Genomic DNA, 144,179 nt, shown 5'->3' with positions numbered 1-144,179 from the left:
CCGCCATCATTAGATGGTGGGCCGGCGGTAAGTATTTAAAGAAAACCAAATTAAACTAAACAAATTCAAAAATGAATCAGCAAAACCAAATTAGTAACCTGACGAATCTATCTGAAACTAAACGCATTTTTCTGTTCTACACATGTCTAGTGTGGATAGAGGAATCCTTTCATTTTTTTTTTTTTAAATGCCTGGTGGCTGTTAGAAAAAAAATGATTTATTTATTGCCACCTTTAGACATGGCCACTTCAGCCGCCATTTTTCTAAAGACTACAATGACATTTTTAACACAGAGACTATTGTGCAGTTTCATAGCTGCCCTCAATTTGGGGAAGAGAAAACCACTGCTTTTTTCATGTTTTTGTGGACCACAACAGTTTTTCCCACTTTCCAGAAATGTGTCAGAGATGGGCATGAATAAGATATTTTGCCAGCACACCAACAAGCTTTTTCCACACGTCTGAGAAAGGAACCCTGAGCGCTCTTGAAATGTTGCTTTTTCAATGTGAGCATAAAAAAAAAAAAAAAAAAAAGCTTTGCAATTTAAGGCAAGTTGTTGGTGTACTATTTATGTTGTACACCGTGACCAAGCAGGGCTGGATTAACGTAGAGCCTATTGGAGCTGCAGCTCCAGGCCCCTACCTCAATATAGGCCCAGCCCAGTGGCATATTATAATGGGTGCATGTGTGTGAGAGGCACACTATGCCTTGTCACACACAGCACACGTGTAGTATTCCATCAAATTTTGGCAGCAGTGCTGCATTCGCTGCTACTAAATCATTTCAGTCATTGACGCCTAGAATATTCTGCCTGGGAGCTTGGGGCAGGTACATTGAACTGTGCTGTTACTGAGTATCAGGGCTTTTTGTGCCACAACATACCATCTCTGGCTGGCCCTGTGTTTCAAGATGGGAGCACTGCGCTGTGTTTGCAACATTGCAGCATTCCTGGCGGCTCGTGCACAACTCCCACTGCCCTGTTCATCTCTACAGGAGGAGAGGAGGAGGCGGGGGATGTGTCTCTGTGGGTGAAAGGAGAGCTCTGTATCGGGGAATTTGTGGGGGAGAGCTCTGTATTATACCACTCAATGGTAAAAACAAGTAAAAACAATAAAACAATCAGTGATACATGCAATTATTACAATAGCCTCTTAAAATATGCAGATAAAATATAAACATCTGAAGAGAGTCCATAGATTGGGAGGCGCAGGATATCTTAATAGAAAAAAGTTCAAGACAGTTTTAGTTCAAGTGTCCAAAACAAATCCCAACAGTAAAGGTGTATTCAAACTCCTGCTCCTGAACTCTGCCCTCAGCGTGCACACCCTCCTGAACTCTGCTCTCTGCCCTAAGAACTCTGTCCCCTGCATGCCCTCTGAATGCAGCACCCTCCTGAACTCTACCCTCTGCACTCAGGGTCCTCTGGAACTCTGCCCTCTGCACATATCTCTCTCCTAAACGCTGCCCTTTGCACGCAGCGCCCTCCTGAACTCTGCATGCAGCTCCCTCCTGAACTCTGCACACAGCTCCCTCCTGAACTCTGCATGCAGCAACCTCCTTAACTCTGCACACAGCGCCCTCCTGAACTCTGCCCTCTGCACACAGCTCCCTCCTACACTTTGCATGCAGCTCCCTCCTGAACTCTGCACACAGCTCCCTCCTGAACTCTGCATGCAGCAAACTCCTTAACTCTGCACACAGCGCCCTCCTGAACTCTGCCCTCTGCACACAGCTCCCGCCTAAACTCTGTACTCTGCATGCAGGTTCCTCCTGAACTCTGCCCTCTGCATGCTGTGCCCTCCTGAACTCTGCCCTCTGCACATAGTACCCTCCTGAACTCTGCCCTCTGCACGCAGCTCCCTCCTACACTCTACCCTCTGCACGCAGCTCCCTCCTACACTCTGCCCTCTGCATGCAGCTCCCTCCTACACTCTGCCCTCTACACGCAGCGCCCTCCTGAAGTCTGCATGCAGCGCCCTCCTGAACTCTGCATGCAGCGCCCTCCTGAACTCTGCCCTCTGCACACAGCGCCCTCCTGAACTCTGTCCTCTGCACGCAGCACCCTCCTGAACTCTGCATGCAGCGTTCTCTTGAATTCTGCCCTCTGCACACAGCCCCCTCCGGAACTCTGCCCTCTGAATGCAGCATCCTCCTGAACTTTGCTCTGTGTACAACAGTACACCCCTGAAAGCTATCCTCTGTATGCAGCGCACTCTTTAACTCCGTACTCTGTACATCATGTGCCCAGCATGGGATACTGAAAACCACACCCAGTTGTTTCCTCTGGCAAGAAGGCCCAAATGTTGATCTTGCAGACAGGCCCACTGCTTTCATATGTAGCATTACCCCGTAAAAGCCCCTTGAATTCTTGTCTGCCCCGGTCTCCCACTGAATAATCCACAGCCAATCACAGGGTACTTCATTGGTGGAGCTAGATGGACTGTGTCCTTTTTCAACCTAACTATGTACCTTTCTCCATAAAGCCAAGTGCACAGGCTCTTCCGCTCATTATCTCCAATGACCAGTCTAAGGGATTTGTTTTTATGTTTTATTTGGAGAACTTGGATAGGAGAAGGGAATTTAATAGGATACTACAAATTAAGTATTCACAGGTGAGGACAACTCTCTCAATAGAACTTTGTAGCAGATTATCAGTAGGATCATAATGCAGCTGTAAGGAATGAACAAGTCCCTTTTTAGCAGAAGGAACTCAGTGAAGCTTCTTCAAGACACTAGCCAGTGTCCCCTTTAGCTCGCACCCAGCAGCTGACTTTTACCACCCAAAGGGGGGTCTACCAGCACAAGTCTCAGGGATCCCCTGTGGGGGTCAGTACTCACAAGGCTCCTGAAGCACCAGCAGCAGCCTTCCTCGGTAGTACCAGATAGGATCCATGGACATCCTCCCTCAGTCAGCTCTCACAAGAACCATGGGTTACAGCTTCAATGTTTCAGGCCCTCAGGTCCCCCACCTGAGGCCGCATGGCAGCCTGTGCCTGAGGAGGTGCAACAGGCCCCTTCCTCACCTGGACCTCTCTCTGTAGAGGAAGATTCACAGCCCATGTGCTCATCAAATAAAAATACAGTTACCCAGCATGCCTTGGGGCACCTCCCCTTCTAATTGGCCAGGGCTGTATAGACATTTATGCTCTCATCTTCTAGGTTCCCTCCCAATATCCAGTGTATTACATAGCTACTTGACCAGTGTGAAACTTCTCAAGACAGCATGAGCAGCACCAAAGCACACCGAGCAGAGTCTGCTAAACAATCCCAGCCTCTGTTTAGCAGACAGCACATACACTTACCTAGCTGCCTCCCTGTTAAGCAGAGAAAACAAAACCTATAAACACTCACTCTAGCGCTCTAATGCCTACCTAGGAGGGTACTACACATAAAAAATAATCCCTGCACATACTGTCATTCCCTCAATAGTTAAAGCGGAGTTCCAGCCATTTACTCACCTGTCCAACGGTCCAGCGATGCGGCCGCCGGAAGCCTCGATCCTCTCCCTCGGCGCCGGCATCACTGCTGTGGGCACCCGGCTGTTACAGTTTGCGGCTTCACAGCCGGGTACCCACTGCGCATGCGCGAGTCGCGCTGCACGCCGTGATTGGCCGGCAATCTTCTGGGACCTCTGACGTGTCCCAGCAGATTGCAGGGAGGGAGGGGGAGAGGAGAACTTCCGCTCAGGGCGCCGCGGCGCTCCGAGCGGAAGTGGGAGCGGGTACCTGTCAAAACTAGGTACCCGCTCCCCCCCCCCAAAAAATGACATGCCAAATGTGGCATGTCGGGGGGTCAGGACTCCCTAAAGCGGAAGTTCCACTTTTGGGTGGAACTCCGCTTTAAGTGAATGAGCCACACAAAAAATAGATACTTTAATGGCTTGTTGAATGAACAGGAAAAAAGGTGTCCCCAAACTTTTTAGAAATGTTGGCAACTATGTCCTGTGTGACTCACGATATGTGCACTATATTATACATTACATACTTCTCACCAAAGTGTTAATTTTCTCAGCAGTTGCTGTTTGCTAAGCAGTCTCTGACTATTTTAATGATGTTCTTCTGTAAATAAGGCTCAGATAAAATGTTAGCTCTCTGCCTATTTTCAGTGTATACAAAATCATAAGTAATGGCAGTGTTTCATTTTTAAACAATTGATTGTGCTGAGGGTTGTATATGTCTGTGAGTACAAGAAGGCTTTTCATTTTATTTAACCACATGCCCTTAAGCCCTCCTTCTCTTATCACTATGTGGCCACATTAACAATTTGCCGCAGTACGCGCGCCGAGTTACCACTCTATTGCAGTCACCCGAAGGCACCCCAGGTCTTTTACAATCCTAGCAACATCCCCTTTACGTGAAATTCACCCCCCCCCTTTTCCCTTCTCTACCAGCTCTACCGTTTAAAAGCCATGCACCCACCCGATCCATTACAAAACATGCATCCTCCTTTCCTTGCTTTACCTGCCCTTACATGCATCCCCTTTTCCTTCTCTACCAATTTTAATGGCAACTAACATTTTTTATTTGTTTTAACAAAAAAGAGTTTTCCTTTTTTTATTTTATGTATTTCCATAATTAAGCCCATCAAAATCCTCAGCACCAGACCCATGATGCTCTTAAGTCGGTCCTGCCAGTCCGGATTCGCCAATACCCTCTTGAAATCCACCTGTCTCTCCTTTTTGAGTTTAGTACCTAGTGCGATAAGTGCCCTGCGAACCACCGCCTTGTGGCATTCCCAGATCATACCATCACTGACCACCTCCGTGGTGTTTTCAGTGAAAAAATGCCAGAGAGTCTCCGTTACTTTTGTATTTATGAAGACATCATCTAAGAGGTTCTCATTGAGTCTCCATGACCAGGTCTTAGAGGCTGAGACCGGTAACAGGAGAGAAACCTTAATTGGAGCATGGTAAGATATGGTGATCTGTTCTATAGAGGGTTGTAGTCAATGGAGAACATTCAGAACAAGGTCATGTTACCAGTGGGGTACCTCAGGGATCTGTACTGGGACCAATTTTGTTTAATATCTTCATAAGTGATATTGCAAAAGGCCTCGATGGTAAGGTTTGTCTTTTTGCTGATGACACAAAGATATGTAACAGGGTTGATGTTCCTGGAGGGAAACGCCAAATGGAAAAGGATTTAGGAAAACTAGAAGAATGGTCAGAACTCTGGCAACTGAAATTTAATGTGGATAAGTGCAAGATAATGCACCTGGGGCGTAAAAACCCAAGGGCAGAATATAGAATATTTGACACAGTCCTGACCTCAGTATCTGAGGAAAGGGATTTAGGAGTAATTATTTCAGAAGACTTAAAGGTGGGAAGACAATGTAATAGAGCAGCACGAAATGCCAGCAGAATGCTTGGATGTATAGGGAGAGGTATAAGCAGTAGAAAGAGAGAAGTGCTTATGCCGCTGTACAGAACACTGGTGAGACCTCACTTGGAGTATTGTGCGCAGTACTGGAGGCCATATCTCCAGAAGGATATAGATACTCTAGAGAGAGTTCAGAGAAGAGCTACTAAACTAGTACATGGATTGCAGGAAAAAACTTACCAGGAAAGGTTAAAGGACCTTAACATGTATAGCTTGGAAGAAAGAAGAGACAGAGGGGATATGATAGAAACTTTTAAATACATAAAGGGAATCAACTCGGTAAAGGAGGAGAGCATATTTAAAAGAAGAAAAACTACCACAAGAGGACACAGTTTTAAATTAGAGGGGCAAAGGTTTAAAAGTAATACGAGGAAGTATTACTTTACTGATAGAGTAGTGGATGCATGGAATAACCTTCCTGCAGAAGTGGTAGCTGCAAATACAGTGAAGGAGTTTAAGCATGCATGGGATAGGCATAAGGCTATCCTTCATATAAGATAGGGCCAGGGACTATTCATAGGATTCAGATATATTGGGCAGACTAGATGGGCCAAATGGTTCTTATCTGCCGACACATTCTATGTTTCTATGTTTCTATAGTAGAGTCAGTCAAATCATCTTGGGTGTTATGATCCACAAATAGCAGATTAATTCTGGTGTAAGTGTCGTGTACTTTCGAGTAGTAACAAAAGTCTTGTTCAGAAGCGTGCATTGTCCAGCTGTCTACCAGAAAATTCGCTTGCAGGGCCTTTACGAAAATGGCTCAGAAAAGTGTAGGAATGCGTGGGACGTTTGTGGGAAATGTCTAGAGAGGGATCGGGGCTAACATTGAAGTCGCCACCCAGAAAAGGTTTACCTTCCCGAAAATCTGCTAGGCGTTCCAAAGTGGAGCCTAGGAAAGTGAGTTGGTGTGAGTTTGGGGCGTAAAGAGTTGTAAAAGTGTATTTTCGTCCCTGTATAGTTCCTTTCAAGAAAACATATCTACCCTGGGGGTCTATACAGTGCTCCTGAGGTTGAAAGGGGCAGTTTTATGCAGGTCGATTGCAGTGCCTCAAGATTTCGGTACCGGAGAGGTACTAAGGAACCATTGGGGGTAGAGATGGGTGGGGAGTTTAGGGACAGAAGTGTGCATGAAATGGGTTTCCTGCAAAAATAGAACCTGTGCCCCCAGCCACCTCAGCTCCAACCACAATCTATTACACTTGCCAGGATAGCAAAGACCACGAACATTATATGACACTACCTTAACCGTAGCCATGGGAACCAAAGTAGTGATTGTCCAGACGACTGAACCTGAACCTCCAGAAGGGATGCCATGGGAAAAAAGGATGCTTGCTAAAATTGCAAAAACAGAATAAGTAACACATATTCAAAAGGAACACATAAAAAACAACTGTCAAACAGTCAAAATATATTTACGACCTAAGGCCGTAGTAAAACTGCAAGATCGAGCCTGTAAATAAAGGCAGATCTTCCAGGGGCGAGCAAGATGCCCTTAGCAGGGCAATCCTCTCTGTGGGGAGACCTACATAGGGAACGGGGTCTGACATGAAGGTCAGGACCGGGCTCCTACACTGCATGATATGTAAAGTAGCATACATTTGTACAAATCGGGGTACAGTAGGCATATCCCACTGCAGCACCGCGGCTTTCCTATATGGAAATATTCAGTCTGCTGTGACCTCAGGATCACCCAGGCACTGCAGCAAGGTCAACAGGGGCACATGTCTCATGGGAAGAGGAAAAAATTATCTCTCACTGAGTAATGAATTGGTGTGATTGTGCCCCCATGCAGATGAGTCTGTTGGCATGGACGTCCATAAGCCGTCTTAGGGACAAAAAAGCAAGGAGTGTCACTGAGGGAAGTGGGGTGGCAGTAGAAGATTGCCTCTTGTGGCCCCTTGAGCGTCTTTTTGTGTGAGCTGGCAACCATGGTGGGAGAGCCAAGGGTAGTTGGATGTCCATAGAGAGGCGCCAGTCCGGGAAATCCACAGGATCGAGGGCCAGTTGGGAAAGGAAGTGTGGCAAGTTATCCTTGGTGCGTAATGTAACATGCAATCCATCCTTTCAAGCTTGAAGGCTAAAGGCAAATCCCCACGTGTAGGTGACCCCTACCTTAGTCAGTGCTTCCAGGAGAGGGCACAGTGCCCTGCGTTGAATTAGTGTGCATCTAGAGAGATCTTGAAAGAAAAAAAGGCACGCGCCATCAAAATCATAAAAGGGTTTTTTTCCTCATTTGTTGCATTATGCGCTCCTTAAGGCTATATTTGTGTAGTTTACAAATTATATCTCTAGGGTTATCTGGGTCCTGTGATGGAGGGCGAAGTGCTTGATGTGCTCTGTCAATTTCCACTGGGTCTGTGGTGGGAAAGTCCCAGGATATCCCTGAAGATGCCTTGCAGAATCTGGATAATATCTTTGGGTGCAGTGGCCTCAAGTAGCCCTCTAATCCAAATATTAGCACGGTGGCCACTGTTTTAGTAGTCGTCTAATTGACATAGCAAAGTGTCAATCTGTTGATCTTGCTTTATGCATTTGTCTTTAAGTTGTGGGAATGCAGGGAGAGCTGCCTCAAATCTCTGTTCAAGTGACTCTAGCCTATTACCCAGCTGGGATGTATCTGCCTTGAGTTGTTCAATATCCTGCTTGAATGCCTTTTCCACCCTGGTAGCAAAGCATTCTAAGTCCTCCTTAGTAGGGAGAGACCACATGTGCTGTTGAGGTCTCTATCCCTATATAATATCGGATATGTCAAATCCCAGGTCTTGGGAGTTGTTGGAGCTGGGTGACACATGGGGAGCTCTAACACTCACCATCCTGGGAGAGAGGATTGGAGGTGCAGCTATCTGTTGCAGAGGCTGAGCCACCACTGCGGATGCCCCGTCCTTCTCCACTCCGGCGCCATCTTGGAAGCTCCTTTACGTGTCCATCCGGCCTCGGGGAAGAAGGAGTTTATGCCGCCCCGGTACAGAATTGCAGTCCTTCGAGGTTGGGATGAGGCTCTCTGGCGATAGGACATGGTCTGATTGTTCGGTCTGGCCGTAGAAACCCCCGGATAAGGCTGAATAAGCTGGTGTGCGGATGGAGCTCTAGTGTCCTGCTGCCTCACTCCTCCATGTCCAGGCCATGCTCCCCATGCAACCCCTTTTTAATGCCCTCCAGAACTCTATTAAACTACCCTGTAGGCAGGGCTGGGAAAAAGACATAGGCGCCATTGATGGTGGGACGTGGGAACTATGTCTATCTTCTGCTCTATTCGTTTTCGTGTCGGCCTCTCAAAAACTCTCCCATTTATATTTACTACACAAAATATACAGAACACCAGTCCAAATACATACAGTTGTGTTCAAAATTATTCAACCCCCAATGAAATTGATTGTTTTGGCCAGTTTGACATTGATTTTGATCATTCAATCCTGCTTACAATTAAATCAAAGAGGCACGTGTAGGTCAGACAAATATAACATAACATTTATAATGAAATAACCACAAATGTCTTTTCTGTGCTCACATCATTATCAGTTTTATTCAACCCCCAAGTGACATTCAATCTTAGTACTTAGTACAACATCCTTTTACATTTATAACAGCTTTTAAACGTGAAGCAAAGCTTCACACAAGTGTCTTGCAGCGATCTACGGGTATCTTCGCCCATTCGTCATGGGCAAAAGCCTCCAGTTCAGTCACATTCTTAGGCTTGTGCACTGCAACTGCTTTCTTTAAGTCCCACCAGTGGTTCTCAATCGGATTTAAGTCTGGTGATTGTGATGGCCACTCCAAAATGTTCCAGCCTTTAATCTGCAACCATGCTCTAGTGGACTTGGAGGTGTGCTTGGGATCATTGTCCTGTTGAAAGGTCCAACGTCTCCCAAGCCTCAGGTTTGTGACGGACTGCATCACATTGTCATCCAATATCTCCTGGTACTGAAGAGAATTCATGGTACCTTGCACACGCTGAAGCTTCCCTGTACCTGTAGAAGCAAAACAGCCCCAAAGCATGATTGACCCCCCGCCATGCTTCACAGTAGGCAAGGTGCTCTTTTCTTCATAGGCCTTGTTCTTCCTCCTCCAAACATAGCGTTGATCCATGGGCCCAAACAGTTCTAATTTTGTTTCATCAGTCCACAGAACACTATCCCAAAACTTCTGTGATTTGTCCACATGACTTTTGGCATACTGCAGTCGACTCTTCTTATTCTTTGGAGACAGCAAGGGGGCGCGCCTGGAAGTTCTGGCATGGAGGCCTTCATTACGCAGTGTGCGCCGTATTGTCTGAGCAGAAACTTCAGTATCTACATCTGACAAAATCTTTTCTCAGTTCCTCAGCAGTCACACGGGACTTTTCTCCACTCTACGCTTCAGGTAGCGCACAGCAGTCGAAGTCAGCATCTTCTTTCTGCCACGACCAGGTAGCGTTTCAACAGTGCCCTTTGCCTTGAATTTGCGAATGATGCTTCCTATGGTGTCTCTTGGTATGTTTAACATCTTTGCAATCTTCTTATAGCCATTGCCCTTCCTGTGAAGAGTAATCACCTCTTCTCTTGTCTTCCTGGACCATTTTCTTGACTTCACCATGTTTGTAACCACACCAGTAAATGTCTAGAAGGAGCTGAGTATCACAGTCATTTTAAAGCTGCCTAATTGGTGCTTATTAGACTTTATTGCTGCTCCCTGACATCCACAGGTGTTTTCAATACCTGATTGAAAACACTTCAATGAACCTCTGTTCTTCAGAGTGGTAGTCTTTAAGGGGTTGAATAATTGTGTCAATGAAGAATTCACAAAAGAAACATTTACTACTGTATTACAAAACCAATTGATGTAATTTTAGTTGCATATGGTTATTTAAGAAGTCCTTGTAGGATTTCATTCTGAATACAATTACAAATGTACACTAAATTCCCTAAAACCCTTTACAGCATTGGGGGTTGAATACTATTGAACACAACTGGTAGATGGGGGGAAATGGAGTTCCCCTTTATGTCCAAAATGTGAGCGTGATCATGGTAACCTTGTCCACATGCTTTGGAGATGCCTTAAACTTTTTGTTACTTGACTGAGGTCCAGGATACAATTTCCCAAGTGTTTATGTTTGCCATTCCAAGAGATCCCGTTGTGTATCTGTTGGGTGCCCTGGAAGGAGAGTCTTTCACTCCCAAAGCTCATACTGCACTTTTGCATTTGTTATATACTGCTCTTAAGTTAATAGCTTAATATTGGATTGTCTCCAGGGAACCTTCCAGACAGCAATGGGTGGAACAAGTGAATAAACTGCTGATTCGAGAAAAGTTGACATATCAACATAGAAATGTTTCTTGCAAATTTTACTCAATGTGGCAGCCATGGCTGGATGTTCTTGGTCTTGCACCGTATCAGCTGATTATGGACAGACTTCTGTAGGGGTAGACCTCTTTTGGGAATCCAGTACATTTTGTTGTAAGGCTCTGTATTGGTGCTTCATAGTATCCTTGACCTGGTGGGTCATACTTGTTCTTACCCAACTCACAGGGCTCTGAGGACTCAGCTCTGTTGAGTTTTAAGTCTTTTTATTTTTCTTTCATGATTTGTTATTATGCATATGTTTGTTATTATGCATATGTTTGTTATTATGCATATGTCAGTACTTTATATGGTAGTTCACATATCTTTGCATGTATTATTCCAGCCAGCAGACCAGGATTGTTCTAATAAAACATTTATGTTTTATTTTTACTGTGTACTAAGTCTTATCTGCTGATGTATACTTGATGATATGTATTATTTGGTTTGCAGCATAAACTTAATTTTTTCTGATCAAAACCCCCCCCCCCCCCCAAAAAAAAAAAAAAAAACCCAATATATAATAAAGAAAAGGGAGGATAGATTTTCAAGCATGCATCATTTTGAACATCCTTGGGACTACAGGCATCAAATATAAACATAATATAACTATTAACCAAACACACATGAGGATCTTGGGATTTAAAGGCCACAAAATTATTTTATTGGTTTAACATCGCTTAACTAAATTATTAATTGCCACAAATAGTAAAACACATACTTCTCAGCTTAAAGCAATAAAATACTGTAAAATTTTCCAGTTTCCTAAGCAGGGAGTGATATACAAAGAACCATGGCAAGGGAGGTCTCTCTGTGTTGAACTCCAGCAAAGTTATGCAGAGCAGCCAAGAAGATTCTTTTATGGGGAGCCACATAACCTTGCAGACTGACACAAGTAGAAGGCTTGAGCCGGGTAAACTGGCAGGAATTTTTAAATGAATGTCATCCTGAAATGAAAGAACTACAATGCAGAGAAAAGAAGGGGATACCAAAGTAGAAGAAAATGGCCACCACAATTCAATGGAGTTGGGCCCAAGGGATTGTTACTCCCCTTTGCATTCTTTCTTTAAAACAAACATGTCACATGGCATGGGGACACACTGATCCTCAGATGCGCTGTACTGGGCTTCTGGTGTTTCCTATTAGGGAGGAATGGGCTAACTCCAAGCATATCCACACTTAACTTGTCCTTTGCTATTTATGCTGCAACATGGAGACTCTAAACCTGGCCGTACATGGATTGATATTCAGCCGGTTAACCAGGGACCATCCAAATTTAAATCCATGTGTGGCCACTGTGGTTGAATAGAAGTGGATCTACTGATTTGACTTCTGTTCACCTGCCCTGTCATATTTTTCTGCTTGATCAGCACTACAGGCAGAGGTGGCTCTAGGCCTTGTGAGGCTCTAGGCAAAACATTGACATGAGGCCCCACTCATCCCATAATGGGAAAAATAAGCTCAAAAGTTCCAGAAGTCTTAGGTTACACAAGAGCACTCTCATTCCAGTCTGTGTCTCTGCAGTGTGTGTATCACTTCCAGCTACAGGCCTCACAGTCCAGTTTGTGTTTCTGCAGTGTGTGCCTCACTTCCAGCTACAAGCTTCACAGTCCAGTCTTTGTCTCTTTAGTGAGTGCATCACTTCCTGCTACGGTCCTTACAGTCCAGTCTGTGTCTCTGCAGTGTGCATCACTTCCTGCTACGGTCCTTACAGTCCAGTCTGTGTCTCTGCAGTGTGCATCACTTCCTGCTACGGTCCTTACAGTCCAGTCTGTGTCTCTGCAGTGTGCATCACTTCCTGCTACGCGCCTTACAGTCCAGTCTGTGTCTCTGCAGTGAGTGCATCACTTCCTGCTACGGTCCTTACAGTCCAGTCTGTGTCTCTGCAGTGACTGCATCACTTCCTGCTACGGTCCTTACAGTCCAGTCTGTGTCTCTGCAGTGACTGCATCACTTCCTGCTACGGTCCTTACAGTCCAGTCTGTGTCTCTGCAGTGAGTGCATCACTTCCAACTACAGGCCTCACAGTCCAGCCTGCCTGAGACAACCTATGATCACCAAATCAGTGAAGAGATGGTCTGAGGAGTCCTTTGAGTTTCTGCAGAACTGTTTTGAGGGAACAGATTGGAATGTACTCTCACATAGAAGGGACACTGATGTGCTTACTGAGTGCATAGCACATTATATTTATTTCTGTGTAGATTATATTGTTCTAAAAAGAATTGTTTGTTATTCAAATAATAAACTGAGTAACCGGAGATTTGATGGATATTCTTAACTCCAAGAAGATGGCTTTTAGAGTGGGTAATAGGGAGGTGATAAAAAAGATTCAGAGGGAACTGAGGATAAAGTTTAGGCAGGGCTAAGGAAAAATATAGACAGCTGGAGTTGAAAGTCCAGCAAAACAAAGTGAGAGAGGTCTGGAGTGGCACGAGAACCATTAAAGGTCTTAAGGTGGTTGTTAGAGGGACTGGGGGTAATGTGGAGAGGGCAAATGAACTAAACTGTTTTTTAATAGGTTTGATTCTTAGGCCCTGGCTTTGACTTCTTTAGACTCAACACAAAGTTGTAGGAGAGAAAAGTTGTGGAAAGTACCTGCCACTCATACTAGATGTTCTTCCTCGTTCAATGTGTGTTCTAAATCCCATCTATTGCATACATTTTCTGGTTCTCCTCCTTTACAGGAAGGTGCATTAATGTCTTTTACAGCTGATCAGGTGAGCAAACAGTTGAGGAGACTTAAAGTGTTACTAAACCCATAACATTAAAATCAGTCTGCATTTGCAATAAAGCATGCTTGTAATACTCACTGTGGACAGTGCTTTAACCACTTAAGCCCCGGAAGATTTTACCCCCATTCCGACCAGGGGGTATTTTGCGATTCGGCACTGCGTGACTTTAACGGACAATTGCGCGGTCGTGCGATGCTGTACCTAAACGAATTTGACGTCCTTTTTTTCCCACAAACACAGCTTTCTTTTGGTGGTATTTGATCACCTGTGCGATTTTTTGATCACGCGCTATAAACAAAAAAAGAGCGTCAATTTTGCAAAAATAGCAATATTTTTCACATTTTTTTATATGAAATTCCCCCAAAAAAAATGTAAAAATCAAAATTTTTAAAAATTTTCGGCCAATTTATTTTATGCTACCTATGTTTGGTAAAAAAAATCGCAAAAAGCGTATTTTGATTGGTTTGCGCAAAAGTTATCGCGTTTACTAACAAAGGGAAAGATTTTTGTCATTTTTGTTGTTTTTTTTTTTTAACGCGTAATGGCGGCGATCTGCGATTTTTTTTGCGGTACTGCGACATTGCGGCGGACAGATCGGACCCTTTGACTGACATTTTTGACACTTTTGGGGTTACCAGTGACATTTCTACAGTAATCAGTGCTATACATATGCACTGTTACTGTAAAAATACACTGGTAGTGAAGGGGTTAACTTTATTTGGAAGGGAGGGGCTGTGTGTGTCCCTAGGGGCGTGGTTTCTACTGTGATTGGCTGTGGCTCTAGCTGTAAGGACACTGATCAACGGATCTACATACTAGATCCGAGTGATCAGTGTCTTTGCAGCGAGGAGAATGACAGGCAGTTTGTTTACACAAGCTGCCTGACATTCTCCCTCTCCCCCGCCGATCGCCGAGTGGCCGGCGGACATCAGGTCCGCTGGTCACACGCGCGGGGGGGGGTCCGTGACCACTCGGGAGCGGGAGCGCGCCTCCGGGGGCGCGCGCTCGCTCCCTAGACCCTCACAAGCAAGCAACGTAGCCCTACGTTAGTTTGCCTGTGAGGGGCTGACCGCCGACGTAGATAGTCGTGCGGCGGTCGGCAAGTGGTTAAGTGGGCCAGTATGCACTGGTACTCACTTCCGCCACTTCCAAATATGGCTCTTGAGCATACCGCCACCTCTCTGTGCGCCTTAGCGTACCAGTACGCTCATTTTGGACATCTGCGCCGGGGGGGGGTGCTCTGTGGGGGCCCTGATGTGGGGTGGGGGGGGAGACAAAATTTATAGGCTATAATAGAGTACCGGCACCTCTTTTGGGCCACTTAAAGCACTGACTGTGGAACCTAAGGGGTTACTACTCTGCATTGTGTATAAAGGTTGTGTGATCCTGTCTCTCTAATCCTCCTCCTTTTTAACTGACTGCAATCCATCTAGTGGTAGAACAGAGCATTAGGATTCAGGCTACACATGCTCAGTTTGGTGTGTGTCGCTAGAGTTTTTTTTTCCTGGGAGAGTGCACGTGATCAGCACAGGGCCAATCAGCACTGTCAAGAGAATGAAAACTTCTCCTACAAGCCTTAAGCAGACAGTGTTACAAGTCACAAGACTGCTATATATTGCTGATGAGAAAAGGTATTTAGCCGTTTATATTTACCTAAATAATTGCATTTCCATGTTCTGTGTATTGTAGGAGACCAGATACTGTGAATGCAGGGTCCTTGGTTTAGTAACACTTTAAGACAGGAAAATCAGCAGACCCTGATGGAGTTAGCCCCAGAGTGCTTAAGGCATGTACAGACCAGCTGGGGAGTGTCCTTCAATGGTTCTTTAACCTGAGCATGAGTCTATGTAACTTTCCTCTGTTTTGGAAGATGTCCTGTCTTGTCCCTGTGCCAAAGATACCACATCCATGTAGCTCCAAGGATTATAGACCTCCCACGTTATGAAGGCCTTGGAGAGACTTGGTTTACATCAGTTATGACTCATGGTTAGTAAATATTTAGACCTTTTGCAGTTTGCCTACCAGCCGAGACTGAGGGTTGAGGATGCTATAATTTTCATGCTAAATCAATGTATGCACACCTGGATAAGCCAGCAATAACTGTGAGGGTCAGGTTTTTTTGACTTTTCCAATGCTTTTGATACAATCAGGCTGGATCTCTTAGGCGAGAAGCTAGCAGCAATACAGGTTGATGTTTTCCTTGAGTAATGAATTGTAGACTACTTGACAGGAAGACCGCAGTACGTGCATTTGCAAGACTGTATGTCGGATAGTGGGATCAGCAATATTGGGGTTCCACAGAGGACAGTTCTCTCTCTCTTTCTTTTTACTGTCTATACCACTGATTTCAGCTACCAGAGTCTTGCCATCTTCAGAAGTTTTCTGATGACTGCGGTAGTGGGATGTTTCAGGGATGGGGAAGAGACTGAGTAAAGGACTGTGGTGGAGAACTTTGTCACATGGTGTGAGGATATTCATCTGTATCTAAATGTGACAAAGTCAAAGTAGCTGGTTGTGGATTTTAGAAAGCTGGAGCCACCAGTGAGCCCAATCTCCATCTGCGGAGTGGATGTGGATATAGTAGAGTTTCAAGAATCTGGGGGTGCACATAGATAATAGGCTGGACTTGAGCAAGAACACTGAGGTGCTCTATAGGAAGGACCAGAGCCGCCTCTACTTTTTGAGGAGACTGAGGTCCTTTAACATCTGCCGGACAATGCTGAAAATGTTTTATGAGTCTGTGGTGGCCAGCGCTCTCCTGTATGCAGTGGCATGCTGGAGAAGCAGGATTAGGGTGGCTGACACCATCAGATTCAACAAACTGATTCGCAAGGCCAGTGATTGGAAAGGAGAATGTGGATCAAGGTACGTTCAATCTTGGACAACTCCTGCCACCCACTCCATAATATGCTGGAAGGAGAAATTATGTTATTTAAGGCGCTCACAGGGGATGCTGCTCTCTATTGTGGCTGCTAGTAGAGGCAAATGGTCAGGCGGGGTTCAGGCAGGACACTGGTACTTGGAACAGTTGTCAGCTAGAATAGCCTTGGGGGGGGGGGGGAACAAAAAGTAGGGCTCAGATGCCTGGAGGCAGAGAGTGTTAGGCTGACCGGGGGTGTAAGGGGGGAGGGGGGAGGGGGGGTCCGGGTGTGGACGATCCTCTGTTCAGTGGGTGGGTGAGGATGGGTTGCACTCAAGGCTGCTCTCCGGGTGAGCGAAGCAGCTCAATGTTAGTCATAGAGGAAAGGGGGAAAAAAGCGCCAGTAGAGTGCAGTTTTTAAAAAAGAAGGAAGTTTATTAAAAGTAAGTATAAAGGAACAGGTGACTCGATACTGGACTCACTTCAGTGCAGTCACTGTGGTGCCCTCCCTGGTGTAGGTCAGAAGCTCGGTGCCTGCTCTGGGTCCTGATGCGGTCCAATCATCCGGGAGAAGTCCGGGGTTTCTCAGGCGACTTCCGGGTCGGATCGGCATAGGAGATGTGGAGCGTGTTGGAGGCTTCTTCCGGCTGCGTCTGACGTCACAGGGTGTCTGGGCTTAGGTGGGCGTATCCGGGCGTCACAACATGTTTCGGAGCATGCGCAACATGCCGGTGGCGGGCATGCGCACTCCTTTGTCAAGTGTCCGGATGGGAGGATGTGCAGGGAATTATATAGGAAGCTGGGGGCGTCATTAAGGAATAAAAGCGGCAACGGCCAAAATGATCTTAAGGCGGCAATGTTCATAGGAGACACAGGGAAAAAGAATCATGTATACGATAACACATAAATATGTGTAATGTCCAAATGTCTTTTTGGCAAAGTTGACCAAGCGGTCCGGGGGCATATTCCAGGAACAGAATAAAAACATTTGATACTTATACAATAAGGAAACGTTAAAAAGCATATCTATTAGTACAGGGACCTACTTTTTGTTCCCCCCCCCCCCAAGGCTATTCTAGCTGACAACTGTTCCAAGTACCAGTGTCCTGCCTGAACCCCGCCTGACCATTTGCCTCTACTAGCAGCCACAATAGAGAGCAGCATCCCCTGTGAGCGCCTTAAATAACATAATTTCTCCTTCCAGTGTTCTGAAGCAAACTTTTTGGCTGCCACAGATCCCTGTGCTCTCTCAGACTGCTGCATTAGCCCTCTCCACACCTGGGCTTGGCACCCCCTCATAACCAACCCCAAAAAAACCCATTAAGCCATCAGGCTCTGTTACTCACACCCTGGTGTGATTGGTATACTTTTACACTTACCAGTGTATGATACAAACATTGCTGACATTGATATTGTTGTTGTTGTTGGTATTTACTCCTGCTGACCCCCTACCACCCTCCCACTGTTTCATTCACTGTGTGTGTTCTCCATCCTATTGTTGTTTTATACATATATATATATTTTTATACAGATATTATTGGTATATGCATTGTCATAAAACATATATGCGTGTCACTCATAGCTTCAGGCCCCTGTTAGCCTAAACCAAGTGTCACAATTTTTACTTATAGCGGCTTTTTTAATCTCCATCATTTATCACATAAACGGCTCAAACCAGCCCCTATTCCCTATCATATCCCCTTTATTTTTTAGCAGCCCAAACCAACTCCCACGCCCTCCTTCCCTCCGCTCCCAGTCCCCTCCCAAAACATTGGGCTACCCACCTGTCCACCTCACACCATCCTCCAAACACACCCCGAAATATGGATCTCATAGACGAGATAGAATTACATAAATACGATACCCTAGAGAACTTATACACCACTTTACCGGGCCACTTGTTTACCGCCACCCCCACCCTCCCCAGAACCACTAGACAAACTTTATGTGGTCTGTTCAAAAAATTAGAACGGCTGATCCACTCAGCCAACACCCACTGGTGGGACAATTTCTTCCTCTCCAGATACATTTCCAGCAATATCACACCTAGAGGCCTCAGAATTTTAACCACTTGCTCTTTCCTGGACCCCACTCACCTTAAAGAATGGCAAGGGATAGCTGAATTCTGTACCCCCAAGTTCCTAAGCGTCCTCACCAAACAAAGAACAGTTAAATATGAAGAACAAGTCCATCATATACAAATTCTTACCCAAAATATTCTCTCATATGAACAAAATGTGCCAACCTCCTGGCTGGACATACTCAAGCGAAACACCAAAAAACAAGAAGACCATCTAATTAGAATAAAATTGGGCAAATTTAAACGAGACCTAAACGATTATCAAACTGCAAAAATATTTTCTTGGAAAGAAAATCCACACATCCCCTCCCTACTAGACCCGGAACTAGACCTCATAAAAAATTCCCGACCATACAATCAAGCCCTTCCCCCCCCTCAGAAACCCACACCTACTACCAGCGGCCCCACCAGGCCTAACAAATTCATACAATCAGGTCCCCCACACCAACTCCCCAAACCTTCTAAGAATCTTCCCACCCATCTGAACCCCAAACATAGATCAGCCTCACATACTCCCCGCCTCCCCCGTTCCATTCCCCAGCGCCCTAACAAGCCTACAACCATAACACCTCAGTCACCCAATACACAGCCCAAAGATCCTCCATCCTCCACAACCGGCCTACAGCCGTTTACAAATCCAAGCCCCCCTACACCACCCTCTATAATCCCCAAGGACCCAAAAATAGTCGTTGGAGACTTTGGAACGGGTGATATACCTACACCCTCAAACCCCGATTCCATTGTTTTTTTAGAGGTGGGCCCCCTCCGAAAAAGACGTCTCAAACGAAAACACACAGAAGAGGGTGTAGAGGCGGACGCAGAACCCACAAGAATAAAAAACAAACTCCCGAAACTGTAAAGATCTTCAATCTGTCCTCGCATCAATTATCCTCTCAAGATCTCTCGCTTCTAAGCAGAGGTCTATCGTTTGCACCCACCATAGCACCCAACTCATTCCAATTATTCAAAGACCTCCACAAGTTCGTCCGGAAACTTACATTGACCAGACACTTCAGTATACAGTCCAATAAACACCTCAACACTGACTCCATCCAACCCACACCCACCAGTACCCAGACACCCACGGCTATACCTATTACACATGCAGACTACTCTTTTACCAGCCCAGTCAGTACACTAGATTACTCCACCTATACAGAAGAACTACCTGATGACATAGATCCAGAACTACTACTCTATACCCAACACCCTCAAACCTCCCCACCCATACAACATACAGCCCTGCGTGCAAAGTCCACATTCAATCCCACCCGGTCCAAAGGGCCATACATCGAATCTTTTTACAGGGTGGTATTCGCTGATCTACAAAAAATGTGCGAAAACAACAGCCAAACCCACCGTAAAAGACCACCACACAATCTCAGTCATGGAGAAAGACAATCACTTAAAAATCTCACACACAACCCTGATATTATTATCAAACCTGCAGACAAAGGTGGCGGCATAATCATCCAAAATAAATCAGATTATGTTAACGAAGCCCTCCGTTTACTTTCAGACAAAAACACATATTCCATCCTACTCAAAGACCCACTACCCGAATTCCAAGCTGAACTGGAAATACTCATCACCACAGCCACCAAAGCCAAAATCATAGACCTCAAGGAAGCCAGTTTTTGAAAAGAAGCTTCTACAAAACACCATACTTCTACCACCTTCCCAAAATACATAAACACCCCACTACACCCCCTGGCAGACCAATAGTCGCAGCTATGGACAGCATCACCAGCGGACTCTCACAATACACAGACACATTCCTCCAACCGTTAGCCCAATCCCTCCCATCTTACATTAGAGATTCAGCCCACCTCATGGAGCTCCTCCGACCCTACACCTGGGAGGAACAATATCTCTGGCTATCATTAGACGTCACGTCTCTATACACTTCCATCCCCCACGACATTGGCCTTACCTCCATTCAACACTTTCTCTCCCTAGACAATCTCATCAATCCAGAACAGGCCGTATTCATCTCAGACGCTATCAAATTATGCCTCACTCACAATTATTTTTCATTCCAAAACACATACTATCTACAAACCACAGGCACTGCCATGGGCGCCAATTTTGCCCCCTCATATGCCAACCTCACAATGGGCTTCTGGGAAAATACCTCCATCTGGCATAACAATCCATACATCAAACATCTGATATTCTATGGCCGTTACATTGACGATTTGATCATCATTTGGGACGGCCCCCCCAGCACCATTCAGGACTTTGTGGATCATTGTAACGACAACCCGTTCAGCCTATCTTTCACCCATGCATGGCATCCGGACAAACTGGCATACTTAGACTTAGAACTAAGTCATGACGGTAACACCATTATATCCAGTAACTACACAAAACCCACCGCAGGGAACTCATACCTCCACTATGACAGCTGCCACCACCCATTGTGGGTCAACAACATACTCAAAAGTCAGTTCTGCCGTCTTCGACAAAACTGCACTAGAGACACCGACTACCATACTCACAGCCAACATCTAAAAAAGAAATTTCAAGATAAAGGTTACCCAGATCACATAATCGACACAGCTTACACCACATACCTGCCTGGCAAACCCCCCAAAAAAGAGAACTCCCAATCAGACACCACAGTCCGCCTCATCACCCAATTCCACGGAAAACATAAAAAAATGGAGAACATATTCTCCCGACATTGGGGTATCCTCAAACAAGACCCACACCTCTCCACCCATATTATGGACAAACCCCGCATCACTTACCGCAAGGCTCCATCACTTAAAGCTAAAATAGCACCCAGCAAGCTAAAAACTCCCAAACCAAACCCCCTCTGCCTCATACCACTAAAAGGGATCTTTCAATGTAAAAAGGCCCTATGCAAAACGTGTGCCTTTATCCAACATGGCCAAAAATCATTTATACATAAAGGCATCACCTATACCTTCAAAGATTTCTATAATTGTTCCACTGACTATGTAATATACTGTCTATCTTGCCCATGCCCTCGGTTATACGTGGGCCGTACCACCTGCCCCCTCAGACAACGTTTTGGAAAACATAGACGCTACATAGAGACAGGGAGCGACCATCACAGTGTCCCACGACACTTTCTGGAATTCCACCACCAATCCACTGCCGGTCTAAAAATCTGGGTCCTCGAATCCATCCCAAACACCATACCTCCAGCAGAACGTTTCGCGTTACTTTGTTAACGCGAAACGTTCTGGATTTACACTTTGGACAGCCTCAGTCCCTCCGGACTCAACGAGGAACTTGATGTGAACACTATCCTTTAGCCCTCTTAATAAACCAAAATCTAATGCTTTCTGTTGTCCTCATTTCAGGTCACATATGCCCTACATAATTCATGCCCATCAAGAACACCACCCGTAAGTATGCACCCAAAACCCTCCCACCCAAACCCCCCCCCATTTCCCTCCCCTTTCCCCCCCCCCACCTCCCAAATAACCAAACCCCCCCCCTCCCTCTTCCTCTCCCCCTTCCTCCTTTTTTCCTCTTCCCCCCCCCCTCCCCCTTCACCCCTTCTCCCTCTCCCCCCTTCCTCTGCCCACCCCCCATCATCCCTCCCCCCTCCCTTCCCTCACCCTTCCTCCCCTTACCTCTAACAAAAAACCCCCCCCACCCCCTTCCCCAACACCCCACCCAGCTCCACACCCCCCCCTGATCTCTTTCTACCCAAACAGGAAGACGATCCCCTGACCCATTTTTAATGGGGTCAGCCCCGTTAGACACTAGCCTTCTTTTTAACTGCTATTTACCTTAAGCTGCTATAATCATAACCTCATTATTATTATTATTGTTCTAATTATCACTGTCTAGTCCCTGTACTAATAGATATGCTTTTTAACGTTTCCTTATTGTATAAGTATCAAATGTTTTTATTCTGTTCCTGGAATATGCCCCCGGACCGCTTGGTCAACTTTGCCAAAAAGACATTTGGACATTACACATATTTATGTGTTATCGTATACATGATTCTTTTTCCCTGTGTCTCCTATGAACATTGCCGCCTTAAGATCATTTTGGCCGTTGCCGCTTTTATTCCTTAATGACGCCCCCAGCTTCCTATATAATTCCCTGCACATCCTCCCATCCGGACACTTGACAAAGGAGTGCGCATGCCCGCCACCGGCATGTTGCGCATGCTCCGAAACATGTTGTGACGCCCGGATACATAATAAACAGGCAAAAAATTTGGGGGAGCATACCCATGTATTTCTAAAGCTGCTGCAGCTATGAACCAAAAGACATGTATATTAAAAAAGAATAGCGCGCAAATGCAAAAGAAATAACTACCAAATCTGAAGACAATCCATAAATAAAAATGGGGGTTTGGTCCCACCATATGGCCATATCGTGCTCAAGCCCACTACTGCGTCAAAGTACCCCATTATCAGTGGGTCCTACACTATCCATGACAAAGAGATGAATCCAGCCTAACCCTTGGAGATAATACTCCTTGCTGGGAAGGATGTGCAAATGCACTACAGGGGACTCCTCCTATATCCACTTGATGGTGGACACTGATTGAGTACAGGTGTGTGTGGGGGGGTGGGGAGGGCTGCTCAACCTCAATAGTCTGGTCAGACCGAATACATAATAAACAGGCAAAAGATTTGGGGGAGCATACCCATGTATTTCTAAAGCTGCTGCAGCTATGAACCAAAAGACATGTATATTAAAAAAGAATAGCGCGCAAATGCAAAAGAAATAACTACCAAATCTGAAGACAATCCATAAATAAAAATGGGGGTTTGGTCCCACCATATGGCCATATCGTGCTCAAGCCCACTACTGCGTCAAAGTACCCCATTATCAGTGGGTCCTACACTATCCATGACAAAGAGATGAATCCAGCCTAACCCTTGGAGATAATACTCCTTGCTGGGAAGGATGTGCAAATGCACTACAGGGGACTCCTCCTATATCCACTTGATGGTGGACACTGATTGAGTACAGGTGTGTGTGGGGGGGTGGGGAGGGCTGCTCAACCTCAATAGTCTGGTCAGACCGAATACATAATAAACAGGCAAAAAATTTGGGGGAGCATACCCATGTATTTCTAAAGCTGCTGCAGCTATGAACCAAAAGACATGTATATTAAAAAAGAATAGCGCGCAAATGCAAAAGAAATAACTACCAAATCTGAAGACAATCCATAAATAAAAATGGGGGTTTGGTCCCACCATATGGCCATATCGTGCTCAAGCCCACTACTGCGTCAAAGTACCCCATTATCAGTGGGTCCTACACTATCCATGACAAAGAGATGAATCCAGCCTAACCCTTGGAGATAATACTCCTTGCTGGGAAGGATGTGCAAATGCACTACAGGGGACTCCTCCTATATCCACTTGATGGTGGACACTGATTGAGTACAGGTGTGTGTGGGGGGGTGGGGAGGGCTGCTCAACCTCAATAGTCTGGTCAGACCGAATACATAATAAACAGGCAAAAAATTTGGGGGAGCATACCCATGTATTTCTAAAGCTGCTGCAGCTATGAACCAAAAGACATGTATATTAAAAAAGAATAGCGCGCAAATGCAAAAGAAATAACTACCAAATCTGAAGACAATCCATAAATAAAAATGGGGGTTTGGTCCCACCATATGGCCATATCGTGCTCAAGCCCACTACTGCGTCAAAGTACCCCATTATCAGTGGGTCCTACACTATCCATGACAAAGAGATGAATCCAGCCTAACCCTTGGAGATAATACTCCTTGCTGGGAAGGATGTGCAAATGCACTACAGGGGACTCCTCCTATATCCACTTGATGGTGGACACTGATTGAGTACAGGTGTGTGTGGGGGGGTGGGGAGGGCTGCTCAACCTCAATAGTCTGGTCAGACCGAATACATAATAAACAGGCAAAAAATTTGGGGGAGCATACCCATGTATTTCTAAAGCTGCTGCAGCTATGAACCAAAAGACATGTATATTAAAAAAGAATAGCGCGCAAATGCAAAAGAAATAACTACCAAATCTGAAGACAATCCATAAATAAAAATGGGGGTTTGGTCCCACCATATGGCCATATCGTGCTCAAGCCCACTACTGCGTCAAAGTACCCCATTATCAGTGGGTCCTACACTATCCATGACAAAGAGATGAATCCAGCCTAACCCTTGGAGATAATACTCCTTGCTGGGAAGGATGTGCAAATGCACTACAGGGGACTCCTCCTATATCCACTTGATGGTGGACACTGATTGAGTACAGGTGTGTGTGGGGGGGTGGGGAGGGCTGCTCAACCTCAATAGTCTGGTCAGACCGAATACATAATAAACAGGCAAAAAATTTGGGGGAGCATACCCATGTATTTCTAAAGCTGCTGCAGCTATGAACCAAAAGACATGTATATTAAAAAAGAATAGCGCGCAAATGCAAAAGAAATAACTACCAAATCTGAAGACAATCCATAAATAAAAATGGGGGTTTGGTCCCACCATATGGCCATATCGTGCTCAAGCCCACTACTGCGTCAAAGTACCCCATTATCAGTGGGTCCTACACTATCCATGACAAAGAGATGAATCCAGCCTAACCCTTGGAGATAATACTCCTTGCTGGGAAGGATGTGCAAATGCACTACAGGGGACTCCTCCTATATCCACTTGATGGTGGACACTGATTGAGTACAGGTGTGTGTGGGGGGGTGGGGAGGGCTGCTCAACCTCAATAGTCTGGTCAGACCGAATACATAATAAACAGGCAAAAAATTTGGGGGAGCATACCCATGTATTTCTAAAGCTGCTGCAGCTATGAACCAAAAGACATGTATATTAAAAAAGAATAGCGCGCAAATGCAAAAGAAATAACTACCAAATCTGAAGACAATCCATAAATAAAAATGGGGGTTTGGTCCCACCATATGGCCATATCGTGCTCAAGCCCACTACTGCGTCAAAGTACCCCATTATCAGTGGGTCCTACACTATCCATGACAAAGAGATGAATCCAGCCTAACCCTTGGAGATAATACTCCTTGCTGGGAAGGATGTGCAAATGCACTACAGGGGACTCCTCCTATATCCACTTGATGGTGGACACTGATTGAGTACAGGTGTGTGTGGGGGGGTGGGGAGGGCTGCTCAACCTCAATAGTCTGGTCAGACCGAATACATAATAAACAGGCAAAAAATTTGGGGGAGCATACCCATGTATTTCTAAAGCTGCTGCAGCTATGAACCAAAAGACATGTATATTAAAAAAGAATAGCGCGCAAATGCAAAAGAAATAACTACCAAATCTGAAGACAATCCATAAATAAAAATGGGGGTTTGGTCCCACCATATGGCCATATCGTGCTCAAGCCCACTACTGCGTCAAAGTACCCCATTATCAGTGGGTCCTACACTATCCATGACAAAGAGATGAATCCAGCCTAACCCTTGGAGATAATACTCCTTGCTGGGAAGGATGTGCAAATGCACTACAGGGGACTCCTCCTATATCCACTTGATGGTGGACACTGATTGAGTACAGGTGTGTGTGGGGGGGTGGGGAGGGCTGCTCAACCTCAATAGTCTGGTCAGACCGAATACATAATAAACAGGCAAAAAATTTGGGGGAGCATACCCATGTATTTCTAAAGCTGCTGCAGCTATGAACCAAAAGACATGTATATTAAAAAAAGAATAGCGCGCAAATGCAAAAGAAATAACTACCAAATCTGAAGACAATCCATAAATAAAAATGGGGGTTTGGTCCCACCATATGGCCATATCGTGCTCAAGCCCACTACTGCGTCAAAGTACCCCATTATCAGTGGGTCCTACACTACCCATGACAAAGAGATGAATCCAGCCTAACGCCCGGATACGCCCACCTAAGCCCAGACACCCTGTGACGTCAGACGCAGCCGGAAGAAGCCTCCAACACGCTCCACATCTCCTATGCCGATCCGACCCGGAAGTCGCCTGAGAAACCCCGGACTTCTCCCGGATGATTGGACCGCATCAGGACCCAGAGCAGGCACCGAGCTTCTGACCTACACCAGGGAGGGCACCACAGTGACTGCACTGAAGTGAGTCCAGTATCGAGTCACCTGTTCCTTTATACTTACTTTTAATAAACTTCCTTCTTTTTTAAAAACTGCACTCTACTGGCGCTTTTTTCCCCCTTTCCTCTATGACTCCATAATATGCTGGTCAGTCTGTGGAGTACCATCAGTGACAGATTGTTACAACCACAATGCACTACAGAGTGACACAGGAAATCTTTTGCCTCTGGCCATCAGGTTATATAATTCTTCACTGTGAGGTCTGGAGGTGAAGATTTAATTCTGGTTTATGATCAGGGTTTTATGTTGTTTTTATAGTATGTTGGTATTCTGTTAATTATTTGTTGGGGTAATGTTAGAGTGGTGTATTTTTTGCATTTGGTAGTTTGATTTTCTTTTATTTTAATCTGTGTTGTATTTTAATTGTATGGATGGGTTTTTAGAGTGTAGTTTTATTTGTTTTATTTGGTGCTAATGGCTGTTATTGGAAACTTTGTTGTGTCTTTGTATCTTGTCCTGTTCATTGCTGTGATCTTGTGTTGTCTTTCCTGAGTGTGGCAACAATTTCCCAATTTCCCTTTGGGAATATTAAAGTACTCTGTGTTCTGTAGGTGAGTGTGACGGGCTCTTAATGCTGCCTGCGCACAGCAGCGTTAAGGTGTCCTGTCACCTCTAGAATCCACTGGTAAGGTGCGCAAAAGGAGGCGTGGGAGAAGAAGCTTGGGGACAAGAGTAGTTTTAACCGTCACATTTCTGCTGTGTACAGGAAAGTGCCCTTTTTTTACTGGCAACACTACCCGGGGCCCCTTCCACAGCGGTGGAACACCAGGACCCGGTCACAAGTGCGAGCTTTGTGACCTTGGTAGTTCCGCCACTGTCACCCTACAAACCAGCTGTTCAGCCCCCTGCAAGACCTGCTTAAGTGAGACAGTGCTCTTAGTACTGCCTGAGCATAACAGCTTAAAGGTCCCCTGTCCCTCAAAATGGGAGTAATGTGCTAGGCAAATTAGGCGACCGCAAGGCCCATGTGAGCCCCGTGGGTTTCCCTGGCCCTAGTCACCAGGCAGCTACTTGTCACTACTCTAGTCCTTATCCAAAAATATGGAACCAACAAATAATATTCCTAAACAAAAAGAAAAGGAACAATAGCCAAAAGGGAGGGACCAATGTAAAATTAGAAATCAGCCAAGTTGCGGTAGGCTAGGGCTTAGTGAGCCCACTTACTTTAAAAAATTATCTCAATGACCATTCCAGGAGGGGGAATACAGAGGTAGAACAACATTGCAAGAAAATCCAGCACCAGGAGAACACACAGAGATGGAGTAAGGTCACCTGAAATCACAACCAAACAATCATGTCCATAGCACCTTTATCAGCTAAGGAGTATGCAAGTATTACTCTATCCTTTCAATGTAATTACCTGGTTGCTAGTTGAATACATTTCCAGCCAGCTCCATACCAAAAAGCATTTCACTGGAATGGTTCATAGGATTGACTTAGCCAAAAGGACAATTGGAATATAGTCACAACTCTAGCACCTACGCTGGACGGATGAGTCATCACTGTGGCCCGTTGTAAATCGTCCCTCTAGAGACAAGAAATCAAACCATATAGGAGGGCCTAACAACATGATGGATACCCCATCTCATTCCCAATATGGCAAGCCCTAACAAGCTTACCTCTTGGGATGCCAGCAGCACCAACAAGCCACTCCTCGCTCCCACACTGGCTGACAGCCTCTGTTAAAGGTCAGTTGGCATCAAAAGTCCGGCGGGAAGTCACAACCAATGCGCATATGCCCTAGCATCTGTGACAGAAAAATCAGAAATAAGAGTGTAGAGACTGGAAACTACTATAACTACAAATGCACATAATATAATCCAGGCATACAACAGTGGTGATAACCCCCAAATTCCAAGTGAAAAAACAACATTCAAAAAGCCCAGGCCGGATTGGTTTAGTTTCCAGTTGGAATTATTGTGTAATTTAATGCTTATCCTTTTTTTTATTCAATTGAGTAGTTTTACTTCCCTATTAAGGTACCAGGCCCCTTGGCTCAATTTGTTTGTTTATATTGCAGCTTTCTTGGTATGGCATCCATAGGCAGGCTAAGTCCTTTGCCTAGTGTACATATTGGACCCCAGTAAAATGGCCACGGTAGGCTCCTCAAGTCATCCATAGGCAGACATAGTCCTTTGTCTAGTGCACATAGTGGTCCCCAGTAAAATGCCATTTGCCTGGGAAGGGCCCCCCAGGAAAATAGCTGATGCTTTAACAAAATGGCGCCGGCAATATATACAATTATGGTCCAGGACTCTTCTGCCTCGTTTCCACTGAGCGGATCGGTTCGGGTCGGTTCGGTACGGTACGCTATTTTGGGTGTTTCCATTATGAAAGTGGCCCATACAACCGAACCAAACCGCACCATTCCTGGTCCTGCTTCAGATGTAGGGCCATAGGAAATGGTACGGTACGGTTAGGGCGGAGCTACTGGCGTCACACAATAGATTCCACTGATTGGCGGACAGGAAAACTTCAATGCTCACATCAAATGAAAGAGCAAAACAAACACCTCATTTGGTGTGAACCCCGCATGGTCCCTGGTGGCCCGACTTGCAGTGGAAACGCTCACCTAAATAGACCGGACCATTCTAACCCTTCCAAACTGTACCGACCCGAACCGTTCCGCTCAGTGGAAACGAGGCATTACTCCTTGAGAAAGACACGTGATGAGAGATGAAATGCGTATGGGAGTAGCTTTGTGACATCATCTGGAAGTCAAGTAGGAAGTATCCCTATCTTCCAGAGCCGAAGCGCTGCAATTACCTAGATGACTGTTAAGGGGGTCATGCACCCCTATAATGTGTCAAGGAATTTGCTCAAGTGCACTTACAATTGTGAGTATTATTTTAGGATTTTAATAAAGCACTGATTTTATTACAATTAAACACTTTGTTAGTTCTTTTAATTCTCTGAGCACCATCTGCATGAGGATTCCTGCACACCAGAAGCAAGTGTCTCTAGAACAGGAGCAGAGTTGACAGCCATTGGAGTTAGACCCCTAAGAGGAAGGCTTATGTGGACTTGTACAAGGTCTGTATACGAGGTGAATGCTTATTTTGAACAGTGGAGGAGCACAAGTAATTTCCTTATGGAGAACACCGCATTCACAGAAGTGCGTTTATTTTAGGGACTTTGCTCACATTTATCATTTTGTCTTCAGAGCATCTGTTACACTAGTGAGTGGTATCACTAGGAGGTGTCATCATCTCCCTGTTCTTAATATTTTAATTCATTGGCACATATTGGATAGGTTTATGATATGATGTCAGTATTTGCATGTTTTTATTGAGTGTTATTTTTTCATTTCAATATTGTTGGATTATATTATGTGCATTTGCAGTCATAGTAGTTTCCAGTATCTCTACACTCTTATTTTATTTTGATTTGATTTTTTCAATACTAGAGGGTTAGCGCTTTTATTATTTTTTTTTATTATTCACATTTGGGTCTATGGGGAAACACATATAGGTGTTAAGCAGCAAGCCACCTGATATATAACACTTGTATGGTTACTGCAATTTTGTGAGTTCACAGATAGAAGCGCAAGGGAATAGACACGTGACATACACCAGAATCACCCCAGCCAATGAAACCCAAGGCAAAAGATAACCAATAGGGGACAGCCTGGCCTCCACCACCTCAACTCCACCTCCCAGGACAGGAGAAATGGATCAACGATCCATGCAGTCACCCAGATGAACATCCCTGGCCAAAGACTCCTTACCTACCATCACTTTAACCGCTTGCCGACTATTTACTGCGGCGGTCTTGGACCCCCCCCCCCCGCGTGTGCCCGGCAGACCCGATGTCCGCCGGGCACTCGCGATCGTCCGTTACACCGGAAGAAAGGCAGGCAACTAATGTAAACAAAGCCGCCTGTCATTCTTCCCTGTGTAAGAATGAAGATCACACGGTTCTACTATGTAGGATAGTTGATCTCTGTTCTTACACTAGTAGCCACAGCCAATCACAGTTAGAAACACGCCCCTAGGGACACAATTAACCCCTCCCTCTCCAATAGAGTTAACTCCTTCACTGCCAGTGTCATTTTTGCAGTAACAGTGCATATGTATAGCACTGATTACTGCAGTAATGTCACTTATAACCCCAAAAGTGTCAAAAATGTCAGTCCAGGGTCCGATCTGTCCGCCGCAATGTCGCAGTCCCGCAAAAAAATTGGCAGATCGCCGCCATTACTCGTTAAAAAAAAAACAACAAAAATGACAAAAATCTTTCCCTTAGTTAGAAAACGCAATAACTTTTGCGCAAACCAATCAAAATACGCTTTTTGTGATTTTTTTTACCAAACATAGGTAGCATAAAACAAATTGGCCTAAAATGTTAAAACATTTTGATTTTTACATTTTTTTGGGGGGGAATTTCATATAAAAATTTTTTTTTTTTTTTTTTACAAAATTAACGCTCTTTTTTTGTTTACAGCGCATGATCAAAAAATCGCACAGGTGATCAAATTCCACCAAAAGAAAGCTCTGTTTGTGGGAAAAAAAAGGACATCAAATTCGTTTAGGTACAGCGTTGCACGACCGCGCAATTGTCCGTTAAACTCACACAGTGCCGAATCGCAAAATAGGCCCTGGTCAGGAAGGGGGTAAAATCTTCCGGGGCTTAAGTGGTTAATATAAATAAGCACAGTCTCATGGCCACTCTAAGAGGCATAATATACACCACAAGCCACCCAGCCAATCTGCTTGAAAGAAACAAGAGATGTGTGTTACATTCTCCAAGCACAGATAACTAGTTTACAAATATTGTATTCTGTATCCAAATCAAAACAAAAGAAACACAAATGGCATGATGCAAAATAGCACGTAGGATAGACAAAACAGGACCCATGGATCTCAAAGGATCTCTAACAATAAAGAAAAGGCTTGAAGCCAAGTACCTCATTTAGAACAGGAGAAGAGTTGGCTTTGAAGGTGTATATCCATTTTGCCTCCCTTTGTAATAGCTTCCTATCAAAATCACCTCCTAGGGAATCCTGGATGAGCTTCTCCATTGCAGCAAACAAATCATAGGGGAATCATGGTTATGTTTGAGGGCTACATACCTGCCTATAGGTGTATATAATACCTTTTACAAATGTAGCGAATTTGATTGTAGATCCTTCTCCAGAAATTTCATATTATCTTACCGACATAAAAAGCACCACATTTATAAAACATAATATAATTTACACCCCTTGTCTGACAGTCCACAAAGTGCCTTGCTGTATGTACCACCCCATTTGGCAGCATAAAAGATGGTCCCTCCAAAATCCATTGACAGTAATCACAAGATCCACATTTATAGGTCTCTGTTTCACATTCCGTTTCTAAGGGCGTTACCTCAAAATGACTCCTAACCAGCTGATCTTTTAGTGACCTAGCTTACCTATAGGTTATTTGTGGGTAGTCTTTAACATATTTCTGAACTATAGTGTCTTTGTCAATAAATGCCAATTCTTATGTATGGCATTTCTAATTGATTGGTGCTGACCTGAGAATGTAGTAATAATTCTGACCGTGTCCATACTTTTCTTTGCCTATTTTAAACAGCAGATGACGTCTGTTTTGACATTTCGCTCTACTGTACACTTTTTTCAAAGTAGACCTAGTATACCCCCGCTTGAGGGGCCCACGCCTTAAAGCCTTGCCTTTTTATTCCTCTGTAGAGCAATTCTACCTAATCTGCAAATACTGAAATTAGGGAATGCTCCTAATTAATAGTTATGAGTGGGCACTTTCTGCGTACAGGATGGTATTCCCAGCCCTTGGTTTCCTCAGAGATGTACTCAGCATCCCATCTTCCTGCACAAAACTAATAATATCCAGACATGAGAGTTGCAGTGGATCATACTGCATAGTAAACTTTAGATTGAAACGATTGCAGCCTAATACTGACATAAACTCATTAAGGGTTCGCATATCTGAGCCCCAGAACATGAAAAAATGGATTTTTGTAAAATCTTACCGTAAAATCCTTTTCTCTTAGCTCATTGACAGACGTAGTCCTCGGTGATACAGCACCTTCGGGTTATGTTGCCTCCACAGGAGCAGGACTAGACAGGAAATAAAATGCTCTGGCCACACCCCAGGGGCAGTCCCCGAGGGTATATCCTCTCTCTCTCTGCCACAGCAAATCAGTTATGTCACAAAAGCAGTGTTTAGAGAATGAGGGGCCCACGCCTTAAAGCCTTGCCTTTTTATTCCTCTGTAGAGCAATTCTACCTAATCTGCAAATACTGAAATTAGGGAATGCTCCTAATTAATAGTTATGAGTGGGCATTTTCTGCGTACAGGATGGTATTCCCAGCCCTTGGTTTCCTCAGAGATGTACTCAGCATCCCATCTTCCTGCACAAAACTAATAATATCCAGACATGAGAGTTGCAGTGGATCATACTGCATAGTAAACTTTAGATTGAAACGATTGCAGCCTAATACTGACATAAACTCATTAAGGGTTCGCATATCTGAGCCCCAGAACATGAAAAAATGGATTTTTGTAAAATCTTACCGTAAAATCCTTTTCTCTTAGCTCATTGACAGACGTAGTCCTCGGTGATACAGCACCTTCGGGTTATGTTGCCTCCACAGGAGCAGGACTAGACAGGAAATAAAATGCTATGGCCACACCCCAGGGGCAGTCCCCGAGGGTATATCCTCTCTCTCTCTGCCACAGCAAATCAGTTATGTCACAAAAGCAGTGTTTAGAGAATTTAACCCAACCCAACTCAAAAACAGAGGGGCGGGTACTACGTCTGTCAATGAGCTAAGAGAAAAGGATTTTACGGTAAGATTTTACAAAAATCCATTTTTCTCTATCGCTCATTGACAGACGTAGTCCTCGGTGATACAGCACCTTCGGGAAGTCCCAGAGCAGTATCACAAATGAGGGGTGGGAAAATGGAAATCAAATCCAAATCTAGAAGGCCCAACCGGTGCCAACTAGAAGTTTACAATGCTCATCCTTAATGATGAGACTCAACAAAAAAATTTTTCAACAGAAAAAAACCCTCGAGGTAGACCACCGGTCTCCTCAAATTGCGGCCTGCAGCACTTTGCGGCCAAAAGAGGCATCCGCCGATGCCATCACATCAATTTTATAAAATTTTGTAAAGGTATGTACCGACGACCAGGTTGCCGCCTTACATACCTGGACCACTGACGCCTGATGGCGAAAGGCCCAGGAAGTACTGAGCGCTCGAGTGGAGTGCGCCCTAACAGGGAACGGAGGACTCTGACCCTTAATAGAATAAGCCTGTACCACCGTCTGTCTAATCCATTTGGCAATAGTCGCGGCAGATGCAGGCAACCCCTTTCTGGGGCCATCCGTGATCACAAAAAGGGAATCCGTCTTACGGAATGATTCCGTAGCTTTCAGGTATACCCTGATTGCCCGAACCACATCCAAGGAATGCAACGCATGTTCCCGATGATGATTGGGCTGAGGACACAAGGAAGGTAGTACAATATCTTCATTCAGATGAAAATCTGAAACCACCTTAGGAAGAAAGGATGGCTTAGGATGAAGTACTACCTTGTCCCTATGAATCACTAGGTATGGAGACTGGCATGATAATGCAGCCAGTTCTGACACCCTGCGAGCAGAAGTGATAGCCACCAAGAAGGCCACCTTCTGGGATAAAGTAAGCAAGGGAATCTCCCTGATGTTTTCAAAGGGAGGTTTCTGTAGAACCGACAAAACTAAATTAAGATCCCAGGGCGGTAAGGGCGCGCGGACTGGAGGAGCCAGGTGCCGCACCCCCTGGATGAAATTCCGCACCAAGGACTTGGTAGCTAAAGGTTTCTGAAAGAAGATTGCTAATGCTGAAACTTGACCCTTGATGGTGCTCAAGGCTAGTTTCTGCTCAACCCCTTTTTGCAAAAAGGCCAATATTTGAGTCACCGAATAGGTACGTGGAGGAAATCCTAAAGATTCGCACCACGCAATATAAGTCTTCCATGTGTGATAATAGACCTTGCTGGAAGTCGCTTTCCTTGCTTTAATAAGGGTAGGAATGACTGAAGCTGACAACCCTCTGTCCTTCAGTACTTGGGTCTCAATGGCCAGGCCATTAAAACCAGCGACTGTAAAGCACGATGGTAGATTGGTCCTTGAGACCACAGACACTCCCTGAGACGAAGTTCCCACGGAACGTCTGCGACTAGCATGTCCAAGTCGGCCAGGCCGGCTTGACGAGGCCAGCCTAGAATTTCTAGGACCACTGGCGGTGACTGGATCTGAACCAGGCGTCCCTAGAGCTATCTGGCCCCGACCATCCGAGAAAGTCTGGTCGTTTTCTGTTCCCACACATTTATCAGATACCTGATTCCTATCAGGAACGGTGATCTTTTCTGGTTTAACCTCAGGGACCGAAGTCACCCGGCTAGAGGCTTCTTGGTCTGTCTGGTCAACCAGATCCGATTCCTGTGGGGAATAGAGACTAATCTTAGGAAAAGGTAAAGGAAAAGATCTATTCAGGGAACGGTGACTACCGCTCCCTGTAGTACTTAAATGTTGGAAGGGAAGAATCGCACCGGTAGTAGTAGTCGATGCTCGATCTAATGTCCTGAATACCGGTGAAAAACGGCTGTGTAATCAGCACCTTCAGGCTGTGTAATCCTTTGTGTAATCCTTTGCTTCGGGTTTGGCTGAGTCGGTCCTCTGTTTGTCCGACCAGCCTTTCTTGAACCCTCCTGGAGGAGTCTTGCCTTTCCCGCTTGTTCCAGCCGGGCGTACGAACCCTTTATGGGCGGTAAAGAAAGGTCCTCGCTTGTTGCGAGGTCTCTTAGCTTTAGCAGCCTGTGGCAAGAAAGTGCTCTTGCCCCCAGTGGCGTCCTTAATAATTTCATCTAGGGTGGCCCCAAATAGGCGATTCCCCTGAAAGGGGAGATTCGTCAAGGTCTTTTTGGAACCTAGGTCAGCTGACCAGCATTTTAACCACAGCACACGTCTGAGGATTACCGCTGACATAGATGCATGCCCTAATAGGGGGGTAGCATCCAAGTGCGTCACAGACAAACTGTAGCCCTTGTATAATCTGTTCCATCAAATCAGATGTTCCCTGGGGGATATCTTTTCCCCTTAGGTCTTGGCGTACCAATCTTGCCCATTCCGTTAGTGTCTGGGAAACTAGACCAATAACAATTACTGGTCTAAATGCTGACCCTATCAGGGAGAAGATAGTGCGGGACTCCGCTTCCATCTTTCGATCCACCGGATCCTTAAAGGACGAAGTGTCCTCCACTGGGATAACCGTGGCTTTATTCAGCCTGGAAATAGGTGGATCCACCACTGGTGGTACCGTCCATTTCTTAATGATGGATTCCTCAAACGGATAGCGTCTAGCAATACGTTTGGAAATAGTAAAGGTACGCTTAGAATGCTCCCATTCTCCTTTAATTTTATTACCAAAACACTTGGGTACAGGAAAAACCTTCACCGTTTTAATGGGCTTGTTAGTACCAAAGGGAATCTCTGTTTCAGTTGCCTCTGCCGGTGAAACCTCAAGTCTTAAGGTTTCCCGCACCGCCACAACTAGTGCGTCCACCAATGCTTCTTCCTGAATTATAGCGGGAGAAAGAACGTCCTCCTCACTGTCTGAGGGAGCTTTACCTGAGATAACAGCCCTTGCAGAGGGACCTGCAGCTGCAGTGACCATCTCTGAATCTGAGTCAGAGGTGTCAGATAATATAGGGGTAGGCGGGGGTCGCTTTCTTGACCCCCGTCCCTGACAGGCTGCCTCCACCCGAGCCACCAAAGACTCCAAAACTGCTGTAAATGCATCCATACTCTGTGCACCGGCGGGTCCCGTGGCCCCCTCGAGGGAAACAGGTGGGGGTATTTGTGTGGCAGGGTCCATGATTATTCCAGTAATTTCCCGGAAAATACAATTCAAATTTAAATAAAAAACTTTTTTTTTTTTTTTTTCAGACCCCCAGCGCCACAAAAGCCCCTCAGTGTTACCTGCTAGGGATCCCTATCGATCGAGAGAGAGAGAGAGAGATAGACCCCCAGGCTCACCACTTGATGCTCAGAGTTCACTGCAACAGGTTACAGCTCTGTGTTCACAAACAGGAAGTCTTTTGGCTGGCTGCCCAGGAAGAAAGGAGGCGGCTCCGCCCCTCTGCGCGCCTTCCGGCGCCTCCCCTAGCTCCACGAGGTGTTTGAATCACCTCAAACATGGCCGCCCCCATGCTGGAGACACGAGGCTACGCCAAAATGGCGGCCTCGTGCGATCTAGCAAACAATGGTGGCGGTTAGTACCGAATAGCGGCGTGACTGCAGAGCATCACAACACCTTCTCTACATGGGGATTTAGCCTGGTCGGCGGTACCGGCCCTGGCGGACCGCATGGCCGTTCGGAAGGCCTGCTATCGCTGGAGACTTGACTAGGAAAGCAGTCTACATGTCCGTGGCTACTGACTGGTAGGATACTTATATTATCACAGTAAGATACCCATACTGCCACTAATTACAATCTTTTTTAACATGTTTACAATTAGATTGTCAGCTCCCAAACCAAGCCTCCTGGCTTTTTGCACATAAAATCACACTCAAAGTAGGGGGATCTGTGCCATGTTATAGGATAGAGGGGAACTCATCCTTACCATACAGAGAGGGGCCCGCGTTCACCACAAGACCCGTCAGGGGAAAAGGGGGAACATGCTACTCACCATACCGGAACCAGGCGGGCACCAACTCCTGACAGTACCCCTCTCCACCGGGGCGGGAGGGCTGTCGACCAATACGGACGCCGTGACTCATGGTCCTTGGCGTTTCAGCGAGACGTTTAACTCGCGGGGTCAGTCCCTCCAGTGGGACTATGTCGCGGCCGACCCAGCGCGGAGCTATGGCCTGCACGCGCTCGTAGGCTGAACTGGGGTGACCACCGGATCTCAACATCCAGCCCGTCGCCCAGTTCAGCTTTCTTGCTTGAAGATCTCACAGGAACACTGGAGAAAAAAGCTGTCTAAAAAAAAATCTTTTTAAGAAAAAAATCCTGCCAGGACCGAAGATCCCAGCAAGGTATCTAGGTCCTTACTCCTGACTAGACAGAAAAAAACTGATTTGCTGTGGCAGAGAGAGAGAGGATATACCCTCGGGGACTGCCCCTGGGGTGTGGCCAGAGCATTTTATTTCCTGTCTAGTCCTGCTCCTGTGGAGGCAACTTAACCCGAAGGTGCTGTATCACCGAGGACTACGTCTGTCAATGAGCGATAGAGAAACATTGTTTATATACCGTATCTATACCAACACAATATGTTGGGTAAATATTGCAACATCGAATCATCAGCAAAAAGTTCTCCCCAGGTACAGGTTGGCGTACAATGGGGCACATGTCCCCGTTGCTACCCCCTGCACCTAGAGGTTGTGGGAGGCGTCAGAAATAAAAACATTCTTCCTTAAAATTATGCTTTAACTATTTCAAAATAAATGTAATAAAGGGCTGTGCGGCTTTCTCCTTCTCATCCAAAAATCTCCCCACTGGAGCAACCCCCAAATCATGGGGGATGCTACGGTACATGGTCTCTACATCTATAGATACCAAAAGACAATCAGATGGTACTGTAATATTGTCCAATTTCCTAATTAGATCTAAGGTGTCCTGAATATAGAAAGGAACACTTTGGACATACAGTAGGGATGCAGATATGCGTCCACCAAATTACTCGCTTTCTCAGTTTTAGCTTCAATCCCCGGGATGATAGGTTTACCAGGTGACTTAAATTGGAAGTAAACTTCAATTGATTCTTTGTACGTATAGGTAAGACTATAATATGGCTTACCTATAGGTACTGTAAATATCTCCTAAACGTGCACTGGTTAGGAGATATGCACTGTGTATGCAGCCAACGAAATCATCGGCGCATGCGCTTTGAAGGAATGGCCACCCGTGCTGTTTCTTTAGAGCCCACGTGCATGCAGGGGAGTAACATTATGCGGCTCAGGCCAGTCACACAGCAGGAGTCCACGGACCCGGAAGGAAGACAGGTAAAGCTACAGCGCTGACAACGAGGGCTTTTTATGCAGGTAAGTTTTAAATAATGCGATGCGTACTAGCACATTATGCCTTTAATTTTGCAGGTCAGAAAATAAAAAAAATAGCGCTTTACTTCCTCTTTACTGTCCCATTAACCACTTCAGCTCCGGAAGATTTACTCCCTTCATGACCAGGCCATTTTTTTGCCATACGGCACTGCATTATTTTACCTGACAATTGCACTTTTGAGTATTGTACCTAAATAACATTTATGTCCTTTTCCCACAAATAGAGCTTTCTTTTGGTGGTATTTGATCACCTCTGCATTTTTTATTTTTGTTGCTGTAAACAAAAAACAGTTTGAAAAAAAAAAAAACAATATTTTTTTACATTCTGCTCTAAAACATATGCAAAATTAAAAAAAAAAAAAATCAAGTTTCTTCATCAATGTAGGCCAATATGTATTCTGCTACATATTTTTGGTAAAAAAATCCCAATAAGCGTATATTGGTTTGCGCAAAATGTATAGCATCTGCTGGCGGCGATCAGCGACTTATAGTGGGACTGCGATATTGCAGCAGACAAATCGGACACCTAGCTGACACTTTTGACTCTTTTTGGGAACCAGTGACACTAATGCAATGATCAGTGCTAAAAATATGCACTGTCACTGTACAAATGACACCGCCTGAGAAGGGGTTAACTTCAGGGGCATTCTAAGGGTTAACTGTGTGCTTAGCTAATGTTTCAGTGTAGTTGGGGGAAGTGCTTTTACTAGTGTAAGGCCTTGATCGGTGTTCCTGCTTTACAGGAAAACAGGATCCATGCCTTCTGTACTGACAGAACAGTGATCTGCTTTGTTTACATAGGCAGACTGCAATTCTGCCTATGTACAGAACTATCAGCAGGTGCTGGCAGAGATGGGGTCTGCGGGACCCGCTGATCAGCTTCCGCTGTGTAACATCACAGCAGGAGTGAGCTGCTGGCGTCCGCACTCGTGCCCGATAAACGGAAGTGCAGGATCACTATATTGCCAAATGTATTAGGACACCGGCCTTTACATGCACATGAACTTTAATGGCATCCCAGTGTAGCACCCACCTAGGTAGGTGCTAGAAGAGAGAATATATTCTTTAGATCGTTCCGCTTACTAGAGAGATTGCCAGTTAAATTTAAATTGCTCTCTGCCTACCAGAGAGCAGGATCTGCTAGTGAGGTCTGTTCATGGTGCTCAGGTGCAGCTCAGTTTATCTGAAGTGTTTCACACTGGTCCAATAGGGAGGCATATTGGACAGTGGGAAGAAAACTTACAAATCAGTGCACAGGCATTTAGTACAGCCCTGGTGATTGTCAGAGGAAAGTGCCTCAGTGCATGCTGGGACACTGTCACATACCTTCTGGTAGAGCCTGATGAGCAGAAGAAGGCCTCCCGTACCGCCCTGTTCAAGGACCACTGAGGTTTGCAACAGCGGCTGCGAGAGCATGGAGGGGTAGGAGTTCCTTCGAGCTTCTCCTTTGGTCAGCAGACAGAGGAAGCTGATGGCAGCAGAGGCAACAGGTGCTGGTCTGCTGCGGATGCAGGCACATTGTGGATGCAGGTGTCCTGCGGATGCTGAAGATGCCGTGATGATGGGTGGAGAGTCAAACAAGCCAGGTTATACATGGGGAACACAGGAGATCTGAAACATCAGAGACAGCAAGCAAAGAATGGTCAAAGTTTAGGCAGAGGTTTGGCAACAGTGAATCAGGTAGATGAAGATAAATCAAGGTCAAAAGGCAAACCAAGGTCAGGAATGGAGAGATCGGCAAGGTGTCTGTACACAGACACTGTTGTCCATGAGCAGTCCTTGCAGGGTCCGCGGCTGCCCATTTTGCGTTGGGCCACAGGGAGTTGGTCAGAGGAGCAGGACGGATGAATATACTTGCTGTCTGGCAGACTCAGTCACTGCATTCACTGATCTACCTCCCCCGCCGCTGCCCGCTGGTTGGTAGGACCGCCGATGTCCTATTAACCAATCAGGTGCTTACCCCACCCCCAGGCCTTGACCTTCAGAGAAGGAGAATGGAACTTCCTCCTCTAAACCTGCCCGTGCCCGGTGCGTGCCCTGGCCCCCAGCTTCTTTGTGAGTCGTGTATGTGTCCTACTCCTGATCCTATATAGCTCCACTAGAAGAATCGGATCATAATCTAAGGGGGATCTATGGGGGACCCTGGCCTGCTCTAAAGGGGGATCTCTGGGGACCCATCTCTAAGGGGGGATCTATAGGGACCCTTCTCTAAAGGGGATTTATGGGGACCCTGCTCTAAAGGGGGATATTTGGGGACCCTGTTCTAAAGGGAATCTATGGGGACCCTGCTCTAAAGTAGGATCTATGGGAACCCTGCTCCAAAGTGGGAACTATAGGGAGCCTGCTTTAAAGTGGGACCTATGGGGACCCTGCTCTAAACAGAGATCTATGGGGATTCTGCTCTAAAGGGAGATCTATGCCAACTCCCCATAAATCCCCCTTTAGAGCAGGGTCCCCATAGATCCCCTTAAGAGTAGGCCAGGATCCCCATAGCTCCCCTTTAAAGCAGGGTTTTCCAATAGATCCCCCATAAGAAAATGGTCCCCATAGATCCCCCCTTCAGAGCAAAGCTCACAAAGTTAAACAATCTTTGGACAGTGAATGATATATTTTTAATACCAGGTCTTAGAGAGACAGTGGGCATTACCTATGTTGAGTGTGGTCCGGTTCTAGCGTTTAATCAATACTCTCTGCCTGACGGCTTCCGTAAGTATGATCTTTTCCACATAAGAGCAGCAATGGGAGGTTTGTTTTATTAAGATATACATTTATTCTATATATATCTATTAGAATTTATCTGAATGGTGAAGATTCAAATCCTTTTCGCCCCTTGTGGACACCCGGATATTCAAATGGTGTGCGGTGTTCCTGGGAACATGGTTGGCTGCAGCCTCATATCAGTCAATGTTTTTTTTTGTAAATTCTTTATTTATAGTAGAGGAATAAGGCACACGTAACAGTTGAGAGCAATTATGTAAAACAGACTTGTATGACTAGTGATACAAAAAAATTGCAGAACACATGTGAACAAATAAGGCCATCGAGTAAGTATCAAACAAGCGGTCCTGTGAACTCAGTATAGTGCGGGGGGGGGGGGGGGGGAGCAGAGCTCCCGGGCATAAGCAGGTAACATACACTGTCTGGAGTTTGACGTATCAGGGAACATGGGAAATGCTGGTAGAGTGGGATAGCTCTGGGACAAAGTCCCGCATCCACCGGCACATTGCTACAGTGGGGGGCTGTGACTGTCTCCAGAGCAGAGGGATCCAGCTCCTGGCTGCCGACAGTGACCCCCTTCCGGCTATCAGGGATTACATCTGCGCTTCTGGACTTCCCAGGCTCCCAGCTGATGCCCTTGAGCACTTAGATAACCCACTTTTACCTGCTGAACTCTCCAGGGCCCTGGCAGAGACGAAGAGTGGTAGAGCCCCGGGGCCCAATGGCTATTCTCCCTCCTATTACAAATGCTTTGAGGATCTCCTTTACTCACATTTTTTATCGGCATACAACTCAACGGGACTTGGGGCCGAGTTTCCGGTGGACTCGCTTAGAGTGCACATCACGGTTATATTGAATGTTTTTGGTTTTAATGCATGCGGTTACATGGATAAATAAGTCTTGATATCCCAGGGTCTGTATAAAATAGGAAGTATGTATAAGACTGTTGTTTTCTATAGAATATGATGATATATATGTGGTTTAATTACCTAATTAATGGGATTGTCTTCACTGCTTAGATTTATATGTGTAAAAATCCATTCTTAGACCCCTGATTAAGAGAAATACCTCATATCCCGAAACGCGTTGGTTCTCAGCTGTCCATGTTGTGAGCAGTTTTTCATGAATGCCAGCCTTTGTAGAGCCTGTTAACCGCATAATCTTTTAAATTGTGTGTCAACAGCGATTATTTTTCTATGTCATATTTTGTCTGTGCAAATAAAATTTATATTGTTTGAGAACATTTTTTTTTCTCTTCTTACCTCTACTATACATTTTTTCAACCTTCTTGCCCTTCAAAGTCCCATTTTGAGGGAATCTCTGTATATTGTTGTTCATGTAGGGATGCGGGCAATATCTTTCTAATTGGCTCCAGTAAGGCAACTATGACTTGGTGGAGAAACCTTGTTGGCAAGCACAAAGGTAAGACGTTTCTTGTAGTTAGTGACCAGGTTTGCACACATCTCAGGAGGGATTTTGGTCTAATCTTGTTTACGAATCTCTAAATCGTGGAATTTCACTCTCTCAATCAGCATGGACTATTTTTATTCCTTATGCTGCTAGTATTAGTAAATGGATAGGAAAGTATATTACATTTACTTGTTTTAAACTTTTATTATTCTTTAGTTACTTCTCTGTTTCCATGCCTAGGCCAATGATGTCATACATCCCAGGAGTCTTCAGGAGAGGAGGAAGGGTTCTCAGCTCAGCCTATGCCTGAGATAAGGCAGATGGATTCCAGGAAGTAAATGATACATGAATCATCTGCCCTTACTCAAGATGGCCACAACCAGAAATGCTAGGGGGTGTTTTTCAAAATGATTTATTAGCAAAAGAAAGCATGGGGGCATGGATGGATGATGCTTTGAATATTATAAATGAATTAAATAACATTTTTGGTTTATGGTGATCAGAAGCAGCGCAGTTCCACTTTAAGGTTTCCTGGCTGTCACTTGGCAACTCAAAGTTTCAGCTACCTCCATAAATTTTCTATAGAATTAAGGTCTGGAGACTGGCTAGTCCACTCCTCAATATGCTTCTTCTTAAAGAGGAAGTAAAGCTTCCTCTGTACCTTGTACCTATAGGTAAGCCTATGATAAGGCTTACCTATAGGCACTGTAAATATCTCCTAAACATGCACCGTTTAGGAGAAATTTACTTTGCATGCAGCCAGTGACATGACTGGTGTATGCGCTCTGAAGGAGCCTGTGCGGTTACTTTAGAGCCCTGTGCCATGAACAGCGGCTCCTGCGCGCATGTGCCATTCATGAAAACTATTCCCTGATGGATGTGGCATCTTTCAGCAGAATAATGAGCCCTGCAACACTGCAAAAATGCTTAAAAAAAAAGGTTTGATGAACTATGCTTCTGCATGATCCCTACCTTCAACTATTCGTTATTGACCTTTGGCTTATTCCACGACTACACTTCTGCTTGATCCCTACCTGCTATATTTTCTAATGGACCCTGGCTTGCTCACCTCCTGGTGGGGTGATTCTGAAGACTGCAACCTGGTGCTAACATGCTGCAAAATCCATCTCCACGATCAGGAGCTCTGGTGAACCCCAGTTAGTTCTTAGATTCCGCACCTCTGGTGAGCCTGCGTCATCTGCCAAGGTGACGTGGCCGTGTTCCTATCCTGCTGGTTCCTGTGTGAGCCTCCACTGCTATAGCAACTGGTCTTCGAGCCTGACCCCTGTTCGTGACATATTGACTATGCGCTCGGCGGGCGAACATTCCGCTAAGTGCCGAGAAAGTTCAGTTGTTAGGTGAGTACCTGAATAGGCAATATTTAGGCCAAACTTATGCTCGGCCCAAACAGTTCACCCATCCCTAGTGGTGCCTGAACACTGTAAACCCTCACAGTTACTCTTGCTGGGCGCAGGAACGGGTCCTGCTGTTAAAAATTAGAAACAAACATTGAAATTACATGTACTCGTCATACAGGTGCTGAAAAATTGGGCCTTGGGTGTTGGTGGTGCCTGAACACTGTAACCCCTCACAGTTACTCTTGTTGGGCACAGGAACGGGCCCTGCCATTAAAAGCCTGTCCTTGTGCCATACTCACACAGGTACTCATTGATGGCACTCTGTTGCGTGGGCAACCGCTGCAGCATTGCCAATGTTGAGTTCCACCTGGTGGGCATGTCACAAATTATGCGGTTGGTGGGCAGGTTGAATTCCCGTTGAATGTCTGCCAGCCGTGCACTGGCATTGTAAGACCCCCTGAAATGGCCACAGACTTTTCTGGCCTGCCTCAGAAGATCTTGTAAGCCTGTTCAAGAAACGCTGCACCAACAAGTTCAGGACATGTGCCAAGCATGGAACATGTGTCAAGTGTTCCTGTCGGAGGGCGGAGAGAAGGTTGGTGCCATTGTCGCATACAACCATTCCTGGCTCAAGCTGCCATGGTGTCAACCACCTCTGAGCCTGCCCCTGCAGAGCTGACAGAATCTCTGGCCCAGTGTGGCTCCTGTCCCCTAGACAGATCAACTAAAGCACTGCATGACATCTTTTAGCCTGACTGCTTGTGTAGCCCCTTGAACGCTTAGGGAGCACTGCTTGTTCAGAGGACAATTCAGAAGAAGAGGCCATAGAGGAAGAAGCAGAGGAGGGGGTGGAGCTGACAGATGTGGCAGAATCACCACTAGCTTTCTGGAGGCATGGTGGCAGAACAAGCTCCAGCACTGAATGAACCCTGACCTCCATCCTTCTCAGCTGGCAGCAGAGTTACCCAATGCGCCGTGAAGTAAATGTAACGTCCCTGTAACGTCTCATGCCTGCTGGAGCATGAGTCAACAGTAATGTGAACCTTCCTGCTGACCGCTCTGTCCAACGAGGCCAAAACATTGTCTTCCACATGATGATACAGAGCTGGAATAGCCTTTTGTGCAAAGAAATTTCTTTTTGGAACCTGCCACTGGGATACAGCACATCCTGCAAATTCACAAAAGGGGGCAGAGTCTACCAGATGAAAAGGCAGCAGTTGTAGTGCTAGCATATTGGCCAAGTTAGCATTTAGACACTGAGCATGTGGATGGCTGGGACAGTCTTTTTTTTTACGATCCAGCAACTGGGGGTAGCAAAATTTGCCTGCTGGTCAAATCAACACGTGGTTTACTGCTAGCAGATTGGATGAAAGTACCTGTGGCACCTATTGCTATAGTTAGCAGCGCCCTGCACCCATGGAGCTCTGTGGTGTAATGTAATAGGATGGCTTCCCTTAAGCCGGCCACCTGGAGAACATCCGGCCCCTTTGGAGTTGTTCTGCCATATCTTCACTTTCCTCCTCTATTCTCTCAGACACCCAAGTATGATCAGTGACCTCATCATCCCCTCCCTCCTCATCACTGGAGCAAATGTGGCAGTATGCTGCATCTGGGGGAACATGACTGCTAGTTTCTTGTCTGTCATTGTCACCCCCTCTCTTTAGGCTCATGTTATTCCCTTCCTTAACCTGGAAGCCAACATCAGAGCATTCAAATTGCTGCAAATCTTCCAGCACCATGTAACTGACACTATGATCGAAAAATTCAGGTGACTCCTCCATGCATGATGGTGAGGCTACAGAAGGAGTAGCTGTGGACAAGGAGCCTGTGGAACAGGCCGCTTGGCAGCTGCTGTCGAAGGTAAACTAGTATGAGCCTGGGTGACAGAGGATGAGGATGGCTTAGTTATCCACTCCACAAACTCTTATGCATGTTGTGGCTTAATAACACAGCCAGCACCGGAAAGAAAGGACAAGCATGCCCCGCCTGCAGAGGATGCACCATGTCTGCGACCACCAATTTTCACTGTGTACACAGAGGCTGCTTGCATTCTTTTAGTGGCCTGTGAACATCTGCCTCTCCTTGTTGGCCTTTCGGACATGATGGGGATTTTTTATAACTTTTTATTATAGAATGTGGGATGGAAATATGATGCTTGAGTGCAATACTTTTGTGCTTGGTTTTAATATTGTTTGTTTTTTTTGGCGGGGATTTTTATATCTTTTTTTTATAGAGTGTGGGAAGGGAATATGGTGCTTGGGTGCAATACTTTTGTACTTGGTGCACTAAAAACCATTTTATTATATATATTTTTTTTAATAAAGAAAAACTTAATAAAGCCAAAAAAAAAGAAAGCCCCCACAGATGCAGAAGGAATAGCACCCACAATGCAAAAGGGGGGACAGCAATTATGCCCTAAATAAAATTGGTGCTGCTGCACCACAAAAAAACCCCACTGCTGGCGCAGAAGGAATAGCACCTGCGAAGGGGGATTACTAATATTGCAGCAACAGAAGGGGGGAGTACTACTATTGCAGCAACAGAACCTGATGCTGCAAAAAAAATAATTAAATTGAAAATAAAAATAAAATATTAATGAAAAAAAAAAATATCAATGAAAAAAAAAAAAATATCAATGAAAAAAAAAAAAAAAATGGGATCAGTGGGGTGACACATACGTAGTGGATACACCAATACTTCAGTGGCCCCACTACACTGTGTTACACAAGAATCACAGCACTTCACTACACTGACTGCACTACACTGTGTTACACAAGAATCAGCCCTACACTACACTGCACTGACTGCATAAAATATTAAAGCACTTCCTATTCTAGGGGGGTCTCGGTCCTTGTTGCTAGGTCCCTCCCGGCGGAAGTGCTTCGCGTGAGGACGGACCCGAAGGGCAGGTATGTCCTATTGTCCCTGCAGGTTGGCCGTTCTGTTCTTAATTTAATCAATCTATATATCCCCCCCCCCATTCTCAGCAGACCTGCTTCACAAAGTAACTTCCTTTATCCTGGATTCCCCCATGGGTCATGTTCTCTATGTGGGAGACTTTAATGCAGTTATTGACCCTGCCATGGACAGCTTGCGGGGGGAGGGCCGTATTTTCCAGTCCTTGCTGGACTGGATTCAGGTATATGGTTTGATTGATGTATGGCGCTGGAAGCACCCGGACGCTAGACAATATACATGTCACTCTTATTCCTTTAAAATGATGTCTCGTATAGATATGGTTTTGGCTCCCTCTCATACCCTTCCGCTCATCACTGGGGTATCCATCCTCCCTCGTGGGATTTCGGGTTAAGGCCCCGGTGCTGGTGGAAATCTCTATTTTGCCGGCCTCCAGTCCTCCGCTGTGGCGTCTCAATGCTCACTGGCTGTCTGACCCTACGGTTCTGGGAGCTTGCTCTAAGGGGGTTTCGGAATATTGGGAAACGAACCTGCTTACTGCAAACTCCCTGACGGTGTGGGAGGCGTTTAAGCCTTCTGCCCGGGAAGCCTTTATGTCTACTACGGGTATCCTTCGTAAAAATAATAAAATTTGCACTGAGGAGCTTGAGACTGCTATGGTTGAGGCTGAGGGAGCCTATGCGGCCCAGCCCTCTCTGTCCACACATACCCAGTGGCTTCAGGCCTGTAGAAATTATGAGCTCCGCCTACTACACCTTACTCAGAAACGCATGCTGTATACTTCTCAAAAATTGTTTGAACATGGTAATAAGGCAGGCCGGTTGTTGGCCTATTTGGCTCGCCCCGAGTATTCTCCCAATTCTGTCCCAATGATTCGTGTTTCTCCGACGGAGGTAGTGGATGCTCCATCGGCCACTCTAGAAGCATTTGTCTCCTTTTTTACTGACCTTTATACCTCCATTGCCCACTATGATGATGCCTCCCTATCTCTCTACCTTGCTGACATTACCCTCCCCTCTCTGGCGCCTCAGGATGCTGAGGATCTTGAAGCCCCACTCACGGTAGAGGAGATAGAGGCTACCATCGGACAGATGCCCAAGCACAAGACCCCTGGACCTGACGGGTTTCCCCCTGAATGGTATCATTCGTTTAAACACCTCCTTAGCCCTCACCTCCTCCGCACTTTTGATGCTGCCTTGGCGGCCGGGGTACTCCCCCCGTCAATGCGTGAAGCCTTGATTATTTTACTTCTTAAACCCTGCAAAGATCCTCTACATTGTGATTCTTATAGACCTATATCGTTGATTAACGTAGATGTGAAAATTCTTGCTAAAGTGCTGGCCAACCGATTGAATAGGATTGTTCCTTCATTGGTACAGGATGACCAGGGAGGATTTGTCCCGGGTCGCTCTACACGCATGAATATCCGTAGATTGTTCCATAACTTAAAGTACCCACATCCATACTCATCGACTCGTGTCATTGTTTCCCTAGATACTTGTAAGGCCTTTGACAGTGTAGAATGGCCATACTTATTTAAGGTTTTACAGAAATATGGGTTTGGTCCCCGCATGATTGCCTGGATTAAACTTCTCTACACTGATGCGGTTGCTCGTGTTAGGGTGAATGCTGCGATCTCCCTGGAATTCTCCATCTCCAGGGGTACGAGGCAGGGATACCCGTTATCCCCACTTTTGTTTGCCTTAGCTATTGAACCTCTGGCTGTCCGTATCCGATCGGCGTCGGATATTCAGGGTCTGGCTGTCGGCTCTATTGAGGAGAGAATATCTCTTTATGCTGACGATACGCTTGTCTACCTGGCGGATCCCTCCGACTCCTTGCGGGCCCTTCTCAGGGAGATGGAGAGTTTCGGGGACTTTTCGGGCTTTCGCATAAATTGGTCCAAATCCACTATCTTCCCTTTGGATCCGGCAGCGGAGTCGGTGATCTACTCGGGTTCCAGGCTCCAGGTGTCCCACTCCTTTCGCTAGCTTGGGGTTATTGTCCAATTTCCGCTACACTCCTATGTGTCCAACAATCTATGCCCTCTCATTGATCTCTGTAAGATTCTGGTACCTTTGGTACCCTTATTGCCCATTTTCCTTTTCATATTGCGTCCCACCTTTTTAGTTAGGTGGAACGCATATACCTTTAAGCCGGATGACATCATCGCTGAGCGCCGCTCTGAGCGGCTATTTCAATCGCCGGCTTTCTCTCTCACATTGTTCGTTCAATGTTACCGCATGCTCACAAGCCTTGTCTTATGCTGCCGGAGCCTCCAGCTATTCTCTTTACCTGGAACAGACCGGAACCTCGCTACTGATCCCGTATCTCGCTACCGGATCACTCCCTCACTACCGGACCCCTCTACGTACTAACCTTACTAGTGATAAGTACCCCACAGGGGATTCCTCCATAACTAACTTACACTATCTACCTCTGCACATTAAGGACTGTTACTATCTATGCATACTAATTCTATCATCTGCACTGTTACATAGATTGCTAGCTCTTGAGTCTACTACCATCTATCCTTGCACTGGGTTAGTCTATCCTGTATTTGTCATCTGCTGTCCTCACCACCTGTTACCATACATGATTACTAACCTATCTGCATTCTACCTATTACCATCTACTACTCTCCTGAACATTACTATCAAGTGCTTATCATTGCTGTCACTACTCACACCTGTCCCTTCAGCACATCACCTCCATACTGTCATATACATCCCATCACTCCAGGAACATCTTATTGAGTGTGTGTATATCTGTATGCTGAAGCAGACAGGCCCACAGTGATGAGTCTGGAGAGTTGGATCTGGTATTTCAACACATCTCTACATGACTACTGAGTGGAGATTCTGCAGCTGCAAATCCAGCTTACTATAAAAACGCAGGAGCGTTACAATCTCCTACAACAACGAATCTCTCAGTGGATGGATCTTCCCTTGAATTTGATTGGGCGAGTTAACATGATCAAAATTATCTTTCTCCCAAAAATTCTGTATGTTTTGGCCAACGCTCCCTGTAAGGTCCCCAAATCCCTTTTCAGGCGCATAGACTCACTTCTACTAACGTTTCTGTGGCAAAAAAAGCCACCTAGGATAGCCTTAGATACTCTAAAACTACCCACGCACATGGCTGGCTTGGCCTTCCCCAATTTTTTTTATTACTACCTTGCGTCTCAATTGGTGGTGATTCATGATTGGCTACATCCCTCCTCGCATAACGCCTGCTCTATTACTGAGGCTGCCATAGTTGACTCACTCCACAATATAGTGTATCGGAGGCAGATTCCCCAGGTTCCTGGTGCTCATATGCTACGGACCACTTTGTCCCTTTTTAAAATGTGATACAGCGGCTTCCAGTGGACACCTGGACCTTGTCCCCTAATAATCTGCTCTGGTGTAACCCTGAACTTCCTGAACTGCTGTCTCATCCCAGTTATCGGTTTTGGGTGGCAAAGGGTGTTAAGTATCTCAATCACTTGTACACTGCTCAGGGGTTCAAGTCTTTCCGACAACTTCGGGGAGAGTTTGGACTACCTGCTTCAGCCTGTTTTTTTTACGTCCAACTCAGACATGCTTTGAAGGCTCAGTTTACTTCGCTATCGGCTCCTTTAAGCATGTCTGCCTTGGAGAAACTGCTTAGGGACCCTGGTACTACAAAACTAATTTCTCAATACTATTCTTTTTTGATGACGGATTTCAACCCTAGATTTGCCAGGGCACAAACACGTTGGGTTAGTATGGGCATTGACTTTAGTGAGGATGACTGGACTGAATTTACTGAGACATCATAAATCGGTTATAGCCTCCAATGACCGTCTGATCCAATTGAAGGTGTTTCATCAAAGCTTTTTTACTCCTGACCGCCTACATAAGTTTGGTATGCGTCCCATCCCCGATTGTTTTAGGGGTTGTGGACGTCCTGCCGATTTTTTTCACTGCTTTTGGTCCTGTCCGGTGGTAGCTAAATTCTGGGCTGAAGTTAACACATTCCTGTCCTCGTTCTAGGTCTCCCTAATGTCATTCATCCAAAGAATTGCCTGTTGGGCGTGTTCGAAGACCTGTTGGTTTCAGGCCGCATCAAACGCTTGCTTCGCATCCTGTATTTTTATGCTAAGAAGGCGATTCTTCTGTGCTGGAAGGGCCCTACGGGACCTACGGTTGCTGCCTGGCTTCAATTGATTAACATCTGCCTTCCCCTTTACAAACTTACCTTTGAGTTATGAGGTCATCCACACTTGTTTGATAAAATTTGGCATAGCTGGGTATCCAGTCCTCTCACTCTACCTCCTCTGACCTCTGTGGAGACGAGTTCCCTTCTGCTAACCAGTAAGGAATTGTAACTGCCGTTCCGAGTGCTGAGTGCACCATATATTTTCTTGAGTATTGACTTGTACTTTTTGTCTTGTTAATTTACAGCTTATCCTATCTTGTTGGGGGGGGGGGAGGAGTGTGGCCAGGGAGCATCAGCAATCTAGGTAATGCCTATTAGCATTGAAATGTTTGCTTCCCTTCTTGTCAAGAAGGTCTTGTTTTCTGTTGGTTCATTGTATTTGTATGTTGTTTAAAATCTCAATAAAAATGTCTTTAAAAAAAAATATTAAAGCACAACCCACTAACTATCCGCCTAATTTCCACTCCTAATCTCCACTAACACACTACACACGGCTGCCGTGTAGGCAGCCTTGTATAGTATGGGGCGTGTCAAGGTCTTACCTTACCTTCCTGTTGGCAGCCATCTTGGACATGTGCAGACTGCTGTCTCTGATAAACTCTGTTTGCATCATCACTTGCCTGCTGCCTGGGCGTCGCTCAGTGATGATGTTGCACACCTAACTATATGTATAACCTGATGGCTTTCAGACCTTGCCCTTGCGTTTGTGCTCCAAGGTGCATCACTGCTAGCCGTCCTCTGGTCTCTGTGGTTTTTCTGTGCATGACTTGGCTTGGCTGACGACCTTCCTGGCTCTTGATTCCGCATCGGCTGACGACCTTGCATCGGTTGATGACCCCGCTTCGGCAGACTACCCGCTTCTGGACTCAGTCTCGGCTTGGATGACTACCCATTCCTGGACTCGATCCCGGCTTGGATGACTACCCACTTCCGAACTTGACTCCAGCTGTTCTTGATTTCGCTCCTCTCTCTTGTTGTGTGATTATTATTGTTGCATTATTAAATTGCTTTATTTTACTTGCATTTTCATGTGCTCTGTTTTCCTGACACTTAGCCCCTGAGCCATGATTGGTTAAAGGCACCCCGCCTTTTGCCAATCATGTCTTTGACAGGACATTGTTCTGTGATTGGCCGAAGCATACAGGTCAGATGCATGCTTTGGCCAATCACAAGCACCTAATGCAATCGCGCAGTACATTCTGGGGAGCTCATCGGCGGGCGAACTTCCCACCGATCGCCACATTTGTTTGTGTGTTCAGTGAGCACACGATGTTCGAGTCGAACTTACGTTCGACTCGAACTGTCAGCCCATCACTATACTCTAAGAAGTGGACCACAAAGATTTATTATTTCTTACAGATGTACTTTAGAGAAAGGGTATAGGTTTCTTGAATGGCATTAATGATTGTCTATACCCCCTCATGGAAGGAGTTGTTCTATGGGCTGAAATACCCACCTAGTATACATTTCCCTTACTGCTAGAAAGTACATTCATAATGAAAATGTTTTTAACCACTTGCCGTCTGCTCACATTGAGCCTACTGCGGCAAAGTGGCTCTCCTGGGTCCTGCGACGTAGACCTTCGTCGCTGGATCCCGTCCCCTCTCGGCAGCACGCGCGCCGCCGGAGGCTTGCTCCCGCTGTATTCAGACACAGCGGGAGTCGGGCCAGGGGAGGAGAGGCGGTCACCGCCGCTCTTCCCCGATTGTCGGGGGTCGAGTGAGGAAATCCGCCCGCTTTGTTTACACCTCCTATGTGACAGACAGTGACAGATTACAGGATTCAGCATAGCTGAACCTGCGATCTGTGTCTCTGTCACACAACCCCCTCCCCCCACACATGTCAGTAAGCATGAGGCATACATTTAACCCCTTGATCACCAACAGTGTTAACCCCTTCCCTGCCAGTGTGATTATTACAGTAACAGTGAATATTTATAGCACTGATTATTGTAGTAATGTCACTGGTACCCCCAAAAGTGTCAAAAATGTCAGTCAGGGGTCCGATCTGTTCGCCGCAATGTCGCAGTCCCGCAAAAAAAAAATCGCAGATCGCCGCCATTACTAGTAAAAAAAAAAATAAACAAAAATGACAAATCTTTCCCGTAGTTAGTAAACGCAATAACTTTTGTGCAAACCAATCAAAATACGATTATTGTGAGTTTTTTACAAAAAATATGTAGCAGAAAACAAATTGGCTTAAAATGTTAAAAAATTTAGATTTTTTTAATTTTTTTTGGGGAATGTTATATATCAGAATGTAAAAAATATTGTTTTTTTTTCAAAAATTGTCGCTCTTTTTTTCAAAAATTAGAAATCGCACAGGTGATCAAATACCACCAAAAGAAAGCTCTATTTGTGGGGAAAAAAAGGACATACATTTCATTTGGGTACAGCGTTGCACGACCGCGCAATTGTCCATTAAAATAATGCAGTGCCAAATCGCAAAATATAGTCTGGTCAGGAATGGGGAAAAATCGTCCGGTCTTAAAGTGGTTACAAATACGCTCATTAAGAATTTTTTGTCAAAGACATGTAGCTAAATACATTTTGGCCTAAATATATGACAAAAATCAAATATATATTGGATATTTTTTAACTGTCAAAGTAGAAAATGACAATTTTTTTGCAAAATTTTCGCTCTTTTTTTATTAATATCGCAAAAAAATGAATAGCGCAGAGGTGATCAAATACCACCAAAATAAAGCTCTGTTTGTGGGGAAAAAAAGGACGTAAATTTTGTTTGGGTACGGCGTTGCATGACCGCGCAATTGTCAGGTAAAGTCGCGCAGTGCCAAGTTGCAAAAAGTGGCCTGGACGTTAAGAAGGGAAAATCCTCCGGTCCTAAAGTGGTTAAAATATATGTATTGTTTGGAATGGATAGTGGTATTTACTGTATCTACCTCTCTCCCTTTTTTCTCGTTCACCCCCCCTTTTCTTTCTGAACATTCTTTCCCCTTTTTTCCCTACCCTTTCTTTCTCTTGCTTCCTTTAATAAAAAAGATATTACACAAAAAAAGCACTACCCATTCAATTTACTGAGTCCTCTATGCAAGAGCCCTGCAACCTTGTGCAGTAAAGCAACCAAGGGGTAAAGCATAAGGTGAGGAGGCATTATATCATCACCTTGCTACTTGCATTAACCTCTTGGACCCCACAGAGGCTTGCAGTTATGCGGCGCTTTCAGAGTGGCCCAATTTACTTGAATAGGTCGCAATTGACGGGCAGCAGCGCTCACCTAAATTCACAAGGGGTATCATTTCTGCTGCAGCATGTGTACATCTTTAACTGTTGCCTCTGTAGCTAAAGGGGGTGGGAAAACCGTGGTTTTACCAACTCCCAACTTCACATGTGAACAAGCCCTAACGGTCATTCACAAGTGCACTGCTGCTCCTCTGAAAAGCGATCCAAGCATGTTTGACTGGTGGTGAGGAAACAATATGTTGCCTCTTCGCAACCTGATTTAAACCTATAATTTCTAAAATGCATATGATTGTGGTGCAGTAGTACAGAAATTAAAGATTTAAATCAGACAGTGAGGAGGTGATATCACCTCCTGACCACTTGTAAAATTTGAGTGTGAATCAGTTTTCAGAGGAGGGGCAGTGCCTGCTGCACTTGTAAACATGCCCAGGAAAAACAGTGAAAAAAAAAAATGCATAGTATGGCAGGAGCAGACAGAATATGCTGTTTAAAGGTGGATACTGACGGCTGGGCACAGGGGGCATATTAAGGTCTATACTGCATCATACCTGCTAACAGCCACTGTCTGAACTCTGTGTTACTTACTTCTCACCTGTGAACTCTGCATAACTTACTCCTAACATCTAAAGTCTGTTTTGCTTACTCCCGACCTTTGAACTCTGGGTTACTTACTACTGACCTGTGAATCCTGAGTTACTACTGACCTATTAACCATGCAATACTCTTACCTGGACTGATGGCCCAGGTACTTGTTGGACTTTCTCCCTCTCACCAGCATATGACTGCTTATAACCCTACATCTTTTGTGAGTGTAATCGTTCATGAGTTTTATTCTGTTTACAATAAAGTAAACAGAAGTGGTTGCCTGATGATTCTCTCTCCCTTTATCTGGTACAGTTTTGGGTTCCCAGCCCATTCGGATCAGGTAGCCTTGCTCCCACTTTGGGCTACAGACAGCTTTTACAGATCATTTTCAGGCATTTTAGACTCTATTCAAGTTTCATGTCTTTGACAACTATGAGGACAGTGCACCATATACCTTTGGGACATTTACTCCAGCAATTGCCGTCTTATTATTGCAGAGAAGACTAGCGCTGAGAGGACTTTTCTTTCTTGTTTGGAACTCGGACTAGCCAGCCAGGCCAGTCAAGGCGGAACTTTGACCAGTAAGCCAGGACACAAATACAGAGCAGCCCACCAGGAAAGACCTCAGAACAGCCAGTAGAGAACTCAGGCCAGCCAACCGGGCCAGAACACAGACCAGCCAGCTAAGCCAGAATGGAGAACAGTCAGCCAACAAACAGTGGCAGTTCAGACTCTGATAGAATGACAAAAAAAAGTAAAACTATAATTTTCATAGTGAATTGGAACATGATTACTTTTTTACTAAAGTGAATGCGAAGTGTGTTTGCTGTGCAAAGCTTCTGTTGCTTTAGCCAAGAAAAGAAATGTTGAGAGACACTTCAGGACAATCCATTCTAATATCGATAAGGACTTTCCACCTAACTCTGAATTACAAGAAAAAAACTAACATTTAAAAACGTTACTTTCTACATGGCAAAGGATGTTCACTAGGCCTGCAGAGAAAAGCTTAGCCTCAACTATGGCCTCTCATCGTGTGTCTCAGCTCATAGCAAAGAGGGAAAAATACATTTGGAGGATGGTGGGATGATTTAAGAGGCTTAAAAGCCAAAAAAAAGCAGCCAATTTTCTCTTTGTTGGTTTGAAAAACAAAACCAAAATAATTTCTGCTATAAATTCTCTTCGCCCCCGTTCACATTAGGTCGCTCCGACTTCGGGGGCGACCTGTGAAGTCGCGTGCAGCGCGACTTTGGCGCAACTTGCACGGACTTCACATAATGGAAGTCAATGCAAGTCGCCTCCAGGTCGCCCCGAAGTAGTACAAGACCCTTTTTCTAAGTCGTAGCGACTTGTGTCGCTCCTATTAGAACGGCTCCTGTACTACACAGTGGGAGCGGGAGGACCGCGACTTGTCAGGCTGACAAGTCGCCTGACAAGTCAGTGTGAATGGACTCTTCAACTTTCTGCTAAAACCATTACAAGAAGAGTTAAATCATGGCAGCTGACATTTCACAAGTAAAAAAAGACTTGGGTGACTGCAGCTACTGTAGTTCTCCCTTCAACTTGAGGAATCATTTGATGCTACGGATACCTCACAATTAGCTATGTTTGGTGAAATGAGTTTCAATAATATTGAAGTAAAGTTATGAAAATCATTCCTTTGAAAGGCCATTCATTTCTGAAAATATTTGAAAACAAAAGCTTGTCAGCATTACTACAAATGGAGCTCCCACTTTCACTGGCAGAACCAATGGATTTCTAGTTCTTTGCCAAAGGGATACAAGTTTCCACAAGTTTTTTCCTACCATTGCATCCTGCACCAGCAAGCACTCTGTGGGAAGTTTTTGAACATGAATGACAGTATGAAAACTGTCATTAAGATTGTTAACAAAATTCGGCCCCACTCCCTTCAAAAAAGGTTGTTCAGGGAGTTTATGGAAGAGCTTGAAATGGAATACAGTGAACTTCCCTTCCACACTGAGGTGCGTTGGCTCAGTTCTATATTACTTCAAGCAACTTCTACCAGTCATAGCGACATTCTTAAAAAGAATGTAATGAAGAAGCATTTGTAGTGATGCTGAAAGGTGCTAATTGGCTTTTGACTTTTTTGTAGATGTCAATGAAAAAATTCATGATTTTAATCTGAAACTTCAAGGCAGAGATAAACATATTCTGGACATGATTTCTGAGGTAAAAGCATTTTCAGACAAGCATGGCCTTTGGGAGAATAATTTGAGAAAGGGAAATTTGGAACAAGTTCCAAATTTAAGAGACCAGATTGAGAAATCTGCAGTACCCTGTGAGGGGGAGAAATTTCTGAATGTAATTTCACCACTCAAGGTGGAATTAAAAAAAAAAACATTTCTGTCAATTTGTACCATTTCCATTTTCTAATGTAAATGTTGAAGAGTTGTCTGTTGCAGTAGAAAAAGATTTTCACAAAGATCAATCTTCTGTTGAGCTCAAACTTATTTCTAGAAAAGACTTAGCTGTGAAAAGTGTTGCCCGTCCAATAAATGTCTGGCCTGCAGTTCTAAAGGAAAAGCATCCGCTTTTGGTTTCTGTTGCTCTGAGTCAATATTTTCAAACATAAACTTTATTATAATCCAGGAGCAGACTGACAGATGACCATCTGGACTTCTGCATCAGACTAAAGGCACACGATAAGAAAATCTGAAGGGAAAATTTGTCCGACGACCGATCTGCCGATTTTCGGATTGTTAGCATGGTGCTTTCGACAGCCGACTCCGACTTTTCGGCCGAAAAAATCCTAATAAGCAGGCTATATAATTTTTGTCGTCCGTAATACAACGTCCGATTTTCGTATCATTAGTACAGATTTCGACGGAAAAAAATCTTAAGAGCAAGACTAGGCATGCTCAGAGACGAAAGAACGCATACAAAGCAATCCAACACATGACATCACTTCTGAAGTAGAATTCTGTCGTACGGAAAAATTCGTATGAAAATAACCTCTTCACTTTCCACATCAGAGTAGCATGCCACAAAAAACGGACGACAGATCGTTCGATAATCTTATCGTGTGTACGGGGCTTTATAGTGACAAAATTACTCGCCAGACAAACAAAATTGTGAAACAAAGTGAATGGCAAGTTTCACACTGAAACTACAAAGCTAGTATAAGTTCATATTTTTACATAAAATATTATAAAGTGAAATTAAATTCCAAATAGCCGTGCATCACTCCCAAAATATAAATGGTCACTGACAAAAAAAATATTGACAATAACATGATAATGATAAATAAATGAATGAGCGAAAGTCCAAACTTGTGCACCAAAATAAATAAGTGCAAAAAAATCCACATTCACTCCACTGTGATACAGGAGTATAGTGATCGTTGGTGATATAATAAATAATCCCGTGCTGAGTACTGGGTCACCTTAAAATCCACCACCTTTGTGAATTCGACAACCTTCAACCAGGCAACTCAAACCATATTTATGCCCCCCATCTTCATGGTTAGGGCTCAATGCGCAGTGTAAATCAATATGGCAAATCAGGGAATCCTCCTCAGATAGATCCTATGGGTCACCTTCTTCCTCTCTCAGATGTATATAGAAGAAGAAAAAAGAGCAAAAGTAAGAAGGTGACCCATAGGAGCTATCTCAGGAGGATTCCCTGATTTGCCATACTGATTTACACTGCGCACTGAGCCCTAACCATGAAGATGGGGGGCATAAATTTGGGGTGAACAATAATAAAGTGAAAATGTATCAGCTCAATAATAAGTGCAAAAAACTATAATAAACCGTGCTAGAATGTATGAATATCATAAAAATTAACAACAACAGTGTACTCACTCCACAATAAATAGGGGTGCCCCCTACCAAAGAAGTGCGCTGACGTAACGCGTATAGAGGACGGAGCCTGTCTTGCCGAACGTCACACCCTCTCAAGCGGAGTGCAGAACTGTGTCATTCATGCACTATTAAGTGCTTGTTTATGAGTACACTGATTTTTAATAAAAATATCTGAGATTACCTATACGGAGAGCATTCGATTTCTTGTGCCTTTTCCTGAAAACAGTCACAGAGGTGCAGTGGTGGACACTTGTGTGAAGATTTGGATTTCTTTATCACTATTCACATATATCACATGATTGGACATTTCAGCACTTTTTCTCTATGTTGAGATTTGATTATTGATTGCACATCTATGATCTGGTGCAGCACTGTTTTGGTTTGTGTATAAATATGGGGTGAATCGCTTAGCTGAAGGGTGTGGAGTTCACAAAGGTGGTGGATTTTACGGTGACCCAGTACTCAGCATGGGATTATTTATTATATCACCAAAGATCACTATATTCCTGTATCACAGTGGAGTGAATGTGGATTTTTTTTGCACCTATTTATTTTGGTGCACAAGTTTGGACTTTCACTCATTCATTTATTTATTGTTATCATGTTATTGGAATGTCAATATTTTATTGTCAATGACCATTTATAGTGATTCACTCATTTATATTTTGGGTGCTATTTGGAATTTAAATTCACTTTATAATATTCTCTGTTTGATTGTTTAAAGCCTCGTAAACACGCAACGAATTTCCTCCGACCGGTCGTCCGTGTTTTGTCCAGAGTGGTGTCTGTTGGTTGGAATGTGCCTAGACTGCACACAAATTTTCCCGCACAACAGAATTCTTCTTCAGAAGTGATGTCATGTATTGGATTGCTTCCTTTGTGTTCTTTAATCTCTGAGCATGCCTAGTCTTGCTCATAAGATTTTTCCCCATCGAAATCTATACTAATGAGACGAAAATCGGACGTGTTTTGACGGTCGACAAAAATTATATAGCCTGCACACTAGGATTTTTTCGGCTGAAAAGTCGGAGTCGGTTGTCGGAAGCACTATACTAACAAGCCGAAAATCGGCAGATCGGTCGTCGGACGAAATTTCCCGGCCGAATTTCTACTCGTGTGTACGGGGCTTTAGCCACAGCACATTGGTATTTGTGTAAACTTTATTTGATCACATTTACACAAAAGTTTTTTCACAAGCGCGAGAGCTTTTTCTTTACATATTTTTACATAATTTGAATTATATTTTTCTATGTTTTCTTCAAAACTGCCTTCCATTTGATTGCTACGGTTATTTTATTTTGTCAATATGTTTATTTCATTTTTCTTGGATCCAAGATGATTCCTGTTAATTTTTTTATCACGTGAACTGCTCACTTTTATGTTGTCAGAAACTGAGTATAACTAAAAAATCTTAAAGAGTTTAAAAAAAAAAAAAGCTGCCTTACTTTTTAATGGCTATTTCTCTAACAACAGGACCCTGTGCACTTAAGGCCCCTTTCACACACGCTGTCAGTTTGTCAGTTTTTCATCCATCCGTTGACGGATGAAAAACGGACATCAATGCATCTCTATGTAAAAACGGATGACAACGGATGAAAGACGGATAACAACTGACGAAAAACTGATAACAACTGACGAAAAATGGATGACAACTGACGTAGTGTGAAAGGGGCCTTAATCTTTGATTTCTCCCAGGTTTTTCAGGTAGATCTCTACCTCTCTAAGGTTGCCTACACCTGGTGTAGTGTAACACTTTTAGGGAGTTATGTTAACACAATAGTGCGAATAGAGACTTAAAAGCTGGTATGTGAACTCCATGGTTAATGGGCCTTTAAATAAACAGTGCAGCCTTTGTAGCCCAAGAAAAAAAGAAAACTTCTTTTTGGAAACATTAAAACAGTGATTTTATGTCTCAGTAATCTTACAAAATACAGCGTTAACATAGATGACACAATGGTCTTCCAGAAAACAGGACTTCTTGTACAGAACAGCAGGGTGGTGAAGAACAGCATCTGTGTGATCAGTGTTTGTCTGTAAACATGAGAATCAAGACTATCTGTGACTAACACCACGCCCGCTGCGCTGTGTACACTGTACACATCTATATGCAGCCTGAAATGTTTACTGTAAGCTGAGATGCTTGCAGCGAAGAATCAAATATTCAGGCTAAAGGTGATCATAGACATTAGTTGATAGACCAACCCCCCCCCCCCCCCATGCAAACATTTTTGGCCAGATTGAATGATGGCGTAATGTTTATGGGAGGTTCATAACATATGCTCTTATGTTTAGGGAAGTAACTAGCTCAGGAGAGGACCATGCATGCATGCCCAACCAATAATGTCTAGGATCACCTTTATTCAATATTAGGAGCAAGGTACCGAGTGCAGCGTCCATAGCAATCACAATCTTTTGCGTATTGATGTGGCTAAAGTAAAAGCTGTACTGACTTATTTTTTAGAATACTACACTCTGCAACTACCCTTTTGCAACTTGCATATGTTCAAATGTGTAACACAAAAGGATATATTCAAGTTGTGATCCCAGAGCCACACCAAAAGTATACCTATAGAAAAAAATGTTAAACAGTGTATTTGAAATATTGAACTCTCATGCATCTATTTTAATATACAGGCGGTCCCCGTGTTACAAACAAGATGGGGACTGTAGGTTTGTTTTTAAAGCGGAGTTCCATCCTAAAAAAAAACTTTGCAGCATCAGGTAGACTAAAAAAAACCTGAAAAAGTATTGGATAATTAATATTTTTTTAAAAATATATAAATTAGGTAGCGCCAAAGGATAAATAAATTATAAATAAATTCAATATACACAAAATGTGTCAATTAACAAAATGAATAAATACATATAAAAATGTATCACAATCAAAGTGCAAGTGCTCTTAATTAATGTGATAAAAAATATTCAGGTGATAAAAACTATATCGGTGGATAAAACAATAGTAATAATAAATGACCGTTGTCACAATAAGTGCTCGTGCAGATAAACGTCACACATAAGCATACACTAGTGTGAATTAGAAATAGGTGCACATAAGTCCATAAAAAATGGGTGATATCTTCTAAGCTGTGTTAGTACCAGAAGACCAAGTGCTGGTGCTTGAATGACTAAAAAGTGCCTTGGTGCATAAATGGTAATGCAGGCCGCTCACCTCCTGGTTTGGCTCACAAATTATAATGAGCCAAACCCGCTTTTTGCACACACAGGTGCCAGTAGGTGTGGATAGGTGACTTCCTCCTGTCCTCCCTCTGTATAAAGGTGCTTCAGGTAAAAGATCCGCCGTGTCGCTGACACACTGAAGGGGATAGGGTGGTCGCCTCCTCACACTCCTCTCTGGAGGAGTACAATACATGTGTGAAATAAATACAGCAATCTAGTGCTCTCTGTAACGTATACTTTATTGGGGTAAATAAAACAAAAAAAACACTCACATGTACTGGCACTCAGCCAGTGCGGGCATGGACAGCGATATGGGTGCTACAGCGCGTGCAGGATCCTCCCCCGTACGCGTTGCGTCGAAACCACGACTTCCTCAGCAGGGGAGTTTTTTTTTATCAATTAATATTTTTTTGTTTCACTTGCCTTGTTTTTAATGAAAATGAACTTACCTTCCTTCCTCTTCCTCATTATGCGGCCGTGGCCCCCGACATCACTTCCTCCTTTGCATTGCGTCCTGGGAGATAAGTATCATCAATCCCAGGATGCAATGGGAATGGCCGGCCACTACTCTGATTGCCGATCGCAATCTACAGTGCATGCGCGAGATTGTGATCGGCATTCTGGGTAGCTAAAACCAGGAAGAAGGACACAGCTTCCTGTGAGCATAAATGAGGAGTCCAAAATGCAAAGTGCAATCATGCAGGATTAATGGTGAAAGTTATAGGACTACCCTTGCTTGCCACCACCTTCCGTGCGGTGTTAAATGTCTAAAATTCACAATCACCAGAAATCAATGCCTATCCACTCTCATGGACTAGGCAATCACAGCATTAGACAAAGAAATAAGCTTCATCCAGATCACTGCCCTGTGCTGCAGACACTCCTCTCAGATGATGTATGTGAAAAATTTAAACAGAAACACTTCCATAGCGTGATACCGATTAAAATGCAAAAATGTATTCAATAACTTACAGTATCACACTCACATTTTCACAAGACAAAAATGACATTGCTCTATTTGCAGGGATAAGGGCGCTGGTCAACCTGTTGAAGATATCAGCGGTAAACCCGACACTCCTCTCCCTTGCTTTGTTTACAGATTGTGGACGCCGTATAGCCACGCCCCGACGCTTTTCGTAATTTCCGACTTTGTCACAGGGGCATGGCTATATGGCCATTTATACGGCTTGTCCATCTAAATAGGAGACTGACGGCCCGCCTCCAACCACACGCAGACAGCGATGCGGAAGGACATCAGTTCACTCCAATACATTCAGACGCCCACACCGGAGATGGCAGCACTCTTCAATCAATTTTAAAGGTAAGATTTTATCTATATTAATTTACTGTACTCTACTGTAATGTGGGAATAGTATTAGTGTAATTGGGGACAATGATGTATCTAGATTTGTGCTGCCCTAGGCCGGACTAAATTTGCGCACCCCCTAATTTAACTATGACCCACCCCTTCCTGTCAAGGCCACACCCCTTCCTGTTTCGCACAGCTGAGCCAGCTTGCCTCAGTAAAACTGTAGCGGGCAGTTGGAAAGTGGTTAACCACTTGCCGTCCGCCTATCGCCGAATTACTGCGGCAGGCTGGCTCGGCTGCGCGAACTGATGTATGGGTACATCGGTTCGTAGGAGAGCTCCTGGGACTAAGCGCGTACTCCTGGGGCCCCCACTAGGCAGCCGAGATGCCAATCCACAGGGCCGGCGGCCGCAATTGCCGCCGGGCACACGCGATCGCTCCCCGCTGAGAGAGAAGGATGGTCAGATGTTGTAAACACAGTAGACCGTTCTTCTCTCTGGAATGATCACAGAGCGTCTGTGATCCTTCTATTTAGGATTACAGGTCTCTGTGGTCATTTCACAAGTCCCTCCCCCATACAGTTAGACAACACCCCCTAGGCTCAAATTTAACCCTTTGATTAACCCTGGGGTTGACCCCTTTCCTACCAGTGTTATTATTACAGCAACAATGCATATTTTTAGCACTGATTACTGTAGTAATGTCACTGGTCTCCCCAAAAGTGTCAAAAATGTCAGTTAGGGGTCCGATCTGTTCGCCGCAATGTCGCAGTCCCGCTAAAAATCTTGGGTTGTTGTGGAAACAAGGATTGGTGATAAAGACAGAACTCTGTCAGGAGTGAATTTCCCTTCCTAGAAAAACATGTATAAATACTGGCGCAAGAAATATGGCACCAACAGTTTCCACACTGAGGGGTTACATGCAAGATATAAATATCAAATATATACGTATGTGAATAAGAAAAGTCCATATAAAAGTCCATATATATTCAGTCCTTATTTGCACTGAGGGCTGCTCTGATGACAAGTAAGAAGGAACTTGAAGGAAACTGCAAAAGGAACACAGACGCCACTCTAAGTGCAGTAAGAAGGTTTAATGTAAAATAAATATCATACACCAATGCACTCACAAACGAGTATATGTAAGAAGCATTAAGTGTTCATTCTGGTGGTCCGTCTGTCCGGTATGGCGATTCAGGATGGCTCCAGAGGTCTCAGGTAGTCAGTAACAGCCAGTGGAAGTCGGCGCTTCCTGGTATCTGGAACGCAGGGACACTCTCCGACGTCACTTCCCAGATGAGATGTATAGGCGCAGGCGGCGACGTGTTTGAGGAGCATGCGCTCCTTCCTCAGGCCTCCTGAGTGGCGCCTGTGTTCCTTTTGCAATTTCCCTTCCTAGGTGTAGATTTCCTCTCACTTCCTGTTGTCTCCCTCCTTTGTAAGTAGGAGTCGTTTGTAAGTCGGATGTTTGTAACCCGGGGACTGCCTATACTCTGAAAGAACTTAAATAAACAAGTCACATTTCAACTGTCATTTTGTTCAGTGCAGAAAAGGAAATGAAAGGAAGAACCTCCTTAACCTGTTCCCGGCCGCCTGCCGCCGATTTACTGAGGCAGTGCGGCTCTCTTGCGCAAACTGACGTAGACCTACGTTGGTCACGCGCCTGCAGCTAGGGGGCGAGCGCGCGCCGCTGGCAGCACTCTCCCGCCCCCACTCGGCAGCGGGGACACCGATGCACAGGGCAAGCGGCTCCTATTGCCGCCTGACACCCGCGATCATTTCCCGCTGAGAGAGAAGGACGGTCTGCTGTTGTAAACACAGCTGACCGTTCTTCTCTCTGGAATGATCACAGAGCCATTGTGATCCTTCTATGTAGGATCACCATTCTCTATGGTCATTTCACAAGCCACGCCCCCTCACAGTTAGAATCACTCCCCTAGGCTCACGTTTAACCCCTTGATCACCCACAGTGTTAACCCCTTCCCTGCCAGTGCCATTAATACAGTAACAGTGCATATTTTTAGCACTGATTACTGTAGTAATGTCACTGGTCCCCCCCAAAAGTGTCAAAAATGTCAGTTAGGGGTCAGATCTGTCCGCCACAATGTCGCAGTCCTGCAAAAAATTGCAGATCGCTGCCATTACTAGTAAAAAAAAACAAAACAATAAAAATGACATAAATATTTCCCGTAGTTAGTATAGACGCAATAACTTTTGCACAAATCAATCAAAATAAGCTTATTGCGATTTTTTTTTTTTTTTACCATGTAGCAGAAAACTAATTGGCCTAAAATGTTAAAAAATTTTGATTTTTAAATTTTATTTTATGAATGCTTTATAGCGGAAAGTTAAAAATTTAGTTTTTTTTTTCAGAATTGCCACTCTTTTTTTGTTTATAGCGCAAAAAAATTAAATTGCAAAGGTGATAAAATCCCTCTACACAGTTTTTTTTTTTTTGTATTTTGTATTTTTTTATTCAGTTTTCATCAGCATATAAAAACATAGATCAAGTCTTTGCATTGTTACATAGTTACATAGTTACATAGTTACATAGTTAGTGAGGCTGAAAAAAGACCATCCAGTTCAACCTATGTGTGTGTGTTTGCTTTTAACCGTACATTGTATACCCCTGTATGTTGTGGTCTTTAAGGTGTCCATCCAATAGTTCTTTGAAACTATCAATGCTCCCCGCTGATACGACTGCTTGCGGAAGAGAATTCCACATCCTTACCGCTCTTACAGTGAAGAACCCCTTACGCACTTTAAGGTTAAACCGCCTTTCCTCTAGTTTTAGTGAGTGGCCACGTGTCTTATTGTTTTCCCTTACTCTAAATAGTTTGTTCCTTATGCTCGGGTCGCCAGTACAGTATTTGTACATTGATATCATATCCCCCCTCAAGCGTCTCTTCTCCAGAGAGAATAGGTTCAGTGCTTGTAGTCTTTCCTCATAGCCGATGTCCTCCATTCCCCTAATTATTTTTGTTGCCCTTCTCTGGACTTTCTCCAGTTCCAGCACATCCTTCCTGAGGACCGGTGCCCAGAACTGGACGGCATACTCCAGATGTGGCCGGACCAGAGTCTTGTAGAGTGGAAGAATAATCTCTTTATTTCTGGAGTGAATCCCCTTTTTTATACAACCCAGTATTCTGTTGGCTTTGCTTGCAGCGGCTTGGCATTGCATGCCACTTCCAAGCCTGTTGTCTACCAGTACCCCCAGGTCCCTTTCCATCCTAGACTCACCCAGAGGTTCCCCCCCTAGTGAGCAGCTTGCTTTCTGGTTTCTGGCCCCCAAGTGCATTACTTTACATTTTTCTACATTAAATCTCATCTGCCATGTAGTTGCCCACCCCGTTATTTTGTTCAGGTCTGCTTGCAAGATTTCCACATCCTGCATAGAAGATATTGGCATGCCTAATTTAGTATCATCTGCAAATACTGAGATTGTACTAGATATCCCCTCCTCTAGATCATTTATGAATAAATTAAACAGGATTGGTCCCAGGACAGAACCCTGGGGGACCCCACTTTCCACACCCGCCCAATCCGAGTACTCCCCATTAATCACCACCCTCTGTACTCTCCCCTGGAGCCAGTTCTCTATCCAGGTACTCACCTTATGGTCCATACCTACCTTCCTTAGTTTGTACAGTAAGCGTTTGTGGGGAACGGTGTCAAAGGCCTTTGCAAAGTCCAGATACACCACATCCACAGGCTTACCTTTATCTAAGTGGCAGCTCACTTCATCGTAGAAGGTTAATAGATTGGTTTGGCATGAACGATTTTTCATGAATCCATGCTGATTACTACTTATAATACCGTTTTCATTACTAAAGTCTTGTATGTGGTCCCTTATCATCCCCTCCAAAATTTTGCAGACTACAGATGTTAGGCTGACCGGCCTATAGTTACCCGGGATATATCTCGGCCCCTTTTTAAATATTGGTACCACGTTGGCTTTTTTCCAATCAGCTGGCACCATACCCGTCTGTAAACTATCCTTAAAGATCAAGAATAATGGTCTGGCAATCACCTGGCTGAGCTCATTTAGAACCCTTGGGTGCAAGCCATCCGGTCCCGGGGATTTATTTATGTTAAGTTTCTCTAGTTTAGCTCTAAGTCTATCCTCTGTTAGCCATGGCGGCACTTCCTGAGGTGTATTATTTAGTTCGGCCTTACAAGCTAGGTTCGTGTAGCCCCCCGATTCCTTTGTGAAGACTGAAGAAAAGAAATTATTTAACACTTCCGCCTTTTCTCTGTCCTCAGTGGCCATTTTTCCTTTATCATCTTTTATGGGGCCAATGTGTTCTGGCCTCGCTTTCTTACTGTTTATATACTTAAAGAATTTCTTGGGGTTCTTTTTACTCTCCTCCGCTATATGTCTCTCGTGTTCTATTTTAGCCGCCCTGATTTCATCTTTACATTTCTTATTGCACTCTTTGTAATGCTTAAATGCTGCCAATGACCCCTCAGTCTTGTATTTTTTGAAGGCCTTTTCTTTAGCTCTAATATACATTTTTATGTTGGAGTTTAGCCACCCAGGGTTTAGTTTTGCTCTTTTAAATTTATTTCCCTGTGGAATGCACTGGCCCACCCCCTTGTTAAGTATGCTCTTGAAGCACTCCCATTTTTCCTCCGTGTTCTTTGTTCCCAGGGTTCTATCCCATTTGATATTTTCTAGCAGCGAGCGCAGTTTAGGGAAATTGGCTCTTTTGAAATTCAGTGTCCTTATATTACCCTTGTGTTTCCTATTACTGTAATTAATACTGAAACCAATTGACCTATGGTCACTGTTCCCTAAGTTGTCCCGTATTTCTATATCCGTGAGCAGGTCTGTATTGTTGGTAATCAGTAGGTCAAGGACCGCATTGTTTCTTGTCGGTGCATTCACCATCTGACCCATGAAATTGTCCTGCAAAACATTTAGGAACTGCCGAGCCTTGGCTGAATGCGCGGTTCCGTCTGCCCAGTCTATATCAGGATAATTAAAGTCCCCCATTATAATGACATTTCCCATCCTTGCTGCCAATCCTATCTGTAACATGAGGTCCGTCTCACCCTCCTCCCTCTGGTGGGGGGGCCTATAGCATACGCCCAATATTACCTTCCCCACCGTGCCTTTCCTTTGAAGCTCTACCCATAGGGATTCTGCCTCGTCCATAGCTCCATTATTAATATCATCCCTCATATTTACCTGTATACTGTTCTTAATATACAAACATACCCCTCCCCCTTTTTTACCCTCTCTATCTCTGCGATAAAGGGAATACCCCTGAATGGTCGCCATCCAGTCATGAGAGTTGTCAAACCAAGTCTCAGTTATCCCCACAAAATCTAAGTCCTCCTCAAACATCAGCAGCTCCAGCTCTCCCATCTTGTTGGCCAGGCTTCTGGCATTGGTATATAAGCCTCGTAATTTTGATGTTTTTAGGCTGCTCTCTTGATTTTTCCCCGTACCCACCCTGGGTATAGGAGCTCCGAACACCCTACCGCTAATGCCCCCATTTCTGCCCTCTGAAACTTGCTTTCCACTGGCTAATTCTACATCTGTACCCTCCCCCCCATTCCCTAGTTTAAAAGCCCCTCTAACTTTTTGGCCATCCTCTCACCCAGTACGGCTGCACCCACCCCATTTAGGTGCAATCCGTCCCTACCAAAGAGCCGGTGACCGACTGAGAAGTCGGCCCAGTTCTCCAGGAACCCGAAACCCTCCTTACTACACCAGCTCCTCAGCCACTCGTTAACTTCCCTAATCTCCCGCTGCCTCTCTGGTGTGGCTCGAGGTACAGGTAGTATTTCGGAAAATACTACCTTGGAGGTCCTAGTCCTCAACTTAGCGCCTAAGTCCCTGAAATCGTTTAGGACTCTCCGTCTTCCTCTGCCTATGTCATTGGTACCCACGTGTACCATGACAGCTGGGTCTTCCCCAGCCCCACCCAATAATCTGTTCACCCGATCCGCGATGTGCCGAACCCGAGCGCCCGGCAAACAACAGACTGTTCGGCGCACACGGTCTTTGTCACAGATTACACTGTCTGCCCTTCTAATAATTGAGTCCCCTACCACCAGTACCTGTCTTTCCTTTCCCTTTCTCCCGGCCTCACTGGAGGAGTTCTTCCCCTGGCAGCTAGGGGCGTCACTCTGCTCCAGCAATGCTGGTCCCTGACTGGTTTCCCCAACATCACACAACGGGGCGTATCTATTGGGGTGCTCCAGCCCAGGATCAGCCTCCTTGACTTGTCCCCTTCTACCCCTCCTAACTGTCACCCCTCTACTCTGCTCTGATGCCTGCACCTCCGATACTCCGCCCACCTCTGTGCAGGCCCCTGTCTGCACCTGATTGGTACAATCCTGGCTCTCCTCCGGTATGGACATTCGTCTCAGTGTTGCCAGCTGCTTCCCTAGATTCAGGACCTGAGCTTCCAGGGAAGCTACGTGCTCACATTTTGCGCATTTGTATTCGCCTTCGATCGCATGACCGAGGAACGCATACATATCACAAGATGTACACCGAGTTGTTAACTAGCATATATAACTATTCTAAGTAGCTTTCTATTATTTAAACCCTCCCCCAACAAAACAAAAAAATGAAAACGAAAAAAAAAAAAATGTAATTCAAGTCCCCTCCTGTTACAGTATGTTCTCTACTACCCACACACTCTAGTAAACTCCCCCTCTCCTAGGTATCATAATTCCGAAACCTGACCCTGGTCGTCCAGGCCCTGGTGATTCAGCTCCCCAAGCTGTCCCCATTATCAACCTCAACAACCCAGCAACTTTATTTTAATTTATTCTTTCGTTTTTTAAACTTCAGCCAGTCACCCCATATATCCAGGTATTTCATGCAGGACTCCTCCGCTATATACATCGGAGCAGCTGCCAAAGTGCCGGTATCAGGCTTTTAGCTGCAGTTAAAAGATGAGGTCAGTGGCGTACTAATTGGGGGTGTGGGGTGGCGGACCGCCCCGGGTGCCACACACGGGGGGAGGGGGGTGTCAGGCCGCTCAGGAGTGCCCGCCGGCGCCGTCAGGCCGGCACGCATCTCCCTGTGAAGGCAGCTGCAATAGCAGCTCCTTCAGTCGACGCTGCTCAGGGGGCAGGAAGAAGGTAAGTGCTGTGTGCTGAATAGGAGAAGACCAGAGTCTTGTAGAGTGGGAGAGTGAATCCCCTTTTTAATGCATACCAATATTCTGTTGGCTTTGCTTGCAGCAGCTTGGCATTGCATGCCATTGTTGAGCCTATCGTCTACTAGGACCCCCAGGTCCTTTTAAAACCCAGATTCCCCCAAAGGTTCTCCCCCTAGCGAGTATCTTGCATTTGTATTTTTAGCACCCAAATTCATTACTTTACATTTTTCAACATTAAACCTCATTTTGCCTTACCCTCCCATTTTTCCTCCGCGTTCTTTGTTCCTAGGATTTTATCCGATTTAATATCGTCTAGCAAAGAGTGCAGTTTATTGAAGTTGGCTCTTTTGAAATTCAGTGTCTTTGTATTCCCCATGTCAGTGGGGGCCACTCTATAGGGGGCGCAGGGGCGCCGCCCCCCCCCCCCCAATCTGTGGCCAAATCAAAAAAAAGGAAAAAAAAATACCATCTTCAGCCCACTAGGGGCGCCGGACTTACTGGTGGCGTTGGGGGGGGGGGTTGCTTTTGCACCCCACGTGCGTGCAGCAGAGGCGCTGATTGGCGGCCTTCTGGGGGTCATTTAGGAAATGGTGAGCCTTAGACAAATGCACGGTTCCTTCTGTCCAGTCTACAGTGGGTACGGAAAGTATTCAGACCCCCTTAAATTTTTCACTCTTTATTATTGTAGCCATTTGCTAAAATCATTTAAGTTCATTCTTCTTCCTCATGAATGTACACATAGCACCCCATACTGACAGAAAAACACAGAATTGTTGACATTGTTGCAGATTTATTAAAAAAGAAAAACTGAAATATCACATGGTCCTAAGTATTCAGACCCTTTGCTCAGTATTTAGTAGAAGCCCCCTTTTGATCTAATACAGCCAGGAGTCTTTTTGGGAAAGATGCAACAAGTCTTTCACACCTGGATTTGGGGATCCTCTGCCATTCCTCCTTGCAGATCCTCTCCAGTTCTGTCAGGTTGGATGGTAAACGTTGGTGGACAGCCATTTTTAGGTCTCTCCAGAGATGCTCAATTGGGTTTAAGTCAGGGCTCTGGCTGGGCCATTCAAGAACAGTCACGGAGTTGTTGTGAAGCCACTCCTTCGTTATTTTAGCTGTGTGCTTAGGGTCATTGTCTTGTTGGAAGGTAAACCTTCGGCCCAGTCTGAGGTCCAGAGCACTCTGGAGAAGGTTTTTGTCCAGGATATCCCTGTACTTGGCCGCATTCATCTTTCCCTCGATTGCAACCACTCGTCCTGTCCCTGCAGCTGAAAAACACCCCCACAGCATGATGCTGCCACCACCATGCTTCACTGTTGGGACTGTATTGGACAGGTGATGAGCAGTGCCTGGTTTTCTCCACACATACCGCTTAGAATTAAGGCCAAAAAGTTCTATTTTGGTCTCATCAGACCAGAAAATCTTATTTCTCACCATCTTGGAGTCCTTCGGGTGTTTTTTAGCAAACTCCATGCGGGCTTTCATGTGTCTTACACTGAGGAGAGGATTCCGTCGGGCCACTCTGCCATAAAGCCCCGACTGGTGGAGGGCTGCAGTGATGGTTGACTTTCTACAACTTTCTCCCATCTCCTGACTGCATCTCTGGAGCTCAGCCACAGTGATCTTTGGGTTCTTCTTTACCTCTCTCACCAAGGCTCTTCTCCCCCGATAGCTCAGTTTGGCCGGACGGCCAGCTCTAGGAAGGGTTCTGGTCGTCCCAAACGTCTTCCATTTGAGGATTATGGAGGCCACTGTGCTCTTAGGAACCTTAAGTGCAGCAGAAATCTTTTTGTAACCTTGGCCAGATCTGTGCCTTGCCACAATTCTGTCTCTGAGCTCTTCAGGCAGTTCCTTTGACCTCATGATTCTCATTTGCTCTGACATGCATTGTGATCTGGAAGGTCTTATATAGACAGGTGTGTGGCTTTCCTAATCAAGTCCAATCAGTATAATCAAACACAGCTGGACTCAAATGAAGGTGTAGAACCATCTCAAGGATGATCAGAAGAAATGGAAAGCACCTGAGTTAAATATATGAGTGTCACAGGAAAGGGTCTGAATACTTAGGACCATGTGATATTTCAGTTTTTCTTTTTTAATAAATCTGCAACAATGTCAACAATTCTGTGTTTTTCCGTCAATATGGGGAGCTGTGTGTACATTCATGAGGAAGAAGAATGAACTTAAATGATTTTAGCAAATGGCTGCAATATAACAAAGAGTGAAAAATTTAAGGGGGTCTGAATACTTTCCGTACCCACTGTATATCAGGATAATTAAAATCCCCCATTGTAAATAACAATTCCACATACACGATAAGAAAGTCGTCTGAAAATTTCCATATGAGGCACGATCAGTTGATTTTCTGAATGTTAGTATGGTGCTTTCGACGGCTGATTCTAACTGTTTGGATGACAAAAACCACAAGTGCAAGCTAGAAAATTTTTATTGCTAGTGAACACAATATCCAATTTTTGTTTAATTAGTACAGTTTTTGTCCAAAAAAATAAATAAATGGAAGAGCAAGACTACGCATGTTTGTAAGCGAAAGAATAAATTACAATACAAATCAACACGAAGTTGTATGCTGTCTTACGAGAATTTTCATAAGTTGAGTAGCCTCTTTTTTAATATTTATCTATTTTTGATATGAGACTAGCATGCAGAAAGAAAAAAAAAGGACGATCATTCGTCCAATATTCTCATATGAATAGCTTTTTGTTTCCTTTTCTCTCCTAGCGATAAGCTGCATGTGTTTGATTTTTTCCTCTGAATGCCTCTTACTCTTGGCAGAAAAAAACTGCTTAAAAAACCTGCCTAAAACCACATATTACACGTGTTTAGGTGCATAAAATGTTTTAGTATTAATAGATTCCATTGGCCAGAATATGAATTTATTCTGGCCATTGGAATGAAAGAACACTCAAATGAACACGCAAATGTCACGAGCCACCCCACAATGCACTGCTTAAGTGCAGTGAATAAATTACATGATGTCAGTAATTTATTCACTGCACCTGAGCAGTGCATTGTGGGGCGGCTTGTGACGTCAGATCCCTATAACAGAGCTGTCAAACTCAAAACAGCTCATAGCGCGGGAAGCGTCCGAAGAAGCAGGAGCTTCTTTTTTTTTTCCTATTTTTTGGCGGGCGGGCGACTGATCATCGGGGGACACTATTTTTTTATTTTTATTTTTAATAAAGGACTTGTCCAAAACTGGCTTTTGTCTTTATTTTTTTTGTACACTTTTTTGGTGAATGTGTGGGGGTACAATGTACCCGATATCCATTCACATGGGGGGGGGTGGAATCTGGTGGCCCCCTTGTTAAAGGGGGCTTCCAGATTCCAATAAGCCTCCCCCCGCAGACCATCACAACCCAGGGTTGTGGGGAAGAGACCCCTGTTCCCATCAACATGGGGGCTAGGTGCTTTGGGGTGGGGGGGCAGAGCTCACCCCCACCCCCATCCTGGCCAGCCAGACTGTGTGCTCGGTTTAAGGGTCTGGTATTGATTATAGGGGGAAACCCATGCCATTTTTGTAAAAAAATTTGCGTGGGGTTCCCCTTAAAATCCATACCAGGCCCGAGGGGCCTGGTATGAATTTTGGGAGGGACCCCGAGACGTTTTTTTCATTTTTTTTATCTGTATTGCCGGGAGCCGACAATACATTACAGCCTCAAGCAAGTTTAAATTATATTTTTTCCTTTAGAAATGTCAGTATTGCTCCAGCTGGCTAAATACATCGCACAAATGTGCCACTTTAATGCACATTAAGCTGGCCCCTCAGGCACGATATTTAAAGGAATTTTTCATTTTTATTGTTTCACTTTAAGCATTACTAAAATCACTGCTCCTGTAAAAACAATTGTTTAAAAAATTTTTTTTTTTTTTTTGCCTTGATTCATGTCCCCCAGGGCAGTACCCGGGTCCCCATACACTTTTTTGGAGCCAATAACTTGCATTTAAGCCTTTAAAATTAGGACTTTTGATTTTTCATGTTCGTGTCCCATAGACTTTAAAGGAGTTCGCATGTTCCCTAGAACATTTCCCCTGTTTGAGATGTTCTGGTGCGAACCGAACAGGGGGGTGTTAGGCTCATCCCTAGATCTGGGAGTGCTTGTAGACCTAAGCTGGCCATAGACTTATTAAAATTAGGTCGGTTCAGCAGGAGCCTGCTGAATTTCGATCAGTGTGTGTATGTCCCTGTTCGACATAAGTTGATTGATTTCTGTCCAACAAATATGTTAGGAGACTTAACTGCAGCTGCTGATCAGTTTATTCTGACAGCCCCCGGTCCCGCTGTCAGAATACTCTATCCACCTATTTGTGCCCAATGGCTGAATGAAGAAAAAAACGACCTGTCTATGACCAGCTTTAGAAAGAGCATGCAATGGTAAACTGCAGCTAACAGAGCTAGCAAAACACCCTCATTCATTAAAAGGGGCATACATTCAAGATAAATCAATATTTTTTTCCCTCTACGAAACATTGGTCCACCCTCATCTTGAATATGCCGATTGGTTTTGGTCACCAATCCTCAGGAAAGAGGACTTTTGAATTAGAAAGCATTCAGTGAAGAGCAACTAGATTATTAAAGGGCATGGAGGACCTCAGATATGAGGATCGATGACAAAGATGACAGTTACTCACTCTGGAGAAGAGGCACTTAAGAGGGGATATTCTTCCAATTCACAACAATGTCAAAGGTAGGGTGACAGAGAGGGGGGGGGGGTGAGAGAGAGAAGAGGTGAGAGAGAGAGAGGGATGACACTGAGAGATAGAGGAGGATGACATGGAGAGAGAGGGGGATGACAGAGAGAGAGAGAGGGGGATGACAGAGAGAGAGAGAGGGGGATGACAGAGAGAGAGAGAGGGGGATGACAGAGAGAGAGAGAGAGGGGGGGTGACAGAAAGAGAGGGGGTGACAGAGATAGAAAGAGATGGGGTGACAGAGAGAGGGGAGTGACAGAGAGAGATAGAGGGGAGTGACAAAGAGAGAGAGAAAGAGGGGGTGACAAAGAGAGAGAGGGGTGACAGAGAGATATAGGGAGTGACAGAGAGATAGAGGGGGGTGACAGAGAGATAGAGGGGGGTGACAGAGAAAAAGGGGGTTGCAGAGAGAGAGAGGGGGTGACAGAGAGGGGGCAACACAGAGAGAGAGGGGCGACACAGAGAGAGGGGGGGGGTGACAGAGAGAGGGAGAGGGGGTGACAAAGAGAGAGGGTGATAGAGAGAGGGGGGTGACAGAGAGAAATAGGGTGTGACAGAGGGAGAGGGGGTGACAGAGAGAAAGGGGGTGACAGAGATAGAGGGGGGTGACAGAGAGAGAGAGAGAGGCAGGGGTAACCGAGAGAAAGGGGGTAACAGAGAGGGGGGGGGGTGACAGAGAGAGGGAGAGGGGGTGACAAAGAGAGAGGGTGATAGAGAGAGGGGGGTGACAGAGAGAAATAGGGTGTGACAGAGGGAGAGGGGGTGACAGAGAGAAAGGGGGTGACAGAGATAGAGGGGGGTGACAGAGAGAGAGAGGCAGGGGTGACCGAGAGAAAGGGGGTAACAGAGAGAGAGAGGGGGGTTGACAGAGAGAGAGAGGGGTGGCAGAGAGAGAGGGGGTGAGAGAGAGATAGAGGGGGGTGAGAGAGAGAGAGAGGGGGTGACAGAGAGAGAGAGATGGGGGTGACAGAGAGAGAGGGGGGGTTGAGAGAGAGAGAGAGAGAGAGAGAGAGAGGGGTGACAGAGAGAGAGAGAGAGAGATAGGGGTGACAAAGAGCGAGAGAGGAGGGGAGTGAAACAGAGGGGGGCGACCGTGAGAGAGAGAGAGAGAGAGAAAGAGAGGGGGGGGGTGACCGAGAGAGAGAGAGAGAGAGGGGTGACCGAGAGAGAGAAGGGGGTGACAGAGAGAGAGAGAAGGGGGTGACAGAGAGAGAGAGGGGGAGAGACAGAGAGAGAGAGGGGGGGACAGAAAAAGAGAGAGGGGGGAGACAGAGAGAGAAGAGGGGTGACAGAGAGAGGGAGAAGACAGAGAGAGATAGGGCGTGACAGAAAGATAGAGGGGAGTGAAGAGAGAGGGGGGTGACAGAGAGAGAGAGAGGGGGGTGACAGAGAAAGAAAGAGAGGCGGGGTGACAGAGAAAAAGGGGGTAACCGAGAGATAGGGGATGACAGAGAGAGAGAGTGGGGGTGACAGAGAGAGAGAGAGAGGGAGTGACAGAGAGAGAGAGAGGGGTGACAGAGAGAGAGAGAGGGGGGTGACAGAGAGAGAGGGGGGTGACAGAGAGAGAGGGGGTGACAGAGATAGAGAGGGTGGTGACAGAGAGAGAGAGAGAGAGAGACGGGGTGACAGAGAGAGAGAGAGAGAGGGGGTGACCGAGAAATAGAGGTGAGGGTGACAGAGAGAAAGGCGGTGACAGAGGGGTTGACAGAGAGAGAGGGGGGTTGACAGAGTAAGAGAGGGAGTGACAGAGAGAGAAAGAGAGACAGAGAGAGAGAGAGAGAGAGAGAGAGAGGAGAGTGACAGAGAGGGGGGGCAGAGAGAGAGGGGGTGACAGTGAGAGAGAGGGGGGTGACAGTGAGAGAGAGAGGGAGTGACAGAGAGAGGGTGGATGACAGAGAGATAGAGGGTGGTGACAGAGAGAGAGAGGCAGGGGTGACAGAGCGAAAGAGAGGCGGGGGGTGACAGAGAGAAAGAGAGGCGGGGTGACAAAGAGAAAGGGGGTAACAGACAAAGAGAAGGGGTGACAGAGAGAGAGAGGGTGACATAGAGAGAGGGGGATGACAGAGAGAGAGCGGGGTGACAGAGAGAGAGAGGGTGGGGGTGACAGAGAGAGAGAGGGTGGGGGTGACAGAGAGAGGGGGGTGACAGAGAGAGAGAGAGAGAGAGAGAGAGAGAGAGAGGGGGTGACAGAGAGAGAGAGAGGGGGTGACAGAGAGAGAGAAGGGGGTGACAGACAGAGAGAGAAGGGGGTGACAGACAGAGAGAGAGAGGGGGGTGACAGAGAGAGAGAGAGAGAGAGAGAGGGGGTGACAGAGAGAGAGAGAGGGGGGTGACAGAGAGAGAGGGGGTGACAGAGAGAGGGGGGTGACAGAGAGAGAGAGAGGGGGGAGTGACAGAGAGAGAGAGAGAGAGAGAGAGAGAGGGGGGGTGACAGAGAAAGAGAGAGGGGGGTGATAGAGAGAGTGAGAGGGGCTGACAGAGAGAGAGGGACTGACAGAGAGAGAGTGGATGACAGAGAGAGAGAGAGAGAGGGGGGGTGACAGAGAGAGGGGTGACAGAGAGCGAGAGAGGGGCTGACAGAGAGAGAGTGGATGACAGAGAGAGAGAGAGAGAGGGGGGTGACAGAGAGAGGGGGTGACAGAGAGCGAGAGAGGGGCTGACAGAGAGAGAGGGACTGACAGAGAGAGGGGATGACAGAGAGATAAGGGGTGACAGAGAGAGAAGGGGTGACAGAGAGAGAGGGAGAGAGAGAAGGGATGACAGAGAGAGAGAGAGAAGGGGTGACAAAGAGAGAGGTTGACAGAGAGACACATAACGCCAGAAGCATACTCAAGTGTGAGTACATGTAAACTTTTGCCATAATAAATACTTGATGCTGCACTCAGATGGCGCTTGTGTTTTTTCCTCAGTTATTAACACATACAGTTAATGTTGGGCTGTATAAAGATAGTATTTTAGGTACAAGGTAAGAGCACACAATCCCATAACGCCTAGCTTAAGCGAGTTTTTAATCTACAGTTTATTAAGAGAATCTTTTCAAAGTTTTTTTTATGTGTGCTAATTGCCTTTCATGTGTGTAATTTGTGTTTTTCTATGTATCTATAATTTTTCACTTATTTAAGATTTATTATCTAATAATTTTTATCTTTTCTATTTATATATATATATATATATATATATATATATATATATATATATAAATACACACACACACACAATTTGTGTTAGAATATTGTTAGCATATACATAGTCCCAATGCATCCATATGCACTTAATTGTTCGTAGTATTAGCTGGGTATCACTATAAACGCATTTAGAGAATACAGCCATTTTGTTTGGCCCTTATGCGCTCCCACAGATCACCACCCAGCTAGTGTCCATAAAAGCCCTTTTCCAAACTGGCCTGAAAAAGGAGCGCATGCACGCAAATGCGTCGCCAACGTCTAGGCATCACATCCAGGAAGTGACGTCACGGTCCGCCCGACGACGAGACTCTGCTTTCCACTGACTTGGGGAGCAGTGGAAGCCACCGAGGCCCCCCTAACCACAGGAACAGCACTTTGCCATCAGGGACCCCCAGGGCAGTGATGCTAAGGACTACCTATCACAGTGCTATATGCCTGAAAACTACTTACCTTTGTGAGTAAGATTTTATCTGTACTTTATTAAAATTTCCTGCATGCTGCACTTAGAAGGTGCTTGTGTCTTTCTCCTTTTAGATGCACACCATACCCTGTCCAATGACTTTTATATGGCTGCCCATTGTCCAGCAATCTCTGCTGTATATGCCTAGGCCCCAGCACTCCAAGTGGAGGAGGCTAGACATTACTTTGCCAGAAAGGCTCTGCCTCCCTAGTTCTCCCCCCACTCTGCTTACAGACTACCGAATCACTGAGATTTGGAGGTGAGGTGGATATATGTGACTGTGCATAGGGGAGAAAGAGGGGCAGAGGATGACAGGCAGTGCTGGAGGACACACACCATGATGTCGAGATAGAGAGGGGAGGAGGAGGCAGCTGGAGGAAACAGCTGAGAGGAGGAGGAGGTGTTGGCCCTGGAACATTACCCAGCAAAGACAGGACTGTCCATTCCTCCACCCTGCACTTACACACTTACATCCTCTGCTTCCCTGCACAGCCAGATCGGTCCTGTCCTCCAAGCCACACTGCCTCCTCTGCTACCCTGCACCAACACCTGGGTCTCCTTCCCTTCCATCACTGGCAACTGAAAGTATGGGGGGGGGGGGGACGCTGACAGGCTGTCTTGATCACTATGGCACTGCAAAGCACAGCATTGCAGCTGAGACACAAACAACATAAAAGTGTTTGTAACATCTAATTTTTGATGCTTAAAATAAACACTCATATTATACGTACCACAGAGCAGCCCTGATCATCCTCTTCTCAGGTCCCTCTCCCCCACTCCGGGCACCTCCCTCCTGTTGAGTGCCCCCACCGCAGGCAGCTTGCTATGGGAGGCACCTGAGCTGAGGCCAAGCTCCCTGTGTCCATCCAGACACTGAGCCGTGACCTGGCCCTGCTCCCTCTCTCTCCTGATTATCTCAATGAATTGGACTGACAGCAGCGGGAGGCAATGGTGCCATGCTGCCATCTCAGCCGATGAGGAGGGAGAGTCTTGACCAGCCGAGTGTCTCCTGCAACATTGCTGGAGTGAGATGGGCTCAGGTAAGTATATGAATATTGTACAGTAGAGCAAAAACAAAGGTTACTTACCTTGACCAACTTGACCGTGTGTCTAGAGGGTAGGAGAAGATGGATTCCCAGCCTCCTCTGGGCGCTTGGCTTGCCTGATAGGGCCTTTCCTCTTGCCATGAACCTTGGAAAAAAAAATACACAAATTTAACTCAAATTTGTTTGATCCCAGGGGTTAAGCATTTAGGAGCTTAAGAAGAACACCCACAATGTTGAACCCAAACCACCCACATTTTTTTAATGGTGTAAGCACCAGGATCAGATGAGGTTTACATGCCAAAAAATAAACTGGGGTTACAAAATACGCCATGTACACTTCAGGGAACAAAGCAAAAATGTAGAAGAGGGTGGCCTTGTGAAACTGACTAAAGCCTAAAATGTCCAGCAATGCTCCCCACAGCCCCCATTACCAGATTTGAATAGGGCAAAGCAAACCACTACCCTCTCAACGTTGACTAAAGCAATTAGTGGCCATTGGTACGACATAAAAACATACCCTGGATGGACAGCCGTACATTGGTTCTGACATGATATTCTCTGTCCTTGAACTTCCCAATCCTCCATGTCCAACACTTCAACCTTCCTGTCACATCTAGCTAAAATACAATGGATCTTCACGAAACTTACATTTGCACATATACACATCCCCTAGTACACACATTATATGTGTGAATACCATTGAAGGTACTTACAGTGGGCCTGAGGTGAGGCTGCCTCCTTTGGGGCCTGGGCATTGCCCTCCTCCTCCTCCATGGGGGAAAACGTGGCTGATACTACAAACCCAAAGAAAAAAAATGTAAATGTTTCATTCTGACAAGTTTGAAAAGGGACACATAAAGTAGGCAAACACATTGAAGGTACTTATAGTGGGCTAGTGAGGCAGCCTCCCCTCTTCCATTGCCCTTCAACTCAGCCACTTCTGAGATAGCTAGTGCTACAGAAACCAAAACCAAAACAAATAAAACAAATAACATTGCAGCCCTTCAAGTTAAAACAGGGACCCAGAGAAGACAAACACATGTAGGGTGCTTACATTGGCCTGAAAAGGGGGGTGTGGCATCTTCATCTTCCTCCTTCTCCTCCTCAAACCTGGAGGAACACAGGGCTGCTGCTCCAAAAACAAACCAAAAAAATTTGAAATAAGCCACAAAAGTTCGACTAGGGACACAGAAAACAGACATTCAAGTTCAAAGTACTTACACTGGGCTACAGGGAGAGTGGCCTCCTTTTGTGGGGGCTGGACTGTCTCCTCCTTCTCCCTACTAGGGTCCACCATGGCTGATGCTTCATAAACAACAAAATAAAAGAAAACACCAAAAACACTGCAGTCCTCCAAGTTTGAACAAGGACACAGAAAACAGACATTCACAGTCAAAGTACTTACCGTGGGCCAGAGGAGGAGTGGCCTCCTGCCTGCCCTTCCTCGTCACTAAGTTCTACAGAAAAAAACAGCACAAATTACACACAATTTTAGTACACAATTATCCAGCTACTTATCCACATGACAGCAATAAACTCAATGCCCCAACAATTTTGGTGCCAAAGCTAGTAACGCATTAGGGAATCTCCATTAGATATTTCCTTGGGCAGGCAGTACAAACAGGTCCAATTACATCAATGAGATTAATTGTTACATAGTTACATAGTTAGTGAGGTTGAAAAAAGACATCAGTCCATCCAGTTCAACCTATGATGTGTGCGAGTGTTTGCTGCTAACCGTACATTGTATACCCCTGTATGTTGTGGTCTTTAAGGTGCCCATCTAATAGTTTTTTGATGCTCCCTGCTGATACCACTGCTTGTGGAAGAGAATTCCACATCCTTACAGTGAAGAACCCCTTACGTACTTTAAGGTTAAACCGCCTTTCCTCTAGTTTTAGTGAGTGGCCACGTGTCTTATTGTAATCCCTTTCTCTGAATAGTTTGTTCCTTATGCTAGGGTCGCCAGAACAGTATTTGTACATTGATATCATATCCCCCCTCAATCGTCTCTTCTCCAGAGAGAATAAGTTCAGTGCTTGTAGTCTTTCCTCATAGCTGATGTCCTCCATTCCCCTAATTATTTTTGTTGCCCTTCTCTGGACTCTTTCCAGTTCCAGCACCTCCTTCCTGAGGACTGGTGCCCAGAACTGGACAGCATACTTCAGATGTGGCCGGACCAGAGTCTTGTAGATTGGGAGAATAATCTCTTTATTTTTGGAGTGAATCCCCTTTTTTATGCATCCCAGTATTCTGTTGGCTTTGCTTGCAGCGGCTTGGCATTGCATGCCACTGCCAAGCCTGTTGTCTACCAGTACCCCCAGGTCCTTTTCCATCCTAGACTCACCCAGAGGTTCCCCCCCCTAGTGAGTAGCTTGCGTTCTGGTTTCTGGCACCCAAGTGCATTACTTTACATTTTTCAACATTAAACCTCATCTGCCATGTAGTTGCCCACCCCATTATTTTGTTCAGGTCCGCTTGTAAGGTTTCCACATCCTGCATAGAAGATATTGGCATGCTTAGTTTAGTATTATCTGCAAATACTGAGATTGTACTAGATATCCCCTCCTCTAGATCATTTATGAATAAATTAAACAGGATTGGTCCAAGGACAGAACCCTGGGGGACCCCACTTTCCACACCAATCCAATTCCAATCTCCCCATTAATCACCACCCTCTGGACTCTCCCCTGGAGCCAGTTCTCTATCCAGGTACTCACTTTATGGTCCATACCTACCTTCCTTAGTTTGAACAGTAAGCGTTTGTGGGGAACGGTGTCAAAGGCCTTTGCAAAGTCCAGATACACCACATCCACAGGCTTTCCTTTATCTAGGTGGCAGCTCACTTCATCGTAGAAGGTTAATAGATTGGTTTGGCAAGAATTATTTTTCATGAATCCATGCTGATTACCACTAATAATACCATTTTCATTACTAAAGTCTTGTATGTGGTCCCTTAACATCCACTCCAAAATCTTGCAGACTACAGATGTTAGGCTGACCGGCCTATAGTCACCCGGGATATATCTCGGCCCCTTTTTAAATATTGGTACCACGTTGGCTTTTTTGCAATCAGCTGGCACCATACCCGTCTGTAGACTATCCTTAAAGATCAAGAATAATGGTCTGGCAATCACCTGGCTGAGCTCTTTAAGAACCCTCGGGTGCAATCCATCTGGTCCCGGTGATTTATTTGTGTTAAGTTTCTCTAGTTTAGTTCTAAGTCTATCTTCTGTTAGCCATGGCAGCACTTCCTGACGTGTGTTGTTTAGTTTGGCCTTACAAGCTGGGTTAGTGTAGCCCCCCCGGGCACTTACGCCTTTTCTCTGTCCTCAGTGGCCATATTTCCTTTGTCATCTTTTATGGGGCCAATGTGTTCTGGCCTCACTTTCTTACTGTTTATATACTTAAAGAATTTATTGGGGTTCTTTTTACTCTCCTCCGCTATCCTCCCCTGATTTCGTCTTTACATTTCTTATTGCACTCTTTGTAATGCTTGAATGCTGCCAATGACCCCTCAGTCTTATATTTTTGAAGGCCTTTTCTTTAGCACTAATATGCATTTTTATGTTGGAGTTTATCCACCCAGGGTTTAGTTTAGCTCTTTTAAATGTATTTCCCTTTGGAATGCACTGGCCATTCCCCTTATTAAGTATACTCTTGAAGCACTCCCATTTTTCCTCCATGTTCTTTGTTCCCAGGGTTCTATCCCATTTGATATTTTCTAGCAGCGAGCGCAGTTTTGGGAAATTGGCTCTTTTGAAATTCAGTGTCCTTATATTACCCTTGTGTTTCCTATTACTGTAATTAATACTGAAACTTATTGACCTATGGTCACTGTTTCCTAAGTTGCCCCGTATTTCTATATCCGTGAGCAGGTCTGTATTGTTGGTAATCAGTAGGTAAAGTACCGCATTGTTTCTTGTCGGTGCATTCACCATCTGACCCATGAAATTGTCCTGCAAAACATTTAGGAACTGCCGAGCCTTGGCTGAGTCTGCGGTTCCTTCTGCCCAGTCTATATCTGGATAATTAAAGTCCAACATTATAATGACATTTCCCATCCTTGCTGCCAATTCTATCTGTAAAATGGGGTCCGCCTCCCCCTCCTCCCTCTGGTTGGGGGGCCTATAGCATACGCCCAATATTATCTTCCCCACCATGCCTTCCCTTTGAAGCTCTACCCATAGGGGTTCTGCCTCATCCATAGCTCCATTATTAATATCATCCCTCATATTTACCTGTACACTGCTCTTAATATACAGACATACCTTCTCTATCTCTGCGATAAAGGGAATACCCCTGAATGGTCGCCATCCAGTCATGAGAGCTGTCAAACCAAGTCTCTGTTATCCCCACAAAATCTAAGTCCTTCTCAAACAACTGAATCTTTCTTTTCACTGGCTAATTCTACATCTGTACCCTCCCCCCATCACCTAGTTTAAAAGCCCCTCTAACTTTTCGGCCATCTTCTCACCCAGTACGGCTGCACCCTCCCCATTTAGGTGCAATCCGTCCCTACTAAAGAGCCGGTGGCCGACTGAGAAGTCGGCCCAGTTCTCCAGGAACCCAAAACCCTCCTTACTACACCAGCTCCTCAGCCACTTGTTAACTTCCCTAGTCTCCCGCTGCCTATCTTGGTGTGGTTCGAGGTACAGGTAGTATTTCTCTCCATCTTCCTCTGCCTATGTCATTGGTACCCACGTGTACCATGACAACTGGGTCTTCCCCAGCCCCAACCAAAAATGTGTCCACCAGATCCGCGATGTGCCAAACCCGAGCGCTCGGTAAACAACAGACTGTTCGGCACTCACGGTCTTTGTGACAGATTGCACTGTCTGTCCTTCTAATAATTTAGTCTCCTACCACCAGCACCTGTCTTTCCTTTCCCTTTCTCCCGGCCTCACGGGAGGAGTTCTTCCCCTGGCAGCTAGGGTAGTCGCTCTGCTCCAGCAATGCTGGTCCCTGACTGGTTTCCCCAACATCACACAACGGGGCGTATCTATTGGGGTGCTCCAGCCCAGGATCAGCCTCCTTGCCTTGTCCCCTTCTACCCCTCCTAACTGTCACCCCTCTACTCTGCTCTGATGCCTGCACCTCCATTACTCCGCCCACCTCTGCGCAGGCCCCTTGTGCATGTTTTAAACCAGGAGATCACTGTACATCCACTATGGTGCGCCACCCCTCCCCCATTCCCGTCCTCCACACTAAAGTAGCTAGTGGCTCACACTTTCAAGTCACCTGAAGCAGCCTGAAGATCATGTGTTCACTATGCAGTCACATTAGTCCAGGCTCCACAAAGCTGTTCTGAAAGCAGGTTATTCAGAACCGTTTGTCTTCCTTTACCAGTGAGCTGTGTTTTGCACCCAGCTAGCAAATGCTACCTAGCCCAATCACACCACTTTTTACCATGCGATTAGGTGTGGGCAAGCCCAGATCACTGTCAAACACAGTCAGGAATGTAGCCCATTCAGGGTAGTAAAAATAAAAAATTGCAGTTCCAATCTTCCTCATTGTAGGAGCAATCCAAGTTGTTAAAGGGAAAAAAAATCAGTTGCCCCACCTCAAGAGTAGTCGACTTACGATGTTGCTCCAAAACTGTTCAGACAAAAGTGTTTTTAACAAAAAGAGGGCCAAAAAAAAAAAAATTATTTAGGCTCTACACTCCCTACAAATGACTTAAAATGCAGAGATTCCAAAATTCCCATGCTTCTGCTTACCATTAACTTTATGTATGTAGCCTTTGCAGTGGCTCACTCCCTTGGGCCACAAACTTGAGGATTGCAGTCCTCCTCGTCTGCTTCTTCACCAAGCAGACTACTGCCATCAGCTGTGTCTAGAACAAGTAGACAAAGAGGATATAATTTACTGACAAATTATAAAAGGGAGTTCAAAAGGCTGTTCATACACACACACACACTTGCATATTTCTGCATATTTTTTCCACATATTGACTAACCAGAGATTCGAGCCGCTGCCTTCCTCAGCGCTCTTGGATTTCTTCTCTTGACGTCACTCCACGAGCGCTGAATTTGTAGCACCGTGGTGCCATGGTTGAACCTCTGACACAGCTGGTTCTTGACAAGCCGCAGAATAGTCTGCTTGGTGAAGTTGGACAGCCGTGTGTCATATTTGCGGAGGAGGAGGATCTGTGGAAACAGCAATTTATGTTTTACTTACAGTATCTCACAAAAGTGAGTACACCCCTCACATTTTTGTAAATGTTTTATTATATCTTTTCATGTGACAACACTGAAGAAATGACACTTTGATACAATGTAGAGTAGTAAGTGTACAGCTTGTATAACAGTGTAAATTTGCTGTCCCCCCAAAATAATTCAACATACAGCCATTAATGTCTAAACCCCTGGCAACAAAAGTGAGTACACCCCCAAGTTAAAATGTCCAATTTGGGCCCAATTAGCCATTTTCCCTCCCCAATGTCATGTGACTCGTTAGTGTTACAATGTCTTAGGTGTAAATAGGGAGCAGGTGTTTCAAATTTGGTGTTATCGCTCTCACTCTCTCATACTGGTCACTGGAAGTTCAACATGGCACCTCATGGCAAAGAACTCTCTGAGGATCTGAAAAAAAGAATTGTTGCTCTATATAAAGATGGCCTACGCTATAAGAAGATTGCCAAGACCCTGAAACTGAGCTGCAGCATTGTGGCCAAGACCATGCAGCGGTTTAACAGGACAGGTTCCACACAGAACAGGCCTCACCATGGTCGATCAAAGAAGTTCAGTGCAGGTGCTCAGCATCATATCCAGAGGTTGTCTTTGGGAAATAGACGTATGAGTGCTGCCAGCATTGCTGCAGGGGTTGAAGGGATGGGGGGTCAGCCTGTCAGTGCTCAGACAATACGGCGCACACTGTAGCAAATTGTTCTGCATGGCTGTCGTCCCAGAAGGAAGCCTCTTCTAAAGATGATGCACAAGTAAACCCGCAAACAGTTTGCTGAAGCAAGCAGACTAAGGACATGGATTACTGGAACCATGTCCTGTGGTCTGATGAGACCAAGATAAACTTATTTGGTTCAGATGGTGTCAAATTTGTGTGGCAGCAACCAGGTGAGGAGTACAAAGACAAATGTGTCTTGCCTACAGTCAAGCATGGTGGTGCGAGTGTGATGGTCTGGGGCTGCAGGAGTGCTGCCGCCACTGGGGAGCTACAGTTCATTGAGGGAACCATGAATGCCAACATGTACTGAGACATACTGAAACAGAGCATGAGCCCCTCCCTTCAGAGAATGGGCCGCAGGCCAGTATTCCGACATGATAACAACCCCAAAGACAACAACTGCCTTGCTAAAGAAGCAGAGGGTAAACCCTATTGAGCATCTGTGGGGCATCCTCAAATGGAAGGTGGAGGAGCGCAAGGTCTCCAAAATCCACCAGCTCCGTGATGTCGTCATGGAGGAGTGGAAGAGGACTCCAGTGGCAACCTGTGAAGCTCTGGTGAACTTCATGCCCAAGAGGGTTAAGGTAGTGCTGGAGAATAATGGTGGCCACACAAAATATTGACACTTTGGGCCCAATTTTGCCATTTTTACTTAGGGATGTACTCACTTTTGTTGCCAGCGGTTTAGACTTTAATGGCTGTGTGTTGAGTTGTTTTGAGGAGACAGGAAATTTACACTGTTATTCAAGCTGTACACTCACTACTTTACATTGTAGCAAAGTGTAATTTCTTCAGTGTTGCCACATGAAAAGATATAATAAAATATTAACAAAAATGTGAGTGGGGTACTCACTTTTGTGAGCCATTGTACATTCTAAAAGATTGGGTTTGCAAAACTCCAAACACACCTTAAAAACCTTTAGAGAATTGCCACAAAGGAAATACATCTTTACAGTTTCTGATGATACACATACACCTATCTACACACCTATCTACATGACCTATGTCACCACACGGTGGCAAAGTGTAATGAAGTATTGATGGCTTTTGTTTGGGACCAAAAAAGACACTGCACCGTCTAGCTTGTTAACACAGAGGTGCTACCAGTAATTGTCAACTGTAAGTATACAAACACATGGAGTAAGGTAGAAGTGGAAGGGCAGGGTAAGAGACAAACAAGTCCCTGACAGGCAGGGAGGGGGAGAGTGGAGCCATTAGGAACATAGCGGGATAGCAGAAACATGTAAAATGCCAACAGTATCAGGGCTAAGCAGTCATGATAGCCATGGTCAAAATCAACTATGTTTTGGAGAGCCTAGAAAGGGACCTATAACACTGGCCAGGCACTCTGCTGTATAACATGGTTTAAAAGGAACCTTTATGTTGTTTTGGGGTTACAACTGCATTAAGCTCATGAAGAGGTGAACCCCATTAATGACCGGCCCATTTTGTATGACTTTCCACTACGCTACAACACTACTGTACTACTCTGGGTAAGGGAGCCAGGTTTTTTTTTTTTTTTTTTGAAAATTCATGTTGATTGGTGCTACAATGCCAATCTTTGGACTAATATTTGGAAATGTCATGCATGATTTTAATTCTGGACAGCTATCACTACTAGGGATGGGCAAGCAGTTTGGTCTGAGCATGATTTTGCCCCCAAATATTGCTTGTTTGTGGCTTGTACAAACACCCAAATATTGCTCATTCTTGGCAGGGTATTTTCCATGAGAACGCACAGTGAATAGGTTGTTAAGGAGTGGCCTGTGAAGCCAGCCAACACATCTTCAACAGAAGAGTCGTCAGTAGAGTTGAGCGGACACCTGGATGTCAGTGTTCGGCGGGTTGGGCCGAACTTGAAAAAAAAGTCCGGGTCCGTGTCCCGGACTTATTCCAAACTTTACCCGGACACCGAACCCCATTGAAGTCAATGGGGACCCGAACTTTCAGGCACTAAAATGGCTCTAAAACACCAATGGAAAGGGCTAGAGTGCTGCAAATGGCAGCAAAACATAGTTAAGAGCATGGCAAGTGCTCTTAAAAAAAATTCCCCTTTAAATTAATTTTTTAATAGCAGATTAGAACAGCAATCTGTAGTGAAATATAGCTGAACGCTGCATACAACAGACTGATAAAAATAGATATTTTTCTCCCTCCTCCTCCTCAGTGGGCTCAAGTGAGGGCAAAAAGATTGTTCACTGCACCACCCCCCACACAGCAAAATTGATGTAGACTGTCCCTGCCTAATCTCCAGCCTGTCCCTAATATGCTCAATCAGATCGTTCACTGCACCACCCCCCACACAGCAAAATCGATGTAGAAGACTGACCCTGCCTAATCTCCAGCCTCGTCCTAAAATGCTCTAATAACTTTCCCTGCCTGCACTCCGACCTGTCCCTGCATTCTTTTCGGACACAATTTTTCACAGAATCACTGTCTGTCCCTAATCAGCAGCCAGCACGTATGATGTGGGCTCTGTCCCTAAACTACAGCAGAATGACGCGGCGCGCTGGGGCTCTCGAACTTATAAAGACATGGTCACATGCTTCAGATGGCCAATCACAGCTACTAATACATTAGTAGGCATGGCTGTGATGGCGCACACCAGTTAAACGCTTGTTGATTGGCTGTTGAAAGCCCGCCATTACATACAAAACAGGAAATAAAATGACCGAACACGGATTTTAAACCCGAACATACAGTAAAGTTTTCGGGTCCGTGTTCGGGTAACAAAAATCCAATTATTCGGTACGAACACGAATAATACAGTCCGTGTTCGCTCAACACTAGTTGTCAGCTGTCAGTGGGCTTCCCCATTGACAGCTAAATTAAAATACAAACATTCCCTAATTTGCCAGCAATAGAAAAAGTAACACAAAATAACAACTCCCATGCCCCCCCCCCCCAATCCAAAACAGGCCTTCAGGTCTGCTCTGGATATGGAGGGGATGCCCCATTGCAAAAATAAGTTATATAATGTCGTGGGGACAAGGTGCTTTGGGGTAGCGATGGCAGGTCAGGTATGGATTTTGTGGGGGCCCCCATAACATGGATTTAGGATACCTTTTTGCATGGGATTTCCCTTAAAACCCATACAAGCACCAAAGGTCACTGTATTTATCAGGAGGGGGAGGGGGGGGGGTTGAGAAATGCAGGATGTGTTGCAATTGACAGGAATATGTGATTTGGGATGGCACAGGGTCTAGATACAGTGCAGATGCACCACTTTACAAGCAGACTATGCCGAATCCCTATATAGGAACTATATTTAATTGAAATCTTTTATTTCTTGTTTCAGTTTAAACATCCTTAACCCCTTGGCCTAGGCTACCGCTGACACTTTAAAGGGTTTGCTATGGTTGGCACCTCATCCATTTAAAACCATACACATATTACACAGGTTCTGTGGCGAATTAAGGTGGTAATGAAACTCACATGATGTATTCACCCCCTTAGCATTTTTCGTGTTTTGTTGCCTCACAACCTGGAATTAACATGGATTGTTTGAGGATTTGCTTCATTTAATTTACAGAACATGCCCACAACTTTGAACTTTTTTTTTTTTTTTTTTATTGTGAAGCAAACAACAAATAGGACAAAATAACAGAAAAAGTCAATGTGAATAAATATTCACCCCCCTAAAGTCAATACTTTGTAGAGCCACCTTTTGCGGCAATCACAGCTCCAAGTCGCTTTGGATAAGTCTCTATGAGCTTGCCACATCTTACCACTGGAATTTTTGCCCAATCCTCCTTGCAAAACTGCTCCAGCTTGTTCAAGTTGGATGGTTTGCGCTTGTGAACAGCAATCTTTAAGTCTGACCACAGATTTTATATTGGATTGAGGTCTGAACTTTGACTAGGACATTCCAACACATTTACAGGTTTCCCCTTAAACCACTCAAGTGTTGCTTTAGCAGTGTGTTTGGGGTCATTGTCCTGCTGGAAGGTGAACCTCCGTCCTAGCCTCAAATCACGCACAGAGTGGTACAGGTTTTGCTCAAGAATATCCCTGTATTTAGCATCATCCATCTTTCCCTCAACTCTGACCAGTTACCATGTCCCGGTTGCTGAAAAACTTTCCCACAGCATGATGGTGCCACCACCATGTTTCACTGTGGGCATGACGTTCTTTGGGTGATGTGATGTGTTGGGTTTGCGCCAGACATAGCGTTTTCTTTGATGGCCGAAAAGTTAAAAATGTTAGCCTCATTAGACCAGAGCACCTTCCTCCATACATTTTGGGAGTCTACCACATACCTTTTCGCAAACTCAAAACGTGCCATTTTGTTTTTTGCTGAAAGTAATGGCTTTCTTCTGGCCACTCTGCCATAAAGCCCAACTCTATGGAGCGTACGGCTTATTGTCGTCCTATTTACAGATACTCCAGTCTCTGTTGTGGAACTCTGCAGCTCCTCCAGGGTTACCTTAGGTCTCTGTGCTGCCTCTCTGATTAATGGCCTCCTTGCCCGGTCCGTGAGTTTTAGTGGGCGGCCTTCTCCTGGCAGGTTTGCTGTTGTGCCATGATCTTTCCATTTGGTTATGATAGATTTGATGGTGCTCCTGGGGATCATCAACGATTTGGATATTTATTTATAAGTTTTAACCTAGCTCTGACTTGTACTTCTCAACAACATTGTCCCTTAGTTGTTTGGAGAGTTCCTTGGTCTTCATGGCAGTGTTTGGTTAGTGTTGCAGCCTCTGGGGCCTTTCAAAAAAAAGGTGTGTATATTTAATGACAGATCATGTGACACTTAAGATTGCACACAGACATCATTTCACAAATTATGTGACTTCTGAAGGTAATTTGTTGCACCAGAGCTTTTTATGGGGTTCGTAACAAACAGGGTGAATACATACACACATGCCAATGTTCTGTTTTCTATGCCTAAAAAATAGTTTTATGTATATATTTTTCTCATTTCACTTCACCAACTTAGACTATTCTGTTCTGATCCATCACATAAAATTCAGATTAACAAAACGTTGAATTTACGGCTGTAATGTAACAAAATAGGTAAAAAGTCAGGGGGGGGGGTGAATACTTTTCCAAGGCACTGTATTTGCCTCAGAACCTGTGTAATTTATGTGTTGGGGTTTAAAGGGATTAGGTGGTGTAACGTTAGAATTACCTACCCCGTGAGAAAAACCTACCCTCGTCACTTCCGGCCATGAACAGCTGAGCAGCGCAGCAGTGCGCATGCCCACAGCCCCGGATACCTAAAGGAACAACTGAGGAGCGGACTAGTGCGCATGCGCACTAGTATGAAAATATCACGGTGTACCGTGAAAAAAAACTACCCACGCGGCGGTAAAATAAAACAGCTGTGCGGCAATACGAGTCATCTCCGCTCCTGTCACTGTCACTTCCCTGCTCTTGGCAAGTAAATATAAAAGCGGCTCTCGGCTCCGTGATTTATGTTTTCATACAGCCGCCGCCGCTTTAATATTTACTTGCCGAGAGCAGGGAAGTGACAGTGACAGGAGCTGAGATGAGTCGTATTGCAGCACAGTTGCTTTAATGTACCCGCTGCATTACACACAATGCCGTGCGCCGGAAGTGACGAGGGGTAGGTTTTTCTTACGGGTAGGTAATTCTCACAGAACAGTGGCAACCTTAAGATTTGCTCTTCTGGCAGGTGGGGCTTATGGTCATGTGACCAGTCACATGATTAAATAAGTCCCAATTGCAAGTAGCGAGGATGAACTTTCAGTGAGCTACCAGTCACTGTGCTAGGAGTGTGCAAGGCCAAAGGTGTGCACTCAGGCAATATTACATGCAAATGCTCGGTGACAAAGCCCAGCTGATGACAGGGTGCAAATTTGCGTGTGCACAGTGCCAACTGCATCAAAACACTTCTCCTTTAAAAAGGAGATTGCCTTAAGTTCTCACACCTGTGGATCAGGAACATACACTCTTGGCAAATGAAAGAATGCAACAGTATATGTATCTTTGCAGGGTAAACAGAAAAAAAATGTCCAAGGCTCTGGCCATGATTAGTGAAACCAAAAACAAAACTATTCAAATTGTAAGTTGTTGGGCATGTGGTGGATACAAAGCAGGAAATGTCAACTTAGTGAGGGCTGCTTCATACACATTGTTGACAAAACACATTTGCCATTCAACATCAGCATACAACATTAAAATATGAGCGCAGGATCACACCATACCTATACATCCATATCTGCCCCCAAACACACAGTTCTAGATTGGGTGCAAACCACAGTCACTTTATTTATTAAACACAGTTAGTCAGGTTGAAAAAAGACATAAGTCCATCTGGCTCAACCAAAAAAAAACAAAAAAAAAAAAACAGCAAAGAAAACCCAACCATACAATCCCATATACACAATCCTATACCCGCAGTTTATCCAGAGGAAGGCAAAAAACCCCCCAGCAAAGTAAGATCCAATTTGCTACAGCAGGGGAATAAAATTCCTTTCTGATCCCCTGAGATATCAGATATTCCCTGGATCAACTTTACCTATAAATATTAGTACCCATTTTATTTTAAGTACACCCAGGAAAGAAGCCAGGCCTTTTTTAAAGCAATCTAGTGAGCTGGGAGGAACCACCTCTGGAGGGAGTCTATTCCACATTTTCACAGCTCTTACGGTGAAGAAACCTTTCCGTATTTGGAAACATAATTTCTATGGTTTTCATTATATGAAACCCTTCAGAAATATAATACCTTGTGAAAATAAAACTAGTACACCAGACAAACTTCTAGCTAGGTAATGGAATGTTTGTGATTCCAACCAGCGATCATGATGCCGCAAGGCAGAAGTGCTAACCAGTTAGCCACTGTGCTGTCACCTGCATGGATCCCCCATCTCTGTGGCGTTAAACAGCCCTAAGTCCCTGGGGTGAAAAAAGTTAATCAATGCTCATGTACCCTGAAAGTCCTGAGTGCCATTGACCAACCTGATTCTGTGATATGCCATCTGGGTCCAAGGCTGGGTATGGCTGATTACTGTCAGCATGCCCCTATAGAACTATCTCTAATTATGAGGCTTTTTGCTTGGTAAAAGGCTGCAATTGGTGCTGGTGCGCAATTCTCTCTCTCTCTCCCTCTCCCTTAAGGCCCGTACACACGTGCAGATTGTCGGCCGAAAAGAGTCGGCCGACGACCGATCGGCCGATTTTCGGCTTGTTAGTATGATGCTTCCGACAGCCGACAGCGCACTTTCGGCTGAACAGAATCTGTCGTGCAAGCATTAAAATTTTTGTATGCCGACACCAGAACGGCCGATTGTTCGCCAGTCAGTACAGAATTCGGCCGACAGACAGCAGATTTGCAAGACTGGGCATGCTCAGAAAAGAAAAAACACAGGGAAAGTTAACCATCACATGACATCACTTCTGCAGTCGGCGGACAAAATTCGTGTGCAGTCTTTTGCACTTTTCAGCGGACACGATAGCCCGGGGACAAAAGACGGCCGATCGGTCGGCCGACGATCGGTACGTGTGTACGGGGCTTTAGTGTCTGATTTGTCCGCCACAATATTCCAACCCCCCTTTAAGTCGCTGATTGTCGCCATTACTAGCAAAAAAAAAAAAAAAAATGTCCCAGATTTCATTTTAAAAATCTGGTCACCTTAGTCAAAGGTGACTCCAGTAAGGCCTCATGCACACAGGCAGATAAAAAAACACCTGTTGTAAAGACATTTTATCATTTTTTTGCCATTTTTATTTCTCTGAATGTAGCTATATCTTGGTCAATGTGTCCATGCACATTGTAGTGTTTAGATCCGTTTAGGCCCCTTTCACAATTGTGCAACCTAAAAGTTGCGCGATTTGACTGCACTTGAGTAATGCCTGTGTAATCTTGAGGTCTGTGGAACTCAAAACGCATCAAAGTCGGACCAAAGAAATGCAGGGACTACTTTTGAAGTTGTTGCGACTTGAAGTCACACAGATATGAATGGTACTCATTGGAAATCATGGAGTACGACTTGTCATGCGACTTTGCAGTCCCAAGTCGCAGGAACAGTCACACACGTGTGAAAGGAGCTTATGGGACACAAAAAGTGCTCCAAATCTGCATTTAGAGAGACACTTTCTGGCATAATTTGTGCACATATCCACCTAAACTTACATTAATGTCAATAAATGCATTCTAGTGGCTACAATAAATGAGTATATGGGTATAGGATTCTGTATATGGAGGTTGTCCTATTTTTCTTTTTTCTATTAGTTGAACTGGATTAACTTGTGTCTTTTTTCAGTCTGGCTACAACGATGTAACTATGTAGCCATTAGATTGAGTATATGCACATACGCTTCTAAATGTCACATGGCTGAAAACATTAATAAATGCATAAAACGATGTGCTAAAACAAGCATTTTTTTGAGCTGGAGTTTTCTGCTAGCTGCTGGCAGAGCCTTCCCAGCCAGCAGAACACAATGATTACTGCTAGTCGCTATAACCGCCGACAGCAATTGCATGTGAAAAATTCAACAGGCTGGTTAATCGATGGATCAACTTGGGTATAATCAGTCTGCCCATAGATGGATCTAATCTTGGCCAGTCTCTGCTGAACTAGCCAAATTTTGATTCATGTATGGCGGCCTAAATGTAGTACTTGTTTACTCTCTCCGAAGAAGACACGTGGCCATGATTTGAAGTTAGAAAAAAGAGGGTTAACTGTAGATTCAGGGCTACATTTCTAGATTCAGGGCTGCATCCAGCCTGTCTAATCTGGGGGTGCAGTAAAAATTGTTATGAAGGCATAATGTTAACGCTGTGTGTGAGTCACTGTTATTCTGTTCATTCTGTTATACAGCAGTGTTTCCTGTTCACTCGCTGTGCTTCTGTACCATGAGTCATGACCCAGAAGTAAAGTCCAACAAAACTTCCTGGTAAAGGCAGTGCACGAGTAAACCCTTCCATTTAGCTGCCACAAAAGCACATTTTGAACCCATTGTTTGTATGTGATCTGCTCAGGCTACAAGAAAGTGTAGTCCTGTGCCTGGCTGGGAAGGAGCTCACCCACGATCCAGATGATGAGAGACCAGAGCCAAAAGTCACGAGAGCCACAGATCAGAACAAGACCCTCTGTGTGTAAACAAGTAGCAGTCCCAGCCTGGACCCCCACCAGGCCACACCCCCCAACATGTTTCACTCCACCCGCCGGAGCTTATTCATAAGGAGCATCCCCATGAGTAAGCTTTGGTGGGCGGAGCAAAACACTTTAGGAGCGTGGTCTACCGGGGGTCAAGGCTGAGACTGCAACTTGTTCACACACAGCGAGTCTTACTTTGATGTGAGGCTCTCTGGACATTTAGCTCTTGCCACAAAAGCACATTTATTAGGCTGTCATTAGATTACAATGATTAAACATAACTTGTGCCTCCTTATATCAGGTGTCCCCATCAAAGTTCTCACATCAAGAATCCTCAACAGAGTACCCCCATACACCAGCAGCCCTCACAAGGGTCCCCCCTTAAACCAAATGCCCCCATCAGGGTACCCTATACATTTCTGCACCAGGCAGAGGTTGGGGTTGGATTTTTCCCGGCCCAGCAACCAAACACTGCGGAGGAAGGGGCAATCTGGGACTAGTTCAGTGGATGCAATAGTCTCAGAGACCTGGAAGGGGGGCACAGGTAAAATCTGAAGAGAAGGAGAGAGCAGATCCCACCCCAGCACCTCCCTATATCCAGCCCTGCTAAGATTCCAGAAGGGGTTCTTTACTGTTAGAGTAGTACAAATGTGGATCTCTCTGCCCCAAGAAGTGGTTCTAGCTGAGAGTTTTGACAATTTAAAGCGGAGTTCCACCTAAAAGTGGAACTTCCGCTTTAGGTAGTTCTAACCCCCTGACATGCCACATTTGGCATGTCATTTTTGGGGGGAGGGGGGAGCGGATACCTAGTTTTGACATGTACCCGCTCCTACTTCCGCTCGGAGCGCCGCGGCGCCCTGAGCGGAAGTTCTCCTCTCCCCCTCCCTCCCTGCAATCTTCTGGGACATGTGAGAGGTCCCAGAAGATTGCCGGCCAATCACGACGCGTAGCGCAACTCGTGCATGCGCAGTGGGTACCCGGCTGTGAATCCGCAAGCTGTCACAGACTGGTGCCCACACCAATGATGCCGGCGCCGCAGAGGAGAGAGGGAGAAGAGCGAGGCTTCGGGCGGCCGCATCGCTGGACCGTTGGACAGGTGAGTAAGTTTAGGCTGGAACTCCGCTTTAAATACAAAAAAAAAAACCTTTATATGTCCTTCTCAGGAAGTATACAGAGCTATGGGAATTGTTGCAGAAAATAATTCACACACATGTACACACAACATAGGTTGACCTGGATGAACCTGTGTCTTTCCTCAGCTTTATAAACTATGTAAGTATGAACATTCTAGGTAAGGGAAAATTCCCTTGCAATGTGAGCAGCCTACCGGTCTTTAGTAAATCCATCCCAGCCTACCCACAAATGGCGAAGAGTGTTACTACTTTTGACAGCTGTGGTTGCTCTATCATTTAAATCTTTACTCATTAGAAGCAAAGATGACCAGAGCACAAGCTTCAGGGAGAGAAAACCAGTCTATGGCAGTGGAAGCTAGTCTGATACTGTAACGCAGGTTTGTGTTGTGATACAATATGCATCCTTTTATACTGTGTGTATTGAAATGTTTACACTTACACAAGTGGCTGTTAGTACAGCAAATACAAAAAGTGAACCCAAAACACTTGGATGTATGTGATCCGGGTTTTGTCTCACTGTGGGCTTCTAATATTTGTTTATAGATTAACAAATATATGGTATGTAAATCTACAGACTTTTAAAGAAGTTAAAGCAGTATTAACCACTTCAATTCTGGAAGGTTTTACTCCCTTCATGACCAGGCCATTTTTTTGCTATTTAGTACTGTGCTATTTTTACTGGTAATGCTGTACCTGAACAAAAGTTATATATATTTTTTCAAACAAATTTAATTTTCTTTTGGTGGTATTTGATCACCACTGGGTTTTTTATTGTAATATATAAACAAAAAAAGAAAGAAATTAAAAAAAAAAAAAAAAAAACGAAAAAGAGCAATATTTTTTACTTTCTGCTATAAAACATATCCACTAAAAAAAAATTGTAAAAATGTAATTTCGTCAAACATTTAGGTCAAAATGTTTTTTGCTACATGTCTTTGGTAAAATAAAAAAATCTCAATAGGTATATATTGACTGGTTTGAGTGAAATTTATAGTGTCTAGAAACTATGGTGTAATCTGCAACTTATAGTGGGACTGTGATAGTGCGGCGGGCAATCTGACACTGGACACTGGATGGGAACTGACTGACACTGATATTACCAGTGACACTAATACAGTTGTAGCACCCTCCTAGATAGGTGCTAGGCAGGTAAAGTATAGTTTGCTCTGTCTGCTTATCAGGGGAGTCTGATCATTAGTTATGTCTGTTGTATGTGTTCATGTGTGATTCCTCTGGTCTGATGGAGTGTCCCCACTGTATCCAACGGGAAGGCCTGTTGCGGAAACCCAGCCAGTGACACATAGGCTGAACACAGAGGTCCAGTGGATGCTGACAAGTGGTGTTTGGAGGCAATGGTGACTCTGGTAAAACAGTGTCCATGAGTATAGAGGAGTATAGAGGAACTTGCCTGGGGGTCTTCCAGGAAGGGGACCACTCCAGAAGTTAGGGTCAGTGGACAGGTGTCAGCACACAAGCATTGAGAGAAAGGGGGTGCCAGTTCCAGAACCCTAAAAAGAATATTCACACAAGAACATTTAAAGTACCTTCATTTAGTGGCAAAGTGAAGCAGTGGCCTTGCCGCATTCTACAGTGAACTGTCCCTCAGATTGTGAACAGTTAATAGTTGGAGCATCCCACTCATCCCTTCTCCTATCCAAATTCTCAATAAAACCACAAAAACAAAAATCCCCTGGACTGATTATTGACTGAGCCTAGAACTTTTAATGCTATTATCTGCTGTCCGTTGCTAAGGGTAACCCAGGGGAATCCAGAAGTGTAATCCTCATCCTAACCCAGGGGAATCCAGTGTAATTCTCAGCAGTCCTCTAGGGGGCAGTGCTACATTTGGGGGCTCATCCAGGATATCGCTCTGGGTTACCGTAATGGTTGCTAACGACAACGGCCAAAGAAAAATTCAGAAAATGTAATTCTCCTCTCAAGAACTGTGTTCTAATGCTCAAGAGAAGTGTGAGGCCTGCTCTACAGGAGATTGGGAGAGTGGGATGAAGAATCAAATTCACAGTGATGGTTGCAAATGGCAACGGAAGAACCTTTGTTGGGACTGTAAATTGTCTGCTCAAGTAATGTGCTGGAGAGCGGGAGAGTTGTATCTTGCTGTAAAAAATGGACTGTGTCTGCTTAACAGTAGATGGTGCAAGTGTGAACTGAGAAAATGGCAGCCCAGGGCATGCGGATCGGTGTGCCGGGGGACATGTGTGTGCCAGAGCTACGCAGGAAAATGTTGACCGTGTATCCAATGACAGCGGGACATTCTTTCAAAGTAGTGGCAGTGAGGATGCTGTAAAGAAACTTGTTGACCGTGCATGTAATGACAGCGGGACATTTTTCCAATGCAGTATGGTGAGTCTTGCCTGTACAAGAGCTAAGAAGAGAAATGTCGGCCGTGCATCTGACAGCGGGACAATTCTACTGAATAGCAAAGAGGGTCAGCTGGCTCAAAGTGATGGAGGCGCAGCTGGAGCCCTGGTACAGACAAGGATGGCGGATGTGTGCAGATTGAAGGGCACGATTCGCCTTACAGTGACTTTCATGCTAGCTGGGTTGAGATGGAGTGGCATTGAAAAGGTCACTGTTCAGCATGGGAAAGCGCAAGCTGGAGAAATCTGCCTAGCAGGAGGAGCCACTACCATTCCGAAGTCATGGGCGGAGACGCCGCCTACGCATAGCCAATCCGGAAAGAGGAGGGGAGTCCATAAATTACTTCCACTTTCAGGTGGGGCTGAGAGGGAGACACGTGTGTGGAGGAGCAAGATAGGGGTACCAGAGTGAGCTGGAGCGTGAAGGCTATCCCACGTGTTGGCGGAGATCCTGCGGAGAAGAGCAGAGAGCCAACATCGACCCTGTGGGATACAGGGGTGCGATTAGTGCCCGATGGAAGACTGATGTTATGCACCGAACAGAGATGTATAGTAACTAAGTAGAACTACTTCACTACTGTACTTAAGTACCGAAAGGCGGTATCTGTACTTTCCTCGAGTAGAATTTTTTTCTCCTACTTCCACTTTTACTTTATTACATTTTTTCGATGATTTCAATACTTCTACTCCGATATTTTTTTTTTTTGTGCTGCATAGTTACTCGTTACAATTATAAAAATTACCACTGCCAGAACAGTAGATGGCAGGTTTCATGAAGTTCAAAAAAATGTGTATAATGTCGTGTAAATCAGCGCATACGAAAATACATGCTACTGTATGTATAAATTAAATGGTCTACATATCTGCTGTTAAGGGGAAAGAGAACCTCCCCCAACCAAGGAAAGTCACAAGCGTACATAGACCTTTTTTCTGGTAACAGGCTGATTTTGCCTTTTTCACTGGAAGTTGAGAGCACAGGTTTTGCAGTTTTGTTTCACTGGAAGAGTTTATTTGGATATTATTTTGCACTTACCTTCATCCGCCGGGTAAGGGGGAAATCCACAAGGTGGTGGGCAGGGCCGGCGTTAGGGGGGGGGGCAAACTGGGCAAATGCCCAGGGCCCCGAATGTCCAGGGGCCCCGTGTCACTGTCAGCCAGGGCCGGACCGGGCAGTGTCCCGGTGGGCCGCGGCGCTCAGAGTCATCAGATTCCCTCACAGACACTAGAAGACATTCCCTCACTGCGGGCGGCCGCCGGCCGGTGTACTTGCCAGCTACACCGGCTCCGCGGCCAATCAGCCTTCTGTTCAGGGGGGGTGTGGGTCACACCCCCCCCCTGAGCAGAAGGCTGATTGGCCGCGGAGCCGGTCCGGAAGTCAAGTAGTCAGTGTGTGTCTGTGTGTTCCTTCCCGCGCGGCCGCCGATGATCACTGAAGCCGCCGTAGATGGGAGCTCCTTCAGCCCGACTTCGGGCTGCTCGCGGGGGGGCGGCTGTGGGGAAAGAAGGTAAGTGACTGCCACTGCAGCCTGTGCTGAATAGGAGGGGGGTGGGGCGGCTCGGCTCGGCTGCATATATAGAGGATTTGATGTCTCCTTATGCCGCTGGATGGATGGATTCTTCTCCTCCCTTCTGCAGGCATTCTGCGGCTGCAGGAGGGATATGGAAATATCAATTTCTCTACATGCAGCTGAGCTGTCCCATCCCCCTCCTATTCAACTTCTTTTACTGCCCCCCAGTGATCTTAGCCCCCCCCCGTGATCTTAGCCCCCCCCCCAGTGTTGTGTTCTTAGCCCCCCCCAGTGATCGTAGCCCCCCCCCCAGTGTTGTGTTCTTAGCCCCCCCCCAGTGATCGTAGCCCCCTCCCCAGTGATCGTAGCCCCCCTCCCCAGTGATCATAGCCCCCCTCCCCAGTGATCGTAGCCCCCCCCCCCAGTGATCGTAGCCCCCCTCCCCAGTGATCGTAGCCCCCCCCGTGATCGTAGCCCCCCCCCAGTGATCGTAGCCCCCCCCAGTGATCGTAGCCCCCCTCCCCAGTGATCATAGCCCCCCCGTGATCGTAGCCCCCCCCAGTGATCGTAGCCCCCCTCCCCAGTGATCGTAGCCCCCCTCCCCAGTGATCGTAGCCCCCCCCCCCCGTGATCGTAGCCCCCTCCCCAGTGATCGTAGCCCCCCCGTGATCATAGCCCCCCTCCCCAGTGATCGTAGCCCCCCTCCCCAGTGATCTTAGCCCCCCTCCCCAGTGATCTTAGCCCAACTCCCCAGTGATCGTAGCCCCCCTCCCCAGTGATCGTAGCCCCCCTCCCCAGTGATCGTAGCCCCCCTCCCCAGTGATCTTAGCCCCCCTCAGTGATCTTAGCCCCCCTCCCCCAGTGCTCTTAAACCCCCTGTACTCTTTAGCCCCCCCGTGCTCTTCAAGTCCCCACAGTGCTTTTCATCTCCCCCTATGCTCTCTGGCTCCCCCAGTGCTCTCCACCCCCCTGTGCTCCCTGGCTCCCCCCTCAGTGATTTCCAGTCCCCCCCCATGCTTTCCATCCCCCTGGTTTTCCCTGCCCACCACCCCCCCCAGTGCTATCCACACCCTGCGCCTTCCAACCCCCCTGCAATGCTTTCCAAACCCCCCCTTAATTCTCTCCAGTCCCCCCCCCCCCCTTGCCCTTCAGCTCCTCCAGTGCTATCTGCTTTCCCTGTGCTCTCCAGCCCCCCTAGTGTCCTTCTATCTTCTATCATGTCTGCAGTCTCTGACCTTCTCTTGTATCATGTCTGCAGTCTCTGACCATCTCTTGTATCACGTCTGCAGTCTCTGACCAGCTCTTGTATCACGTCTGCAGTCTCTGACCATCTCCAGTATCATGTCTGCAGTCTCTGACCATCTACTGTATCACGTCTGCACTCTCTGACCATCTACTGTATCACGTCTGCAGTCTCTGACCATCTCTTGTATCACGTCTGCACTCTCTGACCATCTACTGTATCACGTCTGTAGTCTCTGACCATCTCTTGTATCATGTCCTCAGTCTCTGACCATCTCCTGTATCATGCCCTCAGTCTCTGACCATCTCCTGTATCATGCCCTCAGTCTCTGACCATCTCCTGTATCATGCCCTCAGTCTATGACCATCTCCTGTATCATGCCCTCAGTCTCTGACCATCTCCTGTATCATGCCCTCAGTCTCTGACCATCTCCTGTATCATGCCCTCAGTCTCTGACCATCTCCTGTATCATGCCCTCAGTCTCTGACCATCTCCTGTATCTTGCCCTCAGTCTCTGACCATCTCCTGTATCATGCCCTCAGTCTCTGACCATCTCCTGTATCATGCCCTCAGTCTCTGACCATCTCCTGTATCATGTCCTCAGTCTCTGACCATCTCCTGTATCATGTCCTCAGTCTCTGACCATCTCCTGTATCATGTCCTCAGTCTATGACCATCTCCTGTATCATGTCCTCAGTCTATGACCATCTCCTGTATCATGCCCTCAGTCTCTGACCATCTCCTGTATCATGTCCTCAGTCTCTGACCATCTCCTGTATCATGTCCTCAGTCTCTGACCATCTCCTGTATCATGCCCTCAGTCTCTGACCATCTCCTGTATCATGCCCTCAGTCTCTGACCATCTCCTGTATCATGTCCTCAGTCTCTGACCATCTCCTGTATCATGCCCTCAGTCTCTGACCATCTCCTGTATCATGCCCTCAGTCTCTGACCATCTCCTGTATCATGCCCTCAGTCTCTGACCATCTCCTGTATCATGCCCTCAGTCTCTGACCATCTCCTGTATCATGTCCTCAGTCTCTGACCATCTCCTGTATCATGTCCTCAGTCTCTGACCATCTCCTGTATCATGTCCTCAGTCTCTGACCATCTCCTGTATCATGTCCTCAGTCTCTGACCATCTCTTGTATCAGGTCCGTAGTCTCTGACCATCTCTTGTATCATGTTTGCAGTCTCTGACCATCTCCTGTACTATGTCCAGCGGGAACACTCTGCAGCCACACCGCACAGCACACCCAAGGTAAGTGGAGGACTGGAGAGAGGAGTGACTTCTACTTAGGGATTTATTTTGCAGATAGGCTGGGCGGGCACTGGCAGCAACAATTTTATTCAAAGAAATCAGGATTTCTTCTGCAAATATACTGGCACTGGCAGCAACAATTTAATTCAAATCAGGATTTCTTTTGCAAATAGGCTGGCCTGGCACTGGCAGCCAGGCATAGTACTAGTCTAGTACAATGCCTGCCAGTGCCTTGTCTGATCTGATGATGTCACTGCCAGGCTATTTGCAGAAAAAATCCTTATTTTTCCTTATTTTTTTGATCATGTGTCATGATGACATTGGTTTTGGTAATTTTCTGACTCTGATGCCAGCCTATTTGCTGAAGAAATCCTGATTTGAATAAAATATTTGCTGTCAGTGCCAGCCTACCAGGCTATTTGCAGAAGAAGTCCTGATTTGAATAAAATTGTTGCTGCCAGTGCCAGCCTACCAGGGGCTGATCTGAGGTGTGAAGGTGCAGGAATTGGGGTGGTCTGAGGTATGAAGGTGCAGGAATTGGGGTGGTCTGAGGTGTGAAGGTGCAGGAATTGGGGTGGTCTGAGGTGTGAAGGTGCAGAAATTGGGGTGGTCTGAGGTGTGAAGGTGCAGAAATTGGGGTGACCTGAGGTGTGAAGGTGCAGCAATTGGGGTGGTCTGAGGTGTGAAGGTGCAGCAATTGGGGTGGTCTGAGGTGTGAAGGTGCAGAAATTGGGGTGGTCTGAGGTGTGAAGGTGCAGAAATTGGGGTGGTCTGGGGTGTGAAGGTGCAGAAATTGGGGTGGTCTGAGGTGTGAAGGTGCAGCAATTGGGGTGGTCTGAGGTGTGAAGGTGCAGAAATTGGGGTGGTCTGAGGTGTGAAGGTGCAGAAATTGGGGTGGTCTGAGGTGTGAAGGTGCAGAAATTGGGGTGATCTGATTTGTGAAGGTGTGCAAAGCTCACTTGATTTCTTATTTATTCTATTTAATGTTTATTTAATTAAAGCATATTTTCATGTAGTTGTATGTTTTATTTGGCTAAATTTGATTAAATGCGCCTATATTTTTGGTAGAATATAAAAAAATTTGGGGCCCCACTTTTAGGTTTGCCCAGGGCCACACTTTACCTAAAACCGGCCCTGGTGGTGGGAGTCTGCACCTATTATTTGGAATAGCACCTGTTTGATTCCTGCACCTTTGAAAATATATTCATCTTGTTTTGTCACATATATATGGTATTATGGCATTATATATATGGACTTTTTATTGACTTTGATTTCATACACTCTTTCTTTATTTCATTATTGGAATATATTGTTGTATATCACATTGGTTTATATATGATTTTGCGCACCAATAAGCTGTATAGAAAAAAAACATGCAGGGAAGAGAAGGAGGGATGATTTAAAGGAGAAAGGGAGGGACATACTTTATCTGTTTTTGTTTACAAAAAGTTACAGCCAAAGGAATTGTGATTGTCCTTTAGGTTAATCATTTGAAATAATAAAAAACAATATGATGTTCAAACTTTTGACTTCTTTCTTTAATAACACAGTACTTGTACTTTTACTTTCAGTGCTTGAGTAGCAATTTAAAAAAAAAAAAAACTACTTGTACTTTTACTTTCAGTACTTGAGTAGCAAAATTAAAAAAAAAAAACTACTTGCAATACTTAAGTACAAAAAATGTTGAATACTTTAGTACTTCTACTCAAGTCACTTTTTGATAGAGCACTTCCACTTCTACTCAAGTCACTTTTTGATCGAGCACTTGTACTTTTACTCAAGTATGGGTTTTGAGTACTTTATACAAGTGTGGCACCGAAGGAGGCATGGAGCACTTGGGCCTGGTATGTAGTCAGTGTCTGAGTGTTACCATGCGGATGCAAGTTTGGGGCCAGTGAAGGCACTGCGGCAATCTGCTGCTGCGGGGCGGAGAGGAGTGAAGGTCAGCCCAGAAGATTGAGTGTAACATGGGAGACCGGGGTCACTCATGCCCTGTCAGCTGCTGGAGAGGGACCCTTTGTGGGCAGAGGAAGAGGAGTCCTTAGAGTGCTAGCGAAACTGGGCTCTATGCAATCTACCGGTGACATAATGTGCAAAGTAAGGGAAACCCAAACTTCAGAGTCTGTGTGCATGCAGGTAGTGCGGGCCAGGGAGCAGCCACCTGATGTACAGAAAGCAGCAGTGGCAGAAACAAAGTCTGCTCCAATCAAGGCAGAGGGGAATAGATGGCTGTGAGTGTGAGCAGCGAGGAAGAGGCCAGGGTCATTGATGTGGGGTCTCCCAGTTTCCAGCATCAGTATGGATCCTTGGAGGAAGGACTGGAATGTGTGGAAATTGGAGGAAGAGACAGAATGGGAATGGGGGTTGAATGACCGGAGCAATTCAGCCAGTCCAAGTTTTCCTGATGAGGAGACTAGGGATTCCGTGGTGCGAGGATAGTGCACCAGAAATCTGGGGTTCTGTGAGGCCTATGCTAATCGGGTCCCAGATCTACTGTATCCCCACCTCAGAAATATGCCCGGGATTGGGACCAAAATGAGGCCTATGCCTCCCTCATCAAAAGAGAGGAGACCCTATATTCCCCATCTGGGAGAGGTAACCAGAAAACCCTCCCCAGATTCTCCAGGATGCAAAGATGGATACAGCGGAAGGTGGCATTAGAGTATGGATATGACTCCACCGGAGGTCATGCTGGAGATAGAGGCCAACAGAGAAGCCTGGTGTGATGAGGCTGTATGAGATTTTCTATTTGTCTCCAAATCCTATCGTAATCAGTCTAAGCTGGACTTGTGGAAGACCTTCTTGTCGGTGATGGTACAATGGAATCATGGGCGGGCTATCTACATAGACCAGGTAGAGGTCCGCCGCCCAGATGGATCTGACCAGGCTTGGTCAGTCAGAGTTTGGGATGAAGAGGGGGAGACTGTTGAACTTTATTGAGGCTGGCTAGCCTATACTCATTGACTGAGGAACATACTGCAGGAAGAAATATATTCCCGTCATCCCTTCCCCTTCAATCCTTGCAGAAGGGGTTGAGGAAGCTACTAGACACCACTGTTCAGTGGACTCACCTCAGAGGGCCGACCCTCTAGTTCCTCAGGAGAAAGACTGTGGGGGGAAGAACTAACACGAAAAGTGTGCTAATTAAGAGATCCCTTGAGTCATCGGGCCAGAATCCTGGATTACAAGTTGTAAAGAGTTCTATGTGATCTACCTTGGGCCAATGGGCCAGTGACAGAACTCTGTGGCGTGGCTGCCCGGATGAAGTGGGCAGCAACCTGAAGTTCTTTGGTGGGGAGTGCCCTGGTGCCAGGGACCTCTGAAGAACTGTTGACTCCTACAGGACTGTTGAGTTGCTCAGGCTCTGGCAACGAGGTTCCTGTTGGAAAGAAACTGGGTGTTGAGTGTTGCCAGTGGAAGAGGAGGACACTGCAAGCATCAGTTTTGGGGCTGTCCATGTCTTCCTGGCCTTGAGGGCGTGACCAGTAGTAGGTAGTCAGTTATGGGGTTTAGTATCGCCTTGGAGGAGCAATTCTGAGCGCTGGGTCAAGACTGACAGATGAAGCACCTACTGGATCCCATAGTTAGGGACATTGGGTGAGAAGGTCGCCTCTGCGGGGAGGGCCTTCTCACCATACAGTAAATGAGTTAGACTGTGATGGTTCCAAACATGCCTTTTGGAAGTGTCTAACCCTGTTTCTTTCAGTTTGTTAGGACTAAAAAAAATGTTAGTTAGGATGTTGTGTCCACTCACCATTGCAGAGTTTTGCTTCGTGGGGGGTGCATTGCGTCAAATGCACCTAACTGTATCATATTTGTATAGGAGAGACATTTTTTCATGTAATTTATTCCATGTAAATTTGTTCTTCCCTTTTGCTCCTCTCCAAGTTTGTGGGATACTTTACGGGTTTTTTCCGGTAGGAATTTTTGTAGGGGGCGGCTGCCCCAGAGCCAATGGGACATGGCTCATTTTTGGTGGGGGGTGGATGTAGCACCTGCCTAGATAGGTGCTAGGCAGGTAAAGTATAGTTTGCTCTGTCTGCTTATCAGGGGAGCCTGATCATTAGTTATGCCTGTTGCATGTGTCCAGGGAGTGTCCCCCCTGTATTCAATGGGGAGGCATGTTGGACAGTGGAGGAAACCCAGCCAGTGACACACAGGCTTTTGTAGCCGTCCCAGTGGGTTGGCACAGACAGTGGTGCATACTGGGACAGGCTATAAAAGTCAAGGGCACATGTGGCAGGGCGTCTTTGGGCGGGAAGCCAAGTCCCAGAAGGAGGGTACAGCTGTCTCTCCTTCTGCAGCTGGGAAATGTGGTCACAGGCAGTCAGCCTGGTGAACCTGAAGGTGTGGCTGAACACAGAGGTCCAGTGGATGCTCACAAGTTTAGTTTGGAGGCAACGTTGACTCTGAAAAAACAGTGTCCGTGAGTACAGAGGAACTTGCATGGGGGTCTGCCAGGAAGGGGGCCACTCCAGAAGCTAGGTTCAGTGGACAGGCGTCAGCACACAAGTATTGAGAGAAACGGGGTGCCAGTTTCAGAACCCTGAAGAGAATATTCACACAGGAACATTTAAAGTTACTTAATTTAGTGGCAAATTGAAGCAGCGGCCTTGCCGCATTCTACAGTGAACTGTCCCTCAGATTGTGAACAGTTAATAGTTGGAGTATCCCACTCATCCCTTCTCCTATCCAAGTTCTCAATAAAACCACAAAAACAAACATCCCCTGGACTGATTATTTACTGAGCCAAGAACTTTTAATGCTGTTTTCTGCTGTCCATTGCTAAGGGTAACCCAGGGGAATCCAGAAGGTGTAATTCTCAGCAGTCCTCTAGGGGGCAGTGCTACACAGTGATCAGTGACAATACTGGGATTAACATCGTGGGGTAATCAAGGGGTAAATATGTGCCTAACAAGTGTTAATGTGTGCATTATGTGCCGCTTTTTACTACAGATACACCGATACCAGTTTTTTAAGACTGAGTGTGAGTACCGATATTTTTCCTCAAGTACTTGCCAATACCAGTTACCGATACCTATTTTTAGTGTCATGTGACAGTTTTTTTAGAATAATGAAAAATAATTGTGAAGAACTGTAACTCAAAAGACATTATGAAACAAAACATTTTTATTTTCAAATTTCACAGAACATGTTGTAACAGGACGTCAAGTAAATGTGACAGGAAGTCAGGTAAATCTGTGAGTGTTGTCACAGATCGGAGATACAATTCACCAATTACTATAGGGTGTCGGCTTCAGAAGCCAGCAGAAATGTCTAAAGACGTTGAACAGACTTCAGCTGTTCAGAATGAGGAAATGAAGGCCTCTATAATTTGTCCAAAGGAAGTCTAAGGATGGCTGCCTCCGGAAGCTGTCTCCTGAAGCTGTGTGAGCTGGGGACAGGAGGACAGTCAGACATGTGCCTCCCGACAAGCTGTGTGAGCATGGGAGAAGACCCCCTGAAGTGATGTGCGCTAAGGAGGGTAAACAGTTGTGAAGACTTCTCAAGGTGAGAAAACGAACTTTCTCTTACGTCCTCCGACAGTCGCCGCCACTTCATAATCTTCACTAATGGGGTATTGACCTTTGCTCCGTAGGAGTAGCTAGGCAACAAGATTTGTTAATATAAAAGCTTTTAGCATATCACACCCCTAGGGGGCGGTCCCCTCAGTCAATACCTCCCTGCTTCCTGCATTCTCAACTCAGTTTCTAATGCCTAGCTTAAGAGTAGCTTGGCTGATACTGTGCTGGGGCTCTCAGTCTCAGCTTTCTATTCTCTTTTTTGATTTTATTTGAGTATTTTTCTCTTTCTTTTACTAGCTGTTATTTTTCTCAGCATTTAGTTTAGTTTCTTCGGATGAAGATGATCATGCGGAGCTGGGTCTCGGACTGGCCACCCTGGTTCCCAGGGCTCAGGGCCAGGGGTTCCCCAGCCTGCCATCGAGCGTTCAGTCAGGTTTCCCTGGCTTATTGAACGACCCATCCCTGTTCGCTGCAGGGATGCTGCCTGTGAGGTGGCTACCTCACTGGATGCCATTTGCGTTTTCGCACCGCAGTTCCACTGCGTCCTGGCTGCGACACTCCCTGTCCTCAGTACTGCGGTTTGGTCACTAGAGAAGGCTCCCCACGCCATCCGGACTGGTAAGTGCATTTCTATGTGGGGACCTGTCTGTTTGGGTGTCAGTCTGTGAATGTGTGACCCTGCATGTCTGTATATGTACTGAGCTCCCTGTCAGATTCCTGTGTGGAATAGCTGCCTTTTCTGTGGGCTGCGGGGGGGGGGGGGGGGCTCTCCCGCTCTGGTATGTGTGCTGTGTGGGCAGACTGGGGTTAGACATGCTGTGCGGCGGCCGCTATTGCGGTCCGCCATTTTTTTGAGGCAAACTTGTGGTGTCCGGCCCTAAGTGAGTAGAGCGCGGTGTTTTGGCGCCAAACGCCGCCATTTTGATGGTGATCGATATACAACCACATGTCGGCGCCATTTTGTAATTGCCCAAAATATGCCTCAGCCGAGCGGCCATGTTTGTGTAGCCTACATAGGCTTTATAGGGCGGTCAGTCATTACATCACTTCCTTTTGCTCTGGGACAGCGATCGTGGCAGCAGCCTGTGTGGCCTCTCCAGGTTTTTACTTATCCTTATCCTGTATTTCCCTGCTCAGTGTTCTTATCCCTGTGGGGGTCGATCTATGCAGTAGTGTGCGGTGGGCTACGCTCGCCGCGGTCTTAAAGGGGCAGTACTCCTTTTTTCCTACTATTGCTGGGGCATGGATTCTCAGGAATGCAAGTTTCCTCCCACCTTGGTGGGGGGCCAAGGGGCTGCTGCTTCCCCCGAGGGGGCTGATCTGGCTGCTATTGTGGCAAACTTGGCTTCTCAGGTGCAGATGCTAATGGCTGATCGATCCGCAAAACGGCCCAGATTGTCTATTTCCTCTGATTCAGAGGGCGATGGGGCTGCTATGGCTGGAGTGCCCTTCTCAGGGTCTCGTTCATCTCTGGACCTTGGAGGGTCTGAGGGTGAGGCTGAGGTGGAAGGGGTTGATAATTCTCCATCTGGCGTCTGAAGAGCTTGCACTCATGGATGAGTTGATTACTTCTATCAAGGAAACACTGCATTTGCAGGATGAAACGTGTCCTCCTGCTTTGATGTCCTCTTATGGGACGCAAAGGAAACGCAAAGCAGCGCAGGCTTTTCCCTGCCCTGCGGAATTTCAGCGCGCTGTTGATGAGCAATGGCACAATTTAAAGAAGCCTTTTACTGTGCCCAGTAAGTTCAAACTGCGTTATCCGTTTACACCCACCACTGATGAGCGTTGGTGTGTGCCACCTCAGGTGGATCACGCGGTGGCGGTTTTGAATAAATCTACTGCGATCCCTGCTGAGGATACCCCGGTGTTCCGGGACCCCACGGACAGGAGATTGGAGTCTCTGGCCCGTCATTCTTATACGGTTGCTGGTTCTATGCTGAAGCCTATTTTTGCTTCCATTATGGCAGCCCAAGCTATTGCGGATTGGACGCAGGTGCTCAGGCGCACCCTGGTGGCTGACTCTGCTCCACCGGCGACATTGGCTATGGTGGATCAAATTCATCAGGGTGTCATGTATTTGTGTGATGCGGACTTGGATTTAGTCCCTTTAGCTGCACGCCTCTCGAGTGTGGCGGTATTGAACCGTCGCCTGATATAGCTGAAATGTTGGTCGGTTGACCAATCATCTCGCAAGACTTTGGCTAATTTGCCCTACGCGGGATCTCGCCTATTTGGCGAGTCTTTGGATACTCTGATAAAGGGAATTTCCGGGGGTAAGAGCACTCTCTTACCCCAGACTCACAAGAATAAGTTTGTTCGCGGTAAGAAGAATACCTCGTTTAGGCCCTCTCAGGGGTCCTTTCGTGCCTTTCGGTCGCAATATAAGGGCAAGCCCTTCAAGGGCCAAGGCTCCCAGAAGAAGCCGTGAACGGGTAAGCAGAAGTCCGGCCAGTCCGGATCCACTGCCCATGCCAATTCGGCCTGAAGGGGCGCCCTCACCCGATTCTGGGGTGGGGGGACGTTTGCTCGGTTTTCTTCAACCCTGGCTGGCCCGCGTTCGGGACAGGTGGGTTCAGGAAATCGTTCGATCTGGATACAAGATCGAGTTTCTCTCTCGGCCGGCGAGCAGATTTTTTCCCTCAAATCTTCAGCTGTCTCCGGAGCGCTTGCAGGATCTGCACCTGGCGGTGCGGGACCTGCGGGCCCAGGGAGTGGTGGTTCCGGTGCCTCATCGGGACAGATTTCGGGGGTTCTATTTCAATCTGTTCACTGTGCCCAGAAAGGAGGGCAAGGTGCGTCCGATTTTGGACTTAAAAGCTCTGAACCGCTTTGTGCGGGTTCGCAAGTTCCGCATGGAATCCCTGCGATCGGTGGTGGCTGCCCTGGTTCCGGGGGAATTCATGGCCTCCATCGACTTGAAGGATGCGTACCTTCATATCCCCATTTTCGAGGGTCACCAGAGGTACCTTCGATTCTCCATTGCGGAGGATCATTACCAATTCGTGGCGTTACCCTTCGGTCTCTCTTCGGCTCCGTGGGTTTTCACCAAGGTGCTTGCGCCGGTCCTGGCCTTACTGAGAGCCCAGGGCATCTCTGTCTTGGGGTATCTGGACGAAATCTTGATTCGGTCTGCGACCAGTCAGGGCCTGGTGAACGACCTGTCCATCACTATGCAGACTCTACAGGAGTTCGGTTGGACGATAAATTTTCCGAAGTCGACGCTGTGTCCGTTGGTTCGTCTTCCCTACCTGGGGATGATCTTGGACTCTGTTCAAGCGAAGGTCTTCCTGCCGGAAGACAAGCTCCGGACGCTTCAGGACGAAGTCAGGTCCCTCAGGGACAATCAGTGCTCGTCCCTTCGGACGGGTATGAGGTGTCTGGGTTTGATGGTCTCGGCTTTCGAGGAGATTCCCTTCGCCCAGTTTCACACCCGGGATCTTCAGGCGGAGATCCTGGCCAAGTGGGACGGGCGTCCGCAATCTCTGGATCTTCGGTTTTCGTTGAGCCGACTCACCCGAGAGGGTCTTTTGTGGTGGCTCCAGTCCCCGGCGGTGTCAGGGGGCAAGTCCTTTCGTCCTTTGTCATGGACGGTGATCACCACGGATGCCAGCCTGTCGGGCTGGGGTGGTGTTCTGGGCGTTCTGTCCGCCCAGGGAACTTGGTCGGAGGAGGAATCCTCCCTTCCGATCAACGTTCTGGAATTGCGAGCGATAAATCTCTGTCTTCTGCGTTGGACGGACAGGCTTCAGGGCCGCCCGGTTCGGGTTCAGACGGACAATGCCACAGCGGTGGCCTACATCAACCACCAAGGGGGCACCAGGAGTGCCCGAGCGGCTCGGGAAGTAGCCGACATTCTGTCTTGGGCTGAGACACACGTCCCGGCGATAACAGGAGTTCACATTCCGGGGGTGGAGAACTGGCAGGCGGATTATCTGAGTCGCCAGACCCTGGACCAGGGAGAATGGTCCCTTCACCCGGATGTCTTCCAGATGTTGTGCGCGAAGTGGGGGTTCCCAGATGTGGACCTGTTTGCATCTCGTCTGAACAACAAGGTGGAAAGGTTTGTGGCAAGATCGCGCGATCCTCGGGCGGACGCCTCAGACGCGTTAGTGGCGCCCTGGCGTCAGTATCGTCTGATGTATGCCTTTCCACCGATTCAGCTGCTGTCCAGGCTCCTTCGCAGGTTAGCCTCGGAACCGCACACGGTGATTCTGGTGGCACCGGACTAGCCTCGCCGGTCTTGGTACACAGACCTCGTAAATCTGGCGGTCGACGCTCCATGGCGTCTGCCTCTTCGAGAAGATCTCCTGTCTCAAGGACCGATATTCCATCCTGCTTTACAGTCGCTGGCTTTAACGGCCTGGCTGTTGAAAGCCAGGTCCTGAAGGATAGGGGTCTCTCCCCTGAGGTCATTCCCACTTTGATCAAGGCTAGGAAGGCCTCTTCGGGGAAGATTTACTACCGTACTTGGAAGGCGTATTTTGCCTGGTGTGAGTCCAGGGGGTACTCCCCTCGCTCATACTCGGTATCGAGAGTGTTGGCCTTCCTTCAAACGGGCGTGGACCAGCGTTTGGCGTTGGCCACGATTAAGGGTCAGATTTCTGCGCTGGCCGTTCTCTTTCAACGCCCTGTGGCGTCTAATTCTTTGGTGAGCACCTTTGTTCAAGGGGTGCGGCACTTGGCCCCTCCTCGGAGGGATCCTTTACCTCCATGGGACTTGAACCTTGTTCTGTCCGTGTTACAGCATGCTCCCTTTGAGAAGATCAGGGAGATTTCGTTGTCTCTGTTGTCCAAGAAGGTTGCCTTTTTGGTAGCGATCACTTCGGCTCGTAGGGTGTCGGAGCTGGCGGCCTTGTCCTGCAGCTCTCCCTACTTAGTGATTCATTTGGATAAGGTGGTCTTACGACCTAACCCTTCTTTTCTTCCGAAGAGGATCTCGGAATTTCACCTCAATGAGGACATTGTCTTGCCTTCGCTTTGCGCGAAGCCTAAGCATCCAAAGGAGGTGGCTTTGCATTCCTTGGATGTTGTTCGGGCGATCAGGGTTTACCTGTCATCGACAAAATCCTTTCGCAAGTCGGATTCTCTGTTTGTTCTTCCAGAGGGCTCTCGGAAGGGCATGGCAGCGTCGGCTGCGACCATCGCCAAATAGATCAGACAGACCATTGTGCAGGCCTATGCTTTGAAGGGGAAGGTTCCTCCTTTCCCTGTGAAGGCGCACTCTACCAGGTCTCTGAGTACGTCTTGGGCCTATCGTCATCAGGCTTCTGCGGCCCAGGTGTGTAAGGCGGCGACTTGGTCGTCCGTTCACACCTTCTCCAAATTTTACAAAGTGGATGTTCAGGCATCGGCAGATGCTTCCTTTGGCCGTAAAGTTCTTAGTGCGGCAGTGCCTTAGGGTCCCTTGTTTGGGCCCTTGGCTGTTGGGGTGTTTTACCCCTGGGTTACTTGTTCTTTCCTGGGTTGTTGCTCCTGTTGAGCACGTTTTTTCCTGTTGCCCAGTTGGTTCTCTTACTTGGTAAGGTTCCTTTCTCTGATGTGGGTACTGCGTTGCTTTAGGCGTGGCTGCGTTTTTTCCCACCCCTCATGTCTACACTGCTCTGGGACGTCCCCATTAGTGAAGATTATGAAGTGGCGGCGACTGTCGAAGGACGTAAGAGAAAACGGAATTTTTGTAAAATCTTACCGTAAAATTCCTTTCTCTGAGTCCTCCGACAGTCGCCGCCCCCGCCCCTCTTTGGGGTTTGTTTATGTACTCTACTGCTATGCTACTGAAACGGAGTTGAGAATGCAGGAAGCAGGGAGGTATTGACTGAGGGGACCGCCCCCTAGGGGTGGGATATGCTAAAAGCTTTTATATTAACAAATCTTGTTGCCTAGCTACTCCTACGGAGCAAAGGTCAATACCCCATTAGTGAAGATTATGAAGTGGCGGCGACTGTCGGAGGACTCAGAGAAAGGAATTTTATGGTAAGATTTTACAAAAATTCTGTTATTTCTATGTGGAAGAAATAAAGTAATGTTTGCCATGTGAAGAGACAAGCAAAGGGACATTCTCAATGTGAAGAGTAAAGGAACATGTTCAATGGACATTTGTTGTGGGAAGATAAAACATGGACTATCGAGTGTCCGCTGTAGGATAAGAAAGTCTGCCCAACAGTAGGTTGGAGACAGACTCTTAGGTAGGTTCCAGTGTGAGAAGGTAGCCGCCCACAGAGGCAAGGATTTATTTTGGTGTTTTATTTTATTTTGCTGTTTTTGACGCTTGCAGTCTGGTGAAGAAAATTGCATTAATAAACCAAACTGTTGTTTGCAACCACTTCTCGGATATCTTCTTGTGAAAACGCACCCCCCAAGGGGTCATCCACGCCTACCACTGAGCTAATCCCTCACAATTTTTAAATAATTACTGTATATAATAAATGACATGTAAACAACCAACCAAGTACAATACAGTTAGGTAAATAATGTTTAGGCATGAGGAGCAAGAACTGTACTTCAAAAGACATTTAAAAAAAAAAGTGTACATTTTTTTAAATAAATACACTGAACAAAATTATAAAACGCAACACCCTCATTTTTTTTTTTTTGCCCCCATTTCTCATGAGCTGAACTCAAAGATCTAAGACTTTTTCTATGTACACAAAAGGCCTCTCTCTCAAATATTGTTCACAAATCTGTGTAAATCTGTGTTAGAAAGCACTTCTCCTTTGCCGAGATAATTCATCCACCTCACAGGTGTGGCATATCAAGATGCTGATTAGACAGCATGATTATTGCACAGGTGTGCCTTAGGCTGGCCACAATAAAAGGCCACTCTAAAATGTGCAGTTTTATCACATAGCACAATGCCACAGATGTCACAAGTTTTGAGGGAGAGTGCAATTGGCATGCTGACTGCAGGATTATCCACCAGAGCGGTTGCCCATGAATTGAATGATCATTTCTCTACTATAAGCCATCTCCAAAGGCGTTTCAGAGAATTTGGCAGTACATCCAACCAGCCTCACAACCGCAGACCACGTGTAACCACACCAGCCCAGGACCTCCACATCGAGCATCTTCACCTCCAAGATCGTCTGAGACCAGCCACCCGGACAGCTGCTGCAACAAGCAGTTTGCATAACCAAAGAATTTCTGCACATACTGTCAGAAACCGTCTCAGGGAAGCTCATCTGCATGCTCATCATCCTCATCGGGGTCTCCACCTGACTGCAGTTCGTTGTCATAACCGAATTGAGTGGACAAATGCTCACATTCGATGGTGTCTGGCACTTTGGAGAGGGGTTCTCTTTATGGATGAATCCCGGTTTTCACTGTACAGGGCAGATGGCAGACAGCGTGTATGGTGTCGTGTGGGTGAGCGGTTTGCTGATGTCAACGTTGTGGATCCAGTGGCCCATAGTGGCGGGGGGTTTATGGTATGGGCAGGCGTATGTTATGGACAACAAACACAGATGCATTTTATTGATGGCATTTTGAATGCACTGCGATACCGTGATGAGATCCTGAGGCCCATTGTTGTGCCATTCATCGACAACCATCACCCCATGTTGCAAGGATCTGTACACAATTCTTGGAAGCTGAAAACATCCCAGTTCTTGCATGGCCAACATACTCACTGGACATGTCACCCATTGAGCATGTTTGGGATGCTCTGGATCGGCGTATACGATAGCGTGTTCCATATCCTGCCAATATCCAGCAACTTCGCACAGCCATTGAAGAAGAGTGGACTAACATTCAACACGAGATGTGTTGCACTGCGTGAGGCAAATGGTGGTCACACCAGATACTTACTGGTTTTTGGACCTCCCAATACAGTAAAACTGCACATATTAGTGTGACCTTTTTTGTCCAGCCTAAGGCACACCTGTGCAATATTCATGTTGTCTAATCAGTATCTTGATGTGCCACACCTGTGAGGTGGATGGATTATCTCGGCAAAGGAGAAGTGCTCACTAACACAGATTTAGACAGATTTGTGAACAATATTTGAGAGATAGGCTTTTTGTGTACATAGATAAAGTCTTACATCTTTGAGTTCAGCTCATGAAAAATGGGGGCAAAAACAAAAGTGTTGCATTTATAATTTTGTTCAGCAGTATATATCTAGCTATACAGTATCTCACAAAAGTGAGTACACCCCTCACATTTTTGTAAATATTTTATTACATCTTTTCATGTGACAACACTGAAGAAATGACACTTTGCTACAATGTAAAGTAGTGAGTGTACAGCTTGTATAACAGTGTAAATTTGCTTTCCCCTCAAAACAACTCAACACACAGCCATTAATGTCTAAACCACAGGCAATAAATGCGAGTACGCCCCAAAGTCAAAATGTCCAAATTGGGCCCAATTAGCCATTTTCCCTCCCCGGTGTCATGGGACTCGTTAGTGTTACAAGGTCTCAGGTGTGAATGGGGAGCAGGTGTGTTAAATTTGATGTTATCGCTCTCACGCTGTCATACTAGTCACTGGAAATTCAACATGGCACCTCACGGCAAAGAACTCTCTGAGGATCTGAAAAAAAGAATCCCCTCCCTTCAGAGACTGGGTTGCAGGGCAGTATTCTAACATGATAACGACCCCAAACACACCTCCAAGACGACCACTGCCTTGCTAAAGGAGCTGAGGGTAAAGGTGATGGACTGGCCAAGCATATCTCCAGACCTAAACCCTATTGAGCATGTTTGGGACATCTTCAAATGGAAGGTGGAGGAGCACAAGGTGTCTAGCATCCACAAGCTCTGTGATGTCGTCATGGAGGAGTGGAAGAGGACTCCAGTGGGAATCTGGGAAGCACTGGTGAACTCAATGCCCAAGAGGGTTAAGGCAGTGCTGGAAAATAATGGTGGCCACACAAAATATTGACACTTTAGACCCCATTTGAACATTTTGACTTAGGGGTGTACTCACTTTTGTTGCCAGCGGTTTAGACATTAAAGGCAGTGTGTGGAGTTATTTTGAGGGGACAGCAAATTTACACTGTTATACGAGCTGTACACTCACTACTTTACGAGAGAAAGAGAGAAAGAGAGAGAATATTTGTTCCAAAAAACATGAAAACATTACAGATTAATAGCACTGTTTAAAATAAAAGGCAATAAATTAAAATGTATGTTTTTGTGTAAATAACAGTTGTACAATTTGAATCAATGGATGACACTTGCTTTTATATATCTTACGCCCATTTTTAAGGCCACATACGCATTAACATTCGCGAATTTCCAAATTCACTATAGCGCCTGCTTAAAATTGACAAGGCGTAGGATTGTAACTATTTTTATGGTCTGGGCATGCACACATGTGCTGCTTCATAGTAGTAGGCTGTGGGAAAATGTATCTCTTCTCAGACTTTCCTTGAAATTTCTGTTTACACATCAATTTTTGAAAATATTTCAAAGGAAACAATATACCACATCTTTAAGAACCATTTCAGCTATGCTATCATGCTCGAAACACGATTTCCATGTCAACAGTGGTACTTTTAGCACGACTACTAATTTACTTCTTCGCTGACGTATATTGCCTATAGTGAATTCGCGTTTGCTACTACGTTTTCCTGCACAAAGTAAAATTATGCACGTATGCCAGCTAGGCGTTATAGTAAATTAGGCCCATACTGTGTATAGAAAAGTTGTCCCAGAAGTAAGTGGGCTTCTTATCATTTTCCTAATCCCTATTCAAGTTTTATCCCCTAAATAAAACTTAAAAACAAGCACTGAACTGTTTCAGGACTCTGGGATACTGTGAAGATTTGGTGTGCCTGCCTCTGCAGGGTGGGGGATTCCAATTCCCCAACGGCTTCTACGTGGGGTGCACTACACAAGACAATAGTAAATAAGCAAGAAACATACTATCCTGTCTGTGCATTAAGAAATAAAATATTAGCACTTTTAATTTAGAAATTAAAGTGGTTTTGTTAAAGGCTTAAGGTTTTTACCTTCATGCATTCTATGCATGAAGATAAAACAACCTTCTGTGTGCAGCAGGCCACCAGTACTTACCTGAGCTTCTCCCAAGGTTTTTATTCCTCATTGGATGAGGCAGCAACGGGAACCTAATGGCTCCTGCTACTATCAATCAGAGCCAGTAAGCCAATAAGCAGAGAGCTTATTGCCAAGCCGTGTCTTAAATGGGTGCATAAAGCGGAGCTCGGGAGCGAGCCCGCACAAGTGCCCCCAGAGCAAGTGGCTTGTTGTTGCTGTGGGGGTACTGCTCAAAGTAGAGATGCCAGGCGGACCGGCTGAGACCCAAAAAGAAGAGGATCAGGGCTGCTCTGTGCAAAATTATTGCACACAGCAGGTAAGTATACGTGTTTGTTCATTTGTAACAAAAAAAAAAAAATAACCTTATATATCATTTTAACCACTTACCCATTGAGCACCTAAACCCTCTTCCTAACCAGACCAATTTTCAGCTATCAGTGCTCTCACATTTTGAATGACAATTACTCAGTCATGCAACGCTGTACCCATATGAAATTTCCATCCCCTTTTTTCACACAAATAGAGCTTTCTCACCTGATTAGGCGAATTTTAGGCCAAACTTATGCTCGACCCACACCTCGTGGTGCCCAAACACTGTAACCCCTCACATTTACTCTTGTTGGGCGCAGGAATGGGCCCTGCTGTTAAAAATTAGAAACAAACATGTAAATTACATGTAGGGTTGAGCGGACACCTAGATGTCCGTGTTCGACGGGTTCGGCCGAACTTTAAAAAAAAGTCCGGGTCCGTGTCCCGGACTTTTACCGAACTTTTCCCGGACACCGAACCCCATTGAAGTCAATGGGGACCCGAACTTTAAGGCACTAAAATGGCTCTAAAACACCAAAGGAAAGGGCTAGAGTGCTGCAAATGGCAGCAAAACGTAATTAAGAGCATGGCAAGTGCTCTGCAAACAAATGTGGATAGGGAAATAACTTAAAACAACAAAAAAAAAACAGAAAAATAAAACAATGTTCTTCTTCATCTCTGAAGGACGAGGCCCATATGGAGTAGGAGGGAGGTTGAGGTGGTGGTGGATGTGGCGGTGACATAGGCATGCGCACAGGGTGTGCCGGGTGTGCCTGGGCACACCCTAATCACCTAGGGCACATAGCATTGCCAGTGAGGAGATGGGAAAGATCTCCCTCGGACCTGCTCTGCTCTATTTCTCTTTGCCTACAGGTACATGGCCCCGATACATTACTCTCCCTGCTGGCAAACACATGCATGTGTATTTCAACTTTGGGGTGCACACCTTAATGCAATAGGCTGCGCACACCTATGGGTGGTGTAGGTGGAAGCGGCGGTGGAGGAGGACCAGGGCCGGATTAAGAGCATCATGGGCTTGGTGCTGAGGATTTTGAAGGGCCTTAGGGGCCGTGCCTTGCCATGCACCCAGAGGAGGAAGGGTGCAGCCATGCATGCCTAATTCAACATGGGATGCTGTCTCTGAAGCCCATAAACACATCCATGCATCGGCAACTGTCCCTCCTTGTCCGGCCTTCGCGCTGTGTGGGGAGGTTCTGAGGGTGCTGCCTGGGGAAGCGAGCATAGAAGCCAGACTTCTGTGTTTACAAGTGACAGAAGAGCGGTAACAGTGAATATGGCCAACCCGGGGCCTATATAAAAGGTAGGGGCCTGGAGCTGCAGCTCCAATAGCCCCTACGTTAATCTGGCCCTGAGGAGGAGGACGAGGTAGCCAACACTGCTTCTTTTCACAAATTTTAAATGAGGGTACACCCCAAAAGAGTGAGAAAGAGCAAAAATGGAACAATGGGTGGGTAAGGTCGGTATCCATTGCTATTCTGCACAAGGTACGGAAAAGTTCCGTGGGATCCATGCCTGGTTCATTTTAATGAACGTGAGCTTGTCCACATTGTCTCTGGACAGGCGGCTGCGCTTGTCTGTTATAACGCCCCCAGCCGTGCTAAACACCCGTTCAGATAATACACTGGCTGCAGGGCACGCCAGCACCTCCAAGGCGTAAAGGGCCATGTGTCCAATTTGGAGACCCAGAAGTTGAAGGGGGCAGACCCCTCATTCACTACATGTAGGCGTGTGCACACATACTGCTCCACCATGTTGGTAAAATGCTGCCTCCTGCTAAGACGCTCCATCTGAGCTGCTGGTGCTGCTGTTTGTTGTGGCGTGCTGACAAAGCTTTTCCACATTTCGGCCATGCTAACCCTGCCTTCTGAGGTGCTGGCGGTGCCCTGGTTGCGTTGGTGACCTCCTCCTCCTCCTCCTCTGCCTTGTGCTTCCACTGCGGCCCCGCTGTCAGATGGGAATGCCAGCAGCATGGCGTCTACCAGCGTGCGCTTGTACTCGCGCATCTTGCGATCGCGCTCCAGTGAGTGAATTAAGGACGGTACGTTGTCCTTGTAACGGGGATCCAGCAGCATGGCCACCCAGTAATCAGCACAAGTTAGAATGTGGGCAACTCGGCGGTCTTTGTGGAGACACTGCAGCATGTAATCGCTCATGTGTGCCAGGCTGCCCAGAGGCAACGAAAGGCTGTCCTCTGTGGGAGGTGTATCGTCCGTGTCCTCTGTATCCCCCCAGCCACGCACCAGTGATGGCCATGAGCTGGCCTGGGTGCCACCCTGCTGTGAACATGGTTCCATCTCCTCCTCCAGCTCCTCCTCCTCCTCATCCTCCTCATCCTCCAGAACTGTGCCCCTGCTGGACAATTGTGTCCCTGGCGTTTGTGTGTGCAGGAACCCACCCTCGGAGCCCCTTGCGAATGACTGCCCTGAAAGCCTTGGAAATGTTACCTCTTCATCCTCCTCCTCCTCCTCATCCTGTGCCACATCCTCTTCCATCATCGCCCGAATTGTTTTTTCAAGGAGGCATAGAAGTGGGATAGTTAAGCTGAGAACGGCGTCATTGCCACTGGCCATGTTGGTGGAGTACTCAAAACAGCGCAACAAGGCACACAGGTCTCGCATGGAGGCCCAGTTATTGGTGGTGAAGTGGTGCTGTTCCGCAGAGCGACTCACGCGTGCGTGCTGCAGCTGAAACTCCACTATGGCCTGCTGCTGCTCGCACAGTCTTTCCAGCATGTGCAAGGAGTTCCACCTTGTGGGCACGTCACATATGAGGCGGTGAGCGGGAAGGCCGAAGTTACGCTGCAGCGCTGCCAGGCGAGCAGCAGCAGGGTGAGAACGCCGAAAGTGCGCACAAACGGCCCGCACTTTCTGCAGCAGCTCTGACATATCGGGGTAGTTTTTAAGGAACCTCTGCACCACCAAATTCAGCACATGCGCCAGGCAAGGGATGTGCGTCAAACCGGCTAGGCCCAGAGCTGCTATGAGATTTCTCCCATTATCGCACACCACCAGGCCGGGCTTGAGGCTCGCTGGCAGCAACCACTCATTTGTCTGCTGTTCCATGCTCCTCCACAACTCCTGCGCGGTGTGTGGTTTGTTCCCCAAACAGGCAAGTTGTAAAACTGCCTGCTGTCGTTTACCCCTGGCCGTGCTGAAGTTGGTGGTGAAGGTGTTACGCTGTCCGGATGAGGAGGCGGTAGAGGATGAGGAAGCGGAGTAGGAGGAGTTAGGAACAGGAGGCAAACTGAAGCGCCCTGCAATCCTCGGTGGTGGAAGGACATGCGCCAAATTGCTATCTGCCTCAGGCCCATCCGCCACTGCATTTACCCAGGGTGCCGTTAGGGAGATATAACGCCCCTGACCGTGCTTACTGGTCCACGTATCGGTAGTTAGGTGGACCTTGGCACAGATGGCGTTGCGCAGTGCACACCTGATTTTTTCCCCCACTTGGTTGTGCAGGGAAGGGATGGCTTGCCTGGAAAAGTAGTGGCGGCTGGGCACGACGTACTGTGGGACAGCCACCGACATAAGGTTTTTAAAACTGTGCGTCTCCACCAGACGGAATGACAGCATTTCAAAGGCCAATAATTTTGAAATGCTGGCATTCAGGGCCAGGGATCGCGGGTGGGTAGGGGGGTACTTCCTCTTCCTCTCAAGTGTTTGGGAGATGGAAAGCTGAACGCTTCCACGGGACATTGTGGAGATGGTTGTTGGTGACCCAGGTGGTGGTGTTGCTGACAGATCGTCTGTTTGCGGGGTGGCAGGTGCCGGTATCACTACAGATGTGGCTGGAGCGGCCGAGACTGCAGCAGAAGAGGAAGCAGGATGAGCCAGAGACGTTTCTTGGTTTTGAAGGTGTGTACTCCACTGCAGCTCGTGCTTTGCACTTAGATGCCTGATCATGCAGGTTGTGCTCAGGTTGAGAAGGTTTATGCCTCGCTTCAAGCTCTGATTGCACAGGGTGCAAACCACTCGTGTCCTGTCATCAGCACATTTTCTAAAGAACTTCCACGCTAGAGAACTCCTTTGAGCTGACTTTGGTGCGCTCGTTCCCTTGCTGCGTTGGGCAGTAGCGGGCGTAGTGTCTAGGGCACGGCCGCTCCGCTTCTGCACCCTGCTCCCTCTTCTGCTGTGCTGGTGGCTCTGTGCGACCACCGCCTCTTCCTCCAAACTACTAAGGTCACCTGCATGACGTTCATTCCATGTGGGGTCGAGGACCTCATCGTCCTCCACATCATCTTCCACCTAGTTTTCACCCCTGCCCTCCTTGTCGGTCTCCACAATGCTGAACGCCGCAGCAGTTGGCACCTGCGTTTCGTCATCATCGGAGACGTGCTGCGATGATCCTTGCATGTACTCATCTTGAGAAATAAGTGGTTGGGCATCGCTGCACTCAATCTTTTCCACTTCTGGGGCAGGGCTAGGTGGATGGCCCTGGGAAACCCTGCTGACAGAGTCATCAAAAAGAAGAAGAGACTGCTGTATGGCTTGGGGCTCAGACTGCTTGCCTGATTTGCAAGGGGGTGAGGTGAAAGACGGTTGGACATCGGCTGCAGGTGCCAACTGTGACCTTTCTGCAGTAGACTGGGTGGGAGACAATGTGAAGGAACTGGAGGCACTGTCAGCAGCAAACCAATCTACTATCGCCTCCACTTGTTCTGGCCTCATCACTTCTAGGGGCGTATGATGCCCTACCAAATACTGATGCAGGTTCTGTCGCCTACTCACACTTGAGGAAGGTGTTTCACTTGTGCGTGTAGCTGGCACAGATCGACCACGTCCTCTCCTTGCAACAGGAGCTCTACCAGCAGCACCACGACCCAGGCCACGGCCCTTATTTGACGGTCTCCTCATATTTCTGTAATTTAAGATCTTGCCCTAGAAAGGTTTTTATTGAATAGCGGAATAGGAAATATGATCCAAAAAAGTGTATGTATCTCGCACGTACAAAACCACACTAGGCCCCAATTACTATTGTTTCTACCCCTAAAAGGATGGATGAGGAGTAGGAGGAGTATGGAACAGACAGCACCCTCAAATCTTCAGAAGTATGAGATGAACCTCAAAAACTTGGAAAGGTGGATCTCACACGTACCGACACAGACTATCCCGCAATTCAATTGATCCTCAAAGGTTTTTATTGAATAGCGGAATAGGAAATATGATCAAAAAAAGTGTATGTATCTCGCACGTACACCACCACACTAGGCCCCAATTACTATTGTTTGTACCCCTAAAAGGATGGTTGAGCAGTAGGAGGAGGAGTATGGAACAGGCAGCACCCTCAAATCTTCAGAAGTATGAGATGAACCCCAAAAACTTGGAAAGGTGGATCTCACAAGTACCGACACAGACTATCACGCAATTTAATTGATCCCCAAAGGTTTTAATTGAATAGCGGAATAGAAAATATGATCAAAAAGAAAGTGTATGTATCTCACACGTACACCACCACACTAGGCCCCAATTACTATTGTTTGTACCCCTAAAAGGATGGTTGAGGAGTAGGAGGAGGAGTATGGAACAGGCAGCACCCTCAAATCTTCAGAAGTATGAGATGAACCCCAAAAACTTGGAAAGGTGGATCTCACACGTACCGACACAGACTATCACGCAATTTAATTGATCCCCAAAGGTTTTAATTGAATAGCGGAATAGAAAATATGATCAAAAAGAAAGTGTATGTATCTCACACGTACACCACCACACTAGGCCCCAATTACTATTGTTTGTACCCCTAAAAGGATGGTTGAGGAGTAGGAGGAGGAGTATGGAACAGGCAGCACCCTCAAATCTTCAGAAGTATGAGATGAACCCCAAAAACTTGGAAAGGTGGATCTCACACGTACCGACACAGACTATCACGCAATTTAATTGATCCCCAAAGGTTTTAATTGAATAGCGGAATAGAAAATATGATCAAAAAGAAAGTGTATGTATCTCACACGTACACCACCACACTAGGCCCCAATTACTATTGTTTGTACCCCTAAAAGGATGGTTGAGGAGTAGGAGGAGGAGTATGGAACAGGCAGCACCCTCAAATCTTCAGAAGTATGAGATGAACCCCAAAAACTTGGAAAGGTGGATCTCACACGTACCGACACAGACTATCACGCAATTTAATTGATCCCCAAAGGTTTTAATTGAATAGCGGAATAGAAAATATGATCAAAAAGAAAGTGTATGTATCTCACACGTACACCACCACACTAGGCCCCAATTACTATTGTTTGTACCCCTAAAAGGATGGTTGAGGAGTAGGAGGAGGAGTATGGAACAGGCAGCACCCTCAAATCTTTAGAAGTATGAGATGAACCCCAAAAACTTGGAAAGGTGGATCTCACACGTACCGACACAGACTATCACGCAATTTAATTGATCCCCAAAGGTTTTAATTGAATAGCGGAATAGAAAATATGATCAAAAAGAAAGTGTATGTATCTCACACGTACACCACCACACTAGGCCCCAATTACTATTGTTTGTACCCCTAAAAGGATGGTTGAGGAGTAGGAGGAGGAGTATGGAACAGGCAGCACCCTCAAATCTTCAGAAGTATGAGATGAACCCCAAAAACTTGGAAAGGTGGATCTCACACGTACCGACACAGACTATCACGCAATTTAATTGATCCCCAAAGGTTTTAATTGAATAGCGGAATAGAAAATATGATCAAAAAGAAAGTGTATGTATCTCACACGTACACCACCACACTAGGCCCCAATTACTATTGTTTGTACCCCTAAAAGGATGGTTGAGCAGTAGGAGGAGGAGTATGGAACAGGCAGCACCCTCAAATCTTCAGAATTATGAGATGAACCCCAAAAACTTGGAAAGGTGGATCTCACACGTACCGACACAGACTATCACGCAATTTAATTGATCCCCAAAGGTTTTAATTGAATAGCGGAATAGAAAATATGATCAAAAAGAAAGTGTATGTATCTCACACGTACACCACCACACTAGGCCCCAATTACTATTGTTTGTACCCCTAAAAGGATGGTTGAGCAGTAGGAGGAGGAGTATGGAACAGGCAGCACCCTCAAATCTTCAGAAGTATGAGATGAACCCCAAAAACTTGGAAAGGTGGATCTCACACGTACCGACACAGACTATCACGCAATTTAATTGATCCCCAAAGGTTTTAATTGAATAGCGGAATAGAAAATATGATCAAAAAGAAAGTGTATGTATCTCACACGTACACCACCACACTAGGCCCCAATTACTATTGTTTGTACCCCTAAAAGGATGGTTGAGGAGTAGGAGGAGGAGTATGGAACAGGCAGCACCCTCAAATCTTCAGAAGTATGAGATTGTGTTCACTGTACCCCACAAAGATTGTGTTCACTGCACCCCACAAAGATTGTGTTCACTGCACCTCAAAAAGGATTTTGTTCACTGCACCCCACAAAGATTGTGTTCACTGCACCCTAAAAGGATTTTGTTCACTGCACCCCACAAAGATTGTGTTCACTGCACCCTTAAAAGGATTTTGTTCACTGCACCCCAAAAAGATTGTGTTCACTGTACCCCCCAAAGATTGTGTTCACTGCACCCCACAAAGATTCTGTTCCCTGTACCCCACAAAGATTGTGTTCACTGCACCCCACAAAGGATTTTGTTCACTGCACCCCAAAAAGATTGTGTTCACTGCACTCCAAAAAGGATGTTGTTCACTGCACCCCAAAAAGGATTTTGTTCACTGCACCCCAAAAAGGATTTTGTTCACTCCACCCCAAAAAGATTGTGTTCACTGCACCCCACAAAGATTGTGTTCACTGCACTCCAAAAAGGATTTTGTTCACTGCACCCCAAAAAGATTGTGTTCACTGCACCCCACAAAGATTGTGTTCACTGCACCCCAAAAAGGATGTTGTTCACTGCACCCCAAAAAGATTGTGTTCACTGCACCCCACAAAGATTGTGTTCACTGCACCCCACAAAGGATTTTGTTCACTGCACCCCAAAAAGATTGTGTTCACTGCACCCCAAAAAGGATGTTGTTCACTGCACCCCAAAAAGATTTTGTTCACTGCACCCCAAAACGATTTTGTTCACTGCACCCCAAAAAGGACGTTGTTCACTGCACCCCAAAAAGATTGTGTTCACTGCAGCCCAAAAAGATTGTGTTCACTGCAGCTCACACACAGAAAAATGGATGTGGATCACTGACACCTGCCTATCTCCTATCCCACACCACACAGCAATATCGATTGTAGTTTGTAGAACACAGTTTCCCTAAAATTCAGCAGCAGCCTCTCCCTAACAGGATTGAGAAGAGATCGTAGATCGGGACTAAGTGCAGACCCCACACAGCAATATCGATTGTAGTTTGTAGAACACTCTGACCCTAAAATTCAGCAGCAGCCTCTCCCTAATAGGATTGAGAAGAGATCGTAGATCAGGATTGAGTGCAGACCCCATCCCCCACACAGCAATATCGATTGTAGTTTGTAGAAGACACTGACCCTATAATTCAGCAGACTCTATCCCTAAAATGCCTACAACTCGCCCTGCCTAAACACTCCGACCTGTCCCTCAATTCTATCCGGACACAAATGGTTTTTTCCTGCCTGTCTTTCCCTAATCAGCAGCCAGCACGTTGATGTGTGCTCTGTCCCTGATCTAAGCAGCAGAATGAAGACGCTGCGGCTGCCTGGAACTTATAAAGACTTGGTCACATGCTTCAGACGGCCAATCACAGCTACTGAGACATTTGCAGGCATGGCTGGGATGGCTTAAGGCACACCAGTTAAACGATTGTTGATTGGCTGTTGAAAGCTCGCCATGAAAAGAGCGCCAAAGCATGCAAAACCCGGAAATAAAACGACCGAACACGGATTTTTACCCGAACATACAGTAAAGTGTCCGTGTCCGTGTTCGGGTACAAAAAATCCAATTATTCGGTACGAACACGAATAATACAGTCCGTGTTCGCTCAACACTACTCATTATACAGGTGCAGAAAAATTGGGCCATGGGTGTTGGTGGTGCCTGAACACTGTAACCCCCTCACAGTTACTCTTGCTGGGTGCAGGAAATGGGCCCTGCTGTATGCTAAAACAAACATTGAAATTACATACAGGTGCAGAAATATTGGGCCTTGGATGTTGGTGGTGTCTGAGTCACCGGCTCTTTGGTAGGGACGGATTGCATCTAAATGGGGAGGGTGAAACCGTACTGGGTGAGAGGATGGCCAAAAAGTTAGAGGGGCTGTGACGTCACTTTGGTTGGGGGGCTTGTGGAACCCAGATTGCTTTAGGGAGGTTGGGAGACTCCTCGTCCAGTTTCCCCATTCCTTCCTATGTGTAAGTCACCCTGTGTCTATTAGGGGCACAGGGTGACCAAGAACCCCAGTCAGGTCTGCTCTGCACTAAACAGACTCTTGCTAGTGGGGTTGGGGTTTGTGGTTGTTGAATACCTGCATTCCATTGTCCTATTGTTCCTGTCTGCCCATAGTAAGCTTATTATGGGATGTGTATGTTTGTGTGGCTAAGGGGGAGGGGTTGTCAGATTGTATATCTCTGTGTGCATGTGTTTTGAATAAATAGTTTGATTCTGGTTGACTCCAAGTTCTTGGGGTAACTATAGCCAGATTCACGGATCCCGTGTTCCAGAGCTAAGGAAGCAGGTTACTGGTGGAGATACCCAGTCCCAGTGTCCGGATTCCGTCACAGGGGCTTTTAAACTAGGTGATGGGGGAGGAGGGTACAGATGTAGAATTAGCCAGCAGGGAACAAGATTCAGAGGGCACAAATGGGGACATTAGCAGTAGGGTGTTCAGAGTTAGTGATGTCGCGAACCTAAAATTCGCCGTTCGCGAACGGCGAACGCGAACATCGGCAAATGTTCGCGAACCGGGCGAACCGCCATAGACTTCAATAGGCAGGCGAATTTTAAAACACACAGGGACTCTTTCTGGCCACAATAGTGATGGAAAAGTTGTTTCAAGGGGACTAACACCTGGACTGTGGCATGCCGGAGAGGGATCACGCAAAAAAAAGTTCTTAAAAATTATAATTTTTTGATAGAGAGCCAATTATTGGAAAAATTAAAAAAAAATAAAAATAAAAAATTTCTTTGGATTTAGCATCTGGGGGGTCTAAAAAGTGTACCTGTGAAGTTTCAGCTCTGTAGCATGTCCAGAACCCCTAAAAAACAGCATTTGTCTTATATTTTCAGGAATATGGCTTCTCTGCGGCTGGCTTTTTCTCTTGCAGGCATTTATCGGGCATTTTTTTAGGCAGGCATGTCATTTTTTGTATTTAGTGTCTGGGGGGTCTAAAAAGTGTACCTGTCAATTTTCAGCTCTGTAGCATGTCCAGAACCCCTAAAAAACAGCATTTTTCTTATATTTTCAGTAATACGGCTTCTCTGCGGCTGGCTTTTTCTCTTGCAGGCATTTATCGGGCATTTTTTTAGGCAGGCATGTCATTTTTTGTATTTAGTGTCTGGGGGGTCTAAAAAGTGTACCTGTCAAGTTTCAGCTCTGTAGCATGTCCAGAACCCCTAAAAAACAGCATTTTTCTTATATTTTCAGTAATACGGCTTCTCTGCGGCTGGCTTTTTCTCTTGCAGGCATTTATCGGGCATTTTTTTAGGCAGGCATGTCATTTTTTGTATTTAGTGTCTGGGGGGTCTAAAAAGTGTACCTGTCAAGTTTCAGCTCTGTAGCATGTCCAGAACCCCTAAAAAACAGCATTTTTCTTATATTTTCAGGAATACGGCTTCTCTGCGGCTGTCTTTTTCTCTTGCAGGCATTTATCGGGCATTTTTTTAGGCAGGCATGTCATTTTTTGTATTTAGTGTCTGGGGGGTCTAAAAAGTGTACCTGTCAAGTTTCAGCTCTGTAGCATGTCCAGAACCCCTAAAAAACAGCATTTTTCTTATATTTTCAGGAATACGGCTTCTCTGCGGCTGTCTTTTTCTCTTGCAGGCATTTATCGGGCATTTTTTTAGGCAGGCATGTCATTTTTTGTATTTAGTGTCTGGGGGGTCTAAAAAGTGTACCTGTCAAGTTTCAGCTCTGTAGCATGTCCAGAACCCCTAAAAAACAGCATTTTTCTTATATTTTCAGGAATACGGCTTCTCTGCGGCTGTCTTTTTCTCTTGCAGGCATTTATCGGGCATTTTTTTAGGCAGGCATGTCATTTTTTGTATTTAGTGTCTGGGGGGTCTAAAAAGTGTACCTGTCAAGTTTCAGCTCTGTAGTATGTCCACAACCCAAAAAAAACAGCATTTTTCTTATGATTTTTAGTAGAAAACTAATGCAGTGTCTTTCCAGCTGTCTTTTTTTCTTTCTGGCAAGCTGAAATATGATATGCCAAGGCAAACATGCCTATCAGTTGAGCTATGACACAGACAACACTGCACACATGGGGAAATATGTAAAACAAAAAACAGGAAAAGGAAATTAGGTGACGGTCACAAAACATGATATTGTGATTGGCCAAATAAAAAGTCACCTCGCGATGAGGTCGCGCCAAAGTCGCGCTAAGTCGCGCCAAAGTCGCACTGGAAGCGACGCTACTTTAGTGGTAGCGGCAGTGTAAACCAGCACTAAAACATCCAGTGTGTGAATACGATCAGGTATGATGTTTTATCGGTCAAGTAGTGTAAGGGTTACGCCCGTCGCCCGCTTCACAGTGACAGACCAAACTCTGACAGACCAAACTCCCCGTTTAACAGTCAGTCAGTCCATTTGCACAACCGCAAACTCCCAATTTGCACAAGGTTGGATACCAAGCTAGCCATGTCCCGTTCCTTGTCCTCACTGACATCATTGAAGGTCTCTTCCTCCACCCAGCCACATACAACACCAAGGGTCCCCGAAAGGTGAGAACAAGCCCCCTGGGACGCCTGCTGTGGCTGGTATTCCACCTCCTCAAAGCCACCTTCCTCCTCTGACTTCTCTTCTTCAGACTCCTCTCTCTGCGTTGCCACAGGTCCAGCAATTGACAACGACAAGGCTGCTTCTGGTGGTGATGAGGACCACAACTCTTCCTCTTCATGCTCATCTACAGCCTGATCCAGTACTCTTCGCAGGGCACGCTCCAGAAAAAACGCATATGGGATGAGGTCGATGATGTTGCCTTGGGTTCGACTGACCACCAGGGTTGTCATCTCCGCAAAAGGACGCATGAGCCTACAGCCATTGTTCATGAGCATTCAGTAACGCGGCCAAAAAATACCCAGCTCCGCAGAAAGAATGAAAGAAAATGAATGTTTTTTTTAATGAAAAATTATCCTGCGGATCGCTTTTGGTCTGTACACAATGAAGCAACGACCTTATCATCTGGGGTGTGCCAACACAATCCTAGAGGTGATCGCTTCATTGTGATACGCAAGCCCCTTCACCACGACAAGGTAACGATCACGAAGGGGAATTGACACATGTATGTGCCTTTTTTTTTGTTTTTTGTTTTTTTGCAGCCACAGTGTAGCACCAGAGGCCAGAAAAATTAGGCATGTAAAAAGTAGGTATTGTTGCAGCCGCTGCTGTAGCAGCGGCCTGAAAAATTGAGGTTTTAAGGCAGAAAGTGCACTAAAACATTGCTGCTTGAACCGTAGTTGGTGGCGGAGACGTCACGTAAGTCATCCGGCATGCAGAGAATGATTATATACAGCAGCGTGTGGACCATTTTTAGGCCAAGGCATCTCAGTCATCACCAGGCCTTTTTTAGTCAAATGCATCCCCCACTGTCAGTCCCTTCGGGATCCATGCCTCATTCATCTTAATAAACGTGAGGTAATCAAGACTTTTTTGACCTAGGCGACTTCTCTTCTCAGTGACAATACCTCCTGCTGCGCTGAAGGTCCTTTCTGACAGCACACTTGAAGCGGGGCAGGCCAGAAGTTCAATGGCAAACTGGGATAGCTCAGGCCACAGGTCAAGCCTGCACACCCAGTAGTCAAGGGGTTCATCGCTCCTCAGAGTGTCGATATCTGCAGTTAAGGCAAGGTAGTCTGCTACCTGTCGGTCGAGTCGTTCTCTGAGGGTGGACCCCGAAGGGCTGTGGCGATGCATAGGACTAAAAAAGCTCCGCATGTCTTCCATCAACAAGACGTCTGTAAAGCGTCCTGTCCTTGCCGGCGTGGTTGTGGTGGTAGGAGGAGGATTACTTTCACCTCTTCCCCTGTTGGATTCCCGTTGTGCTGTGACATCACCCTTATACGCTGTGTAGAGCATAGTTTTTAACTTATTTTGTAGCTGCTGCATCCTTTGCGACTGCCGGTAATTGGGTAACATGTCACAGACTTTCTGCTTATACCGGGGGTCTAGTAGCGTGGCCACCCAGTACAGGTCGTTCTCCTTCAGCCTTTTTATACGAGGGTCTCTCAACAGGCATGACAGCATGAAAGACCCCATTTGCACAAGGTTGGATGCCGAGCTACTCATGTCCAATTCCTCGTCCTCACTGATGTCATTGAAGGTGTGTTCTTCCCCCCAGCCACGTACAACACCACGGGTACCAGATAGGTGACAACGAGCACCCTGGGATGCCTGCTGTGGTTGGTGTTCCTCCTCCTCAAAGCCACATTCCTCCTCTGACTCCTCTTCCTCACACTCCTCTTCCAGTGTTGCCGCAGGTCCAGCAGTCGATGGTAAGGCTGTTTCTGGTGGTGGTGATGGTGACCACAACTCTTCCTCTTCCTCTTCACGCTCATCTACGGCCTGATCCAGCACTCTTCGCAGGGCACGCTCCAGGAAAAAAACATATGGGATGATGTCGCTGATGGTGCCTTCAGTGCGACTCACTAGGTTTGTCACCTCCTCAAAAGGACGCATGAGCCTACAGGCATTGCGCATGAGCGTCCAGTAGCGTGGCAAAAAAATACCCAGCTCCGCAGAGGCTGTCCTAGCACCCCGGTCATACAAATACTCGTTGACCGCTTTTTCTTGTTGGAGCAGGCGGTCGAACATTAGCAGTGTTGAATTCCAACGTGTCGGGCTGTCGCAAATCAAGCGCCTCACTGGCATGTTGTTTCGCCGCTGAATATCTGCAAAGTGCGCCATGGCCGTGTAGGAACGCCTGAAATGGCCACACACCTTCCTGGCCTGCTTGAGGACATCCTGTAAGCCTGGGTACTTCTGCACAAAACGTTGCACAATCAGATTCAACACATGTGCCATGCACGGCACATGTGTCAACTTGCCCAAATTCAATGCCGCCAACAAATTGCTCCCGTTGTCACACACCACTTTGCCGATCTCCAGTTGGTGCGGGGTCAGCCACTGATCCACCTGTGCATTCAGGGCGGACAGTAGTGCTGGTCCGGTGTGACTCTCTGCTTTCAGGCAAGTCAACCCCAAGCCAGCGTGACACTGTCGTATCCGGCATGTGGAATAGCCCCTGGGGAGCTGGGGGGGTGCAGTTGGTGTGGAGCAAGACGCAACAGCAGAAGAGGACTCAGCCGAGGAGGTTAGCAAAGAGGATGGAGTAGGAGGAGTAGAGGAGGTGGCAGCAGGCCTGCCTGCAAGTCGTGGCGGTGTCACCAACTCCTCTGCAGCAGAGCCACGCATTCCATGCTTGGCAGCCGCCAGCAGGTTTACCCAATGCGCAGTGTACGTTATATACCTGCCCTGACCGTGCTTTGCAGACCAGCTATCAGTGGTCAGATGGACCCTTGCCCCAACACTGTGTGCCAGACGTGACATGATTTCCTTTTCCACAATAGAGTACAGGTTGGGGATTGCCTTTTGTGAAAAATAATTTCGGCTGGGTACCTTCCACTGCGGTGTCCCAATAGCGACAAATTTTTTGAAGGCCTCAGACTCCACCAGCTTGTATGGTAAAAGCTGGCGGGCTAAGAGTTCCGACAAGCCAGCTGTCAGACGCCGGGCAAGGGGGTGACTCTGCGAGATTGGCTTTTTGCGCTCAAACATTTCCTTCACAGACACCTGACTGTGGGCAGGTGACGAGCAGGAACTGCTGAAGGTGAGAGGCGGAGGGGCGGGTTGTTGATAGGGGGCATGGAGGACAGCAGTGGTTGACGTGGCTGAAGATGCTGGACCAGGAGGAGGATGGTGGCTTTCAGTTTGTGTGCTGCTTTTACTCATGTGTTGATCCCATAGGCGTTTGTGATGTGAGATCATGTGCCTTCGCAAAGCAGTTGTACCTAGGTGGGTGTTGGACTTCCCACGACTCAGTTTCTTTTGGCACAGGTTACAAATGGCATCGCTGATATCAGAGGCAGACACACAAAAAAAATGCCACACTGCTGAGCTTTGCAAGGACGGCATTCTGGTGGTGGCAACAGCTTGCGTTGATTGGCGTGCTGTCTGGCTGACCCCGGGTGCCGAATCTACATGCTGTCTGACTGCGCCACTAGCTCCTTGCGATGACCTCCTCCCCCTGCTTCCAACTCGTCTCCTCCTCCTCTCTGTCTCCCCATCTGAACTTTCCCCCTCTTCTTCTGCTCTTCGAGCAGGCACCCAGGTGACATCCACAGACACATCGTCATCATCAGCCGCTTCACTTGACAACTCAGCAAAGGCAGCAGCAGCAGGTACAACATCATCATCATCACAATGTACGTCCATGTGTATAATGCTGCCTGACTGAGACATATCCCCGTTATCTACATCCTCTGGCACTAATAGTTGCGCATCACTTATTTCTTCAAACTGATGTGAAAATAACTCCTCTGACGGATCAAGTGAAGCGGCTGTGGTGCTAGTGTTGGTGGTGGTGCCGGCGGGCTGGCGAGTGGTAAATTGAGAGGTGCCCGAAGCTGAGCTGGAGGAGGATGGTGCATTAAGGTTCCGAGCGGAAGCTGTAGACGATTGGGTGTCCTGTGTAAGCCAGTCAACTATGGCCTCAGAATTTTTTGAGTTCAGGGTCTGTGGTGGCCTCTGAACACTGGGCATTATTCTAGGGCCTAAGGAAATCACAGCACCACGACCACGACGGCCCTTGCGGGGTGGCCTGCCTCTGCCTGTCATTTTTTTTTTAATGTGTTGTTACTGTTGTACTATGAGTGCAAGCTGCTGTGCCACCTTATATATCAGTGGTGGGTGGGCAGTGGCACAGTACACTCTCTGTGGACCTGACAGCAGTCACTGGCACCCAGGCAACTGCAATTTAAAAAATATATATATTTTTTTTTACTTTGCAAGCTGCTGTGCCACCTTATATATCAGTGGTGGGTGGGCAGTGGCACAGTACACTCTCTGTGGACCTGACAGCAGTCACTGGCACCCAGACAACTGCAATTTAAAAAATATATATTTTTTTACTTTGCAAGCTGCTGTGCCACCTTATATATCAGTGGTGGGTGTGCAGTGGCACAGTACACTCTCTGTGGACCTGACAGCAGTCACTGGCACCCAGGCAACTGCAATTTAAAAAAATATATATATATTTTTTACTTTGCAAGCTGCTGTGCCACCTTATATATCAGTGGTGGGTGGGCAGTGGCACAGTACACTCTCTGTGGACCTGACAGCAGTCACTGGCACCCAGGCAACTGCAATTTAAAAAAATATATATATTTTTTTTACTTTGCAAGCTGCTGTGCCACCTTATATATCAGTGGTGGGTGGGCAGTGGCACAGTACACTCTCTGTGGACCTGACAGCAGTCACTGGCACCCAGGCAACTGCAATTTAAAAAAATATATATTTTTTTTTTACTTTGCAAGCTGCTGTGCCACCTTATATATCAGTGGTGGGTGGGCACACAGTGGCACTGCAGTGGGCACAGTACACTCTGTGGACCTGACAGTCACTGGCAGCCCAGGCAACTGCAATAATAAAAAATATTTTTTTTTTCAATTTATTGCAACAAGATGCTGTGCCAACGTATATATATCAGTGGTGGGCAGTGCACTGCAGTGGGTACAGTGCACTCTGTGGACCTGACACAGCACTCACTGCAATTATGACAGAGGAAAAAAAAATATTTTTTAAAATGCCAGGTACTGTGCCTGTGCCACCCGAAATGAGTGTGGTGTGCACACAGTACAGTCTGTGGTAGGTCTGTGGCCTCTCACACACAGCGGGCAGGCAACTGCAGTGTACAATAGATATATATATATATATATATATATAAAGAAAAAAATCTATTACCTTACCAGCCCTTAAAAGGGCTTTTGGGGACACTATATATATATATATATATGTATATATATAAATAAAAAAATCCTCAATTACCAGCCCTTAAAAGGGCTTTTGGGGACACTAGATATATATATATATATATATATATATATATGAAGAAACAACTCAATTACCAGCCCTTAAAAGGGCTTTTGGGGACGCTAGGTATATATATATATATATATATATATATATATATATATATATATATATATTGTGAGGGATTAGCTCGGTGGCGGGTGTGGATGACCCCTTGGGGGGTGCGTTTTCCCAGAGAGGTAGCCGACAAGTGCTTGCAAACAAACAGTGTGGTTTATTAAATGGTGTTTTCTTCACCAGGCTGTATGCAGCAAAACATCCAAAATAAAATAAAACAGAAAATAAATCCTTGCCTCTGTGGGCGGCTACCTTCTCACAACTGGAACCTGCCTAAGTGTCTGTCTCCAACCTACCGTCGGGCAGACTTCCTTGTCCTACAGCGGACACTCAATAGTCCTTTTATAATAGCTTCACAGGGCAACACAGTCCTTTTGTTTCTTTCACATCAACAGTTCGTCTTCTCACCTTTGAGACGTATTCACCCTTGGTTACCGTCCCGGGCACACATCACTCCGGGGGGTCTTCTCCCAGGCCCACACATCCTGTCGGGAGGCACACGCTGACTGTCCTCCTGCTCCCAGCCCACATGGCTTCAGGACACAGCTTCTGGAGGCAGCAAACAATAGGAATTTCTCTGAACAAATTATAGAGCCTTAACTCCCTCATTCTGAACAGGTGAAGGCCTTTCAACTTCCTGCTGGCTAGCTCTGTAGCCAACACCCTAAATTAATTAATGGACTTTCTAAGTCAGGTGGAAATGTATCTCCTTCCTGTGACTACATTCCCAGATTTAGCTGACTTCCTGTTACATACCCCCCCCTCTTGTTTCAACCCTAGGGTTGGGACACAGATTTCCAGGCACGCATGTGTCAAGCACTGCTGACTCACTGATAAGCCTCCTATTATCCTCAAGCTTCCGGATGAAACTGTTTTGTCATCTTCATTGACGGATTTCTCATAAATGCCACACAGTTTGTCTCTCATCTCATATACACATTCTTCAACTGCATTTTTGGCATCATTTCGCTCCTTCTCGTTTCTGTCATCTTCATTGACAGCTTTCTCATAAATGTCAGACAGCTTGTCCCTCATAACCGTCTGTCCAATCCACCATGGAGGACCGTGATCCATAGGCAACTCAATTGGGCTAGTCTTAATGTCTTCAACATTCTTAAGACGCCTCTCTCTGCAATCCATAAATGTTTTCCACAAAACTTTGAGAACCTTTGCTTCACTAAGCTTTGTTCCAAGTAGGGACTCTTGACATCCCTCTGTGACTTGAGTTGCCTCTCCATACAGCTGTACACAATCATTGACTTTTTGTTGTAAAAGGGAATGATCTTCCTTCTTGAGCTTTGCTTGCTCTAAGATGCTGTGCAGAGGATTTTCCAATTGAGACAACAGGCTGTCACACATTTCTTCAAAGTGACCCCTGTTCCTTTTCCCAGAGATATCAATATCATTCACCAAACATTTCATATTCATAGGCAGATCTGAAGCAGTTGCACTCATCAACTTCTTAAACTTTTCGCCCTCCTGAGCGAGTCGCAGTAAAGGCCTACTATTTGATTTGATATTCAGTTTATATTTCTTGCCAAACTCTTCACAGAAGTAGCCAACCAGAACATCATCAACTTTCCTTCCACCAACATAGGGGTTAAAGGCAACAACACAGTTGAACCCAGCGATCTGGGTGGTATCCATTATAGACCTCCTCTCTGCATCAGTGAAGAAGCATGGAACTGCAACACATTCTTTTACAGGTTTCTTCAATGCACTTTCTGCTGAACTATTTGACCGCTCAAGGTCACCTAGTTCTTTTTCTCTATCTGAATTCCACATGGAATGCATCTCAAGATCACGATCAAACTTCTGCCACCCGTCTTTCACCAGTTCCATTTTGGAAACACTCCCTGAAAGGCACTTATTCATTTGCTTCACGTTTTCACCAACAGCCTTAGTTTTCTCCACTAGGTTTTCAGCCTGAACTGAGAAATCACCACATTTCTTACTCAGCTCCTTTGTTTGCTGAAGTTCTAATGATACATTTTCCAATGCTTGAAGTTTTTGAAGGAACGGTTTATTCCAAAGGGGTGATTCAAGCCACATGTCGTCACATTTCTGAGGCTCACTCAGGACAGACCCCAAAACTCTGATCCTTTTAAAAACTGCATCAGGCACACTATCCCCTCTTTGGGACAGATCCTCTGTTGCCTGGAATTCCTCTTCCAGTTCCTGCAACGGAATCTTCATCTCTTCTACTTGCTGTTCTAAGGCTCGCTTAGACTTTTCTAGCTCCTGAACGCTTTTCACAACATCATCCTTGGAGCTGACCAATTCTTCCATTTCTGTACGCAGCTGTTTAACACTTTCTAGTTCAGCCTTACACTCTAGAGCTTCCTCCAAAGAGCGAGCCAAGAACAGGGCTTTGCTCTCGTTATCACGCACCTCCGTTTCTGCACGTGCGCGTTCTTCTGCATATTTTGCAGACACAGTCTTCTCTTCACCAAGCATCTGATCAAACTTCTTTTTCACATCTTCAACACACTGTAATGAACCAACGCTTTCTTCCATGCGTTTTTTCATATCCGCTATCTGAGCTTGCAATGTTGCGACTTGCTCTGATAGGTTTTTCTTTGCTTCCGCCTCCTCTTTTAATTGTTCCAGGAAGCCATTTTTCTCATCTTCCATTTGTTTGAGCTTTGTGCTAAAACTCAGCCTTTGACACCTCTCTTCCTGTAAGAGTTCCTGCGTGTCTTGCAGCTGCGATTCCAAGATAGAAAAATCTTCCGCAATTTCTCTAGATTTGCTGTCTGCTTGAGAAAGCTGATTTGTAACATTGTCCAACTCAACCTGCAGTCGGTTTGCCTTCTCTGACAGCTTAGCACACAATCGGTCACCTTCTGACACCTTGACTTGCGATTCCAGAAGCTGTGCCTCTACTTTTTCCCTCTTATGTTCACAATCTCCTTTTCCCTGCATAAGAGCCTTCACCTCATTGGCTAGCATCTGGGAATGAGACTGTAATTCTGCCACACAGGCTTCTTTCTCCTTTAACTGCTGCTGGAAACGTTGGGCTTCACCTTTCCAACTTTCACAGTCTGCACGTAATTCATCTACCACATTGCTCAAAGTAGTGAGCTCATACACAGTACTCAGTAATTTAGCCTCTCTTTCACTTTTCTCTTTGTCGCTGAGAGACAATGTCGCTTTCAGAGCGACATTCTGTTCCTGCGACTCCTGCAGGTCTATTTTTGTAGCTCCCAAAGACTGAAGACTTTTTTCCAGCTGATTACGCAACTCCAACATATCAGCCATACTTTGCTTCTGCAAAGTCTGAATTTCACTTTCCTTTTCCATGAGGATGGTATCTTTCTCCATTATAGTCTCTCTGCGTTTTTGCAACTCGACCAAAAGAAGAGCAGTGGATTCTTCCCACTGTGACACATGAGACTTGAGTAGTTCATTCGTTTCCTGCAAGTTTCTATGCTCCATTTTAAGCAATTCCAAGGCTTGTTCCTTTTCTTCCATTTTCCGTTGCAAGGCATCCAACTCAGCCCTGCACACATACTCGGTTTCCTCCAAACCGATGGCCTCCATTGGCTGCTGGCGTCTCTGTTTCCAGCCTGCCATGCTCTCTTGATGAGCCTTTTGTTGAGCTGCAAAGCTCTGCTGAAAATCCGCATTTGCCTGCTGTTGAGCTGCATTTGCTTGCTGTTGAGCTGCATTTGATATAATCAGATGTTTCAACATCTCCTCCATTTTGAGTTTACTTTTCATCTGAGCACACTGCGTCTCCATAGCAGTTTCATCAGTGTTGCTAGGGACAACAACCTTCCTCTTTAGTAGACTCTCTTTAGGCATGGATGGGGCTGGTTCAGACGGCAACATCCCCTCCATCCATAGAATCCGGTCTCTCATTTCATCTATCTTTGCATTCTTCAGGCGTTTTGAACGCCCCATCTTCAATAACTCCACAAACAAATTTTTCACAGTCCAGCAAAAAATTTTCAGACCACTGTCTCTTTAACACATGTAGTTTTTCGCTCTCTTGCAAGATCTCTTTTCCTGCACACACAGTTTGTGCAGTCACTTGCACCAGACACAACAAAGTTCATCAAAAAATTTTGAGACCGCTGTCTCTTTAAAACACTTTTTTTTTTTCTGTCAGGATCTTCTCTCCTGCACACATAGATTGTGCAATCTCATGCACCAGATAAAGTTCATCAAACATATGCACTTCCTTGCAGGGATCTCTGCTTATGCCCACTGCATACCTCCACCATATGTGAGGGATTAGCTCGGTGGCGGGTGTGGATGACCCCTTGGGGGGTGCGTTTTCCCAGAGAGGTAGCCGACAAGTGCTTGCAAACAAACAGTGTGGTTTATTAAATGGTGTTTTCTTCACCAGGCTGTATGCAGCAAAACATCCAAAATAAAATAAAACAGAAAATAAATCCTTGCCTCTGTGGGCGGCTACCTTCTCACAACTGGAACCTGCCTAAGTGTCTGTCTCCAACCTACCGTCGGGCAGACTTCCTTGTCCTACAGCGGACACTCAATAGTCCTTTTATAATAGCTTCACAGGGCAACACAGTCCTTTTGTTTCTTTCACATCAACAGTTCGTCTTCTCACCTTTGAGATGTATTCACCCTTGGTTACCGTCCCGGGCACACATCACTCCGGGGGGTCTTCTCCCAGGCCCACACATCCTGTCGGGAGGCACACGCTGACTGTCCTCCTGCTCCCAGCCCACATGGCTTCAGGACACAGCTTCTGGAGGCAGCAAACAATAGGAATTTCTCTGAACAAATTATAGAGCCTTAACTCCCTCATTCTGAACAGGTGAAGGCCTTTCAACTTCCTGCTGGCTAGCTCTGTAGCCAACACCCTAAATTAATTAATGGACTTTCTAAGTCAGGTGGAAATGTATCTCCTTCCTGTGACTACATTCCCAGATTTAGCTGACTTCCTGTTACAATATATATATAAAAAAAAACACAAATACCAGCCCTTAGAAGGGCTTTTTGGGGTGCTGATATTACAGCAGTAGTGGACCAAGAACACTGCAAGACCAGGAACACTGACTAACTGTCCCTAGCTTAACAGCAGCAGCAGCAGCAGCAGCTCTCCCTACTCTCACTACACACACTGCTTCAGAATGATCTAAGATGGATGCTGCCCTTGCTTATTTATAGGAGGTGGGAGGGTGTGGGAGGGAGGTACGCTGATTGGCTGGAAATGTGTCTGCTGACTGTAAAGTTCAGGGTCAAAGTTTGCCTCAATGATGTCTTATGGGGGGCGGACCGAACATCGCATATGTTCGCCGGCAGCGGCGAACGCGAACATGCTAAGTTCGCCGGGAACTGTTCGCCGGCGAACAGTTCTATACATCTCTATTCAGAGTTCCTAAATCCAAGGTGGGTATGGGGAAAAATCACAAGAGCAGCCTAAAAACAACATCAAATAAGGATATGGTATGCATCCGGTCAAAATTATGAGGTTTGTATACCAATGCCAGAAGCCTGGCCAACAAGATGGGAGAGCTGGAGCTGCTAATGTTTGAGGAGGACTTAGATTTTGTGGGGATAACAGAGACTTGGTTCGACAACTCTCATGATTGGATGGCGACCATTCAGGGGTATTCCCTTTATCGCAGAGATAGAGAAGGTAAAAAAGGGGGATATGTCTGTATATTAAGAACAGTGTACAGGTAAATATGAGGGATGATATTAATAATGGAGCAATGGACGAGGCAGAACCCCTATGGGTAGAACTTAAAAGGGAAGGCACTATAGGGAAGGTAATATTGGGCGTATGCTATAGGCCCCACAACCAAAGGGAGGAGGGGGAGGTGGACCTCCTTTTACAGATAGGATTGGCAGCAAGGATGGGAAATGTCATTATAATGGGGGACTTATATTATCCAGATTTAGACTGGGCAGAAGGAACCGCGTATTCAGCCAAGGCTCGGCAGTTCCTAAATGTTTTGCAGGACAATTTTATGGGTCAGATGGTGAATGCACTGACAAGAAACAATGCAGTACTTGACCTACTGATTACCAACAATACAGACCTGCTCATGGATATAGAAATATGGGGCAACTTAGGAAACAGTGACCATAGATCAATTAGTTTCAGTATTAATTATAGTAATAGGAAACACAGGGGTAATATAAGGACACTGAATTTCAAAAGAGCCAATTTCCCAAAACTGTGCTCTTTGCTAGAAAATATCAAAAAATGTAATAGAACCCTGGGAACAAGGAACACGGAGGAAAAACGGGAGTGCTTCAAGAGCATACTAAACAAAGGGATTGGCCAGTGCATTCCAAAGGGAAATAAATTTAAAAGAGCAAAACTAAACCCTGGGTGGCTAGTATTAATATGCATTTTTATGTTGAAGTTTAAAGAAAAGGCCTTCAAAAAATACAAGGCTGAGGGGTCATTGGCAGCATTCAAGCATTACAAAGACTGTAAAAAGAAATGTAAATGTGAAATCAAGGTGGCTAAAATAGAACACGAGAGACATATCGGAAGAGAGTAAAAAGAACCCCAAGAAATTCTTTAAGTATATAAACAGTAAGAAAGCGAGGCCAGAACACATTGGCCCCATAAAAGACGACAAAGGAAATCTGGCCACATAGGACAGAGAGAAGGCAAAAGTGTTAAATAATTTCTTCTCTTCAGTCTTCACAAAAGAATCGGGGGGCTACACTAACCCAGATTGTAATGCTAAACTAAAAAAATACACCTCAGGAAGTACCTCCATGGCTAACAGAAGATAGACTTAGAACTAAACTAGAGAAACTTAACATAAATAAATCACCGGGACCGGGTGGCTTGCACCCGAGGGTTCTTAAAGAGCTCAGCTAGGTGATTGCCAGACCATTAGTCTTGATCTTTAAGGATAGTCTACAGATGGGTATGGTGCCAGCTGATTGGAAAAAAGCCAACGTGGTACCAATATTAAAAAAAGGGCCGAGATATATCCCGGGTAACTATAGGCCGGTCAGCCTAACATCTGTAGTCTGCAGGATTTTGGAGGGGATGTTAAGGGACCACATACAAGACTTTAGTAATGAAAACGGTATTAGTAGTAATCAGCATGGATTCATGAAAAATCGTTCTTGCCAAACCAATCTATTAACCTTCTACGATGAAGTGAGCTGCCACCTAGATAAAGGTAAGCCTGTGGATGTGGTTTATCTGGACTTTGCAAAGGCCTTTGACACCGTTCCCCACAAACGCTTACTGTACAAACTAAGGAATGTAGGAATGGACCATAGGGTGAGTACCTGGATAGACAACTGGCTCCAGGGGAGAGTCCAAAGGGTGGTGGTTAATGGGGAGTACTTGAATTGGGCGGGTGTGGAAAGTGGAGTTCCCCAAGGTTCTGTCCTGGGACCAATCCTGTTTATTCATAAATGATCTAGAGGAGGGGATATCTAGTACAATCTCAGTATTTGCAGATGATACTAAACTAAGCATGTCAATATCTTCTATGCAGAATGTGGAAACCTTACAAGCGGACCTGAACAAAATAACGGGGTGGGCAACTACATGGCAGATGAGCTTTAATGTTGAAAAATGTAAAGTAATGCACTTGGGCGTCAGAAACACAAAATCAAGCTACTCACTAGGGGGAAACCACTGGGTGAATCTAAGGACCTGGGGGTTCTAGTGGACAACAGGCTTGACAGTGGCATGCGATGCCAAGCCGCTGCAAGCAAAGCCAACAGAATATTGGCATGTATAAAAAAGGGGATTCACTCCAGAAATAAAGAGAATATTCTCCCACTCTACAAGACTCTGGTCCGGCCACATCTGGAGTATGCTGTCCAGTTCTAGGCACCGGTCCTCAGGAAGGATGTGCTGGAACTGGAGAGAGTCCAGAGAAGGGCAACAAAAATAA

Source organism: Pelophylax lessonae (genome assembly GCF_965119305.1).
Source record: "Pelophylax lessonae genome assembly, chromosome: 11".
NCBI classification, from domain to species: domain Eukaryota; kingdom Metazoa; phylum Chordata; class Amphibia; order Anura; family Ranidae; genus Pelophylax; species Pelophylax lessonae.
The sequence above is the reverse complement of the archived record's forward strand: the minus strand, read 5'-3'. Positions refer to the sequence as shown.